Source organism: Pipistrellus kuhlii, unplaced genomic scaffold, assembly GCF_014108245.1.
Source record: "Pipistrellus kuhlii isolate mPipKuh1 unplaced genomic scaffold, mPipKuh1.p scaffold_m20_p_4, whole genome shotgun sequence".
NCBI lineage: Eukaryota > Metazoa > Chordata > Mammalia > Chiroptera > Vespertilionidae > Pipistrellus > Pipistrellus kuhlii.
In genome coordinates this window covers 35,478,411-35,599,673 of record NW_023425540.1, presented here as the reverse complement: position 1 = coordinate 35,599,673, position 121,263 = coordinate 35,478,411, and the positions used below count along the sequence as shown (strand labels likewise).

At 37.7% G+C, this 121,263-nt stretch overlaps 2 protein-coding genes across 6 annotated transcripts; one reads left to right on the top strand and one right to left on the bottom strand.

Moving 5' to 3' along the window:
• Positions 1-295: 295 nt before the first annotated feature.
• Positions 296-22,121, bottom strand: HMGCR (3-hydroxy-3-methylglutaryl-CoA reductase). 5 transcript variants are annotated; one of them, XM_036410505.2, is made up of 21 exons: positions 21,969-22,092; positions 19,553-19,630; positions 16,943-17,130; positions 16,147-16,258; positions 15,772-15,859; positions 14,710-14,794; positions 13,425-13,530; positions 11,094-11,200; positions 10,871-10,987; positions 10,308-10,468; positions 9,946-10,193; positions 9,652-9,830; positions 8,449-8,643; positions 7,533-7,691; positions 7,232-7,389; positions 6,407-6,512; positions 4,307-4,477; positions 3,736-3,876; positions 3,493-3,651; positions 2,966-3,120; positions 296-2,314 (listed from the first exon to the last, which is right to left on the bottom strand). In XM_036410505.2, exons 3-21 carry the CDS (start codon positions 17,105-17,107, stop codon positions 2,260-2,262), a joined length of 2,667 nt encoding a protein of 888 aa, XP_036266398.1. In that variant the 5' UTR covers positions 17,108-17,130; positions 19,553-19,630; positions 21,969-22,092; the 3' UTR covers positions 296-2,259. The 5 variants fall into 5 exon arrangements, with proteins under 5 accessions (XP_036266398.1, XP_036266397.1, XP_045427558.1 ...); XM_036410504.2 differs by lacking the exon at positions 19,553-19,630 and having other exon boundaries at positions 21,969-22,121; XM_045571602.1 differs by lacking the exons at positions 3,493-3,651; positions 19,553-19,630 and having other exon boundaries at positions 21,969-22,121.
• Positions 22,122-36,993: 14,872 nt separating this feature from the next.
• On the top strand, positions 36,994-119,164 carry ANKRD31 (ankyrin repeat domain 31). Its single transcript, XM_036410581.2, has 25 exons — positions 36,994-37,311; positions 43,977-44,050; positions 48,298-48,404; positions 49,938-49,978; positions 50,610-50,680; positions 54,771-54,814; positions 58,999-59,646; positions 63,721-63,989; positions 66,593-66,702; positions 69,124-69,279; positions 72,497-72,639; positions 76,605-76,749; positions 81,936-81,988; positions 82,941-84,435; positions 84,943-85,080; positions 88,333-88,470; positions 89,568-89,710; positions 99,416-99,578; positions 101,270-101,385; positions 102,632-102,719; positions 104,466-104,562; positions 108,119-109,109; positions 111,675-111,815; positions 113,115-113,217; positions 118,555-119,164. The coding sequence occupies exons 1-25, from the start codon at positions 37,208-37,210 to the stop codon at positions 118,698-118,700; spliced, it is 5,724 nt and encodes a 1,907-aa protein (XP_036266474.1). The 5' UTR covers positions 36,994-37,207; the 3' UTR covers positions 118,701-119,164.
• Positions 119,165-121,263: the final 2,099 nt, after the last annotated feature.

Genomic DNA, 121,263 nt, shown 5'->3' with positions numbered 1-121,263 from the left:
CAATCTTTATGCCCTCTTCCTCTCAACTAACCCTCACACCCCAATATCCAAAAGTAGTTGAGTTGAAATGATAAATCTCAACTAATCCAATTCTCTAAGTTTAAGGAAGATGATTTTAATGTCCATGCAACACCAGCCTGCCATTAATGCTGCAGAGTTGGAGAATACAATGAAGAACAATGAATGGGCATGACACCTAGCGTGAATTAGATTATCACTCTGGCCAGACTTTGCAAGCTTCCAGACCTCAGGCTGAGGGTTAATCCAAACAAAAAAGGTTACTGCTTACACAGTATTAACTTCCTTTTCATAATTTACTGGAACTGGAAAAAAGTATAACAAAATGTATACAATGTAGTAATTGTACAAAACATTAATTTAGCAAGACAATATTGGTTATAATCACCAAAATGAAGACTCAGTGTATTTTTCACTGCCACGTCTATGAAAAAGATAAGTCACTGAAAGGTCGCAACAGAAGCAGTTTCAAGTTTACAGGCAACTTTCACAACAACACTGCAGAGGCAATCATTCAGAGGCTCTCCGTGCTGCCACAGCATTGCTGGAATGTTTCTCAGAGTCCATCTTCTACATGAGCCATCGGTTCTCCAAGACCAACACTTGAAGCATTAGGTGTAATACAAAATAAAGAGTTCTTTATTACGTATACAAAACTTGTACATTAAAAAAATTTAGATCCCACAGCTCTGTTGACCCCCTGAGAAAGCTAAGAGCTTTTATGGGTCCATCCAAGAGCCCTGGATGAAGTTACCAACCTCCTGGCCACAGGAACAGGCAGTTTCCAGGGCCATTCACACGGCGCCTTCCCTTCCCTGGCTCTGAAACCTGACTTCCCCATGCATTAGGCTCCACAAGCAAGCCAGGGCTTCCTGGCAACATGAAAGAACACTACTGTCTCCGGCCTACGCTTAGAGTGTTTTATCAGCATACAAGTTTTTATTTATTGAACACTTTCGATAAATTCCTAGCATGAGGTTCTATTACAACATATGTAGATTTTATACAATTCTTCACAAGAAACTAGATTTTCAGCTAAATAAATTTGTACTTTAAGAAATGAAAGTTGATGAATGAAATTGTATTTTTTCTTTCAAATCTATTTTCTACCCTCTGAGTCCTGAGAGGGGGTCACAAGAGTTTGTGTGTTCTTGTTAAACAGTCAATTTTAAGCAGCGATTTTTAAGATGTCTTGCAAGAATTTTTAAAACATGCAATACCTGACTACTTAGGGGCACTGACTCTTTTCCCTTAGACTGTCAAGTAAAATATTGACAATAGCCAATACAACAATAGACATCTCATGAACAAATCATAATTATACCTTTTTTGGGGTCAGATCCACAAGATAAGTATTTTTTGGTGTATCATGGAATTTTAGCAATTAGTTTATGGGTGCTATGAAATGAAAAAGATTGAAAAACACTAATCAAAATTAAGAGCTCTGGTATCTTAAAGAGCACAAAATTCTGTTTCTTAAAGCCTTATGTTCAAAGATATGTTATAGCCAATCTAGAAATTTACTTTTCCATAAGAGATCTCTCTGAGCAAATAGGCTACAGAGATAAATGCAGTGGTTTGTTTTCTTGATTGAGAACTACTTAGCACTGCTTAGCACATTATTCTGTAATTGGGGAATAAGAGTAATTCTTCCCTTAAAGAAAGCAGATCATCTTCTGAAGAATCATGTTGGCTACCCCAAAAGAAATCAGACCAGCACCAAATGAAGTATTAGTTTACAAAAAATAAACTTAGCTCTTATTTCTTAAAGTTCTACAACCCAGGCTTAATAAATTAACTATGAAATCAGGAGTTTTGTCAGCTACAGAATAATTTAAAAACCCATTTTCAACCCTTGGTGGTGGGGGGTTTGGGTGGGGAGGGCCAATCTCACTCTGATCACCATGAACTCCAGGAATTTCAAAAGAAAAGACTTTTTTCCAGCGTGTACTCAGATCTGAGCTGCTGATTACCATCTGTGACACTTTAAAGTATAATATCCATATAGAGATCTTTCCAAAGAACACAGCACACAAAGCACTACACTGTCTTCAGAGCTAAGGAAGCTGCATGGAAAAGACCTCAGACCTTTCTGAAACAGCCAAACACCAAGCAGCCGTCTCACCGATCACATCTATTCATCCTTAACAAGACACTGCATTGAGCTTTTTAATTCACAGATTTTATGTTAGTCCATTAGAACCCAACACCCGTATTTCAGTTCAGAACCGTCCGGCTATTTCAAGCGGCCTGCTTGGTGCAAGTTCCTTGGAGGTCTTGTAAATTTATCTTTGACCTATAGGGAAAAAGACAGATGTACAAAATATCAAGAATGCAGAATTTTAAGTTAGAAATGTAAATTTATCTTTGACCTATGGGGAAAAAGACATATACAAAATAGCAAGAGTGCAGAATTTTAAGTTAGAAATATTGTAGCTGAGCCAAAACCAGTTTGGCTCAATGGATAGAGCGTCAGCTTGGGGACTGAAAGGTCCCGGGCTCGATTCCGGTTAAGGGCATGTACCTTGGTTGCGAGCATATCCCCAGTACGGGGTGTGCAAGAGGCAGCTGATCGATGACTCTCATTGATGTTTCTAACTCTCTCCCTTCCTCTCTGTACAAAATCAATAAAATATATATATATTAAAAAAAAAAGAAATATTGTAGCTGAAGACTAGGTTTTTATTTTATTTTTTTTTAATCCTCATCCGATAATATGTTTATTAAATTTAGAGAGAGGGGAGAAGGGGAGAAAGAAATGTCGATTGGTTACCTCCTCACCCCGAATTTGGGAATGTGCCCTAATCGGGAATTGAACCCACGACCCTTCAGTGTACAGGACGATGCTCCAACTAACTGAGCCACATTAGCCAGGGCTGAATACTAGGTTTTTCTAATGATATTTTGAGTACAGAAAAAGCATGTTAAACAAATCTTTAAGTCTTACCTGTTGTGAATCATGTGACTTTTGACAAGATGTCCTGCTGCCAATGCTGCCATCAGTGATAATTCCCCAGCCATTACTGTACCACACACGATTCTGGCAAGCTGCCGGGCATTTTCCCCAGGATTGTCTTTGCATGCTCCTTGAACACCTAGCATCTGCAGTCAGAGAGAAACAGCAGGACTCACCCTTCAAATCATGGCAACAATTTCCTACTCAACTAAATAAGGACAACTATAATGGCAGCAGAATCGAACTAGACTTTACTGAACTTCCAAGATTTACAATGCATACACCATAGTTAGCATACATCCACAGCCTAGCTGGCAGTGTACTTACTCGGAGTACATGAACATTTATTTGCTTTTTAATCTACTTTCACAATTTACTAAGTATACGCCTGAACATATACGTACTTGGACTATATGGGAAACAAAAGAATGAAAAGACCAACTAAAATATAGAGGTGAGCCATATGCAGTGTCAGGTAGAAACAGAGAATCAAGAACTAGACTGAGGTCGCTTCATACCTGCAAACAGGCTTGCTGTGGGAGCAGATTGGTCCCACCACCCACAGTTCCTATTTCTATAGACGGCATGGTACAACTGATATACAAATCTTCATTTGTGGGACCACTTGCTTCCATTAAAGTAATACAGTTTGAACTACTAACATTCTGTGCTGCATCCTGGGGAAAAAAAAAAAAAGGAAAATTGTAAACTTCTCTCACTGAGAACAAAAGAGAAAAGTTAAGTGGAGGCGGAGCCCTCACCTGTCCACAGGCGATGTAGATGGCAGTGACAATGTTTGCCGCATGGGCATTGTACCCTCCGATGCTCCCGGCCATGGCGGAACCCACCAGATTCTTATTAATATTGACATCAACCATAGCTTCCGTAGTAGTCTTTAACACCTACAAAACAGAGTTGTGCACATTTTACATCTACCCCCAGAAGATTCAGGAGTATGTTCCCCATATCTATCTATCTGTACCTCCAGAAAACAAGTTTTTTTTTTCTGGTTTTTTTTTATAAACCTTTATTGTTCATATTATTACAAAAGTTCCTCATTTTATTTATTTATTTATTTATTTACTTATTTATTTATTTATTTATTTATTTTTCCCCTCCATCAGGTTAGACATGGCCCCATTTAAGCCCTTTCCTCAAAAAAAGGAGTACCAGCTCCTGTGAATGAGATGGACAGATGAGCAAGATATAATAAAAGAATCATCTTTAACGTAAAACATAGCCCCATATATTAAACTTAGAATGTTACCATTCCTTTCCCTAATTTTTAATCTAATTAAAGATTAAACTAATAGACTTTATCCAATCACTCACTTCTCTGACAACCTTGGCTGGAATGACGGCTTCACAAACAACAGACTTTCCTCTCCCCTCTATCCAGTTGATAGCAGCAGGCTTCTTGTCCGTACAATAGTTACCACTGACTGCCAGGATCTGCATTTCAGGGAAATACTCATGGAGTTTCGCAAGTGCTTTCTCTGTACCCTATTAACAATAACAAAACAAAGAAAAAAATACATTAAAGGGCACAGTGATTTATAGATCAGAGGCTTTATTTGTATCTGATACTAAGTACAGTAACTATAATAATCTTAATTTCTAATACAATAACTAGAAAAAAACTGAGCACAAAAGTAATTTCTCAATAAGGTATAGATTCCTAGGTTCTTTCTAGGTATGAAAACGAACTTCTTTATAATGATTGATAACGACTGATAATTAGGAAATACTCAATGAGAATATAATACTCATATTCATGACACTGGGGCGGAAATTACCCAACCCATGATCAATATTTAATAAATTCTTTCTTATGGTTATTAAATTAGTACCTAAAAGCCCAATTTACTAAACCTGGAAGGAGAGGTAAGACTTCTAATGATTTCCAATTAAGTGAAATTAATTCAGTTAACACACACCTCAATAACTTAAAACATATCTGTGGGCAATTAAAAAAATGGTTTTTAATTGTGGTAAAATACACATAACACAGAATTTACTACCTTAACTAATTTCAAGTTTACAGTTTAATAGTTTTAAGAATATCCAATTGTTGTACAACCAATCTCCAGAACGCTCTTTATCTTACAAAACTGAAACTCTGTACCCATTAAATAACTTCCATTCTCCTTTCTCCTCAGCCCTTGGCAGTCACCATTCCACTTTCTATCTTTATGAATTTTACCAATCTACCTCCTACATGGAAAGCATACAGTACTTATTTTTTGTAACCAGACTATTTCAATTAGCAAGGGAACTTTACAGTTCATCCATACTTAGCATGTCAGAATTTCCTTTTTTTTTAGGGGTGAATAATATTGCATTGCATATACACACCACATTTAGTTTATATATTCATCTATCAATGGACACTTGGGCTGCTCTGACGCTTTGGCCATTGTGAATAATGCTGCTATACACCAGGTGTACAATTATCTCTTTGAGACCTTCCTTTGAATTATTTTGAATATATACCCAGAAGTGGAATTGCTAGATCATAGTAATTATATTTTTAATTGTTTTAGGAACTTCTGTATACTATTTATTGGCAATTTTTAAAGGGTATACATTTAGTCACTATCCGTTCTCTTTCCAAATAGTCCTTATAAATAGGTAAACCAAATAATGAATTTTACTAGCTTAACTGACTTTAACATTTTACATTTGTGTCTGGTAAATAACAAATACCAGTAGAATAAAATGTAAGTCATACACAATGCCGGGACCGGTTTGGCTCAGTGGATAGAGCGTCGGCTTGGGGACTGAAGGGTCCCGGGTTCGATTCCGGTCAAGGGCATGTACCTTGGTTGCGGGCATGTCCCCAGTAGGGGGTGTGCGGGAGGCAGCTGATCGATGACTCTCTCTCATCGATGTTTCTAACTCTCTATCTCTCTCCCTTTCTCTCTGTATAAAAATCAATAAAATATATTTATAAAAAAAAAAAAAAAAAAAAAAAAAAAAAAAATGTAAGTCATACACAAGCTTCTTATAAGGAGATAATTAAAATAAATGGACTATATACATGAGATTGGCCTCTTAAACATAAGACTTAGTCTCCAGAAGAGGTCAACTTCCAATGATTATAGAACAAAGTTTTAAATTGCTAACTCCTAGACTGCTCACGCCCTCTGAATAGACACAGAACATGTATAATGCCAAATCTAAATTAAATGTATCAAATACAAACACCACCAGTCAATAAATGTCTGATTTATATAATGAGTTACATGAATCAGTCTTTTCAATAAAAATCAGTCAATCAACTATCTCTTTGAGTAAGTGGCACATGTACGTAGTATAATATTCAAAGTATAGGAGGGCATAAAATAGACAGCGAGGCTGGTCCCACTTCTCTCTGAGTTCCCTTTTGCTGGGACACTCCTGCAAGTTCTGTAGGAGTCTACCCATGCTCACCTTTGAAATCATGTTCATCCCCATGGCATCACCTGACCTGGACTGGAAACGAATGTAAAGGTTACGCCCAGCCACACTCATATGAAGTTTCTGTAGACGTGCAAACCTGTCAACAAAAGCAGCAAGTATTTTTTTAAGAAGATGCAAGTTATCTTTAAATCTAGTTTTGTTGGTTCATTTTATTTGTAAGATAAACCCCATGGATATTACTTATTACTGCATTTTCTTCTTTAAACATTTTATTAGGATACTATATCAACTCATTCTTATATGCTGCAAGAAGGTAGGGCTATAGATAATCATTTCATCATAAACTTTAAAAGTCCAAACAAAAACAAGCATATAAGCTTGAACATAGCAAGGTTATCATTTGTATCATTTATGCTTCATTATAAATTTAATTTTCTGTATTCAAAGAAAATCTACTATACTAATATTTACTTCTATCCTGCTTCCAAAATCATTTTCTCAGGCAATGTTGCCCTAGAGCAAGGCTAGGTCAAAGCTCTTCTAGGACAAAGTAACGGTCTGATCGAAGTGTGTGTTACAAAATCAACACACAAACTTACTAGCTCACATTATAGTTTTCTAAGTTACCTCTATGAAGGTATGCATTTGGATTAACATTCTGCTCCTCTACCCCAAACCAAACATTAATATTATTAATGTTGAATTAATTTAAGGTAGAGATTTTAGATCATTTTAAGCTGGCAATATGCTAACAATAATGTTTAGTGATCAAAGAAGATGGCACTGGTTCTGAAATAAACAGAAATGCACTTACATACACACACACACACATACACACACACACACACACCACACCTGCTGGTGCTGTCGAATGCTTCCTTCATCACTGTGAACCCTTCAGGTGTCTCAAGCCAGGCCTTCACTTCTGCAGAGTCAGAAGCACGAGGAAGACGCACCACTGGGCCACGTGTCATCCCATCTGCAAGGATTCGGCTGCTGGCACCCCCACCAAGCTATGCGGAGTTACAGAAATACATATTAATTCTGAAAACACTTCTGCTTATCCCAAAAGGTATCCCTGGTTTTCCCCAGTCTCTTCCCATCACCAGGCCTAGAGTGTACCCTAAAACAAGCAAATATATAAATGCCAACTTACGCCTATTGCTCTGCAGCCTCTATTAGTGCTGGCCACAAGACAGCCTTCTGTTGTTGCCATTGGAACCTGAAATTCTTTTCCATCCAAGCACAGAGGTCCCGCCACCCCAACAGGGATGGGCATATATCCAATAACATTCTCACAACAAGCGCCCATCACCTAAAAGGTAAAGTTAGACACCTAGTGAAAATCAGTATTGCAAATATAACACTCTTGTTGTATTAACTTTCTTCACTTAATCCTTTAGTGAATTTTTCAACAAAATTTTATTTACTCTTTAAAAAGTCTTTAAGATACTAAAATATTTGAATAATGACTATAAAACAGGAAGGATATTTTCAATTTCTATGACCTATATCATAAGCAGAATACAAAATTATAGTAAAATTACTTAAAAAATAAAATATTGGGGACCCTTTCTCCCTTCCTACTTGGGAGTATGTTCTGTGGGACTCTTTCCTTCTCCCCATGAGGGAGTCTGTACTTGTTCTTCAATAAACCTCCACCTTGGCTATTACAAAAAATATATATATATATTTTATAAAAACTACGAACATATAAAAGACCAGTCAAGAACAAAATTAGCCCTAACTGGTTTGGTTCAGTGGAAAGAGCGTCAGTTTGCAGACTGATGGGTTTTAGGTTCAATTCCAGGCAAGGGCACATGCCTGGGTTGTAGGCTTGATCCCCACTAGGGGGCTGCAAGAGGCAGCCAATCAATGATTCTCTCTCATCATTGATGTTTCCATCTCTCTTTACCTCTCCCCAAATCTCTGAAATCAATAAAGATTTTATATATATAAATATATATATATATATATATATATATATATATATATATATACATACTAAAAAGCTAAAGACCAAAGTTATAAAACTAAATAATTACAAAGCAAACCTTCTCAAATCAACATACCAAGGAGTAATTATAGTCCCTGTAAGGTAGATACTGGAGAGAAGAAGGCTCTGGAAGTTTTTTGGAAAGCAACTGTCGGCGAATAGATACACCTCGTTCATGGTTTTCCATCAGAGTTTCCAATTTGTAAGCTGGGATATGCTTAGCATTGATTAACTGGATGATCTCAGCATCACTAAGGAATTTTGCACCTTTCTAAAGAAATGAAAAAAACGGGAGAGAATTAAGGGATAGTGATGACAAAAGATTTTGAAGAACTGCACTTCATATTATTCATACCAAATAAACCATTTAATACAAATAATACTCTCATAGAACTAACACACAAGAGGAGAACCTAAAGGACTGGAATTCTAAAGATGATCATTGAGGAACAAATAAGATTATCAAAATAAAAGAAAATTCTTCTTAAAAATGTGACAATTAAACAAATATAAGACCAAAACACTAAATTTAGCAAGGAAGGTCCACAGGGAAAATATCCATAATTTAAAAAATCTGACACCCTATAGGTTTGTTAACCCTACATACAGGAGAAGACAGCTGAGATATTGGTATGCATGTTAATAGGAATGAAGGAAAGGAAAGTGGTAAAGAAAACAAGCACAACTCTATTCTCACTCACATGTACATAAATTAATGAACCAGATGAAGCAAGTATGGCTAGAACACAATATCCGACTAAAGCATGAGTGGACTCATATGGTCATGTGGGTGGGAATCATGTTAAAATCTCAAAGGAAAATAAACGTCCTCATGAGCAACAAGCTTACTTTAAAAACAAAAAGCATTCTTCTATTTTTAAGGCTCATTTTCTATGTTAAACCTTTTCTGGGTCTCACCACACATATGAAAGTACAATAGTTGCTCATCTTTATAATCAGCAGTAATAAAATACAATAGAAAGACCGCTGAGCTGACTCTTAGGCCAGTAAATCTTGAACCTATGAACCTAGTTTTAACATTTCCTAGATGAATTACTTTTGGGGAATACTTAAACCTCCTAAGGCCTCAGCGGCTCATCTAAAAAATGGGGATAATTCCACCAATCCCACAGGGTGTAGGCCATAAATAAGACCAATACCTGTAAACCATGCAACGAGTGCCCAGAACTTAGTAGGTAGTTGCTATAACTTCCTTCACTATAAAAACTCCTTTTCTTAAGGAAGATACCAAGCTTTGAGTTTATTTTCTTTTCCTCACCTCTGCATTCCCAAGTATCTGTAGACATTCTTCATTAGGCCGAGGCTCCTTAGGAAGTTCAATTTCAGGTTCCTGTGTCCTTAGTTCCGGGGAAGTATCGAGCAAGGAGGAATTACCAACCACAAATGTAGCTCTGTTTGAGGTGTCAGTTTCTGCCACTAAGGGTTTTATGACCTCAACTGTTCAAGAGATCAAAAGACATTTCACAATACCGAACGTTAAGTTTTAAAACTGACTCAACTTCTTGACAAATCAGCATTTTAAGAGTGGAAAATGAAGAGACTAAGAAATTACCTTTTCTTTCTTTGTTTATCTTTGTCTCCTCCTGCACCGCATGGCATTTCTGGTTATTTCTGACCACTACAGGGTCACGTCTACAGCAATCATCTGCGACTTTCTTTTGGGTCACTACAGGAGATGTGATGGGGTTTTTCAATGAAAGTGTAGATTCTGTCTCTGCTTGTTCAAAGAAGATGTACTTGACAGCCAGAAGGAGAGCTAAACTTAGGGTAATAACTTGTTCAATATCCATGCTGATCATTCTAAATAAAAGAAAGCAAATTAAATTACTCAAGAATATAAAGGCCTAACCTAAACTGACAGTAGCACAGAGTACCATGATTAATATACAACAAAGTAGGTCCCAGGTAACTTACTTGGAGAGATAAAACTGCCAGAGGGAAACACTTGGTTCAATTCTCTTGGACACATTTTCATCCAGTCCTAAAGAAACCTTAGAATTTTCTGCCGTACTGTTTTGAGGAGAAGGATCAGCTATCCAGCGACTGTGAGCATGAACAAGAACCAAGCCTAGAGACTGAAATAAAGTTTTTTAAAAATTATGTATCTTCTTCATATCAATAAAACCTAAGCTTCTCATCCTTAGCAACTGAATAACAAGATATACTATCTTCCTTGGCCTCCCATACAGGAACAAAAATCCCCAAGCTTGCTACATGACTAAAGTATTGGCCTCACTGAACTACTGAACACATTCCAAAGAACAGGTTTTCAGTGAGAGATAAGTGGAGAACTTGAAAAAAATCTGTTTAGGGGAGAGACACTAAGAAAGACCAGGAGCCTCTAAGAAATGAGAAACAAGAAAAGGGAAGAGGAAAATCAGTGAAATCCAAAAATTACAGGATAACAAAAGAAGAAAAATTTTTAAAAAAATTGAAAAGCTGAAGATAATAAAGGGAGAAGAAAGTTATGTAATTACCATAATCATCTTAACCCTCTGAGTAACAGGATTCGGTTTATTTTCTTCTTCTTCTAAAACTCGGGCAAAATGGCTGAGCTGCCAAATTGGACGACCTTCGCGGCTTTCCCGAGAAAGCTACAAAGTAAATCAGTGTTACATTAGAAGGTATTAATTTTATTTAGATGAAGTGATATAATGGGAAGTATTACTCGTCTATTAATGTCATAAAAACTACAATTACCTCTAAAACCAAGGAAACGCAAGCTGGAAAGAAAGTCATGAACACGAAGTAGTTGGCAAGAACTGACATGCAGCCAAAACAGCACATAATTTCAAGTTGGCGTACCCCTGAAAAGAGAAAAGTTAAATGTACAATTAATGAAGTATGTGCATTTCTGATGCTGTATACATCACAAGGACTCTTCCCATAGTTAGACAAATATATGAAAACAAAGCCTGGTGCACGAAATTCATGCAGGGTGTGTGTGTGTGTGTGTCCCACAGCTCAGTCTGCAACCTCAAATCTGGGACCCCTCGAGGGATGTCTGACTGCCTGTTTAAGCCCAATCTAAATGGACAGTCGGACATCTCTCTACAATTCAGGACTGCTGGCTCTCAACCACTCGCCTGCCTGATTGCCCCTAAACACTATACCTACCAGCCTTCTCACCCCTAAACGCCCCCTCTACCGACCTGATCACCCCCAATTGCCCCTCCTGCCAGCCTGCTTGCCCCAAACTGCCCCCCTGCCTGCCTGCTCGACCCCAACTGCCTCCCCTGCCAGCCTGATCACTCCCAACTGCCCTCGCCTCCTGGCCCGATCACCCCTAACCACCTCTCTGCCTTGGCCCCACCACCATGGCTTTGTCCAGAAGGTCTCCCGGTCTAATTAGCATATTACCTTTGTATTAGTATAGATTTGTAGAGCTATAAATGTCTCCTGACTGGCTTCTCCAACTATAAATCTAATTACTTCTTTTGTCCACATCTCTGACCTATTGTAACAAAACTCATGACTATACTTTCCACATCAGTTTCCACTGCTTTCCATATAAGTTTCAAATGATTAATATTGATAGAATCCTGTTATTTGCAGATCTTTAATATTTCCTACAACTTTTGTGATATCATATTATGTTAATACAGTTTTGGTAATATTATTATACTTAAAATCCTTTATTCTTGAAACTTAATTTGCCCTGGCTGGTGTGGCTCGATGGTTGGAGCCTCAGACTATGCACCAAAGGGTCAGGGGGTCAATTTCTGGTCAAGGGCTGGTACCTGGGCTTCTCCCTAGCTCTGGTCAGGTTGTGAGGCAACAGATGGATATGTCTCTCTTACATCAATGCTCTCTCTCCCTCTCTCTTTCTCCTCCCTCCCGCTTCACTCTGAAAAGCAATAGAAAAAAATATCCTCAGGTGAGGATTAACAAAAAAACAAATTAGATAATTTATTTCAGAAAGAATGAAGCCCCTTAATAAGGGCACTAAGTTATTAGGAAATATATGATAACAGGAGTTAACTACATGTGGCCTACATGAGAAAATTATTTATTGACTTAGAAAAACTCCACAACAGCATGATATATTCAGTCTGGCAAAATTTCAAGCCAGACCATAATTTTTGTCCTTTATAACGGAGTCCTGTGTTTGATATTTAACATCTAATTCTCCCCTCTCTAACTGAGATATACTACATACTGTCTGACTAAATCTTCTTACCATCCTATTAGGAGGCTGACTTAGCTCTATCCAACTCCTGACTTAAAAAAATATTTTTAATTTATTGATTGCTTTTAGAGAGAAACGAAGGGAGAAAGAAACATCAAATTGTTGTTCCACTTGTTTATATATTCATTGGTTGCTTCTTGTATGTGGCCTGACTGAAGACCAAACCCATAACACCTTGGCATATCAGGAAGATGTTCTAACCAACTGAGCCACCTGGTCAGGGCCAACAACTCCTAACTCTGGTACTATCTCTATAAGACAATAAAACATAATTTAGTATAAGCTACAGCAGGGTCTGGAAGGTGCTTTCAGAAAAGCCTTCCAATACAAACAAAACAAAGAACAAAAGCACCATAGACAAAGTCATCGAAAGGAAGGTGCACTGAAATAGATGGCAAGAGTGAAAAATAAATCAGTAACCTGCTGATAAGTTTATATTAAAACTAACAAAGGTTGCCGAAACTGGTTTGGCTCAGTGGTAGAGCGTCGGTCTGCGGACTGAAAGGTCCCAAGTTCGATTCCGGTCAAGGACATGTACATTGGTTGCGGTCACATCCCCAGTAGGGGGTGTGCAGGAGGCAGCTGGTCGATGTTTCTCTCTCATCGACGTTTCTAGCTCTCTATCTTTCTCCCTTCCTCTCTGTAAAAAAATTAATAAAATATATTTTTAAAACTAACAAAGGTCAAATATACCCACATATTCATACAATCAAAAATTCCTAAGAGTGATATAGGACTTTTAAAAGTCAGGATTTAAGAATAACCCAATGCAATCTAAGATGTTCTTTCTCCCCTCTTTATTAAAAACTTATTTCAAACTATATTAAAAATTGCTTACAAACCTGACATGGTACCAACTCCAATCACAAGACATTCTACAAGAGCATCAAGGGTGAATGTGGGGCCTAAAATTGCCATTCCACGAGCAATATTTTCCCTTACTTCATCCTACAACAACGACCAAAAACATATCAAGTAGGGTAAGACACAAAATAACTTAAAAAAATATTAGAAAGCATGCTAGGGCTTCCACTGAAAATATACAATATGATACAATTAATAGGCATTCTAAATGCAAAATACACTAATAATACAGTGGACTAAAAACAAACAAAAAACATATATAGTGCCCTGCTTTCCTTTTCCACTGAACAAGATATTTCTAGTAGTTTTCTGAGAAGCGGTGCATTAATCCTGCCATTTAAATCTCACATAATTAAATTTTATAAGATTTTATATTTTGGTACCATTGACAGAAGTTCTTAGTTGCAAAATTTTGGAGACCATGTTAGTATTATAAAACCTAAATCATATCCTTGTTCAAATGATCATAACTATTCCTCAAATTACAAAATCAAGGCAGAAATACATGCTTTTTTTTAGTACATGCTATTTTATACTCAGATACTCTAATAAAAGAATGTTAAAATGTTCGATTCTTTAAAGTAACTAATGAACACCAAGAGAAAACTTCAGATAGGAAATAATGCTATTTTTCAAAACTAGAAATAAGCCCTAACCAGTTTGGCTCAGTGAATAGAGAGTCATTCTGAGGACTGAGGAGTCCCAGGTTCAATTCCAGTTAAGGGCATGTACCTCTTTTGTGGGCAAATCCCCAGTAGGGAGTGTACAGAAGGCAGCTGATGTTTCTATCTATTTCTCTCCCTTTCTCTCTGTAAAAAAAAAATAATCAATAATTTTTTTTAAAGGTTTAGAAATAAATTTACTCTGAGACTGTCTTCCATATTCCTATCCTGTGTTTTTACTAGGTAGGTACTCTTACTTATCCAAAAGTCCAAAATATAACTTTAATTTCTGAAACCTTCAAAAAGGAAAATGGGGACGATTCCAAATTCTAGAAGCTACGGAATTATAATTGAGTTGTTTGATAAATGGGACCATTCTTAGGGCACTTAAGAAGACCAATCTTAAGACTTGATAAACTTACAATTGTAGATAATTCCTAAATCTTGAACTCTATTCAACTCTATTAACCCTTCCACTGTTAATTGATTAGCAATCCACTATTTAATGTAAAATCCTCCCAATTACTGTAAACAAACTAAAAAAAAAAAAAAAAAAAAAAAAGAATACTATCAACATTTGTGTCTTATAAATAATACTTACCTGTGAGTTAGAACTGAGGGCAAACTTTGCTAGTGCACTTGCTCTGGATAGGTCAATCAAAAGTAGGAAAAAGGGCAAAGCTTCACTGGAAAAAACGAACCCAGATAACGAGGTTCATTTAATAGAAGAAAAAATATGGCTTAAAAATTTTTTCTAAAACAAAACTTTTCCTTTGACAAAACTAAACATTTTAGTAATTCAAAACATTTGTTAAAAGTGTAAATATATTTATACAGAAATACCTTTTACTAATTTTATACCAAATATCATCCTTAGTAAACAATGTTGCCTTCATTTAGCATTGGGGGGGGGGATATAATTTTCTTTCATTTATCATTACTTGTGGGAGGATAAACTAAACCTTACTGGAGAGTAAATTTGCAAAAGATAGCACTCAATTGTACTTAAAACTTACACAGCCACTATTGCATTCCTAAGAATGTATCCTAAGAAAATGACCATGAAGCTAACAAAAATTGAGCTTCAAAGGCATTCAACGGTGTTTTTATTAATGAAAAAAATTAAATAACCTAATAATCCAGCCATACAGGGTTAAGTAAATGTATTTACTTAATGTATTTATATAGAGAAATACTAGACAGTCACTACAAATAATTTAGTTTAGTATTAAGAATATGCAAAGATTTTGATAAACTATTTAGTAGGCATTAAGTTATAAAGCAGTATATATAGTACTAGAGACCCGATGCATGAAATTCGTGCAAGGGGCTTGGCCCTCGCAGCCACTATGGCTTGCCTGGGCCCTGGCAGTCCTGGATTCATTCAGAAGGTCATTTGGCTGTCCAGTCTAATTAGCATATTACACTTTTATTATTATAGATGACCTCAGAAGTTTTAAGTATTAAAAAAAGTGGCAAAGGATATATAGCAAAATGTTAACAAGTTTTAAAAATAGCTAAAAGACTACATGTAAACTTTCCTTGTATTTTCTAAAACTTCTGAAAATTTATATATTACAACTCTAGTTCTTACTATATTTTGAAAAAATATGAAATATATAAAATATTTTCAAAAAAGCATATTTATGCTTTAAATACTTACTTCAAGCCTGTCAATTCTTTATCTAAGAAATGAATGACAACTGTACTGAATACAAAACTTGAGAAAATTGTGAAGAGGCCAGCAATACCTAAAATGACAAAATTCAACAAACTGAAAAATTTCATCTTTTATTACACACAAGAAAAACACACAGACTTATCAATATTCTAAAAGAATTATTATTTTTCTCCAGATTAAGGTCTTAAATACTAGAATGTCTAACTCTCAATAAAAAGTAAACTATTAAATGCATGCAGCACACATTAAGCAATACACACATTTCCATACACATGATTTGAACAACCAGTGTGTATTTCCACAGCAAGTAAAAAAATCTGATGGCACACAAAGAAGTTAAATGTATAAAATGATTACCCAAAATATATTTTGATCCAAGTTGACGTAAATTCTGAAACTGGAAGTAAATATACAGGATTGCTATGCATCGTGTTATTGTGAGAATTATAATGTCACTGCTCAAAACATCCTATTGGGAGAGACAAAAAAATAATCATAATAGCTATAGCTTTTAAAATAAGCAATCAAAAATAAGAATTTTTATTTTGTATGCATCATTCGTTTATATATTAAGATAAAATATCATTCATTTACATATTATGATAATATAAGTGTAGGCACAGTACAAGTCAAATAAAAATATTAAATATACAAGTCAAAAATTAAATTTGCCCCAACTGGTTTGGCTCAGTGGATAGAGCATAGGCCTGCGGACAGAAGGGTCCCAGGCTATGAGCTGGATCCCCAGTAGGAGGCATGCAGAAGGCAGCCAATCAATGATTTTCTTTCATCATTGTTTCTATCTTTCTCTCTCTTCTTTCCTCTCTGAAATCAATAAAAATATTTTTAATTAAATCCAATTTTTAAATACCAATCTACTGTTAAAGCCACTCACTCACTGTTGGTCAGTTATAAAAGCTATATTTCTCAAGTAGAGTCAATCACACTCATTTGTGCAGAGAAAGGCAAAAGAAGAGTGTTCCTATTTCATTTTCATACTACATTAGTAAATGAAAATTTGAAGTTAAGTTCACAAATACAAAGATATTTTACTTGACTTTTTTGATTGTATAGTCTCTAAAAGAAGATAAGATACTCTTTAGAAGTTGAAAGTGTAATTTTCTTGAACCAATATTGAATTAATTTCACAAACCTCTTCAAACTTTGGACACTCATAATTCCAACCACAGATCTTATCGTTGCCGGTAAACATGTTCATGGACATCATACAGATAGTCAGTGTCACTGTCCCTACTATGACTTCCCAGGGATGGGAGGCCACAAAGAGGCCATGCATTCGGAAAAGTCTTGACAACATTGTGGCAACAGAATACTTGGATCCTGAAAGGAAATGCAAATATGAATAATTATTATACAGCTGGCTGTATTTCTAGGGGGGAAAAATGTTATCAACCATGCTATTTTATGCACAGTATCTTGTACCTTTGAATAACACTATTTGATAGTGCTCCTTATAATTTTGGAAAATAGTTTAAAAAATCAAAATAGGTGACTGTTATAGTACTTCTTTACTCGCAACACTTGTATCCTCTATTATTCACTAGCAACCAACGAAAGAACAGCTTTTTCTTACAATTGTATGAATTCAGGCATTTAAGATAAAAACAAATAAATATCTCAGCCTTTGATATAATCTGAGCCAAGGAAGAGAGCAATAAAGCAGAAAACAAAAATGAGAAATAACTATTCATACTTATTTTCTAATTATGTAAAATGCATGTAAGCACACTCTTCATTCTCCACATCCTGGTTATGCAAAAGGTAAAAATACTAAAGAATCTACTCCTTGAGTATCCTGTAAAGTATCTTAGTTTAAAACCCCTCAAGGAAGGGGCCATTACATTTTAACATTCCATCTAACATATAGCATGTCACTAGCCAAATGATGCTTAGCTTCCTAATGTGTTCATTACCAGAGAAAGTCTTTCTCCAAACCAAACTTTTATCGCTAATCAAAATGCTACATCACTGAAAGAAGAGGATGGCCAACCAAAGTATGTGTTTATATCGTTCAAACAATCCCCCCAGAACATATCGGTAATTTTGATCTACCCCTTCCACGACTCAACTTCCCCATGTTTGCTGGCTAAATAATAACAATTTAGATATTCTGATTTAAAAAAAAAAAAACAACTAACATAATCATTGAACTCTAATATAAGAACTTACAAGTCTTACTTCTTACTCTAAAATTAATGCTATAACAGAATATTAACTACTCATAAAAATCCATTAAAATTAAGATGTAAAATACAAGCTGATTGACACTAGCAAATATCAAATGAATCTCACTGAAAATTATTTATTGATTGAAGACAGAAAATAAAAAGGCAAAATAATTAAGGTAAAGAAAGCATTCATATATATAAAGGGACCAAATCTATCTAAAGAAAGCAAAGCAAACATCTCTCACTGCATTCCTCTATATTCTTTACATAGCAGCCATACATGGTTTTCAAAGTACAAGTCACTAGATCAATTAAATTATGAAACCAATTTTGAATCAGAAAAAAATATATATTTTAATTAAGGAAAATAAAATAGAAAAAAATAGCTGTGGGTAAGAAATATGATATGAGTAGGCATTACTACTTGAAACTTTGTTTCATGAAACTATACATACATGACTATGTGTACTGGCTTCTAACATTACATGTATTTTGTACTGTGGGTCTCCATTTTAAAAAGCTGGCAGTCACTAAAATATATAAATGTGTCATGCATCTGCCTGTGTTTATTCATGTTTTTCAACCTTCTCTTCTGTCTTAATTCATTTTATCCTTAGCACTTATACTCATATATAGCAGTTGCTCAACAAATATCTGCTTAATTAAAAATAAATTTTTATACTACAGCAGCATATATTTTATTGATACATCCTGAGACATAAAGATTAATTTTTTTAAGTCACCAAGATCTGAATATAATCCTCCACCATTCTTGGCCCCCAGTCAAAAGCTGAATGCAGAGCATTCAAGGAATATGTTACAGGGAGATGAGGTGAGGAATGAGGCTACATTTTATGTTATGTTACGAACAATAACATAAATACTTTCTATTAAATTAGCAAGGAACTGGCCTTAAAGTATTAGAGATTATTAATCCATATCTTTGATTTGAACCCTACTTCATTACAACCAAAAGTCTCACAAGAGATTTACTTTTTCATGATGGTCCTCCATCACATAACTTCTTTCTTATATTAAAAAACAAAACAAAAACAGACCTGCAAACCAATCTAAAAAATCAAGGTGAGTCAAAACTAGGTTGAAATGATTTGTAACTCTACCTCACCCAAAACCCTCCAATTTAAGTGAATCCCTATCAACTCAACATATCCTTCACTATTAAAAGGTTAATTTAGTTGAATTAAAATCTGAGCTACTAGCAGGAAGGCACCCCAATTTGATCACAAATCAGTTTAGCATTATTAACCTATAATTATATATTCAGCACATTATATTTTCCCTCAAAAAGATTTAATGGTAGCACTGTCAATTCTGTGACATTTCTTTCCTGGGTATAAAGTCGTCTTTGCAACATTCAGGAAAAGACTTACACATGATCCCTTACCATACCCCACCACAAAGAACCTGACCTATTTGGAAATACAAACTGAGTAATGGAATACACAAAGGTGTGTCAAAAGTAACCGTAACTGCAAACTCATTTCTCATGAGCACCCTCCCCATTTCTCTGAGATTATGCAAAGCCTTTAAATGCCATGGAATCCAATCTCCACCTTCATCAGCAGTTGCAAGTGGCACCAGCAGGCTACAGGTCAGCTCATGCAAAGTCAATAGGCAGTATTTATGCCATGCTGCAATAAAAATAAAATTTACTTTAAAAATCAAGTAAAAAAGGCAATGCATGCCTTGCTTATTCGGACTGAAGCGAGATACAAACATTTCACAAGGTTTTTCGAAAGCATGCAGAATTTAAATTCAATTGAATCCTGCAGCTCCTCTCCAGTATGCTACAGAAACCACCTACCATGGCCAATTGCAGAAAAGGATGCTTTGACATCCTGCCCTAATTCCTTCCTCCCCCTCCCCCTCAGCACTCCACATTCCAGAGTTTGATTATACTAGTTTACACTGATCTCAAATTGATTGCTATGTACGTGGTTCCTTTGAAGGTAAATACTTTGTCTTATTATCAGACATTTTTAGTTCCAACAGGATCTAGCATTCAACCTAGTCTCCTAGGGAAAAAATAATTTCCTGCTGGAAATCAAGAAGCATGGACTCTACACTCAATTCTAGTATATGCTACCTGCTGGTAAATCACATCTTTCTTTGTTCATTTATAAAGCTAGAGCTCCAGAGTTTGACAAAGTATTAAGTGAAACTATATGAAACTGTTATTTTTGTAGGTAAAAAAAGTCAAATTTCAAGTATCAACTATTTCATATGGATCAACCTAAAAGGATTATCGATATGTAGGGTGGGGCAAAAGCAGACTTACAGTTGTAAATGTGTGAAACAGCTTATTCTTATATTTTTACTAATTATTGTGTTATTTTTCCATAGGAACAACATAAACCTACTTTTGTTTTCCTTTCCTGTATATCTGGTTATCCATGGACTATAAACTGGATTATACAATAAAAAAAAGAGCACACACATCCACATACACACTTTATCTTGAAATGCTCGTGCCACACGAGAGTTTTCATGTTAATGGTGTCATCTTTGCACAATTTTTTATTTTATTTTTTTAATATATTTTATTGATTTTTTTACAGAGAGGAAAGGAGAGAGATAGAGAGCTAGAAACGTCGATGAAAGAGAATCATCAACCAGCTGCCTCCTGCACACCCCCTTCCCCGGTATGCCCGCAACCAATGCACATGCCCTTGACCGGAATCGAACCTGGGACCCTTTAATCCGCAGACCAACGTTCTACCACTGAGCCAATCCAGTTTCGGCGATCTTTGCACAATTTTTTTAAACCTTCACGTTACTAGTTCCCATTCTTCCTCACTGGCAAGTTTACCATAAATTTTGAAAAGACATTACAACCAAGCAGGTCCTTGAAATCCAATCTATGCATCCCCAGTGTACACGCCAGGCCTTTGCTAAATAGCCTGTCTAAATCATAAAATGTCTTTCCCTGCATGGAGTGAAAAATACATTCACGAGGCAAAAAAAAACAACAACAAAAACATTTTCTACAATCGTGAGATGCTCACATTGTGCACGACTACTTAGCATGGCCTGGAAACAATGTTTCCCATAACTTTTCATCACCAAACCTAAGAAAGCATGTCCTCAAGCCCTGGGATATGTCAATACGCCGTGAAAGATGGAGTACACATCAACCTTCTCCCACCGCAGAGATCTGACTGTTCGATATTTGAACCTCCAAGATAGGTGTTTTTTCCCCTAACTAAAGCCAACTAATTCCGCAACACCTAAAGGTTTGGACTAAAGGACATGGGCCAGAAGGAGTCTACGCCCCTTACAAATAAATAAAAATGAAAATGAAAAAAGTCCTTGGGTGACTCCTGACATTGGGTGCCGCATCCTGAGCCCGGTTCTCCCGGCCATAACCAAACACCTGTGTGCAGACCCACAGCTTTCTCACCGCTGAGTGAGTGGCATCCTTTAGGATCGGCCACATCCCTTGGGAAGAAGGTGCTGACGAACAGCACCGCCTGGGCGTGGACGCCGGCACCGGATGGACCTTCCAGCGCTCACGCCGCGAGCTGCGGGCCGGGCCGGCCCCCAGCCCCCCAACATCCCTCCAATCGGGGGGCCTTTAAGGTCACCGCCCTGATACGCTTTCTCCTCCACGATCGAGACAGCGCAGCCAGCACCGCCCCGATCGAACAGGGCCGGCAGACGCTGGTCCGCCCTGCCGCCCCTCCGCTCAGGCCCGGCCTGGCCCCCGGGCTCCCCCCCGGCACAGGTGTCGGGGCCGCCATCGGCCGCGCCTCAAGGATATCTCCTCCAAGTCCGCGGGGGGCAAGGGCTCCCACCCCAGCCAAGCCTCCCCCGCAGCGCCGTCTGGTCCTCTGGAGATGCCGCCGGCCCCTTCCCAAGGCCTAGCGAGGCTCGGAAACGGCCACCCACGGGCCCCGAAAGCCACCCCCCGGCCACGGCGGCCCCGCTCCCCGCCGCCCCGATTCCCCTTCGCGGCCCCCGCCGCCTCACCTCCTGATCTCACTGGAGGTCACCGAACCCCGCGGCCGGCCGGCGCTCCGCCTGTCTCCACTCAACGGAGACGGAGGGCGGAAGGAACCTTCAGCTTACGCACGCTCGGAGCCGGCCGAGCCTGCGGCCAATGAGGAGGGATCGTCCGATCGCCTAGCCAATCACCGGGGGGCTGCTCGGCCGGGTGGCGCTGCGTCACGAACGGTCGCCTTAACAACCGCCCACAGCTCTCATCCTTGGTGGGAACGGGCACCGCACCATCTCTCACCATGGCTCGGCCAACCAATAGCGAGCCGAGTTCCAGCGCTGGGGCTTGCCCATTGGTCGAAGGGTCGTGGGGGCGCAAACCTCGAAGCTGCCACGGCGAAGACGGGTGGAGTGAGTATTCTACCACCCGACCCTGGAGCTGACCTGTGTCACCCCGGCCTTGGCAGGGAGAGCACTATGAGGAGCGGAGTGTGGAGCTTTAGATGCAGGTGGAGGATATAGAGCGCCATTACTTAGAGGAGGGAGATGGAGGGGAGGGAAGGTGGCCCTGAAAAGGGGAATATAAAAAGGGGAAGGTGGCAGCGAGGTGCAACCAAACTTCATGCTGACTAATATCCTAAACCAACACCTGACTGGGTCTTGCCCATTAGTGTAAATGACACCAGTCACTGACTGGTCTCTCAATTTCTCTCTCTCTCTCTCTCTCTCTCTCTCTCTCTCTCTCTCTCTCTCTCTCTCTCTCTCTCTTTCTCTCTCCCTCCCTCTCCTCCCTTCATCCGTTCCTCTTCCTGAAATTAAAAACAAAACATAAAACCAGACAGACTTTCTTTATTGCTTGCTTTTAAATCTATATGCTTATTGGAGTTCTCAATTCAGCAATGTTTAGGAATAAAAGTTTCCAAATCTTGGTCTAAAGCCTTTGTGGAAACACCTTTATAATCTTTATTTGAATTTATATTAGTATTTTATAATCTGTAATTCTGAGACATCTGGCCCTTTAGACTTCTAGGAACATTAAAAGTATGACAAAGTTTATAGGCTCTTAGTACTTACAGATCTTTCTCTTTTTCCCCCTTTCTTCTTTCTTTGGATAAGACTAAAAATATTGCAATCTTTGGTTAGTTGACCTCAGTCTTATTCATTGTGAAAATTCCTTTCACTGTAATCAATTCAATAAATATGTAATGATCATCTATTCTGCGAAGAGATGTCAAGTTCATAAAGGTTTCATGTCTGGTGCTATTATCTCAGTGTCAACTATGGAGATTTCACATAATGGGCATTCCAAAAGGATCTAGTCAAGAGATATGAATAAAGGTCTCACACTGAAGCAGTGGAGTATAGTAGAACCAGCATAAGTTTTAGATCTGAGTTCAAATCCTCATTTTTTTCAATTATTGTCTATGTGATCTGCAGCAAGTTGCTTAACCATTTATCTTTGTAAAAGGAGATAATATCTATTTTACAAGGATTATGAGAATTTAACAGGATAATGGTTTATTAAAACTTCCACTGTGGCCCTTGCTGGTGTTGCACAATGGTTAGAGTGCCAGCCCACCCACCAAAGGGTCATGGGTTCAATTCCCAGGCAAGGGCACATACCTGAGTTTGCAGGTTGGATCCCCTGCCCTGGTTGGGTCTCATTTGGAAGGGAATCAATAGGTATGTTTCTCTCACATCAATGTTTCTCTCTCTCTCTCTCCCCACCCCCTTCCATCTCTCCCTTCACCCTCTTTAAAAAGCAATGAAAAAAACAAAAACAAAAACAAAACAAACTCCCACTGTGTGAATAGGTAGTATTTCCTAGGGTCTGTGTTTCAAAATACATACAAGTCTTTAAAAATTGAATGGGTTACAATTCCTGTTCTAAATAAATTTTCACAAATCCCAGAATATCATGCAAATTTGGGGTATTCACAGTAGGGAGAGATAAAGTGTGTTTGAGGGAATCAGAAAATAAGGTGGTATATGAAATGGTCCTTACAGGATAGTTAAGATTTCAACAATTAAATTGCACAGGCATGCCAAAACCGGTTTGGCTCAGTGGATAGAGCGTCGGTTCGATTCCGGTCAAGGCATGTACATTGGTTGTGGGCACGTCCCCAGTAGAGGGCGTTCAGGAGGCAGCTGGTTGATGTTTCTCTCTCATCGATGTTTCAAGCTCTCTATCCCTCTCTCTTCCTCTCTGTGAAAAAATCAATAAAATATATATTTTTTAAAAATGCACAGGCATATCTATATTAAACAAAGACTTATATGCAGGGAGGTAAAAAAGTACTGTGTGTGACTGAAAAAAGGTACTGAGTATGACTCTTTGGGCTGTAATGTAGGGATGGCACAGGGAAGTAGTGAGAGATATGCAGGAAATGTGGGGTGGGGCAATATTGGTGGTGTCCAGTTTTTTAACCTAGTAGACAATGGGTAACTTGATACTTTGGAGGCAGGCCTATGGAATACGTAATAGGATCGGAGGGTGGAAGCACCAAGAGTAGAAAGACGAGTTAGGAGAAGCTGCTAGCATTGCACTATTTTAGGTAAGAGATAATAAAGGCCTTAGCAAAGGGAGAGCAGAGGAAATGCAGAGAAGACACTGGAGAGGCACATTTCAGAGAACTGCCCCATGCTGGCAGGGGATGGTGCGGTTGGGGGTGGGGGAGACAATGGAGGATAATACGCACCCCAACCATGGATCAAACCCACCACCATCTGGGTATGTGCCCTGATGGGGAATGGAAACAGAAACCTTTCAATGTACAGAATGACGCTCCAACCAATAGAGCCACAGTGGACAGGGCTTGTTTTAGGTTCTTAAAAAACTTCTGTATGATTTCCAAAGTATATTTAAAAAGAATCTTTTATTACACTAAACTAATAATGTGTATTTAATGATAAATCACAAACTTTGTCCTGGACACGACATGGAGGCATGAGGGATGGTGTCAATGGAATCTATGTGCCTTCTTCTCTTGTGGTTTACCCTCAGAGCAAGGAAATATAATTTTAAGAGCCTATTTTAAAGTAATGAATGACCCCTAGTGCAATCTTAATTCACATTGCCCTTAGCATTTACTGTGTAAACATGTTAGACCTCCACCTTCACTTTTCCTTCTTTTTATTGTCATGGGTCCTACTTTAAGATAGGGAATTATAGCAACTGCTGGGGTTCTTATCCCAGCCTTAACAAGGGGTTCACCAATCTGGAGAAAGGGGCTGATGCGTAGGTTTGAGAAGGAGTCCAAAGACAAAAGATAATTTTGAAGGGCATTGGAGGTTAGAGGATCTTCAGCTAAAGGAACTGAAGACTACTGCCTTGTCTAGGGACCCATGCTATTTATTTAACACAATTTATCCTAAGACAAGGTGGAAATATACACTTCAAAGGGTAAGGTTACAGAAGCATTGTCAGTTTGTGAAATAGGCTACATCTGTTCAGGTGTTTTGGCCAATAGGAGGCAATAAAATGCCCTGAGCTGTCTGGCAGCAAACAATTATCCTATTCAGATTTGGGGGAAGTGCCATTTAGCATTTATACAGGTAAACTACATATGTGGCTCACCCTTGTTGAGCTGCCCAAGCTTCACCAACCTTTTGGTGAAATTCTTGTAATTATTACATGCTGGAATTGGTTCTTGGCAAACGACAATATTAATAATAAAGCTCTTTCTCTGTACCAGCCCTTTTATAAGTGCTTTATTTTTATTTGCTTCTATAATTCTCATAATAGTTCTATGAGGAAAGCATTAGTACCGTGTTTCCCTGAAAATAAGACATCCTCCGAAAATAAGACCTAGCACATGGAAAAATAAGACATCCCCTGAAAATAAGATCTAGCGCATCTATGGGAGCAAAAATTAATATAAGACACTGTCTTATTTTTGGGGAAACAGAGTAGCACTTCTATTTTACAAATGATGAAGTTATATAAAAGGAGAAATTAAGTAACCCGCCTAAATTCCCACAGCATACAAATGGCAGGGTGGGAATATGAACTTTGAAATCAGGCTCCTAAGCACACAGTGTAAACCACTACACTTACCATCTTTTGTATTAGCATAATACAAATTCTGACCCAAGTATGAGTACCACTATTTCTCCTTCAATAACAAACTTTCTCCTGGTCTCAGTTGATAAGAGTGAAGTGAACTCTTATGAATTTGTTATAAATATTTTTGTATTGATTTTGAGAGAGAGAGAGAGAGAGAGAGAGAGAGAGAGAGAGAGAGAGAGAGAGAGAGACATCGAACAGCTGCCTTCTGCCTGCCCTCTACTAGGGACTTAGCCAGAAACCCGAACAGGTGCCCTGACAATTGAACCCATGACCTCCTGGTTCATATGTCAACATTCAACCTTTGAGCCACGCTGCTGGCCAGGTGGCCATCAACATTTTTAAGCTAGTAAGTGTTAGGTCCCCAAAAGAGGAATGCATGAGGCCAGAATGGTGAGGAATTATGAATTTATTCCATCATATGCACACCAGATAGCTGAGCCTGGATGGCTCCAGAAGGACTTTTGGTGGGCTTTTTTCTGGGTGGAGACTTTATGCATACCCGGAGGAGAAATAATGGAATGTGCTCACCACAAGTGAAATGTGGTCAAAGGGAATGTCCATAGTGAAATGACCTGAAAAGCCAGTTCCAGAGGGAGGGCTATCAATTCAATTGCTCAGTCAAACCTAACAGTAAGTACTCTAGCTTACACATGGAAAATGACCAACATATAATTGTTGACGATTCTAAAAATAATGAAACCATGACTTATAATACTGTTAGGTAGGAACTTGTCAAGTGAAACCAACAAATATTTCTTGAAAAAGCATTTCAAAGAAAGGACAAGAAAGCTAACGGACAGTTAAATAGGAATTCAAGAAGCTGTACAGGTGGAGTTACAAATATTTCTGATATCTAAAAATCTCATCTTTGTCACACAGAAGGGGCATATTATTTGTGGAAGTTAAGGTCTTTAAAATCAGTGTAAAAAAGAAACTCTATCAGGATAGCAAGACTTTTTTTTAAAATCATATGAAAGGGAGACTGTCAGAGTCAAAAATATTCATGAAATCTCTTTATATATCATAAAATAGTGTGCATATTTCATTTTAATATTGGTAGAAATTATTGTGCCCACCACATTTAAGACCCCAGACTATTAGAAGAACTGTCAATAGATAATTAAGCATTCCAGACTTTCTATTTATAAGATCTAACTATGAAATCCTAAAACGAATGAGAATTAGGTAGCTAATGCTAATGTGTTCCTGTTTGCCTAAAGGTTGCTCTAATCCAGTGATTTTCTTTTTTTTTTCTTTTTTTAATTTAATCTTTATTGTTGAAAATATTACATATGTCCCATTTTTCACCCATTGACCCCCTCCAGCCTGTCTCTGTCCCCCACCCCAGGCCTTTACCACCTTATTGTCTGTGTCCATGGGTTATGTATATATGCATACAAGTTCTTTGGTTGATCACCTCCCACCCACTCACCCTCTGAGATTCCATACTCTATTCCATGCTTCCAGGTCTCCGGATTCACTCCATTCATCAGTTTATTTTGTTTATTAGATTCCACATATGAGTGAGATCATGTGATACTTGTTTTCCCCTGACTTAATCCAGCGATTTTTCAACCAACGTGCTGCCAAAGGCATAATGGTGTGCCTCAAGAATTTTTACAACATGCAATACCTAACTAGTTAGTCAGAGGCACCTGACTTCTTTTTCCTTAGATTGTCAAATTAAAAAATGACAACAGCCAACACAACAATAGCTGTGAATGAACCAAAATCATACCTTTTTTTTTTTGTCAGATCAGCAAAAAATATATTTTTTGGTGTGCTGCAGAATTTTAGTAATTCGTTTATGTGTGCCACGAGACGAAAAAGGTTGAAAATTGCTGTTCTAATCTATGCTGTTCTAATCTAATCTAAGCTATTATATTACAGATGTGCTTGTTGTTATGACTATTAGCCCTTTACTTGTGATGTATTTTGCAAGTAGTGTCTTCCACTTTGTCTTTTGATTTTGCTTCTGGTGATTTTTGCTACATAAAGTTTTTGTAAAAAATGCAGTCTTTTATTACATTTGGATTTTGAATTATAGTTCAAAAGTCTTGCCCACACCCAGGTTATAAAGGAATTCATCAGTGTTTTAGTGCTTGTTTGGTTTTGTTCTTTACATTACGACCTCTGATTCCTTTGGATTCTCTTCTTGGGTATAGTGTGAGGTGTAGATCCAATTTAATCTTTTGACCAATGACTATATTCTCTGCAGCCACACATCTATAAACTCTCCCTTAGGGTGAGTCACTTAGTGAATCACATTGGTTTTTTTGTTTGATTCTAAAGAATAGTATGTTCTGAAATGTTTGTAGATTCTAAGGGTGTACCTTATCTGGAGCTCTAGTGCCTCATATAAAGAATATTGCATTTACAAAATACTTTTCTGATTGGCCAGACCTACTCAAACAAGGATTGTGGAAATTTTAAATAAGGTGAATGATATGGTTTTCATGATTAAGGACTTCAACTTGTGGAAGTACTTGTGATTAGAAAACAATTGAAGGCAGCATAACTACTAGACTTTCCATTTTGTGTTATTTCCTAAATACCAGGAAGTATTTCTCTGCACTAAGGCAATCAATCTTTGAAGGAGTTGCCTTTGAATTATTCATTTCATTCCTTTCTTCTTATTAAATTTATTGGGATGACATTGGTTTATAAGATTACATAGGTTTCAAGGGTTCATTTTTATGATCCATTTCAACTGCAAGTAATGGAGAATTTAACTTACAGAGTCTTAAACATTATTCCCCCCCTCTTATAGCAAGAAATCTGCAGATAGGTGGTTACCAGCTTTGGTCCAGCAGCTCAACAGTGATAGGTATACCATCTCTTTGGTTCTGCTGGCCTTTACCCATGGTTCCAAGCTGGCTGCTGAAGCTCCAGGTGTCACACACAGGTTCTGGAGAGTAGCAGAATGTGCTACCCTAAAGTATACCACTTTGGCATAAGGATTCTTTTTTTTTTTTTTTAATTAATTTATTTTTTTTTACATATTTTAATGATTTTTTTTGCCCCCCTCCCTCCCCCATATCCCCTCCATCCCCATAGTTTTATGTCCATTGGTTGTACTTATATGCATGTATACAAGTCCTTCGGTTTATCTATTATCTCCCCCAGATCCTCCTCCCCTCCCCGCTGTAATTTGATAATCTGCTTGTTGCTTTACTGTCTCTATATCTATCTTTTGGTTCATCAGTTTATAATGCTCTTTATTATCCACAAATGAGTGAGGTCATGTGGTGTTTCTCTTTCATTGATTGGCTTATTTCACTCAGCATGATGTTCTCCAATTCCATCCAGGTTGCTGCAAATGATGAGAATTCCTTCTTCTTTATGGCAGCATAGTATTCCATTGTGTAGATGTACCATAGTTTTTGGATCCAATCATCTGCTGACGGGCACCTAGGCTGTTTCCAAATTCTGGCTATTGTAGATTGTGCTGCTATGAACATAGGGGTGCATATATCCTTTCTGATTGGTGTTTCTAGTTTCTTGGGATATATTCCTAGGAGTGGGATTACTGGGTCAAATGGGAGTTCCATTTTCAGTTTTTTGAGGAAACTCCACACTGTTCTCCACAGTGGTTGCACCAGTCTGCATTCCCACCAGCAGTGCACGAGGGTTCCTTTTTCTCCGCAACCTCGCCAACACTTGTCGTTTGTCGATTTGTTGATGTTGGCCATTCTGACAGGTGTGAGATGGTACCGCATTGTTGTTTTGATTTGCATCTCTCGTATAAAGGATTCTTTTGAACTACAGGAATTAAAAGATTAGCTGATGCAAAAAGGACACTTGGATCTCTCCTTTTACTCCTGAAAGCAGGAGACAAAATTCCCTTGTAAAAGATGCCCTCCCTGTACCAAGAGGAGAAGGACGTTTTCATCAGAGATAAGGAGCTGAGACCAAGTGAAACCTATATAAACAGACTTTGTTATAAATAGCCCTATCTTCCCTTCGCTTCCCCATATATTTTAGTTATGCTTTCACAATTACTACTCTATGTTCAACTTAGTGTGTACTAGTAAGTACTTAGTTCGAAATGCTTTTTGGGTCTTCACTTTCCTAGAAGGTTCTCATGTAAATGTAAAAGTAAAATATGCATGCTTTTCTTCCTTTTATCTGTCTTATGGCAACTTAATTCTTAGGCCCAGTCAGAGACGCTAGGAAAGGTGAGAAAAGTTTTGCACCCACCCTCCCGCGACTCCAATCCTCCTATAGTTCAAAGGAGGAATAGGATGAAGGGGCATACAATCTGACTTGTTTCTTTTATCAGAAAAAAAGTATTTCCCACTTTTTCAGAAGACTTCTACTTATGTCTCCTTGGCTAGACTCCGTCACATGGCCACCCCTAAATTCAAGAGAAGCAGGGATATAGAGCATTTGGGTTTTTAAATTTTTGTTAGGAGAAACAGCAAGGGAGAGGGGGTTGGGGGTAACTACTCAGTAAGCCAACCAATGGACTTGGCTGCATTGAAGTATCTAATTTCTGCTTGCTGAAAACAATGCCTAACATGGCAAAAGTCTGAATATACAATGCCAGATCTTATAAAATTTCTTTAAATAGGACAATTGTGTATGCTATTAGGTAGAAATATATATGTATATTTCAGAGGGGAAAGGAAAAGGGAGAGATAGAAATAGCAATGATGAGTGAAAATCATTGATCGGCTACCTCCTGTATGCCCCACACTGGGGACTGAGCCCACAACCTGGGAATATGCCCTGACTAGGAGTTGAACTGTGACTTCCTAGTTTATAAGTCAACACTTAACCATTGAGCCATACTATCTGGGTAGATAGGAAATATCTTGATTCCCACTTTCAGAAACTTAGCAGGTGATGAGCTCATTATTTTTTATGTTGTGTGGAATACTGATTTCATTTTTTATTTTTAAAATATAATTTATTTATTTATTTTTTACAGAGAGGAAGTGACAGGGATAGAGAGTTAGAAACATCAATTAGAGAGAGAAACATTAATCAGCTGCCTCTCGCACACCCCCCATTGGGGATGTGCCCACAACCAAGGTACATGCCCTTGACCAGAATCGAACCTGGGACCTTTCAGTCCGCAGGACGATGCTCTATCCACTGAGCCAAACCGGTTTCAGCAGAAAAAGTTTTTAAAAGCATCTAAAGACAATAGAAATCCATATATTTGAACTCAACATAGTGACTTCCCAGTTGAAAGGGCATGTAGAGGAATAGAAAAAGAAAATGAAAGGGAGAATGGTTGTAATCAAGATATTGTCTGGTTCAGTTGCTAAGCTTTATATATAAAGAACTCTTCAGATACTAGGCACAAAATCATAAGAGAAAAAAATACTTTATCTCTGATTTTTCTATAGCAGCATTTAACACCAGAATACAATGAAGTTGTGTCTGTAAGCTCTGAGAAAATGTATTACCCAAGAATATTATACTCAACCAGGTTGAACTGAACTTTAAATGCAGCTGGCAGAAAATCTTACACCTGAAAGTACTCAGGGAATATGACACTATGAGCCATTCTTTAAAAATGTATAGATGGGTGAATCCAGATAATAAAAAGATGACTTGGAAGAGTGTTAAAAGGACAAAAAGGAGTCTAATGCTAGAAAAAAAAATGGAGGAATGTACACATTTAAAAATATATATATATAAATATATATATATATATATATATATATATATATATATATATACATAAAATTTATTTTTTTACAGAGAGGAAGGGAGAGGTATAGGGAGTTAGAAACATTGATGAGAGAGAAACATCGATCAGCTGCCTTCTGCATACTCCCTACTGGGGATGTGCCTGCAACCAAGGTACATGCCCTTGACTGGAATCGAACCTGGGACCTTTCAGTCCACAGGCCGACAGTCTATCCACTGAGCCAAACCAGTTAGGCAAATGTACACATTTTTGGAAGGAAAATATATGTGACCCAAATCTATGGGAAACCGGACAAGTTATCCTTTAAGTATAAAGGCAAAAGGCAGACTTATTAAAGATAAAGAAACTCAATAGGTACAATACCTATGAGTGCTATTGAAATGCTACTTGTTGAAAAAATTCAGTGATACAAGAATGAATGAAAATTTAAAACTCAGGATGGAGAAAATGTAAAAAGACTGGCAAATTTATATGAATTTAAATATGAAACAGGGGAGATCCAAGATGGCTGCGCCCAGGTGAACACCTAGCCACAGCCGCACACGATTTCAATAAAATACAACTAAAATATAAAACGGACATTGCCCAGATCTACAGGAAGGTTGACTGACTGGAAATTCTACAGCGAGAAGCAAGGAGAAAACCAGAAGGAGGCGCGGAGGAGCTGGGAAAGCCCAAGTTACGGAGACACGGAGACACGGCGCGCGGAGAGGACGGAGCCAGAGAGGAGGGAGGCCGAGTGCCTGGCGGGTGTTCCCAAGCAGGAAGGAGATAAAACTCCGACTGTGCTGGCCCCCCGACTGCTCTGAACCCCAGTTCTAGGCCAGACCCCGGGGACTCAGGCTCAGCCACAGGGAGCCGGGCTGTAAGGCGGAACCCCGGGGAAGTGGCCAAAGGAGGTCCCAGCGATGCGCACACTGCGCGCAGAGAAGGGACAGTCGGCTGTGCCGCAGGATTGCCCTGATGGGAAGGAGACTGGGTCTCCTGACTGCTCTGAATGCCACCTCCAACTCCACTTCCAATGGAACTGAACCCCAATACCGGGCTCATTGTGGGAGAGCAGACTGTTTGGCAGCAGGTGAAAATCGAGGGCACCTTTCTCTCAGAGGCGCCGGCAGCAAGGACTGAAGGACCCGCATAGGGCGGGGCTGAAGGAAGCCAAAGCTGCAGGCTCCACCCTGAAACCCCGTCCCATCTGTAACTGCGAAATGCGACAACAAAATAGATCACAAATGAAAGAAATGGAGGACAAAAAGCGTCTGGATATAGAGTTCAAATCTACACTTATAAGGTTTTTCAAGAATTTCCTAGAAAAGATGGATAAGACCTATGAGTATATGAAAAGAGATCAACTAGAATTAATAAGGAGTCATCAAGAAATGATAAGGGATCAACAAGAAATAAAGAATACATTGTCTGAAATAAAAAATATTTTACAGAGTCCTAAAAACAGAAGGGAAGATCGCAAGAATCAAGTCAAAGATTTGGAACATAAAGAGCCAGAAGACACTCCTCCACAGAAGCTAGAAGGCATGAGAATCCAGAAAATTGAAGATAATGTAAGAAACCTCTGGGACAACTTCAAGCGAACCAACATCAGAATTATGGGGGTCCCAGAAGATGAGACAGAGCAAGATATCGAAGACATACTGAAAGAAATAGTGACAGAAAACTTCCTCCACCTGGTGAAAGAATTAGACTTACAAGTCCAGGAAGCGCACAGAACTCCAAACAAAAGGAATCCAAAGAGGACCACTCCAAGACACATCATAATTAAAATTCCAAGAGCAAAAGACAAAGCGAGAATATTAAAAGAAGCAAGAGCAAAGAAGGTAGTTACCTATAAAGGAGTACCTATACGATTGTCAGCTGACTTCTCAACAGAAACCATGCAGGCCAGACGGGAATGGCAAGAAATATTCAAGGTGATGAATAGTAAGAACCTACAGCCAAAGATAATCTATCCAGCAAAGCTATCACTCAGAATCGAGGGTCAGATAAAGAGCTTCACTAATAAAAAAAAGCTAAAGGAGTTCATCACCACCAAACCAGAATTATATGAATTGCTGAAGGGGGTTCTTTCAGAAGAGAAAGTAAATAAAGATAAAAATTATGAACAACAAATAATATAACTATCAACAAGTGAATCTAAAAACCAAGGAAATTAAAAAAAAAATCTGATGAACAATAGTAACTGTTGAATATAATAGAATCAGAGGAATGGAAGGGGAGTGAACTGACGATTCTTGGGGAAAAGGGGAGATGGGGGCGTGGGAAGAGAGTGAACATAAACTGTGCACCTATGGATGAGGACAATGGGGAGTGGGGAAAGGGCAGAGGGTGGGGTGGGAACCTGGTGGAGGAGAGCAATGGTGGGGGGAAAAAAGGAACATTTGTAATAATATGAACAATAAAAACTTATTTTAAAAAAAAACTGATACATAAAAATAAATAAATAAATATGAAACAAAGACTAAATTGACAGAAATTATTATTATAAAAATGTGATTATATAAATATGATTGTGTAACTACTTATAAATATATAAATGTATTTAACTATAAATATAACCTTTGATAATATAAAAATAATATAACTAAGAAATATTAAGTGATGGTTATGGACTACAAAAAGAATATGTAATAAAAAAATAAGACTGTTAATTTCTTTCTTTCCTAGCAGGAAGTCAATCAACATTTGAATAGTCAGGTATTCTTTGACTATTGTGCAATCTTTCTATATAATAAAGAGGTAATATGCAAATTGACCATCACACCCTCACACAGGATGGCCACCCCCATGTGGTCACATGATGGTTGCCACAAAGATGCTTGGCAAGGGGGGAAGTTGTGGGCAATCAGGCCAGCAGGGGAGGGCAATTAGGGGTTACCAGGCCAGCAGGGGAGGTCAGTTGGGGTGATTGGGCCAGCAGAGGAAGGAGGCCAGTTTGGGGGGATCAGGCCTGCAGGGGAGGGCAGTTAAGCATTGATCAGGCTGGCAGGGGAGTGATTAGGGATTGATTAGGCGGGCAGGCAGAAGCGGTTAGGTGCAATCAGGGAGGCAGGCAGGCCAGTGGTTGGGAGCCAGCAGCCCTGGATTGTGAGAGGGATGTCTGACTGCCACAGGAATTGGGCCTAAACTGGCAAACTGACATCCCCCTAGTGGTCCCAGATTGTAGAGGGTGCAGGCTGGGCTGAAGGACACCTCCCACCCCCAGAGAATGAATTTCATGCACCAGGCCTCTAGTTAAGATATAAATCACAAAAATAATGCCTCATATCTTGAAAATTAAATAATACACCTTCACATACCCATGAGTCAAAGAAATTGTAAAATCTTTTGAGCTGAATAATAAAGATTCAACATACTCAAACTTGTGAAGTATTATTCAAGTGGCATTTAGAGAGAAATCTGTGCTTTTAAATGCATATATTAGAAAAGAAGATAAGGAAATTACTTTCATTTCCTTCTCAGGAGGCTAAAAAGTACATCAAATTTTAAACCTAAAGAAAGCAGAAAGAAATAAGTAATAAAGATAAGATTATAAATCAGTAAAATAATAAACAAATTTACAATAGAAAGAACAAAGCTTAAAGTTGAGTCTTTAAAATGAGAAAGGCCTTGCTGGCATGTCTCAGTGGTTAAGTGTGGACCTATGAACCAGGAGGTCACAGATCAATTCCCAGTCTGAGCGATGCCCAGATTGCATTGCAGGCTCCATCAATGATTCTCTCTCATCATTGATGTTTCTATCTCTCTCTCCCTCTCCCTCCCTCTCTGAAATGTATAAAAAAAAATATTTTTTAAAGTTGATGACCCCCTATCAAGATGAAAAAAAGAAAACAAACACTAACAATATCCAAAATAAAAAAGGAGGTCATTACTATATCCTGTTCATAATAAAAAGATGTTGACATACTTTTATAAACAGTTCATGCCTCCTATTTAACATACTGCATTGTAACCCTGGATTTACTTGTCTGTCACTGAACTTACACTGAGACAAGGAGCTCAGACAATGACAAGAGGTATTATCTGTACCATCCCTGTTTAGTTCACAGGAAGTGCTCAATAAATGCAGAGATAATAACAGAGAGGGAGCACCTATTACCCAGGATTGTAAACAAACACTGCTTTCAATAGTTTTTATTACTCAACCAATAATTGATGGTTGGGGTACTCAAGACTTTTTTTTTTTTAGCTGTAAGTCTAAACAATAGCAATTTTTAAACCAAGATATTAAGGAAACACACACACACACACACACACACAATCTATTTTTTTATTTAAGAAAAAGATAAAATAATAAAATAAACGATATTAACCCAAAGCAATAGAGAGCTTTGAGCTAAATCCAATTTATCTTTCCTCTATTGTACACGGACCAATACTACAGACCAATACTATATCTTCTTATGTAATTTTAAATTCCATCCAGGTTATTTCCTCATCTGTCAATTTTAAAAGAAAAATACAGGATTCTTTGGGGTTGCATGTGTTTTCCATAATGGACTTACAGTGTAAATTTTGGTTATTTAACTTTTTATAAACATCCATCAAGGCTGTACATGTTGGAGGGGACAGCTACATGCATTTGGAAGAGCCATAGAGGAACCATTTATAGTGCTGCGGAGTCAGGGGAGACCATTTTCTATTCGATTTCCACATAACAATTAATGAGATCTGTGTATGTGGTGGTGTTTTGCTTTGTAGTAATATCTTATGTGTTTTGGCAAAATCTTTTCATGCAAGCTCACAGGTGAACTTTCTTAATAACTCTACTGTTGTGTAAAAAGGAAATTTTAAGAAAATATCTCCTTACTGACTTTAGAGAAAAGAAGGGAGAGAGGGAGAAAATCAGTTGTCTCCCAGGGATCAAACTTGAAACCTGGGCATGTGGCCTGACCAGAAGTCCAACTGGCAACCTTTGGGTGCATGTGACCACCACACTCAGACCCTCAGACCGAGGCCCGCGCTGCTGGGACCCGCAGGAGCGGACAGTTCCTTCGGGCCTGGGTCTCCGGAGCACCAGGTGCTCCGCAGGGGACGCCGCCCGGACTCCCTCCCAGCCACTGGCATTAGGGCGCTCCGCCCGCCGTCTGCCCGCGGCGGCGGCCGTCACCACCCGGCCGGCTCAGAGGACGGGAATTTAACCTGCAAGCCGCGGGGCAGCGGGCCACGCCTACCGAGACCGGAAAGCCAGAGGCGGCGCGCGCCCCCGGCCACTTCCGGCCACGTGAGCGGGGGGAGGAGGTGGGCGGGGGGAGGGGGCGGAGAGCGCGCGTGGCGCGCGGCTCCCCCTGCCGGCGGCGGGCGGCCACTCAGCCGGGCGGGACCGCCTGGCCTCCACGACGCTCCTGGTCCCCCTGTCTCCTCAGCACACCGGTTGCTAGGCCAGGCTGCCGCCAGGAATCTTATTTTTAACTCACGATTTAGAGAGGCGCTCACTGAGTCTTTCTCTGTTGTTTGTTTTGTTTTTTGCGGGAAAGGGGGAATTGGAGAGAGAGGACAGAGAAAGACTCCCAGTGCGAGGTGAAGATGGAGCAGGGCGCCCCGGGCCTGGACTGGGACAGCGATGGGACGGTGGTGGACGGGTCGGTGACGGAGAGTGACCTGGAGGAGGAGGCGCTGCCCTGGAGAAGGTGACCCTTCGCCCCGGGGTGGAGAGAGTGGCCGCCCGCAGGCGGGGCAGGCCCCAAGGGGCCGAGGGAGGCCTTGTGAGGCAGCCAGGCCGGAGCTTAGAACTTGTGAATAAGGACACAGCCCCCCTCCCAACGTAAGACAAAATGGGCTTTAGAAGTAGCTGGCTGTATGGCACTAAACAAGCCGAAACCGGTTCGCTCAGTGGGTAGAGCGTTGCCCTGCAAACTGAAAGGTCCCAGGTTCGATTCCGGTCAAGGGCATGTACCTTGGTTGTGGGCACATCCCCAGTAGGAGGTGTGCAGGAGGCAGCTGGTCGATGTTTCTGGCTCTTTATCCCTCTCCCTTCCTCTCTGCAAAAATCAGTGTATATATATATATATACACACATATATATTGTACATATATATGTGTGTATATATATGTATGTGTGTGTGTGTGTGTATATATATATGTATATATATATATATAGTAAGGTGACCAGACGTCCAGCGGGACAAATTGTTAAAAATCGGGATGTCTGGTCACCTTAATATCTATCTATCTATCTATCTATCTATCAATCTATCTAACCTTTACTCTTAGCCTGAGGCCCTAAGTCCTTTTGAACAGGCAAAAACGTAGTAGGTCTAAACAGCTCAAATGCCAGCTTGTAGCTCAGGTCTAGGAGATGGTTAACATAAATTCTCTCTGGAGAGGAATGTGTGATGGGAAACCGATACTTCTGTAAGAATCAAAAAGGACAGTTGTTTAGTTCATCAACACCTTCTTGAACCTATGTCGTTTTCGGTGCTAGATTGAGGGAAAAGGTAAGAGAGAGGAGGCCACTGCCTTTGGCCAGGAAGGACACATACACACAATGTCAGTGTCATGTGGGCAGTCCCGGGGTGGGGATGGGAGCACAGGGTGTCTTCCATGGAAACCTAGGTGGCCGTCAGAGTTTGTTAGGGTTGTCTTGGGAGTACAGGCTTGGAGCCGGGTGAGGCATTGGCCAGGTGAAGAACAGGAGGTGCTCTAGGCCAGGGTGTGGCTGTGGGACATAGCATCGTGTTATGTGTGTTGTTGGAATGTAGTTAATAACTCTTACTGAAGTGCTGAATGCCGAGGCGGGGAGCGGTGGACATGAGCCTGGTAGAGTGAGATCTTCTAAGGGCCTCAGATGTCCTGCATGTGTCCTTGTGAGATGTTAGGTGGGGGAGTAGCATTTTCAGATTTTTGTTGACTCCAGCAAGTGCTAGACTAAGGCCATTTTATTTTATTTTATTTATTCATTTAGACAGGGATGTCCATTTTCACCACTCCTTTAAAATATATATATATATATATATATATATATATATATATATATATATATATATATATTATTTTGAGAGAGGGAGGGGAAGAGAGAGTGAGAAACATCCATGATGAGACAATCACTGATTGGCTGCCTCCTGCAATGCCCCTCCACTGGGGATGGAGCCCGAAACCCAGGCATGTGCCCTGACCAGGAAATGAACCAGGACCTCCTGGTTCATAAGTGGATGCTCAACCACTGAGCCACGCTGGCTGGGCTAGATTAGGGCTTTTCAAATTTTCATGCCCTTGTAAATCACTGTGGAATCCTGGCAAACTGTGGATTCCAATCCAGGAGTTATCTGGAGGGGTCCGAGATTCCGCATTGCTAACAAGCTTTCAGATGAAAGTTGGCACTATTAGAGAAGGGATCACCTTTTATAAGAGCTTAGCTTTGAGATCCAAGTAGTAACACACTGGGATAATGAGACCTCAACTATTAATAAGAAGAAACAGTGGGAATGGGGGGGAAAAGGGCAAATTTGAGAAATCTTTAGAGAGTAAATTTGGCAGAAGGTGGTGGTGTATTAGAATTGGAGGATATACCAGGTTTCTGGCTTATTTATGTACTAGAGGCCCAGTGCATGAAATCATACACTAGGGAGTTCCTAGTGCCTGCCTGCTGCTGGTCAGGACCTTCCTCCCTTCCCCTTGCCAACCCCGCCTTCTGGTCGAACTCCCAGGGAACTCCTGGTCAAGGGGATAATTTGCATACAATGCATTTTTTAAAAAATATATATTTTATTGATTTTTTACAGAGAGGAAGGGAGAGAAATAGAGAGCTAGAAACGTCGATGAGAGAGAACCATCGACCAGCTGCCTCTTGCACACCCCCTACTGGGGATGTGCTCACAACCAATGTACATGCCCTTGATTGGAATCGAACCCTGGACCTTTCAGTCCGCAGACCGACGCTCTACCACTGAGCCAAACCGGTTTCAGCATACGATGCTTTTATTATATAGAATACACATACAATAATATTTGCTCTTGTTAGTGTCCAGAGAACATTTTGACTAATACATGGAATCTTATAACCACCACCACAATCAAGATCCAGAACATTTCCATCACTCCAGAAAAACTCTCTTTAGCTGCCCCTTTGTCAAGCTCCTCTTCAATTTAAATCACTATTCCTATATTTGTGGTATATCATCTTTTTTTTTCTGTCTGCTTTCTTTCTCTGCTCCTCCGCCCATCTTTGGTTGTTAGCAGTTTGACTATGATGTATCTAGGCATGATGATTTTCTTTGTGTTGTTTCCTGTTTTTGGTTCATTGATCTTGAATCTGTAAATTTATGTCTTTCACAAAACTTGGGAAGTTATAATTCCTTCATATATATTTTCCTGTACCAATTTCTTCTCTTTTGGAACTTTAAATGACAATAATGTTAGACTTTTTGATATTGTCTCCCAGCTGCCTGAAGCTTTATTAATTCTACTAGTGGCCAGGTGCACAAAATTCATGCATATTAAAAAGGGATTAATTAGAGGAAATATTTTAATATTGCTATTTTCCCTTTCTCTATAATAGAAGTGCAGAGATGAAAGAATAGTAAAATGCATATAAAAATCTTATTCCTGTCAGAGTTTGGGGCACATCGCGGGACCCAGAGTAAGAACCCACCCACCTACAAGCGCCTCAAAATCGCACAAGACCCAGATCACATTGGGATAGACCCAGACTTGGCACCATTATGGGGTGTGTGGCCTAAGGTCCCCTGTCAAGTCCCATGGGGACCGATGGAAGGATGCAGCCTCAGGTCCCTGCTGATAGCTTGTTAAGACTCATTAGGGGAACTTGGCCTCCACTGTGGGTGCAGCCATCTTGTGTTAAGGAATCCCCCACCCCTGCCTCTGCTTAGGCACAGCCATCTTGTTACAGAAACCCCCACCCCCACCATGGGTGCTGCCATCTTTGTGGTAGAGTGATGGTCAATTTGCATATTCCCTCTTTATTATATAGAATGGTCTTTGTGTGCATGCATACCTGGTGTATCCCTCTCTTCTAATCAGATTATTAGATACCAGTCATATTAGATTAGGGCTCCACCCTTATAATCTTAATTGCCTCCTTTAAGGACTTGTTTCCAAATATAGTCACATTGGGGTTGATATAAGTGGGTTCATGAGCCACTTTGAAGAAGCTCTCACTAGCTAAAAATGGGACAATTTGAACATTGAAAAGAATTATAACAGCAGTGGATTTAAATCGGTGAGTTTGTAATGGTCTTTAAAAACATACTTCAATATTCTGAAAACTGATAAGGAAAGAGAAAGAAGCAGCCCTAGCTGGTTTGTCTCAGTAGATAGAGCGTCAGCCTGTAGACTGAAGAATGCTGGGTCCATTTTAAGTCAAGGGCACATGCCCAGGTTGTGAGCTCGGTCCCCAGTAGGGGGTACAGGAAGCAGTTTTTATTGTTGAAGTTTCTATCTCTATCTCCCCCTCCTTTCCTCTCTGAAATCAATAAAAAAATTTTTTTTAAATACACAAAATAAAAAAGAAAGGATGAAGCAGGCATTTATTTTGCCTTTCCTTTGCAAACTGTAACTATGTAAATAACTTGCCTGAGTTAACATGGCTTGATGGAAAGTAATTGTATAGTTGGTGAGTGACAGTATTTTATTAAAAGTATGTTTTTATTGACTTCAGAGAGAGAAAGGGAGAGGGAGAGGGAGATAGAAACATCAGTGATGAGAGAGAATCATTGACTGGCTGTCTCTTACATGACCCCTGCATGTGTCCTGACTGGGAATCGAACCCTGACCTCCTGGTTCATGGGTTGATGCTCAACCACTGAGCCACACTGGCCATGCATGAGTGAAAGTTTTTAAAAACATGTATTTCCATTAATAAATGAAGAAAGTAATAGAGTAGAATATTGCCATTTTATATACTACTAATAATGAATAGACCTACGCAATGGTCATCAGTGATCACTAACATCACAAAATGAGTTACAACCATCATGTTGAGCAAGTGGCATCTGTTGCCTTTCGCCAGAAACAGAAATCCAGACACTTCTACCCACTATATCTTGGTATTAGAGTCATCAATGAAAACACGGTGCTGGAACAACACTTTACATAGAGAAGAAACAGGGCAAGATTGGTTTCAATAGTGGGCACTGCTCCCCCATGGCCATAGGCATGCCCACATCCCTCTTGTGCCACAAAACGAAAAACTTCATCCTCTCCCCACAGAAGACATAAATCGTGGTGGGATTGGCCAGGTGCCATGTGACTCACACTTAAACAAATCAAAGGAATACACATTGAGTATGAAACAAGGAAAAGTAGTCTCACACAAGGTAATAGGTCCAGCACAGCCTGAGAGAACACTTGGTCTCTTTATAAGAAAGTGTTTAAAGCTCAAGGCCGAAAGGTAGTTGAAAGTCTGCATGCACAAGACTGCCTTTCCCGATATACACTTTATTATCCCTGTAGGAAGTACACATATGCTTCCCCAAACTGAACTTGAATTAGATCAAACCTCTAGATCTAATAACCAGTTTACAGGAAATATACAAGATAGAGGAGCATATTAAATGACATGCAGTCAGTAAATGCAAAATGTGGAAAACTCTTCAGTAAAAACAACCCAGTTTTTCAACAAATAAATTGCAAAGGGGTGAGGGAAGTTGGGGGTAATATATAGATTTAAAAAGAGACTTACATAGCGACTAAATTCAATATCTACCTTGTTTGGATCCTGATTTGAACAAAACAACTATAAAAAGAGGCACTTGGGGAGATGTGACTAAAACCTCTTTATTCGTTTTCCATTGCTGTATAACAACTCACTCTAAAACTTAGCATCTTAAAACAATAAACATTACTATCTTGTAGTTTCTGTGCTTCAAGAATTTAAGAGTTATTTAACTAAATCATCCTGCTCAGGGATTCCCAAGGCTGCATTCATCTCAAGGGTTCATGAGAAGGATCCTCTTTCTACATGGTGATTTTCAGAATCTGGCCTTAGTTCTTCTCTTACATTCTTGCCACATAGGCTTCCATAGGGCATTTCACAAAGCAAGCTGACTTCCATGAGAGTATAGAAGCACGAGAATAAGAGGAAGACAAGATGGAAGCTAGTGAATTTTGTAACCTAAGCTTAGAAGTAACATCCTAAGGTATGAATAGTAGTATAACTAAGAATGGTAGCAAGTTTAGGTATAAAAAAATTACAGTTAAGGTTTCATTTTTTATGGCCTAGTAATATTCCATCTTATATATGTGCCACAACTTTTTTATCCACTCGTCTGTTGTTAGGTACTTGATTTGCTTTCATATCTTGGCTATTCTATTGTAAATAACACTGCAGTGAATATAGATAGGAGTGCATATAATCTTTTGGGTTTCTTCTGAATAATCTCCAGAAGTGGAATTGCTGGATCATAAAGTAGTTCCATTTTGAATTTTTTAAGGAAACTCCATACAGTTTTCCATAGTGGCTGCAGTAGTGTCTTCATTCCCACCCACAGTGCATAAGAATTCCCTTTTTTCCACATCCTTGTCAACACTTATTACTTGTTGATGGTAGCCGTTCCGACAGGTGTGAGGTGATAGCTCATTGTGGTTTTAATTTTCATTTCTCTGATAGTGATGTTGAGCATCTTTTTATATGACTGTTGGCCATTTTTGTTAATCCTCACCCAAAGGGGGCGCGGGGGGAGAGAGAGAATGAAACATCTGTATGAGAAAGATCGATTGGTTGCCTCCTGCACTCGAGCCTTCAAGCCAGGTACGTGCTTTTGACGGAATCAAACCCATGACACTCTGGTGTGAGGGCCAACACTCTAATCACTTAGCCATACAGGCCAGGGCCTGTGCTCATTTTTTACATTTGATTGTTTGTTGTTGTGACAGCCTGGATGGACCTAGGGGGAAGTATGCTCAGTGAAATAAGTCAGTAAGAGAAAAAAAGTACTGCATGATTTCACCTATATGCAGAATCTAAAGGACAAAATAAACGAAACTGACTTGTAGATGCAGATGGTTGCCAAAAGGGAGACGGGTTTGGGGATTGGGTGAGAAAGGTGAAGGGATTAAGAACAAATTGATAGTTACAAAATAGTCACTGATATATAAAGGAAAGCATAGGGAATTTAGTCAATAATATTGTAATAACTATGTATGGTGCTAGTTGGGCACTGGAAATATTGAAGGGAACACTTTGGAAAGTATATGATTGTCTAATCTCTAAGTTGTACATCCTAAACCAATACAAAATAAAACTGGAAGTAAACTGTAGGAAAAACCTGACAAGTTAAATTGTTAGTCTTTGTTTAGGAAACATGATAATCTGTACCTTCTTTTCGGTATTTGAAAGGTTGCTCTTTGATCAAGATACATCTCTCAGATCTGAGTTCAGTCTCCATCCTGATATAAGTGGAACATGCGAAGGTGAGAAATAATTCTTTTCACTAAGTAACTCATTTAATTTCCCAGGTGTTATTATTTCTTTATTAATGTCTCCTTTTATATTTAGTCTTATTCTTTAACTTTTCACAGAGTTAGTTTCTTTGAGGCATCTGTAATAGACCCTGAGATCTATTAAGATCTGTTACTATGAGGACAGCAATGGGGATCATACTTCTGGAAGATGTTTACAACAGAGATATGGTAGTAGTACTGAGAAAGCTCTTCTCTGTGCCCCCTCCCCTCAACTATATAGCTTAACTCTAGAAGCTGAAAAGAAGTCAATAATATCTTTTTCTTATTAATCTTCTCCTAAGGGTATTTTTCCCATTGATTTTTGGAAAGAGAAACATCAATGTGAGAGAGACACATTGACTACTTGCCTCCTGCACACACCCCAATGGGCTGGGGATCAAACCTGCAACCCGGGTATGTGCTATTGACTGAGAATTGAACCCACAACCCTCTGGTATACAGACCAACACACTGAGCAACAACTGCCAGGGCAGTAAATTGTACTTTTTAATAACCAATCTGATTCTTTCAGTCAAAATTAAGTTGCAAATATCCTTGGTATATATTTTTTATTTATTTTCATTTTATTATTTTTTATTGAGGTATAAGTGACATATACATCATATTATTTTCAAGTATAAAAATAATAATTCAGTATCTTATAAAATAACATGCAAATAGATTAAATGGTCAAATGACCAGCGGAACGCCCGGTCACTATGACATGCACTGACCACCAGGGGGCAGATGTTCAATGCAGGAGCTGCTCCTGCGTTGAGCATCTCTCCCCCTCCTCTCCCCACCCCGAGAGGGAAGTGACTGGGAGCAGTAATCAGTTGGTAGGGCCAGCCTGGCTGCCAGCCAAGGCAGGTGCCAGCAGGGGACTCCTCCCCAAAGATTGCCCCACCCACCTGTCACCCCACAGACGGCCAGGCCTAGGGACCATACCTTATATATTGGGAACAGTCTCTTAGATTTAAAAATTAAAACCTGGCAAGGCTACTCTAACACTGGAAAAGCAGGATGATGCAGCGATGACATGCGTGGACTCTGGCTTGCACATTTTGTGTTCAGCCCTGATTCTGATACTTATAACTGTGTGACAAAGACAATTACTTAACTTCTCTCTGCTTCAGTTTTTCCACCCATAAGATGGGGGAAATGGTACTACTGCCTTAGAAGGATCATGTTATGTACTATTTTTTATAATCAGGACAAAAAAATGTAGCTACCAACACAATAGCAAGATGCCTTCACCTGTATGAAAAGTATGGTCACTGGCACATACAATGTCCCCGATTGTGAGAGGGATATTAGACTGCTGGTTTAGGCGTGACATTCCCTGGATTGTGAGAGGACGCAGGCTAGGCTGAGGGACCCACACTTCCATGCACAAATTTTGTGCACCGGGCCTCTAGTTTCTATATATTGAAAATATTTTGAAATGGTCACCACAGTAAGTCTAGTTAACATAGTTTATTACATTAGTGCAGTTAACATTGTCACACAATAAGTCTGGTTATATATTTTTAAAAGGTGCCTTTCACCTGCCAATTCATACTTCCTGAGTCCACTTCTAGATCAATTTAAATGGTGTCTAGAAAAGCCCATCACTAATTGTTACTGTGTAAAAAGTTCAGTTCTGCATTTGGTGTTTAAATGGTAGGTTATCTCCTTTTATTATTTCTTCTTGTGAGCATTTTCATTTTGGAGGGTGTTTGGAAATGAGTATAGAAGAAAAATTTCCTAAACACCGTGAAGATCTTTGTATAGTTTGCAAAGTCTTTTCACTATACATTACTTCATTATACCATAATGGCAAGTTACAGTTTTGTCTTGTGGTTTTTCTTACTTGTAATCGGAAGGGACAATGAGTAATATTGGTCTTCAGAATGTATTATTTGATGTATAAAGTGCCAGTAGAAAAAAGTTAGAAGTCTGCTTTAATATTCCATCCAAGTTTTTTTCTTTTATTTCATTTTCCAAATAGAAGTCTTTTATTATTTTTTCTAATTACTAAAAGTATAAAATATTTAAAAAATAAAAAATATATTATGTAGAAAATTAAAGATCCTACCCCCTATTCTTTCCTACAATTCCACTTCCAACAATTGTCAGCATTTAGTATTTGTATATTCTTTTAGACTTTTAGATGCCAATGTAAATATCTTTTCATAATTGCTATTATACTACATGTTTCATATTTTGTTATATTTATCTACCTCAACCTTTTAAATTGCTACATATTATTTTGTATGAATGTACCCTTAATAAATTGATTATATTTTTGAAGTTTCTCAATACTATAACAAATATGAATATTCTAATGCTTACACCTTTGCCTACTTTTTTATTATTTATTTAGAATAAATAACTAGCTAAAATTAGATTTACTTTCAAATAATGTATTCTGATTTTAAAGGATCTGACATGTGTCAGGTCTTGATGTTATGGTCCCCCCCAAAAATGGCTTTCCCCTCTGTCAACATAGACATATTCAGTCTTTGCAAAACTGATAAATAAAAGTATCTGATTATTTTAATTTTTATTTTAAAGACTATTTAAGCATATATTAATATTGACCATACTTTTTTTGGGGTGTGAATTGCCTTATATATCTACTAATCTTTATTATTGATTTATAAGAGCATTTTACATATTAAAGGTAACAAAAGTTGTCATATGTATTGCAAATATGTTTACCTAATTTCTTAGTTAGTTTTCATGTTATTTGTGATATATTTTGTATTGTAGAAGTTTTAAGTTTTTATGCAGTAAAAGTCAGTTTTTTTTTAATCCTCACCTGAGGATATTTTTCCATTGAATTTTATAGAGAGTGGAAGAGAGCGAGGAAGACAGAGAGAAATATCAATGTGAGAGAAACACATTGGTTGTCTCCTGCACATGCCCCAGCCAGGGCCCAGGGATGAGTCTGCAACCCAGATATGTGTCCTTGACCAGAATGGCATCCAGGACTCCTTGGTCCGCAGGCTGATGCTTTTATCCACTGAGCCAAACTGGCTTGGGCAGTCTTTTTTTTTTTTTTTTTTTTTTTAAGGTTTATTAGTTTTTTCAAATTTAGAAATAGTTTACCTATTTCAAAACTATAAAATATTTTATATTTATTTCCATTTATTATATTTATAGCTTTTACAAATCTGTTTGGAATATTTTGGCCTATGGGAAGGTAGTTCTAAATTTATTTTTTTCTAAGTGATTAACCAATTTTCCCAATATTATTTATTGAATAACTCTTCTTGGTGCTTCTGTTTAAAATACCATGTTGTTACATATTAAGTTCCTAGATATATATGTCTGTTTCCCACTTTTTGTTTTGTTTCATTGATCTTTTTTACTATTTCTACTTCTATGCCATTATTACATTATTTTACCAACCTTAGCTTTTAGTACATTTCTATATCTGGGCAGGAATATACCTTCCTACACAGAGTAGCTGGCTACAGCATTCATCCTAAGTTTCTTGGTTACAAACAGCAAGCTCAGTACCCACTGTGAACTTCTAATCTACCCTCTTCCATCCTTTGTTGGTGGGATTTCTTAGCTGGGTAGTTTTCAGGGATTCTGATGGAAGAAATCATATAGCTACTTCTGAAGGAGGCCCTCTTTTTTCTATGTTGAATCACCAGCTATTTACTAATGTTTTCTATTTAACCTATTTTCATATTCAAATCTATACAGGATATCTCCCCCCACCTTTTTTTTTTTTTAAAACCATTGCTATTTTAGATTTTTAAACCCTATCATTTCTTTGGATTCTTTTTAGGAATTGGGAAGGGAAGAAAGTTAAAATATGGGCTCAATTTGCCATCTTGAAACAGAAACTTGGACTTTTCTTGAATTGTACTAACATGATGGGTTTTAAAGAAGACCTAAATGGTTTTGTTTTGTTTTTAAAAAAAGAAAGTATTCTTTCTAGTGGGAATTAAATCTATATAATTTTCTCTATATATATATCCTTTGCATCATTCATCCTGAAAAAAAAGTAACTATCAAGTATTATTTTATTCACTGTAGTGTATATGTTTCTTCCTAACTAATAAGTAAAAAAACATAATATATAAAAGTGGAAATTAGGAAATTATAATTTACAAAATGATCTTTAATGACTTTTTTTTCTTCTTACTATCTTTAAATCCTTGGATCATTGTCAGAGCAATAAAACTGTTATGAATGATTATGATTATATTCCATTCTAGGCACTCGCTCTCCTGAGATTCAACTTGGGTTGAAACTCAGAGAGGATCTACAAAATAAAATAAGTAAGAAGACTATGCCTGAGCTTAGTGAGGATGCAGTCTTACAGGTGTGTAAGCATATTGGTTCAATACATACTTGTTAAAAATTGGAAACGCTATTTTAAAGAGTGGCAAGTCACTAATGATTAATTCTTTTTGTCTGTTATTTTGCTGCTTCTATCTTTTATCAGTTTTTTCTCCTTTCTTAGCTAATCATTCTGTTTCCCTGCTGCAAATTTATTGAAAGCCAGTTTGCTGAGAACCAATTCCAGCATGTAATAATTACAATTCTGTCAAAAGGTTGATGGGACTTGGTGGGCTCAACAAGGGTGAGCCACATATGTAGTTTACCTGTTGGAAATGTCTAATTTCCAACTTCCCTCAAAACTGAATAGGATAATTGTTAGCTGCCAGACAGCTCAGGGCATTTTACTGCCTCCTATTGGCCAAACACCGGAACAGCTGTAGACTATTCCCCAAACTGATAATGCTTCTGTACCCTTTGATACCTTACCCTTTGAACTGTATATTTCCACCTTGCCTTGGACAAATTGTGTTTAATAAAAGCACTGTGTCCTGAGACAAGGAGAGTCTTCAGTTCTCTTTAGCTGAAGCTTCTCTGACCCCCAATGCCTTTCAAAACTATCTTTCATCCTTGGACTCCTTCTTGAATCTATTTGTAGCCCCTTTCTCCAGAATGCTAAATCCTTTGTAAGGCTGGGAAAAGAACCCCGGCAACAAGGAACACCAACAACAGTTTTTTTAGGAGGAGGTATATTTGTTTACCCACATTCATAGAAACATTATTCACAATAGCCAAAAGGTGGAAGTAACCAAAGTGTCTACTAACAAATGAGTGTGCAAAAAAAAATATGGTACGTACAATGGAATATTCTTCAGCCATGCTACAACATGGATAAACCTTGAAAAAATTATACTAAGTGAAATAAACCAGTCATAAGAGGGCAAATATACATAGTATTTCTTTCTTTTTCTTTTTTCTTTTTCTTTTTTTAATATTCATCGAGGATATTTTTCCATTATTTTTAGGGAAAGTGGAAGGGATGAGGAGAGGCAAAGAGAAACATCAGACTGGTTGTCTCCCACACGTGCCCCCACCTAGGGCCAGGGATTGAGCCTGCAACCAATGTGCATTCCCTTGACCGGGAATTGAACCCGTGACCCTTCAGCCCGCTATCCAACAGGCAAAACTGGCCAGTGCTGCAGTATTTCTTTTATATGAGCTTCTTAGAGTAGTCAAATTCCTAGAGACAAAAAGTAAAAAAGTAGATATTGAGGGTTGGTGGGGTGGTGAGTGGACAGTTAATGTTTAATGGACACGGAGTTTTAGTAGGAGAGGATGAATAACTTACGGAGATGGATGGTGGTAATGGGATGGTTGCACATCATTGTGAATATATATGTACCACAGAACTGTACATGGTTAAAATGGTAAACTTTATTTTATATGTATTTTACCACAATTAAAAAAAAAGATGCTAAGAAAGAATAACATGAATTACCTTAAATGTTAAATGTTTAGTGTGTTGTATTGGGTTAGTATTCATCAGCTGGAAAACTACTGTGTGTTTTTTCCCTAGCTACCTCAAGCTGAAATGGAACAAAATCAAGCTCTGTTAGAGTAAGCATACTAATTTTTGGCTTTATTATGTTATGAATACTTTGTCATTTTGCACATCAAAAATGTTTTCATTTTCTTAACAGTTTTAGAATTATGTTTTAGAATAATTGCACCTTTAGCAGTGTGTGTGTGTGTGTGTGTGTGTGTGTATAATAGCAATAACTTTTATTTTTTTTAATTTATTTTTATTTTTTAAAGTATTCTTTTAAAAATATGTTTTTATTCATTTTTATTTTTTATTTAAAAACATATTTTATTTATTTTTTACAGAGGGGAAGGGAGAGGGATAGAGAGTTAGAAACATTGATCAGCTGCCTCCTGCACAACACCTACTGGGAATGTGCCCACAACCAAGGTACATGCCCTTGACCAGAATCGAACCAGGGACCTTTCAGTCTGCAGACCGACACTCTATCCACTGAGCCAAACAAAATAGGGCAGCACTTGAAATATTAATGTTAACAAATTGGTAGTAATTGTAAAAGTGATTGGAATAATGTAGCAATAAAAACATCTTATTTTGAAATTTGTTTAAATGAAGAAAAAAAATTAAATTGTATTTGAATGAGAAAGTGTTTCCTCTTTCCATTTAAAAATTTTTATTTATTGATTGATTTATGTTTAAAACCAGAAAAAGTTGTCCAATGTTCATTGTGTCATCTCCTGAAGCTGAACTTTCACTGAACCACAAAAGTATCCAAGGTATGTTTTCATGGGTAGAGTCATATAAAAAAAATTTGTTTTAGGCTAATTAGACATATTTATTTACAACTGGGCTAGTCTAGTATATATTGCTACCATACATTTTAAAAAATATATATTTTTGTTGATTTCAGAGAGGAAGGAAGAGAGAGAGAGAGAGATAGAAACATCAATGATGATAATCTTTCATTGGCTGCCTCCTACAAGTTCCTTACTGGGGATCCAGCCCACAACCACTGAGCCACATTGGCTGGGTAAAAAATATTTTTAAAAAATGTTAATAGTGTACCAAAGGTAGTTTCAATGCAAAAAAAAAAAAGCAACTATAGTAGAGTGTTTAAGACTTCTTAATGACTTTAAGAAATAGGAACCTGTTAAAACACATGCTTTTTGTTTTCCCTATTAAATACATAAAGTTTACAAAGCATAGGATATTTTTGTTTATCACTGTGTAAGTAGAGAAGAAAGAAAACACAATTGTAAGTCAAGTAGCCTGGGATAAGAACTGTATCAAGAAAAGGAAAGACCACACAGCATAAGCAGCCACACATAAAAACGTAAGAAGTGGGGTCTAATTAAATTCCAAGATGGCAGACTAACTTGATATTTAGTTAAGGAGAGTTTTCTACACAGATTAGATCCCTCATCTCTTAGGAAATTAAAGCCATAGATGGTCCAGCTACTTATAAGATTAAAATTAGAGGCATAAGTTTGCAATGATGCTAACAGAATAGATCAGTATGTAATAATGATAGCACAAAAGTTTTTGTAACACTGGTCACCTAAAACTTAAAGGTAGCAGCATTCTTGGGAAAAACATTAGATAATAAAAAATAACCTTTGTGAAGTTTAAGTTTATTAAAGTAAAGCCAGATAATTGGGTGTTTAGGTTTGAATTATCTTGAGGAAAATGTCTTATGGGCCAAGAAAAAATTAGTCAATAACTTCAATCGTAAGAAAACTTAGGAACAGATATAGAAATAATGTAGAATGAATTACACCAATGTATTGTTATTATAGAATTAGGTTAAGAGCATTAATAAGTTTTATGGCCATTGTATTCATGTGTGTTTTGTCTAATAGTTAATATGTTTGAAATAGCAAACATTAAATTTGTAGTTTAAATTATTTAAGGGAATATAAGTTTGTAATTAGTGTTGAAATATTAAAGACACAGTAGTCTTCAGATTAAACAGAAATTTAATAAATTGACCATTAAACAAACATAAATGCAAATAGTAATGGATGTTTCTCTCCAAGTATAAAAGCCTTTGTAGTTTTTCAGATGTCTAATCAATAGCAAATAGCCTAATATAATTCACATTATGGCAAACATGCCCTCCAAATGTGGTGAAAACCTGTTTAGCGTCTTTTATAAGATTCAGTTTATAGATAAACTGAACAATAATGAAGCTACAGAGGTACCATCTTAGAGGTTGAAGTCCTTTTTTAGGTAAGTACTAGTGGGATCCCTCCGCCTGGCCTGCAGGATGGGGCCGAAACCAGCTCTCTGATATCCCCCAAGGGGTCCTGGATTACAAGAGAGCATAGGCCAGGGCGAGGGACCCCACTGGAGCATGATCGAGGCCAGGGAGGGATGCAGGAGGTTGGCCAGCTGGGGCGGGTCCACAGGAGGGCTTGATTGGCCGGACCCCAGCAGCAAGATAACCTACCAGTCAGAGCATTTGCCCCCTGGTGGTTAGTGCTCATCATAGCGACTGGTTGACTGCCCCCTGGTGATCAGTGCACGTCATAGCGAGTGGTTGAGTGGCCTTAGCATATCAGCATAATACTCTTTGCTTGGTTGAATGGATGACTGGATGAACAGACACTTAGCATATTAGGCTTTTATTATATAGGTTGTTTTAAACAATTTGAGAGAGAGGTGTCATGGGTGATAGCATGCCTTGGGTATTCCTTTCTTTCTTTGGATTTTGATCATGATAACGAGAGTCAGCAATAGTTAGGCAAAAGGTCTATTCTCATTTTTCTCATACTCAGTCTCAGAAAAACAGGGTTCCACTATGCTCTGCATTTCCCACACTTCCAACCTTCAACTCATTTGGCCTTCTGAGAGCAGTTATACCTATGATGCTATTGGTATTTGTGCACTTTTGCCACCACCAATAGCATCTGAGTCACAAGTATTTTCCTGACTGTTCCTATAAAAGTGCCATGGGCACCAGAATTATAACTTCATGATGTTTCTTGATGCCACGAAGCTTCTGTGACTTGAGACCCAGAAATAATTCCCTTCCCTTCTGGCACTTCATTGCAGCATCCTCTTGCTTTTACTTTTCAGAGTGTTCAGAACAGGAAGCTCCTTTTGTTATCATCCTAGACAGTGAGTTAACTTACATATAAGGAAACAATTAAATTGTTAGATAGTATAATTGACTCAGTTCTTATACAATCCTATCTTCTCCCTCCCGATTCAGAGTAATTCTAACCAGATTGTAACTGACCAAAATAAGTAAATGATCTTTAGTAACATTGATAATATGATAACATTGGCCTTAAAATAGTTTGTTTATAAGTTAAAATTCAGTTTCTCTGAGCATTTTCTTTTCATTTGGCACTTTAGAATTTATTTCCCAAATAGCACATTTTATCTTTTCAAGTGATAAGTAGAAAATCTTTTAATAATTTATTAAAGGAGGGACAGGAACTCAAGAAAAATACTTCTTTTATTTGTGAAAACTGTTTTATGTAAATTTTGTTGTTGGAAAATGAGAATTTCTTATAAATGTGTTTTTAAATATAGTAATAAAATTATAATAATACACTTCATTATATTAATTTATCAAGTTTTAAGAATAGTAACTATTGGCATAAAAAATAATCATTTTTATATTGAGGTGGTTAAAAACAACATAAAAGATGACAGGTTCTTTACAATTCAGAGAAGGAGGAAGAAGATGAACTTTTTCTCTTTTTGAACTCCAACCCCAAAGGATTTGAGAGTTTATTAAAAACAAAAATCTCCTTGCAAAGATGATTGAAGATGTATCTATTGTTTTTAAGTGTACCTTTATTGGTATTAAATTTTAAGCAACCAGAGATATAAAATCTTAAACAAAGATATTGATATTGCTATTTATCATTATTGCTTGGCACAAAGGACTCTAATGCAAGGATAAGAAATGATTTATTCTTATGACTTTTTGCTCATAATTCTGTGAGGAACTGGAATACCATGCTAGTAATCTTCCTAGATGATTTTCATAGCTTTTCACCATCAAATGGCAAAGGTGAAGCAAATAATAATAATTATAGGTTTTTGCAGGCTATAAAGCTCAGTAAGCATATAAGCTCAGTATGTTTATTTCCCCCCCTGAAAAACCTGTCTTGCTTGTGAGGATGCATTCTGAAATTGAGAAGATAATTATTTGCTTAAACTCTAGCTCTAGATATTGCCTAATCAAAAGAAACCAAAGTAATGACTCAAACATATGCCAGTGAACCCTGAATTCCTGCCTACGTGTGTCAGAGTGGCAAGACTTTGCCAGTGCAGGTTGGAGATAAGAGGAGTGGAGGAGGAGAAATATATCTTTTCTTGATCCTCCTTAACTTGGTGTGAATTGCTGTCAGCCAGCTCATCTCAGGGGCAACAGGCCAGGTGAGGGGTTGATGGTGAAGACACATTTAGGATAACCTCCTGACTCTACATAGGTCATTCCTTTCCATGCTTAACTTGACAGCATGAATTTCTTTAAAGTCTGTTACCTATACTGGATTCTTATCTGAGAAAGTAGATGTGATTTTTCCCTTATGGTTATAAACACTTAGAATTGCTCAGACAAAATGGAAAGGTTGTTTTTTAGCTAAAATAATTCCAAATAATTATAATTTTACTTGACTTCATGTAAAATATTTTAAAAGAAGTGGCAAATTTTTTAATAAACTTTATTGGCAACATAATGATACTTTTATATCAAATTGATGTAATATATAGAAAATATTTGAAATGTTATATATATTTCTGAGGGAGTCATTTCAAGTTACATGATTGAGAAATGACAGGTGAGGGTACGTGGGGTTTTAGTGCTTTAATAAAACTGGAATGTAAACATATATTTTTCTCTTCTAGGGCCTAACACTGAAAACTCTGAAGTTTTGCCACACCCAGCAAAGGTTGGTTTATATAACTGAGATTAGGCATACAGATCATGGGTTTAGATTTTAAAAAAAATTATGTTGATTAAAGCTTCAAACCCATTTAGACTCTTTCTTAATCAATACTACTATACTTGTAACTTACTTCGTCTTAGCCGTACCTTAAACATTCCTGCTTCAGTGACTCATTCGAGTCAAGAACTCGGAAACAAGAGAAAGAGCATAAAATTTGGAACCAGATAGGTGTGCATTCCAAGTGTGCCATTTATATGTGTAGAATATCACTAGTGGATACCCATTTCACAGGATTGTGAGGACAGAGCAATGATAGTTCATGATGTCTGGGCCTTAGTTTGTGCTTAATAATATGTGTTTCTCTCTTATTTCACTCCTTCACAATTTTTTTTTTTTTAATTTCAGGATTAAGTACCCTTTTCTCTATGGCTTTTTCTCAGATAATATTGTTGATCTTGAACAAATTGCTTCCTCTTTAATATTTGTTATTCATTGATTATATCATTTTTTCCTAAGCATTTGCATCCCTTAAAATTAATAGATAGTTTGAGAAAAAGGACTTTTTTATTTTTATTTTTATTTTTTTTATTTTTTTAAATAAGTTTTTATTGTTCATATTACAAATGTTCCTCCCCCCCCCCCACCATTGCTCTCCTCCACCAGGTTCCCACCCCACCCTCTGCCCTTTCCCCTCTCCCCATTGTCCTCATCCATAGGTGCACAGTTTATGTTCAGTCTCTTCCCACTTCCCTCTCTCCCCTTTTCCCCAAGAATCATCAGTTCACTCCCCTTCCATACCTCTGATTCTATTATATTCAACAGTTAATATTGTTCATCAGATTTTTTAAATTTCCTTGGTTCTTAGATTCACTTGTTGATAGTTACGTATTTGTTGTTCATAATTTTTATCTTTGTTTACTTTCTCTTCTGAAAGAACCCCCTTCAGCAATTCATATAATTCTGGTTTGGTGTTGATGAACTCCTTTAGCTTTTGTTTATTAGTGAAGCTCTTTATCTGGCCTTCGATTCTGAGTGATAGCTTTGCTGGGTAGATTATTTTTGGCTGTAGGTTCTTGCTATTCATCACCTTGAATATTTCTTGCCATTCCCGTCTGGCCTGCATGGTTTCTGTTGAGAAGTCAGCTGACAATCGTATAGGTGCTCCTTTATAGGTAACTACCTTCTTTGCTCTTGCTTCTTTTAATATTCTCTCTTTGTCTTTTGCTCTTGGAATTTTAATAATGATGTGTCTTGGTGTGGTCCTCTTTGGATTCCTTTTGTTTGGAGTTCTGTACGCTTCCTGGACTTGTAAGTCTAATTCTTTCACCAGTTGGGGGAAGTTTTCTGTCACTATTTCTTTCAGTATGTTTTCGATATCTTGCTCTCTCTCATCTTCTGGGACCCCCATAATTCTGATGTTGGTTCGCTTGAAGTTGTCCCAGAGGTTTCTTACATTATCTTCAATTTTCTGGATTCTCTTGCCTTCTAGCTTCTGTGGAGGAGTGTCTTCTGGCTCTTTATGTTCCAAATCTTTGACTTGATTCTTGCGATCATCCCTCCTGTTTTTAGGACTCTGTAAAATATTTTTTATTTCAGACAATGTATTCTTTATTTCTTGTTGATCCCTTATCATTTCTTGTTGACTCCTTATTAATTCTAGTTGATCTCTTTTCATATCCTCATAGGCCTTATCCATCTTTTCTAGGAAATTCTTGAAAAATCTTATAAGCGTAGATTTGAACTCTATATCCAGACGCTTTTTGTCCTCCAATTCTTTCGTTTGTGATCTATTTTGTTGTCTCATTTCGCAGTTACAGATGGGGCGGGGTTTCAGGGTGGAGCCTGCAGCTTTGGCTTCTGTCAGCCCCGCCCTATGCGGGTCCTTCAGTGCTCGCTGCTGCCGGCGCCTCTGAGAGAGAGGTGCCCTCGATTTTCGCCTGCTGCCAAACAGTCTATGCTTTCCCACAATGAGCCCGGTATTGGGGTTCAGTTCAGTTGGAAGTGGAGTTGGAGGTGGCGTTCAGAGCAGTCTGGAGCCCCAGTCTCCTTCCCGTCAGGGCAATCCCGCGGCACAGCCGACCGTCCCTTCTCTGCGCTCAGTGTGCGCGCCTCCGGGACCTCCTTCCGCCTCTCCCCGGGGTTCTGCCTTACAGCCCGGCTCCCTGTGGCTGAGCCTGAGTCCCCGGGGTCCGGCCTAGAACTGGGGTCCAGAGCAGTCGGGGGCCCAGCACAGTCGGAGTTTTATCTCCTTTCCGCTGGGGAACGCCCGCCAGGCACTCGGCCTCCCTCCTCTCAGGTCCGTCCTCTCCGCCCGCCTCGTGTCTCCATACCTTGGCTTTTCCAGCTCCTCCGCGCCTCCTTCTGGTTTTCTCCTTGCTTCTCGCTGTAGAATTTCCAGTCAGTCAACCTTCCTGTAGTTCTGGGCAATGTCCGTTTTATATTTTAGTTGTATTTTATTGAAATTGTTGTGTGCGGCTGCAGCTAGGTGTTCACCTGGGCGCAGCCATCTTGGATCTCGAGAAAAAGGACTTTTTTGAACAAAGAAGTTTGGAGAACACTGTATCCTAAAGTCATCTCAGATTTATAATATGCATACTATGAAAATTCTTATGGTAAAGAAACCTGTTTAACTTTGTCTAACCAAACATTTTTAAAACAATCATGAAAGCTTGCTGCAGACTCCCTCCTCTTACCTTCTCCAAAACACTATCTTATAAAACATTAGGCCACTCTATGGTTTATGCCATTCATTTAAATTCATACAGTATTTTTTTATACTTTATTTAATGTTTTATGTACTTATGATTTTCATCTGCAGGGTGTCCCAAAAAATGTATACAAGCTTTAACACTGATAGTTTAATTGATGTTTCTTTCTTTCTTAGAATTTATTTCCCAAATAGCAGATTTGGGAAATAAATTAGATTCAACAAACATTGCCTTTATAGTTATTCAAAGTGGTTATACATCTTGGGGGGACACCCTGTATATACTTTATTACATCTATGGCTTTGGATTTAATAGCAATAAAGATGTCAAATAGAAGGGAGACCTTGAATTGAGACTTTAAGAATGGATAGGATTTGGTTCTTGAATTCCTTCTAAATTCCTTTTATTTTTCAGAGAAAATTATAGTTTGCATTATTGCTAAATAAATATATCTTCCTAAGCTTTGTGTGTTGTATACAGAAGAAGATAAATGATGGCAGGTAGAAAAGGAGGAGAGCGAATAAAATAGCTTTCATTTTTCTTATTCAAGTCAAAATATTAGAGGGCTTACAATTTACAGTTCATTCTATCACACTGGTATGTCATTGGAAGGTGGATTTGACTTTCAGGAATAGTTAAAATTTATTGAAATCCATTCTGTTATTTAAGGTCAAGCAAATAAATGGTTTTTAGTGTTGAGAAGAAGTTCAGTTCCTTTAAAATATTGAGAGTGGTTTTCTTGAATGGCTTATAAAAAATTTGAAAGTCATACTTTTAAAATAGGAAGTCTAATAATATTTAGAGCATTAGAAATATTTGAGAATGGGTGTAATCTATTAAGATGATGTTTTTGAAAAGTAACACTCATTTAGAAATATAAGTTGTTGTTTTTTTGTTTAAAAAATTCACAACTCAGAACCATTTATTTATAAGCAGGGCTCATAATATTTATATAGAACTGTTCCCTTATTTCTCTTTGTTCCTCTAACCTCCTGTCTTTTGGCTTTTTTAGTTCACATTTAATATATTCATAAAGAGGTGGGAAATAAAAAGGTGAAACTATACCAATTTTATTCCTAATTGATAATTTTTATAAAATTCAATAGATTTTTGACCAAGTTTTTGACAACCATTAACTGCAGTGAAGTTTTGAGATAATCTGTTAACTATCCATGCCATCTCTGCTTCTTCTTTTAGCATGGTTAATTTAAACTTAGTTGAACAGATAATTTGCCATTTGTAGTTATGGTCCAGCCAATTTTACCCTTGGTTTTCTTTTGTATATTTAGCCATTTGTTCATTAGTGATTTGGTATAGGAAAATAGTAAAGATTATTTTTATTTATAGAAGGGGGGAAAATTTGTTAAAACTTTCTGGTGATAACTTACTGACCTGATAAATTGAAAAACTATGAAGTTTTTATTTTAAACACGTCTTTGTATATACTGTACTGATGGAATTTCTTTTTTGAATACACAGGAACTAAATGCAGACAGAGATTCTCCTGAAATTAGCCTTCTCTCAGGTATTGCTATTAAAGTATCTGATATGGTTGCTGTCGAGGAGAATTCATTAATAGAGTCACAGAATATCTTGGCAGCACCAAATGTATTTTTTGAGTCTGGAAAGGAAGTCACATTGACCATGACTTCTGAAGAAACCAAAGATGAAGAAAGCTCTGTTGAAACTTTTGTTTCTGCCTTAGAAAAGTTAATTACATCACCAGCAAACACTCAGGAGGAGACATTGTTAGAAACAATGAATGATATTGAAGCTGGAGAGTTGATGAGCCCATTGAGCAACTCTTTGGATTCCCTATCAATATCTTTGACATGTGACAGAGATTTACTAGAAAACACAAAGGATGATGCATTGCCAGCTGAGTTGATAGCAGCCATAAACACATTGTCAGAAGCCAACATGGGACCCATTTGTCACAGAAAAGAGGAAGGCAGCAGTCTCAGTACTGGAAATGAATGTTTAGGAATTGAGCCCAACATGTCTCAGACTGATGAAGATTGCACACACATAGCAGAGGTGAATTTTGAGTCTCTTTGTTCTACTCCATCATATGAACAAGACTCCAAGTTAGCCGAGCTGCAGGACAAGCATCCTTCAGTACAGCAAGTAAGTGCAAGTATGAGTCTATGATTTTGCTTTTTATAGTGCCTTTTATCAATTCTTATTGCCCATATACTTTATTTTAAAATCAAACCTTCTACACAAATATCAACACTCAGAAAAGACTTGTTGACTTTGAAGCATAGTGATCTATTTTTTTTATTTAAATATATTTTTAAGGATTTCAGAGAGGAAGGGAGAGAGAAATAGAAACATTGATGATAAGAGAGAATCATTGATTGGCTGCTGCCTACACGCCCCCTACTGGGGACCGAGCCCGCAACCCAGGCATGTGCCCTTGACCGGAATTGAACTGTGACCTCCTAATTCATAGGTTGACACTCAATCACTGAGCCACACCACCTAGGCCAGTGATCTTTTTAGAGGTTCCTAGGGTTGAGTTCTCAAGGGGTTAAAAGTTAAAATAGATCAGTTTCTCCCCAGAAGACCTGCGAAGACATATCTTTAGATTGCTTATATACAGGAAAGAAAGAATTTTTTACCAGAATTTTCCCTATTAAAAAGTCACTATGACTACTTGGGTGCGCAGTAGAGATAAGATACCCCACATTAATCTCTTAACAGGACATAGAATATATGTAATTGGGCTGCTAAGAGAGGGGAAAGTATGCCTGTCTTCAGGAGAACTTTGCATTCTGTGGCTGAAGATACTGCCAGGTGTCACAGTGCTTACTGTATCATGCCTGGAGACCCTGCAGTGGCCTACCACTTGCCAGGTCCCTTTTCCTTGTTGACAATTTCAAAAAACCATTATTGTTTTCCTGATTAAAATAGTAATATGTCCTCATTTTACAAAAACTAAGCATTACAGCAATACATAATAATATAGTCTCCCACAATTCTGCTTTCCAGAGGTAATCACTATTAACAGTTTAGTGTATCTCTGTCTCTAATTATTTCTATGCATAGTCTATATAATTTTATGTAAATGGGACTATAATACATATATTAATAATGTAAACATATAACTTGTTTTTTAAATTTAACAATAATCTTGGTTATCTTTCTGCCACAGCAAATGTAGCACACAACTTAAATATTTTTATTTGCTACATGTCATTCTACTGTATGGATTGTGTGTCTGTAATTTATTTGACCAATTCACTAATTATGGTTATTTAGATTATTGTTCTTTCTTTTATTTTGGCTGTTATCAAAATGCTCCTGTGAACATCCATGGGAAGATATAAATAACATGATACTAAGGTTATACTGCAACATACACACCTAGAATAAAATACTACATGTAATTCTGGTAAAAAAGAAAAATCTCAAAAGACATAATAGGACTAAAAATTATTCAGAAAAAGAGAAACTAACTACAGGAATATGGCATGAAAATTAAAACATTTGAGTATTCTAATATGAGGTAGTATGAATAATGTGTAGGAAATTACGATTGGTATTGATAGAGTAGACATGACCTTAGCAAGTCTTCAAGAAAAAACAGCTTTTTAAAAGTAGAAAGAAGAAATCTTTGAATAATTGCTTGAGTTTGCTAATTTTCTTTTTTTTTTTTATTGATTAAGGTATTACATATGTGTCCTTATCCCCCTATTCTCCCCCTTTCCCCCCCACCTCCAGTCATGCCCTCACCCCCCTGGTGTCTGTGTCCATTGGTTAGGCTTATATGCACGCATACAAGCCCTTTGGTTGATCTCTTCCCCTTACCCTCACTCTCCCCTACCTTCCCTCTGAGTTTTGAGGGTCTGATCGATGCTTCTCTCTCTCTGGATCTATTTTTGTTCATCAGTTGATGTTGTTTATTATATTTCACAAATGAGTGAGATCATGTGATATTTATCTTTCTCTGACTGGCTTATTTCACTTAGCATAATGCTCCTGAGTTTCATCTATGCCGTAGCCTGTTTGTGTGTAATGAGTTTTGACCCAGTGACATTAAATAATCATTGTTGATTATTGATTGTTTATTGAATATTACTATATTTAATAGGGGCCCAGTGCACAAATTCATGCACCTTGAAAGGAACTGTGAACCACGAGGCTGTGGTGGGCACAGGGGTGGGTCTCAGCCTGTCCTCTGCACCCCCCTTCCACAGCAGCCCCCCGGCCCCCTATCTGCCAGCAGCTCTGCTCCTGCCATGGCTACTCCCACATGTTGACAGTGCCAGCTTGCATCCACTAATGGTGTGAAGCTATTGGGGCCAGTGCCAGCAGCAAGTGCTAGTGGGACTGGTGCCGTCAGTGGGTGCAAGCAGCAGCTTCTGGCCCCGATTGCCCCTCAGGAGTGGGGGGTGGGAGTGGAGAAGCCCTGAGGGGCAATTGGGGCCATCAGCCGCCACTTGCACCCGCTGATGATGTCAAGTGATTGGGGCTGGCACCAGGTGCTGGCAGTGGATGCAAGCACTGAGGGGGACAGTGGCACACGCGAGCAAAGAATTTTCAGTAACCACCAGAGGCTCACCCCGATGACAGCGACCAGTGACCTTCCTTGGCTTGACACCCCCGCACCTGCCCACAATGTTTCATGCTCTGCTGCCTGCTGATGATGCCTACCATGTTCTGTGTGTGTCCCCTAGTGGTCAGCACACAGCACACGTCAGCACACAACACAGTTGTTCGGTTGTTCAGTTGTTCTGCCTTTCTGTCTATTTGCATATTAGGTTTTTATATATATATAGATAATTGTAATAAAAATACATATAAATATTACCAGTGAAAATTAATAATTTAATGTTAAAAGAAACCATGATTAAACACATCATTCAAAAATAAATAAAATTAGAAAAAAGATTGATTTAGAACAAAAAAAATTAAATACTCTTACACAGCTGTAATAAAAATATGGATCTTGTTACCTTGAGAAGCTTTGCAATCTGGTTATATAAATAATTCAGGAAAGCTTTACATGATATTTATAAAAAATATATTTCATCTATAATGGATTATTAAGGGGAAGTTAGAGTTATTCATAATATACTGTTAACCTTTTAAAATCAATATAATCTATACTTTTAATAGGTTAATGTGCAAATTGGTCAGGGCGCTGTTACATAACAACCGATCAGTAGGCAGGCGGGGTAGTGAGCTACAAGCAGCAGAGAGCTACAGGAGGGCAGGGCAGCTAGCTACTCATGCACAGATTCATGCACAGGGCCACTAGTGGTTATATATTACCTTATTTCACAAAATAACATTAACTACTGCTACCAAATAACAAAATCCCCAGGCTGAATAGAACATAGATCTAGCCTAGTATCATATCTCTACCTTTTGTGTGTATCTGTGTTACCAGTTTCCTGTGAAATTAAAGCACCCAGAGTGACCTCAGGTTTGCCACTAAATTTTAAGGATGAATATTGATAAAAATAATTTTACTTATATTCTGCTTAACTTAGGCTTTTAAATATGCATTGTCTTTTGTTATATTAACTAGAGGTCTGGTACATGAAATCCATGCACAGGTAGGGTCCAGCAATCAGGGTCTAACAGGGCTTTCCTTCCGGCTGCAGGCCAGGGCCTTCCTTCTCAGCTGCTGGCTGCCTTCTAACCCCAGCTGCCAGCTGCCAGCCAGGGCCTTCCTTCATTCTGCACCCCCTGGTGGTCAGTGCACATCATAGCGAGAGATTGAACTCCCAGTATCCTGACTAAACTCCTGAGGGGACACCTTGTGTATTAGCCTTTTATACTGTATATTACATACATTTTCATTTATGTTCACATATGTCTGGGTTTTTATACTTTCAACTTGTAAGAGGCATTTTCATGTATTCAAAGGACAAGATAAAACTTATTTCCCTGCTGGAACCGGTTTGGCTCAGTGGATATAGCGTCGGCCTGTGGACTGAAAGATCCCAGGTTCGATTCCAGTCAAGGGCATGTACCTTGGTTGCGGGCACATCTCCAGTAGAGGGTGTGCAGGAGGCAGCTGATAGATGTTTCTCTCTTATCAATGTTTCTAACTCTCTATCCCCCTCCCCTCCTCTCTGTAAAAAATCAATAAAATAAATGTTTAAAAAAAAACTTATTTCCCTTAGTTTTAATATTTTTGTATTGTTGTACTCATTTGAATATGTATTTATTTATATTTTATTACAGACTCTAGAAGATCCAAATCCATTTGGATTGCAGACATTGGTTGATCAAAATGTAATCTCTTGTGATCCACTAAATAATAAGAGAAACTCAAATCCATTGGAAAATAGCTCTGATCAGGACCCTCCATCTGGGTTAAGGAGATCATCCAGAATAAAAGTAGGCGAATATACAAAGCACAAAGATGACGTGTATAAGATACCAGAAAAGATTTTACCCACAATACTTGGCTGTGAGAGTCAAGCAAATAATTCTTTAACTGAGACTTTCAGGTATGCTATGAAATTATATTTTTCTACCAAGTATGCTATAGAGCTTGTAGATAAGTCTATGTTTGGAACATTGAGTCAGTGTATAGTTACCCCAAATAAAGAACTTTACTTTTTAGTATTGGTAAATAAGTATCTTGCAGTTGCCTTTTTTTTTTTTTTTAAGCTAGAAAATTCTTTTACTTTTTTATTTGTAAGACAAAGTAATGGAGACTTCAAATTATACTGCAATTAGTTTGAGACACTAATCAAAACAGCATGATATGGGCAGAAAAAAACACACAGATCAATGGAACAGAATTGGGAGCCCAGAAATAAATGTGAATAAATAATTTTTTACAAAGAAGCCAAAAACATACACTGAAGAAAATGAAGTTTCTTCAATAAACAGTGCTGGGAAAATTGGAAGCCACATATAACAAAATGAAACTATACTACTATTTGTCACTATATACAAGGACCTATTTATCTTATAACTAGAAATGTATATCTGTGGCCACCTTCTCCCATTTTACCCACTCCTCCTGCAACATCAATCTGTTCTCTGTATCTACGAGTTTGGGTTCTTTTTAGATTTCATATATAAGGAGATCATATGGTTTTTGTCTTTCTCTGTCTGACTTACTTTACTTAACATAATAACCACAAGGTCCATCCATGTCGTAAAAAATGACAGGTTTTGCCCTAGCTGGTTTGGCTCAGTGGATAGAGCATTGGTCTGCGGACTGAAGAGTCCCGGGTTTGATTCCAGTCAAGGGCACATGCCCGGTTTGTGGGAGACAACTGATCAATGATTGTCTCATCATTGATATCTCTCTCTCTCTCTTTCTCTCTCTCTCTCTCTCTCTCTCTCTCTCTCTCTCTCTCTCTCTCTCTCTCTCTTTCCTTTCTCTGAAATCAATTTTTTAAAAAAGGGCAGGTTTTTTTTTTCCCCTTTCTATGGCTGAATGATATTCTATTGAACATGTATACCACATTTTCTGTATCCATTCATTCAACAATATAGATTGCTTTTCCTGCCTTGGCTATTGTAAATAATACTATAATGAATGTGAAGGTGCAGATACCTTTTCAAGATAGCAATTTTGTTTCCTTTGGATAAATACCTGGAAGCAGAATTGCTGGATCATGTGGTAGTTTCATTTTTTAAAAATTATTTATTTATTTTACAAACTGTTCTGTTTTCCATAGTGGCTGCACCGATTTATATTCCCAACAACAGTGCACAACCATTCCCTTTTCTATCTGCTCACCAACACTTGCTATTTCTTGTCTTTTGATAATAGCTACTCCACCAGGTATAAGGTGCTACCTCATTGTGGTTTTGACTTGCATTTCCTTGATGGTTAGTAATATTGAATACCTTTTCATATAACTCATGTACATTCATTGTCCATTTGGATGTCTTTTTTTGTTGAAAAATGTCTTTTTCCTTTCCCATTTAAAAAATATTTTTAATTGATTTTTAGAGAAAGAGGAAGAGAGGGGGATAGAGAGATTGAAACATCAATGAGAAACATCATTGATCAGCTGCCTTCTACATGTCCCCTATTGGGGATTGAGCCCGCAACCTGGGCATGTGCCCTGACCAGGAATTGAACTGGTGTCCTCTTGGTTCCTTGGTCAATGCTCAACCACTGAGCCACACTGGCCAGACCCTCCACCATTTTAAAATAATATTTTATTGGCTATTGAGTTGTATGTTTATATATTTTGAATCTTAACCCCCCTATCATATATATGATTTGCAGATATTTTCTTCCATTCAGTAGGTTGCCTTTTCATTTTGTTGATAGTTTCTTTTGCTCTGCAGAAGGTTTATGTAGTTCCACTTGCTTGTTTTTGCTTTTGTTATATTTTCTTTTGTTGTTAATTAAAAAAAAAATTACCAAGACCAGTGTGAAAGTGCTTACCCCTATGTTTTTTCCTATGAGTTTTGTGGTTTTAGGTCATACTCTCAAATCTTCAATCCATTTTGAGCTAATTTTTGTCTGTGGTGTAGGATCATGACCCAGTTTTATTCTTTTGCATGTTACAGTCCAGTTTTCCCAATACCATTTATTGAAGAGACTATCTTTTCTCCATTGTACATTCTTGGCTCCTTTGTCATAAATTAATTGATGCATGTATAGGTTTATTCCTAGGCTTTCTATTTTGTTCCTCTGATCTGTGTGTCTTTTTTTATGACAATATTTTGCAGTTTTTGATCAGTGCCATACTACAATATATGGCAAGTTCTTTTTTTTTTTTTTTCAAAGAGCCTGCCTCTTTTTCCCTAGAAGGTGAATAGAGTGGATAGTCCCCTGTCAGCCTGGAGTGTGAGGGGCAAGAGACTCAGAATACACTTGCAGGTGACTTCCCCTAAAGGAGAGAAGCACACAGGTGCCTCAAAGAATAGGCTAGAAATGATAATGACTAGCATACCTGTCACAGCTTTATCCGCAGTTTTCGTAGGAGCCATCTTCTTATTTACAATTGCTGTGCTGCTTGACAACAGATCAGTAAAATACCCTTGAGTTTTAAAAATTTAGAATTTTTGATATGGCTCTCTGTGAATGGTTATAGAGAATATGAGAATAATTTTAAAAACACATTTATTTTTCAAGAATGCAGGGTCCTGCTTTAATGATTGAAGGTAAAAGGAAAAATATGAATTCATCCAGACTCAAGAGTAAAGAACAAATCAGGAAAAATGGAAAAATTACAAAACAGAAAGGTGAGGAATATTTTATTTCTTTAAATAGTAACTTACAGAAACAAAGAATTCTGGTACTAAAAAAGATTTAAAGTTTTTCTATCTCAACGTTTTCATTTTACTGATGAGGCAATTCAAGAAGGTAAGTTAAGGATTTTCCCCAACATTGTACAGCTCATCAGTAGCATAATTAGGACTTAATCCTGAACTTTTGGCTCATAGGCTGGTATTTTTTCTATACTTATTGGAGATAATAGTTGTAGAACCCTTTTAAAACTTAGATGTCTGACTTATTAATTACATGGAAGGGATATATTGGCTATAGAGGTTATCTCTGAAGAGTGAGCTGTCACAGCACCATAACAGACCCTAGCCAGAGTTCCAGAGCTGGGAAAAGAAGTCTCCATACTTCAGGCCGTAAGAACCAGCAGGGATTATGCCTCAATAACATGGAGGCTGCTGGAGTCCTAGGCAGTTTCTCTTAAAGGGCCCACTCATTAACTTATTTGGACTCATTCCCTTTGAGCTACCTCATTGGAATAGCAGCTTGAAAGGAACCAGGGATATACAGAGAGTAACTAAATTGTCTGGCATCAATGCAAGAGTTGGGGAGAAGCTCTCTCCTAGATAAAAGTGCTGGCAAAAGCCACTGTTCCTTTGCTGAGCCATCCCCCCAAGACAGCCTACAGGTGGTGACATATCTGAGTCTCCATCCACTAGGTTCACACTTTTCATCCCATCCTGGTGATTCCCTGAGCCTTACTCAACTGGGGGGCTCATTCAAACCATTTCCAGTGGCTTTTCCATACAACTCTCCTCTCTTGCCTCATTCTTCAGACTTTCCTAAAATCTCTCAAACAAGCATCAATTGCCTCAGTGCACCTCATTCATCTTGCTAAGTGGTACCAGGCCTGGCACTAACAGCAGCCTGCCTTGGCTCAGAGCTTGGCCTCTCCTGAGTACCTCCAAACTCCAAACAAGTATCAGCCATTTTTGGAAAGAACTTACTGCATAAGGCTGCTCTTCTCAAGGGTGCAGATCACTCTGTAGCTTATGCTGTATGGCCCCATGAAGGTACTGGTACCTCCCAGGAGGTCCCAGAGCCAGTGCACCCATTGGATAGCTTTAAACCATGGCAGATTACAATGCTACCACCTTCACACTCAAGAGGCAGACTCTGAGCACCGAAGCCCCACTGAAGCAAGTCCTGTTCTGTAGGGCCAACTCATGCACAGGAGCTCTTGTGCAGTCATAGCTGGTCCTCACAGCTGATTGGTCTAGGGATCAGTTCCTCCCAGTGATGCCAACAACAATCAAGGCTCAACTACAACATAGTGCACACAGCCCATACAGGGGTGCACCTAGAATGCCCAGCTCAGGTGACTGGGGAAATGAAACATTGGCCCCTCAGGACACCTAAAACAAGACCACTCTATTAAGACCGAGAGACATAGCAGTTTTACCTAATATATAGAAATAAACACAGAGAAGCAGCAAAATGTCCAAAGACACATGTTACAGTGAAAGAATGGGAGAAATCTCTAGAAAAAGAACTAAATTAAATGGAAGTAAGCAAACTACCAGATATGGAGTTTAAAACAATGGTTAAAGGGATGCTCAAGGAACTTAGGAAGAAATTCAGTAGCTTAGTGAAACTTAAAATACCATGACAAAGGACATAGAAATCATAGAAAAGAATCAGTCAGAAATGAAGGATACACTAACTGAAATGAAGAATCAGTAGTAAAATAGATGATGCCTAGAATCAAATCAGCAATTTGGAATATGAGGAAGCAAAAAATGCCCAATCAGAACAGTAAAAAGAAAAAAGGACCCAAAAATATGAAGATAGTGTAAGGAGCCTCAGCTACAACTTTAAGTGTACCAACATGCACATCATGGTGGTGCCAGAAGAGAGGGAGCAAGAAATTAAAAACTGCTCTGGCAAGTTTGGCTCAGTGGATAGAGCATCCACCTGCAGACCAAAGGGTCCCAGATTCCATTCTGGTCAAGGGCACATGCCTGGGTTGTGGGCTCGATCCCCACTAGGGGGCATACGGGAGGCAGCCAATCCATGATTCTCTTTCGTCAATGATGTTTCTATCTCTCTCCCTCTCTGAAATCAATTAAAAAAAAATTTAAAAATTTAAAATCTATTCTCAACAATAAAGGTTAAAAAAAGAAAATAATCTGTTAATTTTCTCATATATGCACCTTTCATGGGTTTCAATCAACATAAACTGCTCAGATGATTTATAACTTCAAATTAACATTTGTCTCTTTCACCTTATTTCATGTGGATATTATAGTTGGGCTAATGGATGAAATGCTCTTTCATAATATAGTGTACATCCATTCCATTGGCTGGATTTACTGTGTCATTTTATTCCTCCTGGTTTTCAAATAAGAATTATTTTTTTTTCTTTTGTTCCTTCTTTTTAGAAAAAATGAAAATGAATAAAATACCTCTTTCTCTCATTAACCGGAGAAACATTTTTGGAGAAAACTTACTGTATAAGGCTGCTCTTCTCAATGATTTTCATCTTGTTCATCTTTGTATTAAAAAAGGAGGAAATGTTAATCAACCAAGTTATGCTGGTAAGTTGGGTTACCACCCATAGTTATTTTGGAAGTGGTTTGTAGTTTTAGATTAGTTAGTCCTATGAATGTATGATAAAGTGAGCCTAAGTCATGTCTCAAACAGAAAGTTTCCAGGTAATTTTCCTGCACAGGTAGCTCTTTAACATCATCTCATAGGGAAGTGAGAAGTGTAAGGAGCAAGAGAAGAGTGTTATATTTCATCTTCAGTGATTATGCCTGCCTGGGACCTCCTGGGTAGGCTGTGTGCAGTGCTGACCTGGAATCAAATTAGCGACCTTTTGGTGCATGGGATGATGCTCAATCCACTGAACTACATGGGCTGCACTTTAATTTCTTGTAATGTGTTTGATTTTGGTGTCACAAAATCAGTTAAGTCGTATTCTCCCTTCTATTTTCTGAAAGAGATTGCATAAGATTGAGGTTTTTTCTTCCTTTAAATGTTTGACAGAACTTAAGAGTAAAACTTCTGGGACTGTAGTTTCCTTTGTGGGAAGATTCTAATAATAAATTTAAATTATTTATTAGGTGTGGGCTATTCAGATTTTTTAATTTCAGTTTTCATCTAAGTTACAGAATTTATTGGCATACAGTTATTTATAATATTCCCCTGTAATACTTGTAATATGTGAAGATCTTTAGGAATATTTTATCTTTCATTCATTATACTTTCATTTTATCTTTCATTTCTTTCCTTCTTCCTTCCCTTCTTCTTCCCTTCCTTCCTTTTACTCTTTTTCTTCCATTTTTCCTAAGCTAGAGGATAATCAACTTTATTAATTTTTTTTTCAAAGAACTAACTGCAGGTTTTTAAATTTTTCTCTATTCCCTGTTTTGTATTTTATTTTTACTTTTCTTTGGATTTCTACTTATTTTTTGTTTTCTTTGTTCTTTCTCTAGTCTCCTCCCCTTCCCCCCTCTTGTTTCTTAAGGTTGAAAATTATATATCCCTTTATCTCTGGTAATACACTTTGTCTTGAAGTCTACTTTGTATGTAATATAGACATTGTAGCCTTCTATGTTTCTTGTTTATTTGCAATGCCATTTTTTTATCCTTTTATTTTCAACCTATCTGTGTCTTTCTTTTTCTTTTTCTTGTTAATCCTCATCCAAGAACATTTTTCTATGGATTTTTAGAGAGAGAGAGAAACATAGATGTGAGAGACACACCCATTGGTTGCCTCCCACACGAGCTAATATGCCTTTTGTGTTGATATTTACTGCTGTGTTGCTAACAATTGTATGCTGTCTAAACAAAATACATTAAATATATATATATATTTATATATATATATATATATTTTTTTTAATGTATTTTGTTTAGACAGCATACAATTTTGCTATTTTACATTCTTTGCCTTTTAATTGGGATGATTAGTAAATTTTCATTTAATATAAGTAGTCAGATTTAGGATTATCACTTTGCTATTTGTCCCTTGTGAGCTTCATTTGTTTTTTTGTTTCCTTTTCTGCATTATTTTGTAGTGGATAGTATAGGGATTACAATATGCATATTTAATATACCACTGTCTTTTTAGAGTTAATATTGTAATACTTCATATAAAATGTATGAACATGGAATATACTTCCCTTATCCTGTTTTATAACTTTCACATCTTTATATATAAAAGGCTAATATGCTAAGTGTCCGACTGTCTGACTGTCCAACTGGTTGCTATGACATGAACTAACCACCAGGGGGGTAGATGCTCATTTCAGGAGCTACCATGATATACACTGGCCATTTACAAAGAAACGGCACCACAGATCTGGCACCCACAAAGCAACACTCAGCTTACCCAAAGTGGGACACAGGCCCCACTTCCATCCCAGAGCGACAGCCCATGAAATTGCAGCTGATGCTGCCAAGACCCTAAGGTGCAAAATGCAGTCAACAACCTAGCCCAGCTCGGAAATGGTGGCTATGGGCACTGGGTAATGACGTCACGTAGCAAGGCCTGGCTTCCTCTCCCTAGCAACTAGCCTCCTTGCAGTTTCTTCAGCCCAGGAACACAACTTACTTTATAGCCAGGTGGAAATATTTCACACTTTAACCAAATGTCTGTGAAGTGTTTTCCTGTGCCTTATCTCATTTGACCCTCACAGAAGTCCTGGATTAGGTAATAGGAGACTCGGTAGAATCCTGTTTTCTTTTCATTAGCCGGAAAATGGAGATTTAGAAAGCTTAGAAACCCTCGTTTATGGAGAAAGTTCTGAAAAGAGTGAAATACACTTTGAAAAAATTTTTATTTTTTTATTATTATTTTTTAAATTCTGACCTAAGGATATATTTTCCATTGATTTCTAGAGAGGAGGAGGGGAGGAAGAGGGAGAGGGAGAGGGAGAGAGAGAGAGGAGAAAGAGAGAAACACTGTGAGGGACACATAAATTGGTTCCTCCCGCATGCACCCCTATAGGAGCTTGGGAACCTGCAACCAAGGTATGAGGTATGTGCCCTTGACCGGGAATCCAACTTGAGACACTTGGATCTGTGGGCTGATGCTCTAACTGCTAAGCAACCAGCCAGAGCTGAAATACACTTTTAACATGCAAATTTTATATATATATTCTTACATCAATCATGGAATTTAATAAATCTCTATAACCTATACCATTGTCTCTGACTAACAAAGAAAAAGAACATTTGTCTGGATGAATGGTTTTCTTGGAATAGTTTGTGGGTTGTTAATTTAACTACCTTAAATAGTTTTTTGCAAATAAGGAGAAAAGAAATATATACTTTTAAACTGATTCTATGTTTCTATGTAGTTCTGCCAGTTGTGCTACTTTAATGGAAGTACCTTGAGCTAGAAATAAAGCTTTTCTTCCCTCTTTCTTTCTTTTTTTTTTTTTTTTTTTTTTTTTTTGTAGAGAACTAGCGTGCAGCCAGCATTTTTTTCCTGAGCTAATGAGACCCACCCTCCTTATAGCCTTTTTATTTGAAGAAGGCAGAAATAGTTTCAAATACTTTACTTCTTTTTATATTTTTCTGCAGCAGAGTTGGGGTAGAAATTTTATTTGTCCCTCAGATTAGTTGAACTCACCAAATAATACAGGTTGTTTTCATGTTGAGATTATCTTGTCTCATATATTATAAATATGTTTTAAAGAAACAGCTTAGAATTTGAGTTTTTATTTTAAGGCTAAGCACAGAACATTATTAAGATGTATTAAGATGCCAAATATAAACAAGTACCATTTCCTTTTTGTATAATAGGTTGGACAGCACTTCATGAAGCTAGTGCAAGGGGATTTTATGAGACAGCCAGTGAACTAGTAAAAGGTGGAGCAGATGTAAATGTCAAAGGAAAGTACCAAGTCACTCCCCTACATGATGCTGTGATGAGTGGACATTATAAGGTACTGTGATGCTTTCGTTTGTGGAGCAGATGCTACATTCTGCAAATCTTAAAAAGCTCTGGCATCAAGAAATAGGAAAATGGGAATTATTTTAGGTTATTCTGCTAATCAATATTCAAAATTATTCTAAAATTTTAACTGTATATGGGTTTATTGTCCCTAATATAGTAGGTGACATTTTACATGTAACTTAAATTTTTTTTTTTTTTACTGATTTCAGAGATGAAGGGAGAAGGGATATAGAAACATCAATAATGACCCCATACTAGGGATCCAGCCTAAAACCCAGGCGTGTGGAATTGGAACTTTGACCTCCTGGTTCATAGGTTGAAGCTCAACCACTAAGCCATGCCAGCTGGATACTTTTAGACTCTTTTTGTATGGTGCTTTACAAGCTTCAAGAGAATATTTCCTTCTATGAAATGTTACACAATGATTTCCAGTCCTGTTAGGAGGCATATAGTTTTATTGAGTCTAGTATCAGTTTCAGAGTTGCCATAAGAAATGAGAACCTTTCAGATTTAATGATCAGGCAGTACACACCAGCATAAGTGTACCTTGGTTAAATATCAAAATACTGTAATTCCATATGAGTTGATTAATATAGCAACTGTAATAATGGATAATAAAGATTATGAATTCCAGCACACATAGTTTATTTTAGAAATCGAATATGCTGTGAGCTTTCTTTACTTTTTTTTTTTGTTGTTGTTGTTGTTCAGGCACTGTATTACAGGGCTGAGGCACATTCTGATATTATCTTGTTATTTTTTCAGTATTGAAGTTCCCCCTGGGTTCAAAACTCCTAGGATAGAAAGAGGGCTAGCAACTGGGCTCAGGAAGATCTGTTCTGTATACTTTCAGAAGAAATGCCTAACATTGAGCTGTGGAAGGCTGGGGGAGCTATGATCATACATAGATAGGCTTATTCCTTCCCAGTGGGAAATAGTGCTTCATGTAGTTTTGCTTTTTTGGATAATGTGTCACCTGCTAGTAAGTGATCATTTCTGGACATTGTACAGAGGCTGGGAGGAAAGAATTCTGCCTGGGACCTAATTTAATGGCCAGGTAGATAGGTAATGGTATGCACCCTCTCTCTGCCCTTTACCCCTTCTTCACAGCTGACCTCCAGGAGTGAAATCTTAATGTCAAAGAACTTCTTTCTTCTCCTCTTGCCAGGGCTGACATTTTCTGGTGAGGAGTATTTTCTCCTTTTGGGCAATGTGAGCACTTTCCTTTCTCAGTTCTTCCTTTGCTCTACCTGGTGACGAGTCTTCAGTTAATTTCCACCTCACAAGCTAGAATTAGCTGTCTCCCTCTAGCCTTTGCAGACATGTAACCTTCTCTTGTTCCCTCCGTGAAGTAGAAAGGACCAAAGACACAGGATCATTACTTACCACTCTCCCTTTTGCCAACTCCTGTGTTCCATGACTCATGTGTTCCTCGCATCATGGCATACCCTAATTGATGGCCAGATAAAAGAGAATGACATGGAATACAAATCTAGAGAAGGATCATGAGAATTAAAAGCTAAAACCTAGTAGGGTGGGGTGAAGTCGCAGTCTGTCTTCTTTTTACCCTCCCCTTTAGTTTATAGCCAACAAATTACTTCACCCATGAAATATAAAACTCTAACTCAGTGCTGGACTGACTTAAGAACCAAAGCCTTGAGAATCAAAGTGAGTCAGGAAATTGTGTTGGAGGGTAAAGTAGAAATTGTGAGAGCATCAGGCTTACCTCAGGGAATCTCATAGGTGAGGCAGAGATGATCAGAAAAAAATGGCACAGACCTTGGGTATTGGATTGCTCACTTATTTTATTTTATTTTATTTTTTATTATTATTTTTAAAAATATATTGTTTTTTTACAGAGAGGAAGAGAGAGAAAGAGAGTTAGAAACATTAATAAGCGAGAGACATCGATCAGCTGCCTCTTGCACACCTCCTACTGGGGATGTGCCCACAACCAAGGTACATGCCTTTGACTGGAATTGAATCCGGGACCTTTCAGTCCGCAGGCAGGCGCTCTATCCACTGAGCCAAACCAGTCTCGGTTGCTCATTTATTTTAGATGTGACAGGACTACAGATGTCAGATAGGGGAGCCCTGGGAACCTGATTCTAGACCCAGAAGTTGGAGAGGGTGAGCTTCTTAAACATTCCAGAGTTGAAGAAACTTGAATATACACTGAGTGGCCAGATTATTATGATCTCTGAACGCATAATAATCTGGCCACTCAGTGTATATCCTATTTAATAAAAGGCTAATACGCAAATTGTCCCCTTGACCAGGAGTTCGACCAGCAGGCAGGTTGGCCAACTATCCATGTTCCCTCCCCTTGGCCAGGCTGGCCAGACCCCACCCATGCATGAAATCATGCACTGGGCTTATACAAAAAAAAAAAAAAAAAAAAATATATATATATATATATATATATATATATATATATATATATATACACACACACACACACACACACAGTATATATATATAAAATCACCAAGTGGCCAAATTATTATGTGTTCAGAGATCATAATAATCTGGTCACTCAGTGTATTGTCCTACAGGCATTGACTATATATTGGAAAGATACTAAAGATAGAAGATACTAAAAGATAATATTTTTAAAAAGTGAAAAAGCCATTAAAAACACATATTGTATGATTTAAAAAAATCCATAATAGACCAACTGTATAGATACAGAAAGAAGATTAGGAATGGTAGACGGTGGGGAAAAGTGAGCTGACAGATCATGGTTAAAATGTTCTTTTAAGGGAAATGAAAATGTTCCAAAAGAAGGTTATGGTTATATTTACACAACCTTCTTAACATATAATACTAAAAATATTGATTGTATTTTTTTACATGAATTGAGTGTCGTGTGAATTCTATATCAATAAAACTTAAAAATATATTTTTTAAATGAGGAAAAAGTAAAATTTGAGAATTACAGATCAGCTCAGTGTGGTTCCTTAGAAAAATCTGGAACAAATCATTTAACAGATGGTAGGAGACATTTAGACAAGAAGATAATGGTCTTTGAAAATCTTTAGGTATCACTAAGAACAAGTTATATCAGACAAATCTTGATTCCTCTTTCATTAGGCTTACTTTGTTAGTTGGTAAAAGAAATGGCAAGGTGAGTGGATGTAAGCTGTCATGATTTTAACAAAGCTTTTATATCATGAAGTGTCCTAAAGTATATGAGTGTATGAGATTGGTTGACAGTGGCATTTGGACTCACATATATTGAAAAGATCTTCCTTAGACATGGTGATTATTCCATGTGTGTCTGGAGTGAGCTCTCTTACAAAGTTTGATGATCTATTCTATTGCATTTTAAAGAGTCAAACCACTTCTTACACTCTATGGAGCAGAGACAGAATCACTATAAATCGCACAAAGACATTAATAACTTTCTGGTAAAACTGCACTAATAGTCTTCTCTATCAATCATTTAAAAAATCAAGCATGTACTACAGTTTGGCATTTGAAATAGTTCTGTCTATTATAAAGATGCTTGGATTGAGAAATACCTTTGAACATTTGAACATTTGAAAAAAAAACTTAAAATGTGTTTTTTATTTTAAATCATTTAGAATACCTCAGTTATCAAACAACTTTATTAAATATTCACAGAATGTACTCTTATTCTGGCTAATCAACTTGAAAACTGTTCCATCTGGGGGGAAAAATCACACCAAGGCTTATAGAAGACAATGGTTTTAATAAATTTCTATTTATCTGCTATTATGTATTTTTAGTTGTTTGATAACTGAGATAATCTAAATGATTTAAAGTAAAAGATCAATTATATTAAAAATTTTAATGGGCAAGATATTATAGGTAAGCTCAAACTTTGTATTGTTGGAAGAAATATTTGATGTTGCTTAGAGTTGTATACTAGCAGACATTTACAATGTTCCTTATGTCCCGTGTTCCCTCATTTGAACAATCTTCCACTAGGTGGCAGAGTTACTTCTTTGCAATGGAGCTGATCCATTATTTAGAAGTGCCAATGGAAGATGTGCTTTGGATGACGTCCAAGGTATACGTATGAGGCATCTTCTTGAGAGATACATTCCTAAACATCAAAACCAGCTTATTTCAGGTAAGATTACACTGCTTTGTTATATCTGTTCATCGTGTCAGTAGAGAATTACAGAAATTGAATTTAAAATTATAAAAATTAGACCCAGAGCAGCTGGTTGTGGAATGAACCAGAGCAACAGAGGCCAGGCCTGGAACAGCTCGCTCCTCGCCTGCCCCTGCCCCACGGCTGCCTCTCAGACATGGCTGGAAACTTTTGCGGGAACTTGAGGGTCTGCTGAATCAAGTGAGGAAGCTTAGATCTGGATGTGTTGAGTTAGTATAGCGCTGGGGTGTTGATCTGTGAGTGCCTTGGGTGGGGCCTGGATGAGGTGGTTGACCTATTTGGAAATGTCTTTTGTGTGAAGTGTATCATTGGGCATGTGGAGGTATTATTGATATGAGAAAATGCTAAGTAACTGATTTACTATCTGAAAAGGGATTTACTATCGGAGAAAGGGAGGGAGGAAGAGACTGAACATAAACTGTGCACCTATGGATGAGGACAATAGGGGATGGGGAGGAGGTGGAGGGTGTGGTGGGAACCTGGTGGAGGGGGGAAGAAATGAGGAACCTTTGTAATAATATGAACAATAAAGATTGATTTAAAAAAAAAAAAAATAAAAAAATAAAATTATAAAAATTAAATTTATTCTCCTTTTACATTTTGAGAAAATCCACCCAATGGTATCCTTGCTCCATTCTTTTTAAATATATATATATATATATTTAAACATATCCTCACCCAAGGGTATGTTTTTCATTGATTCTAGAGAGAAAGAGGAAGGGAGAGAGAGAAAAAAACATCGTTGTGAGAGATACATGGATTGGTTGCCTTCTGGTATACTCCCTGACCTGGGATCGAACCTGCAACCTGGATATGTGCCCTGACTGAGAATTGAACCCACGATCCTTTGGTGCACAGAATGATGCTCCAGCCAGCTGAGCCATACCACCCAAGGCCTTGCTTCATTCCTTTAAGAAAGCACACTAACTTTTTGCAAATGCACATAAAAGAAGGACTCTAAAAGAACAAAGATAGATAATATCAAATGTACTTTTCCTAAGATTGTACATTACAGACAGTTAAGAAAATTTCTATAAAAATCTGATACTCTCCATAATCCTTTGGCTGAATAGCACGATGTGATATAAATTATATTTGGCTGTATCTCTATCAATAAATATACCCAAAATTGTTTATTTCCATTCCCTAAGAATCTTCTTGTATGGCTATACTTTTGCCCTCTCATCCATTACATTTTTTTAAAATATATATTTTATTGACTTTTTACAGAGAGGAAAGGAGAGGAATAGAGAGTTAGAAAGAAAGCACCGAAGAAAGAGAAACATCTATCAGCTGCCTCCTGCACACCCCCTACTGTGGATGTGCCCACAGTCAAGGTACATCCCTTGACCAGAATTGAATTTGGGACCCTTGAGTATGCAGGCCAATGTTCTCTCCACTAAGCCAAACCAGTTAGGGCTCATCCATTACACTTTTAAATTGAACTATAAAAAAAATAATAATTCTGCAGTTGTCAATAACAAGATTATATTTTATATGGCATATTCTTTTTCCCCCTTAAGATATTCTGAATTTATTAGATTACTAAATACATACTTCTTTTTTAAATTTCTTTAAAAAAAATCTTTATTGTTGAAAGTATTACATAGACCTTCCTTTCCCCCCCATCCCCAATAACCTCTTCCAGCCCTTTCACATCCTCCCCTCTTTCCCTAGGCCCTCACCATCCATTGTCTGTGTTCACTGGTTATACATATATGCATACAAGTTCATTGGCTATTCTCTTCCCACCCACTCTCCCCTGTCTTCCCTCTGAGGTTCAACAGTATATGGCATATTCTTTTTTTTTTTTTTTTTTTACTAATCTTTATTGTTCAGATTATTACAGTTGTTCCTCTTTTTCACCCTCATAGCTCCCCTCCACCCAGTTCCCACATCCCCTCTTACCTTATTTGCCCTCCTTCACTGTCCTCATCGATAGGTGTATGATTTTTGTCCAGTCTTTTCCCGAACCCCCGACACCCTTCCTCCCCCCCCCCGAGAATTGTCAGTCCACTCCCTGTCTATGCCCCTTATTCTATTATATTCACCAGTTTATTCTATTCATCAGACTTTTTATTCACCTGATTTTTAGATTCACTTTTTGATAGTTATGTATTTGTTATCACTTTGTTGTTCATAGTTTTTGTCTTGACCTTTTTCTTCTTCCTCTTGTTCTTAAAAAATACCCTTCAGAATTTCATATAATACTGGTTTGGCGGTGATGAATTCCTTTAGCTTTTTCTTGTCTGTGAAGCTCTTTATCTGACCTTCAATTCTAAATGATAGCTCTGTTGAGTAGAGTAATCTTGGTTGTAGGTTCTTGCTATTTATCACTTTGAATATTTCTTGCCACTCCCTTCTGGCCTGTATAGTTTTTGTTGAGGAATCAGCTGACAGTTGTATGGGTACTCCCTTGTAGGTAATTAACTGTTTTTCTCTTGCTGCTTTTAATATTCTCTCTTTGTCTTTTGTCCTTGGCATTTTAATTATGATGTGTCTTGGTGTAGTCCTCTTTGGATTCCTTTTGTTTTGGGCTCTCTGTGCTTCTTGGACTTGCAAGTCTATTTCTTTCACCAGGAAGAGGAAGTTTTCAGTCATTATTTCTTCAAATAGGTTTTCAATATCTTGCTCTCTCTCTTCTCCTGGCACCCCCGTAATTCGGATATTGGTACACTTGAAGTTGTCCCAGAGGCTCCTTACACTATCTTCATATTTTTGGATTCTTTTTTCTTTTTGCTTTTCCAGTTGGGTGTTTTTTGCTTCTTTGTATTTCAAATCTTTGACTTGATTCTTGGGATCCTCTAGTCTCCTGTTGAATCTCTGTATATTATTCTTTATTTCAGTCATTGTATGCTTAATTTCTGATTAGTCCTTTTTCATATCCTCGAGGTTCTCACTAACTTTATTGGCGGTTTCTAGAAGATTCTTGAATAACCTTATAACCATGGTTTTGAACTCTGTATCCAGTAGTTTGCTTTCCTCCATTTCTGTCATTTCCTCCATTTCTTTGTCTCCGCATTTTGGCTGCTTCTTTGTGTTAATAGTGTGGCTTTGTGTGCTAAGTGTCCTATAGGGCCCAGTGGCTCAGCCTCCCTAGTTACCTGAGATGGACACTCATGGTGCACCCCTTTGTGGGCTGTATGTACACTCTTGTTGTAGTTAAGCCTTGATTGTTATTGGTATCCCTGGGAGGAATTGAGCTCCAGGCAATTGGCTGTGAGAATCAGTTGTCTATGATGGAAGAATTTCTGTGCTGGAGACACCCTTATGGGGCAAGATTTGCTTCATTGGGGCTTTGGCACTCACTGAGTCTGCCCCCTGATTGTGTCTCTTATGGATCTGAAAAGTTGTAGTCTTGATGATCTCTCTCTGACCACTGGGTACATTGGCTCTTAGATCTCCAAGAAGAGAAGCCACTCAGCAGGAGCTACAGAGAGATTTGCAGATTCCTTCTCTTTGTTTAAGGTTTAGAGATGCCCAGATGAGGCCCAGCTGTGAAGCAATGCAAGCTGCTGTCAAGCTTTGCATCTTTTTTTGGAAACTCTGGTGTTCTTTGACCCACCTGCAATATGTTAGGTTTCAGATTGCAAAGGGCCAGGCCATTCAATATGCAAAAGCCTCTGTGCACAAATTGGGTGGGGTGGGGTCTCAGGGAATCACCAGGGTGAAGCAAACAGCAATGGCTGACCATCAGCCCTGCCTGGAAGAGGTCCTGTGTCTCTGTCCTGTGCCACTGGGCAGGAACAATGGTCGCTGCAAGACCTCTGAGAGAAAGCCGTCCTCAAGTTCCGCCCGAGGCCAGACCAGTTTCTCCCTGTATGAGTTTGGGTCCCCAGAGTCCCTCCTGGAACTGGAGTTCAGTGCAGTCGTGAGCTTGTGTCTCCCACTCGATTGAAAAAGACAACAGCGTACTCAGTTGCCAGCCTTTCTGTGCGCACCTCCGTATCTCTGCACTTCACTTCTGCACCTCCGCCCCTCCTACAAGTCTCAGTGTGCTTTTCTCTTTCCTTCTAGTTGTAGAATTTCCACTCTGCCAGCCTTCCCATGGTTCTGGATGATACTGTTTTGTCTTTTAGTTGTAGTTTTGAAGTGGTTGTATGAGGCAGCAAGTTCAGGTATTTACCTATGCCATCATCTTGGTTTCTCCAGATTTTTTTTTTTATATGGCATATTCTTGATGTTCTTTTTAATACGTATTTCCCAGGAGCCACCTAATAGGCATAATTTCTAAAAGAATCTGAAAACAAGAAGGGGCTTTAATTTTCTCTCTCTTTTAAGACTCTCTATGTGAAAATAAATGAAAAAAAACAGTGGATTTTCCTGCTCTGGTTGTCAGCTGGTGCCTTTAGTTATTTGCCAAATGAGCTTTTCCATAGGGCTTCTGCTGACCTAAATGCTGGCTCAGAGAAGGATTGTACTCCAGGAGAGAATGCACCCAAGACAAAAGCCACAAGCTTTTTACAACCTAATCTTAGGATTGACATAGAATCATTTCTGCTATATTTACTTGTTAGAAGTTAGTCTCTTAAATCTGGCCCACACTCAGGGGGAACAAAATTAAGCTCCACTTCTTGAATGGAGGAGTATCAAAAATTTTATGAACACGTTTTTAGAACCACCACATTTCAATCCCTCTTACCCTACTATACTAGTATTTATCTTTTTTTCCCCTAGCACTTAACACCATCTTACACAATGGGCAATTGCTTATTTTTATTTTTTGTCTTCTCCCATTAGAATATAAGCTCCATGAAGGAAAGGATGTTTGTTTTGTCTAGTAATGAATACTAGAGCACCATATACATAGTAGGCATTCAGTAAATTTTTGTTGAATAAGTAGAATCAGTCCTTTGGAAAAACAACAACAAAACAAAACAAATACTTTCCATTCAAGAGATAATATGTATATAATTTTCCCAAGAGCTAATTGTTGAATGTCACTAAGGACTAAGACCTGGATCAAAGCACCCTGTTTTTATAGTAAAGAAAAATAGAAAATGCCAAACTTAATAGAAAATGTTTGCATAATTTTGCTTAATCTACCTGGTGTTCTCATAGAAAGGGATTTATATGTTTTAGGAGTCCTGAGTCTGGCCACTGGAGGCTGTTTTCTTTGATTTTTCTCTTTTTGTTTACAGCTCAAAAGGATAGCACTGACCCATTAGATGTAGAGGATGCACACCAGCCCAAGGTATATCTCTGTTTAGCAAAAAACCATTTTTTTAAAAAAATGCATCATCAAAGAGGAAAGGAAGGTTACTGAAGCATGTATCAGGAACAGTGACTTCAACTTTGCTTTTAAGATACTTTGGAATAATTATATGAGAATCAGAGGGTTCTGAGCTGTTGATTTGGGAAGCAGTAAATGTAGCATATCCGGGCACACTAATGTATTGGTAGACATTTCCTTTTACCTCCTCTTCATGGAGCCATTAGGGTTATCAACCATGTCAAATTTCCTCTGGCCTAAACAAAGTACAAGAGTCAAAGGCATCAATCCATCCCCTTCGAACTTTACATGGTGGGCAGTTACTCTTCACCTGGTGCTTGGGTTGTGATGAGCGACAGGAAGCAGGAAGCATTGTTCCTGTTTTAATCTTAGCAGCCCACAATAATCTTTCCAGGCAGACCAATTTGGGATCATATATGTCTTCTTGTTTTTCAAATCTTTCTTCTGCTGGCCTACCTACAGTCTGTCACAAATACCAGAGGAAGAAATTCTTTTAATTCTAGCTCTATCTGTATAATAATTGGGAAAGAAGAGTGTTTCTAAAGCATTCTTGGTAAGTTTCCTTTATAAGGAAACTTTTATCTGATTTATTTCCAGGGCCTATAAATATTAACTAGATTAAAATTTAAAAAATATATTTAATAAGATTGGTAGTGCTAATATATTGGCAAAAAATTGAAATGTACAGCAGAGAATAAAGATTAGTACACATACTGTGTCTATTATATTTGCCTTTCTTCTATTAGTCTACTTTTTCAGAAGAATCAGGTTGTATATATCTCAGCAGGCCCTGTGATTAGATAAAATTATAAAATTTAATGGAATAATAGTTTAATTTATGAACAATCCAGAATGAATCAAGTATAGAACTACAACTGAAAATTAAAGCTAACTATATATTTTGTTTCTATAGAAACCAAAATTCAGTTCTAAAAATTGCATTGGGTTTGTTTGTGATGAAAATTCCAACAGACAGAAGGCAGAACATGTAAAAGTTGATAAAGGAAGCAAAGAGGGTTTATTTATAAAGAAAGAAGAGGTAAATGAACATTACTCAAGAAATTCCAAAAGCAAGAAATTTGGCAACTTCAAGCATAAGCAAGCAACTGTTAACCAAATATACTCTACAGGACTCAGAAAAAACAATCTCCATAATGTCAAGGATCCCAGCACAAATGCATCTAAATATAAAGGAAGAGGAAATGAACAATATAAAAGGATTCAGGTGCATAAGGTAATCCAAGAAAGAAACTCAAGAAAGACTGTAGCTGTCTCTTCTTCCAGAAGAAGTAGATTGGTTACTGATCAGCAACATATTCTCCAAACCCTTGATGACCTTCCAGAAGAGTCAAGTAAACTTTTTAGCCCTGCTCTCTCAAGCCTGGAAAATGCATTGAGTAACAATATTGACACTCATTCAGTTCCCAAAGAGACACATACCCAGAGTCTGGATTTATTAGAAAGTCAAGATATAAAATCCTTGGGATTAGAATCCAGTGACCAAGCTAAAGCTGTTACTTTCTCAGGACTTTCTGTACATCAAGAAATTGAATTACCCATTGTTACTACAGATCAGCAGGCTCAAATTCACCAAGAACAACAGCACATTAGTCCTCATAAAAACATTAACTTGGATGAAAAAAAAGAGGATCTTAATAAGTGGAAAAATTTTGATAATGATATTCATGCTGATTGTTGTACCTCTGAGGAGAATATAATATCTAAAAAGGTGATATATTCTACAAGTTGCAAAAACCATTATAATTATAAAGAGAATATAACAAATAGAGAAGTAATGAATTTTGAACAGTCTTTACCTTCTAAAGACCATTTTTCACAGGAAAATAAGTTAAAAGCAGATGACCTAAGCATACTTCCACAACAGGAGGCTGTTAATTTTTCTAATTCAGACAATACAGCCATTTCTGAATCACACGTTGCAAATTATGAACCATACATATATGGAACTTCTTTTGGGAACTCAGAAGGCAATCTTGAGCATACTTCTTTGGCTTGTACAAGAACAATTTCAACACATGAAGTTTCTCAGTTGACTAATCATGTGGAGCAATTCCAAAGGCCTCAGAATTGCAGTAGCCCCAGCATACCAACTTCTTTAGTGAATCAAACCAATACACATATTGTGGAAAAGGTGAATAAGAAAGAAGGCACTAAAAGGCATTACACTGACAAAGACCAAAAACCAAATTTTTCAAATGGGCCTTTATCCACAGTTGTTCATTCTCAAGTAATAGAAACAACTGAAGTTGAAAAAAGGAAACAAGACGTTGCAGAAAGTGAAATCACACATAATATAGATTTTTATTCCATTGACAATATGAATAAAGAATTGACCAACATCTCACAAGTTAGTCAAAGAGAAGAGAAGGAAATTTCTCATAAATCAGGTATTAATAGTGTTGATAGTTTTGTACACATTTCCTATAGATTTAGTTATTTTATAGAAATTTCCAACTGAATTTCACTCAACCTATGCCCAAACTGACAAGAATGAGGACATGGGGGCTATAATTTGGAGGATGCTGTTAATTAGTTAAGTAATAGTGTTTACTTTAAAAGTTCAACCATTATTATTGAAGATAGTTGCTAAATTGATATTGACAGAAGTTAATAAAAAGTATTTATATAAATTTTTATATTCATTTTTAGTATAGACTTATCTTAGTATCAATAAACTTAACATTTTTACAGCAGGAAATTGTTAGTCCAGTGATTTCAACAATTCACTGTATTCACATCAGAATTGCATTTAGCAAACTAATTTACATTAGTTATATAAAACCATTTCTAAATTTTTCCAGCTAGGAACAGAAACTTGGGATAGTTATATGACTAATAATTTAACCATTAAGAAGAACTGTCACACTGATATTGTAAAAATGTTTATTTTTCAGATGAGGAATTAACTAATATCAATGGAGATGAAAGCACTGTAAGAAACTGTGAGGAGAAAAAGGATAGAACAGATTCAGAAATTCACATACCTGCTAATATCCAAGAACAAAATTTATCAAAAGCTACCTGCAGCCAAGGTTTGTATTTCTTTACTTGTGCACAGTCGGTAAATGTTTAACTAGCCAGGCCCAAGAATTTACTGTATTTCAGAATAGTTCTAAACTTTCAGATTTACTTGTTTATTTTTAGCCATTCACTATATTATAAGATTATTTCAGCAATATTTTAAATGGTTTAAAGCAACACTTGAGAATTTATTAGTCTTCAGATATATTCTTATGATATTTCAGCCTCTGACTTCTAATTTGTTATTTTAAAGGATATAAACAGTAAGAATATTGAGTGTGAGCATTTGGGTGAACTGTGTCTCATCTCTCAGATACTTCTACTGAGCCCTTTTAACATGACGAACATTTTTAAAAAGCATTGCCACTAGTTTTTTTGTATCATATGAATCAAGTGTATGTGTTTGGAAGTATTGACAAGCTAACTACCCTTTGATAGTTCTTGGAGTTAGTTCTGTGATGAACAATGGGCTGAACCACTTCGAATTGAATACTAAGCATTGAAAAGTTGATTTATTTTCTGTTTAGTATATTAGTGGTAGGACGGACACTGGATTAGGCATTTTCTATGAACCTTCTTCCATTGTCCAGTCTCATGTAAATTGAAGCCCTTCTTGTATATTCCTCCTATAGTGAGTTAAATGGTGGCTCTTCAAAATGTGTCCATGCACTAAGCCCTGGAATCTGTGATATTATCTATACTAAATAAAAGGATAATTTGTTAATTAGACCAGATAGACTGGACATCTTCTGGATGTCATTCCGGATGTCATTCCTGACAAAGCTGGAGGCATGGCCGGTTTGCAAATGACTTGTGGCACCTTGCCCAGGCTGGCCCACCCTGATCAGGGGTGTGCTGGCCTGAAAACTGCCCAAGGCCCCTCACCCAGGCCAGCCCCACCCCCATTGGGGACCCCCACCCTGATCAGGGGTGTGCTGGCCTGAAAACTGCCCAAGGCCCCTCACCCAGGCCAGCCCCACCCCCATTGGGGACCCCCACCCCAATCCAGGGCCCTCTTCAAGGAAGGCCAACCAGCCCCCACCCCTGCACCAGTCTCTATCCTATATAATAAGAGGGTAATATGCAAATTGATCCTAATGGTGGAATGACCACTGGACCAGTCACTATGAGGTGCACTGACCACCTTTGATTCCTTTCCCCGGCCAGCAGGCACCAATCTCCCAATGGCGAGTGGGGAAGGGGGAAGGGAAGGGTGGCAGGACAGGGCTGGCTGAGAGTAGCTGAGAAAGATGGCCCTGATCACAGGCCAGACCTAGGGACCGTACCCACTCATGAATTTTGTGCACTGGGCCTCTAGTCTATATTATAAAAGCCTAAGTGACCATTTAACCATTTGGTAGCTATGATACACACTGACCACGGGTGGGCAGATGCTCAATGCACAAGCATGGAAATATGGAACAGACTGATGAATCTCAATGGGAAGTGGGGAGAAGGAAGGGCAGGAAGAGATTAACCAAAGATCTTATATGCATACTAGAGGCCCCGTGCATAGATTCATACCTCTCGTAATCTGGGACCCCTTGGGGGATGTCAGACTGCCCGTTTCAGCCCAGTCCTTGCAGGCCAGGCCAAGGGACCCCACCAGTGCACAAATCTGTTATGTAAAAGAGTGAACATTATCTTAGAAAAAGACTTTGCAGATGTAATTAAGATCTTGAGATAAGATCATCCTAGATTATTTGGTGGGTCCTGGATCTAATTACTGCTGAGTCTTTATAAAAGAAAAACAGAAGGAGATTTGAGGCACACAGGAGAGAAGACAATGTGAAGATGGGGCAGAGGAGCAATGTAGCCAAAACCAAGGAAGCCAAGAAATGCTGATTCTTCCTTAGATAGTGTAGCTCTGCTGACACCTATGTTTTGGACTTCTGGTCTCTACAACTATGACATAATAAATTTATTATGTGTTTCATTTCTTTTTCTTTTTTTCTTTTTTTTAACACAGTACCTGAGTAAGTATTATTTTTTTTAAACTAATAAACTGAACTGCCCAAGAGGAGATAATTCCAAATACATCTAGCGATTCCCTAACATAGATGCCAGCTTATTTCTTGATCACCAAGGATGAATTCAACCAAGCCCTAAGCTCTGCTATACTCCCCTTACCCTCCACAGATTTCCAGTCAGCATTTTAGTTTCTGTCACTTAAATAAGAACAGATAGTCAAAAATAAACAAGTTTTTATAGAAGACTCCAATATAAAGAGACACCAAAGTGATCTAAACATACTAAAGGAACCCAAAAGAAACAGAAATAATTAAAGAATCAGGATATATTTAAAACTTGTTTAAAAAGGCATAGAAAAGGTACCTGATGCCCCTAAGTGCTAAGTGCCTGGTTCGGATTGGCTCCCTTCCTCCGCAAATTCCTTTAGCAGGCACTTGGGTTGGAGCATTCCCAACTCTGCTGTCAGTCATCCCTTCTCTATCAGTGACTTTTCAGTTCCCCTAAATTTATTGAAGTCATCTATTATTGTTTTCTCTTTTGTTGTTCTTCTATGACATTTTTCAAAATATCTTTTACTATAATTTTAGCATCGTTTGGGGAGGAAATAGGGGGGTAAATGTGGTTATTTCACCATTTTTAGCTTCAACTTATAAGTCTGTCTAATTTGTGTTGCAAAGATTAAAAAAATAATCTTTAAATAATGATACTGTACTTTATTTTTTTTCTTTCTTCTTTTTTTTTTACGCCACCCCACCCTACCCTGTACTTTATTTTTTATGAAAGAAAAATAATAAACAATAGGTCATAGTTTAATTCTTGGCATCTTATGTGATCAGAAACAGACCCATGGAGATAGAGAGAATAGTTGTAGAACAAAGAGAATTTTTCTAAAAATCACAATTTGTTTTGAAAAAAAAAATATTGCTAAAGGACTACTGAGGTTGAAATGAATATAGAACTGAAACAGGTTTATTTGTTTTAATGAAACATGATAGAGTAACTGAACAATTGCTAAAATGAATTTGAAGTAATGCTTAAATGCCCTATAATTTCTTCACAAGTTGAAGAACTATGTTTTGGTTATATCTTAAAACATGTAAGTAACAATTAGGTTAATATATAAGTAACAGTTACTTAAAATATAAAAGTAACAGTTATGTTAATGGATATATGTTTCTGTGTAGTGCACCCTACTTAGAATATTTTAAAGAAGTTGGCATGTATTTTTTAAGTTCCTTTATAATCAGCATTTGACAGAAAAGAAGCCTCATTTTTACTTGGCAAATTTACAGATATGAAAACAGTTGGGATCAATAAGAGGAATGCCAGAGGGGAAAGCACACTTCATTTGGCTGTCAGAAGAGGAGATTTGTCGCTGATGAAAGTTCTAATAGAATCTGGAGCAGATGTGAATCTAAAAGATAATGAAGGTTTGAATTATTTTCGTTGTATTTATAAGTTGAACTCATATTTCACAGCCCTAACCCCATTTTTTAATCTGGTCACTATGTAATAGCTAACTTTGAACAATTTTCTTTAATGACATATAAGTTGAATAGTAAGACTTACTTTGGTTCTCACCAATTGCTAAAATAATTCCTTCTTCAACATGCATTTGAGATCATTCAGTCTATGACCGTACCACCCTGAACACACCGATCTCGTCCGAGAGCATTCAGCAGGAGTATACAGAATGCGGCCCTAACCTGTTTGGCTCAGTGGATAGAGCATCGGCCTGTGGACTCAAGAGTCTCAGGTTCAATTCTGGTCAAGGGCATGTACCATGGTTGCAGGCACATTCCCAGTGGGGAGTGTGTAGGATGCAGCTGGTTGATGTTTCTCTCATTGATGTTTCTAGCTCTCTGTCTCTCTCCCTTCCTCTCTGTAAAAAATCAATAAAATATATATTTTTAAAAAGAGTATACAGAATGGGGAATAAGAGAAACTTTAGTTAGGCCTTTTCTTTGTAGGTCTTAATTCTATCCCTAATTTAGAAGAGAATGCAAAATTTTTCCTACTTTCTGTTCCTTTTTTCCTTTCCTTCTGTCTTTCTACTATTTCTTTCTTCTCCCCTCCCTTATTTTTATTTTAAACCCCCAGTTTAAATTGATTTAACAATTTGCTCAGCACAGAAGAATCTTGCATGAGGAATTCCAGAGGGAAAAACTCAAAAATTGATGGAATGACATAATATTTTAAAGAAAAATGTGACAATGGAAGGATACAAGTAGAAAAGTCAGAGATGATTTTTTAATATCTGAGTTGAAACAAATTGACATGATTAATATATACTTTGGTCCCATTATGCTTATGCTTCTGTTTTGGCACCTCTATAAAATATTTTTTATGAGATCAATTTGTTTTTAAAAATGAAACACATTTTAAGGCCACAGATTTCAATATTATTTTCCCACTAATATGTACATTTGAATCAATGTAGCTGTTAACTTCATTAAAACAAGCAAACTTAATAATGAGTATATGCCATCAGCAGCTTGTTTTAATTTTTCCCTTTTTCCATTTTTAGGTTTGACACCACTACATAAGGCATCTAGTGAGGGATCTGATGATATAATAGTGGAGTTATTAAAAGTTGGTGCTAATGTTAACTGTGAAGATCTAGATGGAATTCTGCCCTTACATGATGCTGTTGCAAACAATTATTTAAAGGTACAGTGCACATCAGATTTGGCTCCTATTCTCTCTCTTTGAAAAATGAGTGAACAAAATGAAGATATTTTAAATTGAGAACTAAAATGATTTCTTAAAACAAATTATTTAAAAAAAACTTAAAATTATGAATGAAGATAAGACATTGTGTAATTGAAAAATCAAACTATTTTCTAATAACTAATTTTTCTATTGTCTCTTCATCACATAATTCATATAAATCAGAATAAAATGAAATGGTTCAGAATAAACACAGGCTATCAATCAAATACATTCCATTTTTAATGGTTTTAAATAATTTGCTATTGTGCATAAAAAGTCTAATTATAGTGATGATACATGTGACAGCTAGACTTTATTTAATTCAGAATTACACAGTGGATTCGAGGTTTCAAAGAAATGACTAAAAACACAATAGCTTGTTACTTGGAGGTTTGTTATATATTTTTCTCCTTTGTTTTTCTTAATTGGGCAGTGTGGTAAAAATATCATGAGAAAATTACTAGATTTATTCCTAGTAACAATGAATTTCTAGATTCAAATCTAGACTTTAAAATTTTCCATAGTTTTTAAATTAAATCTTTATTGTTGAAAGTATTATATATCTCCCTTTTTCTCCCATTGAACCCCTTTTATCCTGCCTCTGTTCCCCCACCCCCAAGGCCTTCACCACCCTATTGTCTTGTCCATGGATTATGCATATATTCATACAAATTCTTTGGTTGATTTCTTCCCACCCACTCTCCCACCCCTCCCTTCTCTTTAAGATTTACAGTCTGTTCCATGCTGTTTTTGGATCTATTTTATTCATTAGATTCCACATGTGAGATCATGTGGTACTTGTCTTTCTCTGACTGGCTTATTTCACTTAGCATAATACTCTCCAGGTCCCTCCATGCTGTCTCAAAAGGATAAGGGATCCTTCTTTTTTACTGCTATATAGCATTCCATTGTGTAAATGTACCACTGCTTTTTTTTTTTTAAAGTATATTTTTATTGATTTCAGAGAAAAAGGATGAAGGAGAGAGAGATAGAATCATCAATGATGAGAAGATCATTGATCAGCTGACTCCTACATGCACCCCACTGGGGATCGAGCCTGCAATCCAGGTATATGTCCTGACCAGGAATCAAACCAGTGGCCTTCTCAACCTCTGAGCCACACCCAACTGGGCTACCCCAACTTTTTTATCCATTCATCTATTGATGGGCACTTGAGCTCTTTCCAGATCTTAGCTCTTGTAAATTACACTGAACATAGGGGTGCATACATTCTTTCTGATTGGTGTTTCAGGTCTCTTAGGGTATATTCCTAGAAGTAGGAACATTGGGTCAGATGGCAATTCCATATTTAATTTTTTGAGGAAACTTCATACTATTTTCTATAATGGCTGCACCAGTCTACATTCACACCAGCAGTGTACTAAGGTTCCCTTTTTCCACATCCTCATCAGCACTTGTCAAGTTTGTTGATGGTAACTATTCTGATAGGTGTGAAGTGATACCTCAGTGAAATCTAATGAGCATAAACTGATGAACAAAAATAGAAACAGAGACATAGAAACATCGAGCAGACTGTCAAACCTCAGAGGGAAGGAAGGTGGTGGGAGGAGGGGAAGAGATCAACCAATAGAAGTAGCAGAAAGGGAGTTTGGTTTAGTTGATAAAGCACCAAGTTTGATAATAGTAAACCTGAATTCTAGGCCTAGTTCAGCTGCTTGAGAAAGAGCTAATACCTTTACTTCTGAAATAAGGAATTTGATCTAGAGCGTGCTGTCTTATGCTGTAACCACTAGCCAACATGTGTCTATTTAATTAGTTAAAATTAATTAAATTTAAAATCAATTCTTCAGTTGTTCTAGTCACATTTCAAGTACTCAGTAGCTACATGTGGCGAGTATCTACCATATTAAACTTTGCAGATTAGAACATTTCTGTCATCACAGAAAATCCTGCTAGGAAGTGCTCTGGTCTAGAGCAGGGTTGTTAAATATTTCCTACTAGAGGCCCGGTGCACAAAATTTGTGCACAGGGGGAGGGTGTGTTTGTGTCCCTTAGCCAAGCCTGTAACCTCTCCAATCTGGGACCCCTTGAGGGCAGCCAGAATCCTTCTCACAATCCAGGACTGCTGGCTCCAACCACTTACCTGCCTGCCAGCCTGATTGCCCCTAATCACTCCCTTGCTAGACTGATTGACGCCTAACTGCTCCTCTGCTAGCCTGGTCACCCCTAACTGCCCTCCCTTGCCAGCCTTGTCCCCTAACTGCCCTCCCCTTCTGGCCTGGTCACCCTCAATTGCCTTCCCTTGCAGGCCTGATCACCCACAACTGCCCTCCCCTGTCAGCCATCTTGTGGCCACATGGGGGCAGCCATATTTTGTGTTGGAGTGATGGTCAATTTGCATATTACCTCTTTATTATATAGGATAGGATAAAGGACTAGATAATAAGCAGTTTAGGTTTTCTAGGCCATCTAGTTTTGTTTTTGTTTTTGTTTTTAATTTTTTTAAAACATATTTTATTGATTTTCCCCCCCTTCCTCCCTCCCACACATCCCCTCCCTCCCCAGAGTTTTATGTCCATTGGTTGTATTTATATGCATGTATACAAGTCCTTCGGTTGATCTATTATCTCCCCCAGATCCTCCTCCCCTCCCCACTGTAATTTGACAGTTTGCTTGTTGCTTTACTGTCTCTATATCTATCTTTTGGTTCATCAGTTTATAATGATCTTTATTATTCACAAATGAGTGGGGTCATGTGGTGTTTCTCTTTCATTGATTGGCTTATTTCACTCAGCATGATGTTCTCCAATTCCATCCAGGTTGCTGCAAATGATGAGAATTCCTTCTTTTTTATGGCAGCATAGTATTCCATTGTGTAGATGTACCACAGTTTTTTGATCCAATCATCTGCTGATGGGCACCTAGGCTGTTTCAAAATTCTGGCTATTATAGATTGTGCTGCTATGAACATAGGGGTGCATATATCCTTTCTGATTGGTGTTTCTAGTTTCTTGGGATATATTCCTAGTAGTGGGATTACTGGGTCAAATGGGAGTTCCATTTTCAGTTTTTTGAGGAAACTCCACACTGTTCTCCACAGTGGTTGCACCAGTCTGCATTCCCACCAGCAGTGCACGAGGGTTCCTTTTTCTCCGCAACCTCACCAATACTTGTCGTTTGTTGATTTGTTGATGTTGGCCATTCTGACAGGTGTGAGATGGTACCGTATTGTTGTTTTGATTTGCATCTCTCGTATAATTAGTGACTTTGAGCATGTTTTCATGTGCTTTTTGGCCTTCCTTCTGTCTTCTTTTGAAAATATTCTATTTAGGTCCATTGCCCATTTCTTAATTGGATCATTCATCTTCCTTTTATTTAGTTGTATCAGCTGTCTGTAGATGTTGGAGATTAAACCTTTATCAGTGGTGTTATTTGCAAATATGTTCTCCCACACCGTGGGCTTTCTTGTTGTTTTGTTGATGGTTTCTTTTGCTGTAAAAAAAGCTTTTTATTTTGATGTAGTCCTATTTGTTTATTTTCTCTTTAGCTTCCATTGCCCTAGGGGCAGTATCAGTGAAGAAGTTCTTTTGGCATACGTCTGAGATTTTGCTGCCTGTGGATGCTTCTAGTATTTTTATGGTTTCCCGTCTGATGTTTAAGTCCTGTATCCATTTTGAGTTTATTTTTGTGTATGGTGTAAGTTGGTGATCTAGTTTCATTCTTTTGCATGTGTCTGCCCAATTTTCCCAACACCATTTATTGAAGAAACTGTCTTGACTCCATTGTATATTCGTGCCTCCTTTGTCAAAAATTAATTGAGCATAGTGATTTGGGTTGATATCTGGGTTCTCAATTCTATTCCATTGATCTATATGTCTGTTCTTGTGCCAGTACCAGGCTGTTTTGAGAACAGTGGCTTTGTAATACAGTTTGAAGTCTGGTATTGAGATCCCTCCTACTTTACCCTTCTTTCTCAGGATTGCTGTGGCTATTCGGGGTCTTTTATTGTTCCAAATGAACTTTTGGAGAGTTCTTTCTAGGTCAGTGAAATATGCCGTTGGTATTTTAATGAGGAGTGCATTGAACCTATAGATTGCTTTAGGAAGTATGGACATTTTGATGATATTGATTCTACCAATCCATGAACATGGTATGTTCTTCCATCTCCTTACATCATCCTCTATCTCTTTTTTCAGTGTCGTGTAGTTTTCTGCATATAGGTCCTTTACTTCCTTAGTTAAATTTATTCCTAGGTATCTTAATTTTTTTGGTGCAATGGTAAATGGAATTGCTTTTTTAGTCTCTGTTTCTGTAGTTTCACTGTTGGTGTATAGAAATGCCATGGATTTCTTGGCGTTAATTTTGTATCCTGCTACCTTACCAAATTCATTTATTAAGTCAATTAGTTTTTTAATGCAGTCTTTTGGTTTTTTTATGTACAATATCATGTCATCTGCAAATAAGGATAACTTTACTTCTTCTTTTCCAATTTGGATGCCTTTTATTTCCTCCTCTTGTCTAATTGCAATGGCTAGTACTTCCAGTACTATGTCAAACAGGAGTGGCGAGAGTGGGCATCCCTGTCTTGTTCCTGTTCTTAGAGGGAATGGTTTTAGTTTTTGCCCATTGAGTATAATGTTGGTTGTGGGTTTATCATATATAGCTTTTATTATGTTGAGGTATGATTTTTGTACTCCCACCTTGTTAAGAGTTTTTATCAGGAAAGGGTGTTGGATTTTATCAAATACTTTTTCTGCATCAATTGATATGACTATATGATTTTTATCTTTCAATTTGTTTATGTGATGTATCATGTTTATTGATTTGCGGATATTGTACCATCCTTGCATTCCTGGAATAAATCCTACTTGGTCATGGTGTATGATCTTTGTGATGTTCCTGGAGTCGATTTGCTAGACTTTTGTTGAGGATTTTGGCATCTATGTTCATGAGGGATATTGGCCTGTAATTCTCTTTCATTGAGTTGTCTTTATCTGGCTTTGGTATTAGGGTGATGCTGGCTTCATAGAAGGAGTTTGGAAGTGTTCCTTCCTCTTGGATTTTTTGGAATAGTCTGAGGAGGATAGGTTTTAGTTCTTCCTTGAATGTTTAGTAAAACTCTCCTGTGAAGCCATCTGGCCCTGGGCTTTTGTTTGCTGGAAGCTTTCTGATGACTGTTTCAATTTCTTCCCAAGTCACTGGTCTATTGAGATTTTTAGATTCTTCCTGATCGAGTTTTGGAAGTTTGTATTTTTCTAGGAATATGTCCATTTCCTCCAGGTTGTTCAGTTTGTTGGAGTAGAGTTGTTTGTAGTATTTTGTAACAATCCGTTGTATTTCGGTAGGGTCTGTTGTTATTTCACCTCTTTCATTTCTGATTTTGTTTATTTGGGTCCTCTCTCTTTGTTTCTTGGTTAGCCTGGCTAGAGGTTCATCTATCTTGTTTATTCTTTCAAAGAACCAGCTCTTGGTTTTGTTGATCTTATGTATTTTTTTTTTGGTCTCTATGTCGTTTATCTGTGCTCTGATTTTTGTTATTTCCTTCCTTCTCCTTACACTGGGCTTTTCTTGTTGCTCCTTTTCTAACTCTTTGAGTTGTAGAGTTAGATCTTCTGTTACCCCTTTTTCCTAGTTTTTTGCAATAGGCTTGTAAGGATATGAACTTCCCTCTCAAAACTGCTTTTGCTGTGTCCCATAGATTTTGGATTGTTGTGTTTTCATTGTCATTTGTTTCCAGGATGTTTTTAATTTCTTCCTTGATTTCTCTGGTAACCCAGTCCTTGTTTAATAGCATGCTGTTTAGTCTCCATGTGTTTGATTTCTTTGGATTATTTTTATTGTAGTTAATTTCCAGTTTTATGCCATTATGGTCTGAGAAGATACTTGATATGATTTCTATCTTCTTGAATTTGAAGAGACTTTGCCTATGTCCCAAAATGTGGTCTATCTTTGAGAATGTCCCATGTGCACTTGAGAAGAATGTATATTCTGTGGCTTTGGGGTGGAGTGTTCTGAAGATGTCAATTAATTCCATCTGGTCTAGTGAGTCATTTAGGATTGATATTTCTTTGCTGATTTTTTGTTTAGATGATTTGTCGAAGGGTGACAGTGGGGTATTAAAATCTCCTACTATGGCCGGGACCGGTTTGGCTCAATGGATAGAGCGTCGGCTTGGGGACTGAAGGGACCCGGGTTCGATTCCGGTCAAGGGCATGTACCTTGGTTGCGGGCATATCCCCAGTAGGGGGTGTGCAAGAGGCAGCTGATCGATGACTCTCTCTCATCGATGTTTCTAACTCTCTATCTCCCTCCCTTCCTCTCTGTATAAAATCAATAAAAAATATTAAAAAAAAATAAAAATAAAAATAAAATCTCCTACTATGATTGTATTGCTATTAATCTCTCTTAATGTCCTCAAGCAGTTTTTTTTTATGTATTTGGTTGCTCCTGTATTGGGTGCATATATATTTACGAGGGTTATTTCTTCTTGTTGGATTGTTCCCTTTAATATTATAAAGTGGCCTTCATTATCTCTTATTATGTCCTTCACTCTGAGATCTAATTTGTCAGATATAAGTATTGCTACCCCAGCTTTTTTTCCATTTCCATTTGCCTGGAAAACTTTTTTCCATCCCTTTATCCTCAGTCTGTGTGCATCTTTTTTTCTGAGGTGGGTTTCTTGTAGACAACAGATGTATGGGTCTTGTTTTCTTATCCAATCTGTTACCCTATGTCTTTTGATTGGAGCATTTAATCCATTTACATTTAAGGTTATTATTGATAGGTACTCATTTGACGCCATTTTTATTCTATACCCATGTTCCTTCTTCACTTCCTATTTCTTTATTTTTACAGTAGACCCTTTAGCATTTCTTGCATTGCTGGTTTGGTGGAGATAAATTCCTTCAGTCTTTTTTTGTCTGTGAAGCTCCTGATTTCCCCTTCAATTTTGATTGATAGCCTTGCTGGGTACAGTATTCTTGGATTCAGACCCTTCCTATGCATGACTTTGTATATTTCATCCCATTCCCTTCTGTAGGCCATCTAGTTTTTGTTGCAACTAATAAACTGCTGTTGTAGTGCAAAAGCAACCATAGACAATATGTAAATGTTGCTGCTCCAATAAAACTTTATTTACAAAATCAGGCAGCAGACTGGATTTGGCCAGTTTGGGCTATAGTTTGCTATTGTTTTACCTATTGTTGTATCACCTAACTGGTAATATAGATAGTTTGCTTTTGGAGGAAACTTCAAAAAATCTATTGCATTTATTTTAAGAAGAATGTTCTATTTGAAAAGAAGGTGATATTTTTCATGATATTTCGTTCCCCCGACATGGATATATTGTTATCACCTTTCCTTATATTTTCATGAACTTTCTCTTTGTGTGACCTTTCTCCTATCATTGGCTCATTTTATTTCTGATTCACTTTGTCCCTTTTATCTTTATTTCTTTATCTTGAGATAGGATATTAATAGTTAAACTAGAAAGATAAAAAAGAGAGCAAGAGAGATAATTGTGGTATTGGTATTGGTGGGGAACTCTCAGGAAGGGGCGGATGTGGAGTAGAAGGGGACAATGGGGGAATGGGACCTCTGTAATACTTTAAACAGTAAATATTTTTTAAACATAAAAATAAATGTGCTTTCTTTATGCGGTGCTATCTCTAGGCTAATGGAACAAATAAGGGCATTTTAGCTGACCATTTGCTCCTCATTTTCTCTGCTTCTTCATCCATGAACACAAGCAGAAAGAGAAAAGCTCCTAGCACATAGCATATCTTTGTTTAAACAAAACCTTACCATCTTTTCCTAATTAGAAAGTTTTTCAGTGGTTGGAGTCACTTGCTTGCCTCATGCAAGTGGAATCACTGGTGTGTTTTTTTATTTTTATTAATTGACTTATACCAGTGGTCGGCAAACTGTGGCTCGAGAGCCACATGCGGCTGTTTGGCCCCTTGAGTGTGGCTCTTGAGTCTATTTTGAAGAAGTGGAGTTAAAAGAAGTTTAAGTTTAAAAAATTTGGCTCTCAAAAGAAATTTCAATCGTACTGTTGATATTTGGCTCTGTTGACTAATGAGTTTGCCGACCACTGACTTACACTATGAACCAATTAGTAAGCATCTTTAACTTTGACAAATTGCAAACTGACTTCTAACACATAATTTTGATTTATTTAGTGAATCTTACTTATATTCAAAGATTATTTTGTCTCTAAAATGTCACAATCTCTGACTTCAGTTTTCTATAAAATGATGGGGTTGGAATAAATTATTTCTACATTCCCTTTTCATGGGAATGTAGAAATAATTTAACATTTTGTGAATATAAATAAGTTATTTAGGACACATATTTGCATAGATATTATTAGATTGGATATCAAGTTTCCTGAAATATAGTCCAAATAGAACTTTATTCAACTATGTCTAATGGCAATATATTATAAAGTTTATAATATAACTAGAAGGCAGGTGCATGAAATTTGTGCTTGGGGCTGTGTGTCCCTCAGCCCCACCTGCACCCTCTCCAATCTGGGACCCCTCGAGGGATGTCTGATTGCCCATTTATGCCCGGGATCATCCCTCTCACAATCCAGAACTGCTGGATCCCTACTGTTCATCTGCCTGCCTTCTTTCCTTATTGCCCCTAACCATTTCTGCCTGCCAGCCTGATCACCCCCTAACCACTCCCCTGCCAGCCTGATTGATGCCTAACTGCTCCCCTGCCAGCCTGTTTGCCCCCAACTTCCCTCCTCTGCCAGTCTGCTCACCCCTAACTGCCCTCCCCTGCAGGTTTGATCACCCCCAACTGCCCTCCCTTGCAGGCCTGGTCCCTCCCAACTGTCCTTCCCTGCTGGCCTGATCACCCACAACTGCCCTCCCTTACAGGCCTGATCCCTCCCAACTGCCCTACCCTGCTGGCCCTCTTGTGGTAGCCATCTTGTGTCCACATGTGGGCAGTGATCTTTGACCACATGGGGGCAACCATCTTATATCGATATGTTGGAGTGATGGTCAATTTGCATATTACTCTTTTATTACATAGGAGGATATAATCCTAAAGTGGCTCTTTCTCCCTTCTTCACTCCTTCCTCCATCAGCTTGGAGGAGGATGAACAGGGCACTCTGTTAAAGAGATCAAATATCCCAGCTGATTTTGCTCAGTGGATAGAGCGTCGGTCTGCAGACTGAAGTGTCCTGAGTTCAATTCCAGTCAAGGGCACATGCCCGGGTTGTGGGCTCCATCCCCAGTAGGGGGCATGCAAGAGGCAGCCAATCAATGATTCTCATAATCAATGTTTATCTCTCTCTCCTTCTCTCTTCCTCTCTGAATTCAATAAAAATTTATATATATATATATATATATATATATATATATATATATAGAGAGAGAGAGAGAGAGAGAGAGAGAGAGAGAGAGAGAGAGAGAGAGAGAGAGGAAATATCAAATAAAACCTGTATGCCTCTTACTGCATTTAAGGATGCATATTTGGTACTTCTATGTCAACATGTTTGGTTTTCCTGTGGGAACAAATCAGGTCAAATTAGTGGGTCCACTTGCAGTTGTCATATCAAATTTAATACATGGCCAGAGTTTTAAAGCTTTTTTAAATAACTTTTAATGCTCGGTAATGATCTTATCATAAAAGCAGAAATTATTGATCTAAGATGTTAATAGAGATAACTTTGGAATGTCTTCTAGGCAGCTAAGATTCTACTACAACATGGAGCAAACCCTAATAAAAAGAATAAAAAACAAAAGACTGCTTTAGATGAAGCAGCTGATGAAAGAATGAGAGAGCTGCTAAAATCTTATGGTGCTATTGAGATTGATAATAGAGATGAGAGTAAAGCTAGAGTCACTGGTATGTATGTCAGTATTACTTATCTTTTATATAGGTGTATACCTCTGCTTAGAAAAATAAAATCTCTGTATTTGTAATGTAAGTTGTTTGTTATAACTGGGGACAGATGTTTTGTATGTTTATTAAACTCTTAAGAAATCATTTATTTTTAGAAAGTAGCATTTCTAAACTTAGTTTAATTTATAAATAATATGTTCCTATTGGATTTGGAGTTATAATTGAAATAAAACCTGTAAAATTCATTAAATAAACATGTATCTCCTTAACATTAGGTCTACAGAGATGTAACTAAAGCAATGCACATTGGTTTACTTGTATTGGGGCTGGAAACAGATATTATACTACTAAACTATCTGCGACTAAAGATTTCATTACTTCACAATTTGTAATGATTCACATAAAAGTTGGATTAATGCCAGCTTTTAAAGAATCTAATATTCTAATGCTATAATATAAATTTGTTAAACAAATATATTATATGGGCATGTGTCTAATAAATAGTGAAAAAATATTTCAGGGGAATGTATAGCCAGGCAAAATTTTATGAACTATTTTATAGTAATTGTTTGAATTGAAATATTATAATATAATGGATTATCTATAAGAAATAGGCATTTAGTAAACACTAATTTAGAAAACGTATGTGTTGAATACCTGCTATGCAAACGAGGCACTTGCCCATGAAGAGCTTTCAGTCTTGTGGAGAGATCAGTCAGAAAATAGGCAATTCAACAAAATTTATTAAGTATTGAGGAGAAGGAATTGTTTTACCTTTTCCCTTATGCTTGAGTTTTGACTAGTAGAAGAAGAAACCATGAACATAATCTGTACTCTCTCTTTAAGGAGAATGTTAGGAAGAGTCTGACACACATTTCTCCCCAACCTACCAGTATTCTTACCAACTATTGACATGATTGGTTAGAGCCAAGAATAATCATTGTGTCATATTTTACTAGTGTACTAAATCACATGTGTATAAAGTTCCTTTTTTTCAAAGTCTGTGACTATAAGGTAAGTCCCCTGGTTAGAACCTTTTTTAGAGTCACATGCATGTCTCTATCCCTTTCCATAGCTATATCTGAAAGTTTGACTCCCATGAATTATATCATCTCAACTCAAGAGAAGCCTTTCATTTGGCGTCATCAGGCACTCTGTTGTGAAGTTCTATATCTGTTCCCACTTGTTTCTTGTATACATATTTCCTTGGACAGGCTCCCCCAAAAGGATGAGGGGTGTAGAATACAATGGTTTTATGGAAAAAGGGAGTCCAGAATGAAAGAAGACTCAAAGAGAACTATACAGAGACAATAAATCATAGTCATAGTGATTAAGAGCATGGACTTTGAAGTCAGATCTGGTTTCAGTACTAGCTATGTGACAATTAGGCAACTTCCTGAATTTCTCTAAGCTTCACTTTCCTCTTCTGTAAAACAGATATAATAAATTGCCTATCACACAGAGTTCATATGAAGATTAAATATGATTCAGGGAAGAATATGATAACCACCATGTGGTTAAGTATTCAGTAAATGTTAGCTATAATTAGTCAATTGATAATAAGCATCAAGGTGTTGACCAACATTAATATAATTGTAGACTTAATTTACCCATTCCTTTCACCATTACAACTGATAAAATTAAGCTAAATTTTTGCACATATTTATTGTATTTTCTAATTTTACTTTTTAAAGTAGAAATTCCTACTGTCCAGTCCAAAAGACACAAACCAAGTTTTTGTGATGGCTTAAAAACTGTTGATCTGCCTTCTCTTTCACACCAAGAAAAAACAAGAGAAAGCCTTCATATGGTGAGTAAAGTTGAAGTCCTTTGTTCTTCACCTAGAAAATGCCATTCTTTGGTTATTGCAACACTCCTTCCATTTTAAGGACACGCAGGTTGAAAAATGTTTTCTGTCATAAGAACATGTAGCATAATTGAACAAAAGAAGCCAAGAAGGTATGTTGTATGGTTAATTCTCAATTATCTGCACTGATTAAGAACTATAGATTAGCTTCTGTCTTTTACACTAGGTTTGGTTCTTTGGCTACTTCTTGTCCATAAACTCTTCCACAATTATTTTATGTCTTCATTCACCCACTTTCTAAAAGTATGTAGGGAACATACTAGAAAAGACCCCGAATCTCAGAGAAGAGGAAAGCAATCTGGTCTAGCCAACCTGGATCCCACATGGTTTATAGTGATTGATAGTGTTTGCTATATGTGAAACCTTTCATATAAAGGTATATTTTTGCAAAAAATAACATAATAGCCCTAACCAGTTTGACTCAGTGGATGGAGCGTTGGCCTGCAGACTCAAGGGTCCAAGGTTCAATTTTGGTCAAGGGCATGTACCTTGGTTGTGGATGCATACCCAGTGGGAAGTGTGCAGGAAGCAGCTGATCAATGCTTCTCTCTCATCAATGTTTCTGACTCTCTGAAATTGTTAAGTAGTTATGAGAAAGGAAAAATCAGTATGGACTAAGAGGTTTTGTGTATGAGATGGGTTTCGTTTCAAGAGTTCACTTTTTATTCCATCTCTCATAAGAAGGGAGGGATCTGGGCAGAATAAATTGAAGATATTCCAGGAAGGAAGATTAATACTAACAAGGGTTTAAAGATGTGGTCTTAAATCCCCTTTCTGAGTTTTTGAAAGTAATGTTTTGTATTTCTAATATTATGTGTGATATTTTAATAGGGTGCAATGATAGTCATAGGCTTTAAAGTGAACTTGTATATGTGTTATCTTGAAATATTATGTGTTGTGTTACTGTTTTTTTCCTACACCTATAATTATAACAGAAGTCAATGAAACATTATTATTCTTTATATGGTTGCTACTCTTACATTCTATTTTCCAGGAATAGAACTGCTGCTTAAATCAAGATATATTTCAGTTCACATTTTCCCCTTAGATATGCAGTATGCATGAGTACCTTTTGAATATAAAGGGAAATGAGTATTTTTAATAGCACTTTCATTGTGCATTTGTCGATTGCATTTCAGAGAGAAATATCTACTTTCTTATAATGAAGTTTTAATATTTTATTTGATAGCATCAGACCATAAGTGCCATTCTACAAGATATAGAAGAAAAACAGGAAATTTTATTGGGGTTTGAAATAAGAACCCTGGAAGATGCAGGTAAATATGATCAGGTGGTACTTGTCTTTCTCTGACTGGCTTCCAAATATTCAGTGGTCGGCAAACTCATTAGCCAAATATCAACAGTACAATGATTGAAATTTCTTTTGAGAGCCAAATTTTTTAAACTTAAACTTCTTCTAATGCCACTTCTTCAAACTAGACTTGCCCAGGCTGTGATATTTTGTGGAAGAGCCACACGCAAGGGGCCAAAGAGCCACAGTTTGCCAACCACTGACTTAGCATAATACTTTCCAGGTCCCTCCATGCTGTCTCAAAGGGTAAGAGATCCTTCTTTTTTTACTGCTACATAGTATTCCATGGTGTAAATGTACCACAGCTTTTTTAAAAATTTATTTTTATTGATTTCAGAGAAGAAGGAATAGGAAGAGAGAGATAGAAACATCAACGATGAGAGAGAATCATTGATTAGCTGCCTCCTGCATGCTCCTACTGGGGAAATACCTGCAGCACTGGCATATGCTCTGACTGGAAATCGAACCGTGACCTCCTGTTTCATAGATCAATGCTCAGCCACTGAGCCATGCTGGCCAGGCTAAATTCTTAATGATCATAGGCATTTCCCCACTTTGTTAGCATATGCATCACAATGTGACACCCTTTTGAGAAGTCAAAACTACTCTGGAAACACTCACTCTATACTTATCAAATCATTTATCGCATTTGCAAAGACAGGTTCTGGAACTTATTCCAATCATGAACTTCATGCTATTTCTTACTATTAATTTCCTCTAGTTAAATTTTATAGGAAATATGCATTGGTCTAAAAGATTAGTCAAAAACATAAGGGAACAACATCAAAAGTGAAATGAATAGCAGGTAGCTTAAAAGAAATCAAACCTAAGTCTTTCAGTTTCCCTCTTGGGACTCTGTATTTGGACATATTTGGTATTTATGTGTAAATCCTGTAGGTTTATGATGGGGCTGGGGGAGTGCATGATACCTTTACTTAGGAGGCAATAGAAGAAAGTAGGAACATTTTAAGTAATTATTACTAAACTTACTTTATATAGATCTATGAGGAACCTTCAATTTCATATGACTCTATCTAAGTGGTAAGAATAAATAGCAAGAATTGATAGCACAATTACTATTTTTAAACACATGTGTAGTTATATAGTATAAATATATATAATATAACAACACATTATATAAATATATTTAATATACACATGTAAATACATACACTGCTACCAAAGTATTTACAGCAGTCTCTTTTATAAAGTAAAATAGAGGTGAAGCAAGGAGGTGAATGAGATACTCTTTTACTTTTTTTCTGGGTAAACATCTATATTGTTTGAAATTATTCTTTACAATGATAATGTATTTTTTTGTATTTAAAAAAATAAATAATTTTAATAGGCAAAATACTTACCTCCCTATTTATCTTTCTCTACCCCCCTCATTTCACAGATAAGGAAGCTAACCATAGAGGTCATGTGACTTGCCCTGTTTAAGACTAGTCAGTAGATTAGCAGGATTATAACTCAGGCTGGCTGGCTCTTGCTTGGTACAGTGTTCTTACCTATACATGTTAGGGTACTTTCTTACAGTGATGTGAGTCAGTAAGCCTTGATTAATATATCTGGACCACTGATATTGGGGGAAAGGATAAGGAAATAATAACTTTTTAAAATTAACAGCAAAGCTGAATCCTATGTGACCAAATTTAACGTTTGCTATCTCTCAGTTAACTAATGTTTTACTTTATTACTATGTTTCTAGAACAATACACTGAAAAGATGTTAGAGATAAAAGAGATTATGGATAATGTACTTGCCAAACAGAAGGCAGAAAGGGATGATCTGGCTAAAAAATACAGGTGAGTGGAAAAAATAGGAGTGTGTTAGAGTTATTAGAATTTATACATTTTTAGCTATACTGTTAAGGCCTAGAATTTCTTAGAATACAAATTCTTAAGACTGTTGCTTAGTACCAAAAAATAACTTTATCTAATCTGTTACCTCCATGGGGAATTGTACTTCCCAGAAAGATGTTTTTCTTCATTACTGGAAATATTCAGGAAACCAAAAGTTGTAGAAAACTTTTCTACAGCCAAGAATTTTATGAAAACCTTTCTGGTCATGAATCCCCTTACTAAACACAAATTTTTTACATTAAAATTTTTTCTTTTTGCTATCACAATTGTTGACCTCCTAAGCAGTTTAATTATGTATATTTATTTGTTTTATGTACTTGTAAGTTTTCAGGGTTTTTAAGGAGTTTTATCCTGATTATATGTGTTATATACCTCTTTTCATACTTTTTGTGTGTTTTTTTTAAATCTTCATCAGAGGATATTTTCCCATTGATTTTTAAAAATAGTGGAAGAGAGAGGGAAAGACAGAGAAATACCCATGCTTGAGAAACACGTTGATTGACTATATTCTTTTGACTATATTCTTTATACTGTACCTTACATCCCCATGACTATACTATAACTGCTAATTTATACTTCTAAATCCCTTTACCCTTTTCACCCATCCCTCAATTCCCCTCCCATCTGGCAACCATCAAAATGTTCTTTGTATCTGAGTCTGTTTCTGTTCTGCTTGTTCATTTATTTTTATTGTTAGATTCAATTGTTGATAGGTATGTATTTATTGCCATTTTATTGGTCATTTTTTTAAATCATTTTTTTCTTCTTCTCCTTAAAGAAGACCATTTAACATTTCACGTACTACTGGTTGATGGCAATGAACTCCTTTGACTTTTCTTGTCTTGGAAGCTCTTTTTCTGACCTTCAATTCTAAATGATAACCTTGCTGGGTAGAGTACTCTTTGTTGTAGGTCCTTGCTTTTCATTGCTTTGAGTATTTCTTGACATGCTCTTCTGGCCTGCAGAGTTTCTGATAAGAAATCACCTGACAGTCTTATGGGAGCTTTCTTGAGTGTGTTACTCATGGAGGTGGTAGCATTATAATTCTGTCCACTGAGTGCACTGACTCTGGGGCCTCCAGGCAGGTTCTGGTATCTTGCCTGGGCCCACCTGGCTTGAGCTACAGAGTTATCTACAGATGGCTGCTAACTTGTTTTGGGTTTGGAGGTACCCAGGAGAGGCCAAGCTCTGAGCCAAGGCAGGCTGCAGCTAGTGCCAGGCCTGGGGCCACTTAGCAAGAAATAAGGAATACACTGAAGCCAGCTGCTGCTTGTTTGAGAGATTTTAGGAAAGTCTGTCCTCTGAGGCAAGACTTTGGAAAAGCCACTGGAAATGGCTTGATAAGTCCCCAAGTTGGGTAGGGCAGGGTCTCAGGGAATCACCAGAATGGAGCAGAAAATGTGAGCCAAACTGGTGGAGACTCAAATTTGGGACCCCTCTGTCAGCTCTGTTGGGGAAGGGCTCAGTAAAGGAATAGTGGCCTCTGCCAGCACTTTAGTCTGGGAGAAAGTGTCTCCCCCAGCTCTTGCATTGATGCCAGACAATTTAGTTACTCCCTGAATGTCCCTAGTTCCTTTCAAGCTGCTGCCTCAATGAGGTAGCTCAGGGGGAGTGAATCCAAATAACTTAATGAGTGGGCCCTTTAAGAGGAGCTGCCTAGGACTCCAGCGGCCACCATATCACTCAGTCAATCCCCGCTGGTTTTTACAACCCAAAGTTATGGAGACTTCTTTTCTCAGCTCTGGAACCCTGGGCTAGCGGTCTGGTATGGGGCTGGCATCCTTCACTCCTCAGGGGGGACTTCTGTAGCCAAAATATCCCTCCCAATTAAAAACTGCCACACCAACCTGTTCCATGTTTCCACCCCTCCTACCGGTCTTTATGGGGCTTCTTTAATTCCCTAGTTGTGGAACTTCCATTCAGCTAAATTTCAGGCAGTTCTGAATTATAGTTGTTCTAAAGATTAGTTGTATTTTTTTTATATGGTTGTGGGAGGATTTGAGTACTGTGTTAACCCATGCTACCATTTTGTCTGAAGCCTCTGTTTCACATAGTTTTAAATGTGATATTGTTAATTTAGTTTTTCTCTATTTTCTTGCAATTTTATGCTATCAGTTGTTTGTTAATATGATTTCTTCTTTCTGTTTCTTACATCTACTTTAATTCCCAGTATACTCGGAGTTTAGCAGCAACAACTTTAAACTGTGACAGAAGAAACAGATATCTATATTACTGCTTTTCTTAAAACAGCCGCTCTTAATGGGTGGTCTCTAAGGATTCCTGACACTATTTCAAGAGGTCTATGAAGTCAGAACTATTTTTTAAGATTACTAAAATGTGCCGAAACCGGTTTGGCTCAATGGATAGAGCGTCGGCTTGGGGACTGAAGGGACCCAGGCAAGGGCATGTACCTTGGTTGCGGGCATATCCCCAGTAGGGGGTGTGCAAGAGGCAGCTGATCGATGACTCTCTCATCGATGTTTCTAGCTCTCTATCTCTCTCCCTTCCTCTCTGTACAAAATCAATAAAATATGTTAAAAAAAAAAAAAAAAGAATACTAAAATGTTATTTTCCCTTTTTTGATCTCATTTTCTCATGAGTGTATATTGGCCATATAGTGTGTGATGATATCATCACTCTAATAGCTAATGGCATGTGTGCTTGGTTATTCTTGTGTTTTTAAATTTTTTCAGTTTTATTTTCTGAACAGTAAATATTGATATAACCCATATAAACAAAAGCTCTTTGGGTCAATAATTTTTAGGAGTATAAGAAAGTCCTGAGAACAAAGAGGTTGAAAACTACTGGAAACAAGGTGTCACAGGATGTCCTGAAGGTAGACTATAATAAAAAACAGAGATGTGGGTGAGCCATTTCCTCCCACTTAGTCCTCCACCCCTGAGAGATTTGGTATGGGGGAGGCACATGGGTTAATGCTTGTCTAAGTAATCCCTCTAAACTTGAAAATGCTTAGTACAGTTACAGTAATTACTTGTTGAACTGAATTTCTCAGGTTAGCTCAGGCATAATTATTCACAAAACAATCTCACTCTTCTGAAATTAAGGGAACTTGAGTGGAACTTCCAAATTTTACTTCTTTATACACTTTTCCACTGTAAACAGGCAACCAAACTTCAAACTTAAAGAATGGTGTTCCTCCTCGGCCATCAGTCACTAGCTTCCAAGTAAAGGACCAGTAGATATCCGGATAGACTACCCAGGTTTTGTTTCTCTTTTAGGGTTGACTTACAACTGCTAACTAATGATCTGAATATAAATGTGGGTATAAATGTGGATAACCACACTGCCACCTCCTTAGAAAGCCAAACTCACTTTTCCTAAGAGTCAGTTTCCTCTCAAAGAAAATGCATTTACAAAGACAGGATCTTGTGTACTTTGTGGTGGTCAACTTTAAACTGAGACAAAGTATCATTAAAGTACAAATGACTGTGTTTATTTTTTTGTTTTGTTTTTTTGTCTCTTCTGTTTCTTACTATAGGGTATCCATAGAATCATTTAAGCATGGTGTCCTGAGAGAACAACTGGCTAACTTGGCCATGAGACAGAAGAGCCTTTTAGCTGTGGCAAAAAAACAGAAAAAAATAAGCCAGAAAATTCAAAACTACAAGAATGTTACCTCTGTGTCTGGTCTTAGTTTGAGGAAACTGCCATCCAGCTCAGTGGTCCCTTGTGAAAAGGACAGCCAAGAGCTTACCAGCCTGGAAAATTCAGTGCAGCCCCTGGCGGGTTCATTTTCTCCTAACAGCTCTGTTTGTGAAAGCACACAGGAGTCACAGTTTTCTCTGGAAACATGGAACGACAGCCAAAATACCAACACTTGTCTAAATTTAGGGACAGTGAGAGGGGAAGAATTTTCTGGAATTAAGCTGAATTCTAGACAAAATGTTAATGACTGTTCCTTGGATGAGTTTTCAAAATCCAGACCTTCAGATGGCACTAAAAAGATTAAGTTACCTGTTGCTTTTATTGCTCAAGAAGAATATTTACAAAAAGAAAATGATCTTACAGAACATACAACCAAAGGTCATGACTCCTATAGTCCTTCTGCACTAACTGGCCCATTAAATACTTCAGAAACCACAAGTTTACTTGTCCCAAATGATGCCCATCTGTCTACTGTTATTTGTGGTCAGACTCTTTCCAGTTATGATCCAAAAAGAGAAAACAAGAAAACAGCTTCCCAGCAACCACCTACCGGGGCATCAGAAACCCTGACACATCAAGATAGTGATGCTTTAGGCAGTGATACGGGGCATCAGACGAAACCATATCTTATAAATTCAGCTTTTGCTGTTCCACATGCAAATGACAGTCAGAGAATCTCCTCCTCTGGGTCTGGCCCTCAGCATACTGCAAAAAAGCCTTTGAACTCCAGCACAGCTCCTAAGAAGAAGCGGATGCAGATAAAGGATCTGATAGCACTGGGAAGAATTAATCCAGGAAGTAACATTTTGGAATTCAAAACACAGGTATCTTATTTTTTTCCTCTAAAATGATCTAAATTTTTAAAGTGAATAAAATTTGCTGTTGCATAGGGTAGACATTTACCTCCAACTAGTGAAATAGGGTTTGGCTGGGCTTCTTAAATGGAGGGACCACAACCATCGTATTCTTAGCAAATGAAATCATGCTTCTAGAGTTTCCCTGTACATTTTAATCACAAGTATCTTTGGGCTCTCAGACTGAAATTATATTGCAACAAGAAGGATTTAAGAGCAACATAAAAATAGTAAGCTGGAGCTGGCTTTGATTCCAAAATTTTGGAAATTACCAGTATACTGTTGCAGCTTCCCCTGATAAGAGATAAGTATAAATTCATCTTCCATAAAAACTTTGTTGTTTTTCTGTGTGTATGTGTTTGTTTGTTTTTTATCCTTATCCCAGGATATTTTTTCCATTGTTTGTTTGTTTATTTTTAGAGAGAGTGGAAAGGAGGGAGGAGAAGGGAAGAAGAGAAAGAGAGAGAGAGGAGGGGGGAGGGAGAGGGAGAGATGATTGGTTGCTTCCTGCATGCCCTGGCTGGGGCTGGATATTGAACCTGCAACTGAGGTATGTGCCCTTGATCAGGAATCAAATCTGACACCCTTTGGTCAGAGGGCGGGCACTCTAACCACTGAGCAAACTAGCCAGGGCTCTGTTTTTATAAAAAACAGTGACTTGGAGTTTGTGTAAATCAGACCCACTTAAAACAATATCACATATGCATAAAAGTAAAGGAGGGAAAAATAGTTTTGCTAGAAATGCTGACAAGAGTCTTCCTCTCCACATTCACTTTTTGAAAGGAATTCAGAGTGGCAAAGATTGCATGATCCAGGATTGCTTCCTTTTTTATGGACCATCCAACAGTTATTAATCCAGGCTAAACTGGAATTTAATCTGAATGACCTATATTTCCAACCCTTCCCCATCTCTGTGTAATTAGGCTTTTCCTAGTTAGTAAGCTTTACTTATAAGTTAGGAGAAAAAAAAAAAGAGAGAAAAAAAAATTTGAAAGCTTCAAACTATAATTTAAAGACCAAATTAGTAGCTTGATCTCAGATTCCTTGATGTTCCTCTTTGCTTGCCTGTCAAGTCAGTTTATTGCTAAGTAGTACTTACCTCAGATTAGCCAGAACAAATTACATTTTATTTAGTAAATTAATTACATTAACTCATATTTTGACAGTTGTGGTTATGTCTCTGAATTAGCTATAATTAAATTTTAATACAACTTTTCATATTAATAATGTTATTAAGATATAATTGACATACAATACAATACACATATTTAAATTTGACAAGTTGTGCCAGGACCAGTTTGGCTCAATGGATAGAGCGTCAGCTTGGGGACTGAAGGGTCCCGGGTTCGATTCCGGTCAAGGGCATGTACCTTGGTTGCGGGCATATCCCCAGTAGGGGGTGTGCAAGAGGCAACTGATCGATGACTCTCTCTCATTGATGTTTCTAACTCTCTATCTCTCTTCCTTCCTCTCTGTATAAAATCAATAAAAAATATATATTTAAATAAATAAATAAATTTGACAAGTTGTGACATACGTATATACCTATGTAGCCATAACCACAAGCATTATACAATATACATCAATCCCCAAAACTTCTTTGTGTTCTTTTGTACACCTCCTTCATCTGCTCCCTTCCCATGCCACTGTCTAGACAATTATTGGTCTGCTTTCTGTCCCTATACATTAGTTCGCATTTCTAAAAAAATTCTGTATAAGTGGAATTATACCATATGTATTAATTTTTTCTGACTTCTTTCACTGGGCATAATTATTTGAAATTCATCTTTGTTGTTTGCATTATCTCTGTATTATAGTTTCTCTGTCTTTTTTTTTTTTTTTTTTTTTTAACTTTCAACCCCTGGAGTAGTTTGTTTATTTTTATTTCCGAGTTTAGTTCATTATATGTATATACTACAGTTTGTTAATTCATCTGTCGTAGATATTTAGATTGTTTCCAATTGTTGGTTGTTACAAAGAAGGCTACTATGAACATTGACATAAAAGTTTTGGTCTGACAAAGATTTTCAGTATTTCTTGAGTAAATACTTGAGAGTGGAGTGGCAAAATTATATATAGTAAGTGTATATTTAACATTTTTAAGAAATTGCCAAAGTTTGTAACATTTTATATTCCCATTAGCTATCAATGAGAGTTATAGTTCCTTAGCCAATACTTAGTATGATTAGTCTTTTAACTTTAGCCATCCTTACATATATAGTGTAAATATATATATATGTAGTAGTACATGTGTTGTGGTTTTAATTTACATTTCTTAATGATTAGTTATGGTATCTTTTCATGTGCTATTTGCCTTCATATTTATTCTTTAATGAAATATCTGTTCAAATACCTTTTTTAAAATTATTGTTTTCTTATTGAGTTTTAAGGATTTTTAAACCATTGTTTTCATACATTTTGTCTGTTTTTTGCTTGCGTCAGGTGTTAGGGTAAATCTGGTCCCTGTTACTTCATGGCCAGAAGTAGAAGTTCACATATTTCATTAATTTTTTAATATTAACATTTTTTTTTCAGGAGACTACCCACAAAGCCAGTGTTTTATTGAATGGTAAAATTAAGGTAGAAAATGGTCAGATTTATCAAAATCCAGTCACCTGGCTCAAGGATCTTCTAGGCGGTGACAGTCATGTGACCTGGAATTATGCTTGGAGTAAGGTGGGTCATCTTTCACTTCATGCGCAAATGGAAAGATACATTTTTTTAAAAATGATAAAAACCACTTACTTTTTTTTTCTTTTAAAGAAATCTACAAGTTCTCCAAGCTCATTTTTGTCCCCAGGTGTCCCTTCTCAAATATGCTACATGCTTTCTCCCACAATTTCTATTTGCCAGAATTCCCCAGTGGCAAGGGCCTCCTTCCTTGCTCCTCACTAGGTCTTAGAAATTTGAATGCCCCCAATTTTCTTGACCCCAAGTGATTTCAGGTCCTTGTGACTCCATGTAGAAAATTTGGAACCACTGTTAACTTTAATAATCTTTTAATGTTATCCGCATTCTGACAGAATCTTCTTCTAAAGACAGAAGGAACCAGCAAGGGTCCTAAGATCTACAGAAGTTATGGTGCATTTTTATGTTTGAATATAGTTTTATCTATGAATTGCTAGTTCCCTTCAAAAGAAATATTTCTTTCACTCATACTTCCCAGACTTAGTAGCCTCCCCCTCAGTTCTGTCTTCTGACTTATAAGCCCTGTCTGACCACCAATTTGAAGACAGGTCTGTTTCCTTTCCATTACCAGGCTTCTTTTGGTCATGGGACTGAGCCCAAAGGGTGCCTAACCCTGCCAGATTTCCTAGGTGCTCCTCACTCTGTCAGTAACAAGCATTTATTGAAGATTTGGTAGACAGTATGCCAAATGACTTTCATATGTTATCTCTTGTAATCCTCACTACAACTTAATAAGCCAAAGGTGCTTGTTTTATAAATGTACAAACAGAATTTAAGAATCTTGCTAAAGAGCTAGGATTTCAGAATCCCTGACAGTGGATTTGAGCAGCGACTGCTGCCCTGACCACCCATCAGGAGCAGGGGGAGGTGGAGAAGCCCTCAGTGGCGATCAGGGCAGTTAGCTGCCACTCCACCTGCTGATGGTGCTGAGTGATCGAGACCAATGCTAGGCACCAGCAGTGGGTGCAAGCGGCAATTCTGGTGGTAGCTGTGGGTGTGAGCAGGGCCAGCATTGGCAGTATGTGCAAGTGCCAGGTGGGACCACAGTACACGGGAACAAAGAATCAGTAACCACCCCGATGACAGCAGCCGGCATCCCACCTTGGTCTGGCATCCCGCTCACCTGCTCCACCATCCCACTACAGCCAACGCTTGCCATGTTCTGCACACGCCCCCTGATGGTCAGCGCACATCATAGTGACCGGTTGTTCCACCATTTGATCTATTTGCATATTAGCCTTTTATTATATAGGATAGTTTTTAAATTCTATGCTTAATTATATACAGGTAACATATCTGGGAAAGGAACTTTCAAAGTGTGTTTCTGAAGAAGTACCCATACCTCTGGAACCAAACTTGGCACCTCAGCAACATCAACCTTGTCTTCCAGGTATGTGCAGGCCCACACCCATTTCTTAGTTATGAGAACAACACACAAGCCTACTGGGAAAGCACTTTTTTATTTTTGTCTTCTTTTTCTTTTGGGTGAAATTCACATAACCTTCAAATGACCATTTTTAGATGAACAAGTCATACACAGTGCATTTAGTACATACACTATGTTGTATAGTCACCACCTCTGTGTAGTTCCAACACTTCCATCACCCCAAAGAGAAACCCCATACCATTCAGCAACTACTCCCCTTTCTCCAGTTCCCTTCCCTGGGGTCTACCAGTCTGCTTTCTGTCTATATGAATTTACCTATTCTGAATGTATAAGAGAGTAGAAGGGATAGGGTAAGAGAGAGAGAGAAAGAGAGGGAGAGGAGAGAGAGAGAGAGAGAAACATCAAGGTGAGAGACACATTAGTTGGTTGCCTCCTGCACACGCCTGGATTGGAATGGGGATAGAACCTGCAACCCAGGCACATGCCCCTGACAGGGGCAGGCTGACACTCTAGCTACTGAGCCATGCTATACCTTTTTGTGGAACAGCTAGACTGTTTTCTATAGCAACTGAACCATTTTACATTCCCAACTGCAATGTACAAGGCTTCCAATTTCTCCATATCCTCACCAACACTTGCTATTTTCTGTTTGTTTATAGCACTCCATTTTTAACCACAACTGATTCTAGGATAATTAAAGAAATGATACTCTCAGCTCACAATTTCTTTTCCTTGGGTAGATTTTTTTTTAATGTCATGATTTGGTTAGTTTTTCATATTTTCTAAAAATATACTAAAATAAGTCTTTGCTTATTAGTGGAAACATATACAGTTTATCTGATGAAATAAACCTTAGCCTGAGAAAACTGAAAAGAATTTAGTCTTCACCAATTAGCTGCAGATTTTGAAATGATCTTAAAGTGGCAGCACACATTTTTTGAAAACTTAACTAATGTTAAGTTACCCTTCTTTGCTATAGTATTCCCTCTTCCTACCCTCCACCCCACCCCCATCCTCACCCTACACTAGTTGGAGACAATGTAGATAGAGAAGAGGTACAAATCAGAAGATAATAATACTGAAATAAACAGAGATATGAGCCAAACAGGGACTACTATCACTGTTGTATCGTAAAATAGCAAATGAGATACAAGATGCTTTAATGAGCCAATTAATTAGGAATCCTTTATTATGAGTTGCCCAGAGAGAGATGTCTCTTCCAAATCACTGAGCCATCACAAAGGAAGTTTCTTATATTTATTCCTTTTGAGCTTCTTTGTTTACAGATGTTACAAAGGGCTCTGTGTGAGTTATTGTTACAGACAGTTGTAAGCTTGAATACATAATGAGTTAGTTCTTGGCATAAGAATATGGGAATTATTATCAGTATTAGGCCATATTAGTCTATTACATTGGATGGCTAGCTTGCAAGGTCAGACAGTTAAGTTTATCTTTTTTCTATTATTTGAACTAAAAACAAAGTCATTTTATAGAATAAGAGACTGTCTTAAAGTGACAAAGTTTATAATGACATAGTTTACAGGACAAGGGATTATCTAACAATAGCAGAGAATTTCAAACAGCAGTTTTTTATACAAGATGGAAGTTAGTATGCTTCATCCATCACCAAGCCCCTATCAGGGCACTCTAGGGATTTTCCCTTCCTTACAGCAAACCCCAATAATTCAAAGTACTTTCCTCTCCTAACTTAATACCTCATCCACCCTAACTTCTGAGGGGCTTCCTTTGTCTCCAAAACTGGTTTCAGAATAGGATGCATTTCCCCCAATTTTCTGAAGACAGCTTCAAAAGTGCTTTTTATCATTTGAGAAAAACAGATTTGGTAAAACAGCAATTGTGGTGAAATTAAAAGCCTTAAGAAATGAAAAGGAGATCGTGTAGTAATTTATGGTATTTGGTTCCTAACACACACACACACACACACACACACACACACTTGAATGAAAGCCAAGTAAACTCTCTCCTAGATTCTAACCTCGAAGCAGAGCTGTAGGCCTTTTTTATACACAAAGGTTATCTGCTCCTCAGATTTTCCAGTGATACGTGTTAGGTCCATGCCAACAGGAGCCAGGCCAATTGACGTGAGAGTTTAAGAAATTTGAGACTATTGTGTCAGTGTCAGGGAAACGGAATTTATCAGGCGACCGTAAAAAACACACAGGGAGTACTCGGAGATCCAGGATAAACCCAGTTATTTTCAGATACACTAGTATAGTGACTCAGGGGGTCAGTCCTCCAAATCCTGAGTGAGTCAGTATGGAGGAGGCTTTTCCCTTTATGCCCTTTGGTGTCTTTGTTTTCTGTCTGTTTCCTACCTACCAGGCTTATGCGGTGGGCATCCACAGCCCCTCCTGAGTCAGTCAGAATGGGGAAGTTAGAGTGTATCTAAGTGCCTGGTCTGGGTGGTGCCAGTGACCTCCGCTGTAGCTAAACTGTTACATTCTTTGTTATGGCCCCTTTGTAATTTGGGAGTAATTAGGAAAACAGGTCTTGCTAGACCAGATTGTGGAAAAAGGGACAGTGACTTAAATTATAGGCTATCAAGAATGTACATTAGGTTACTGGCACAGATTCAGATTGCTAGCACCCAGACCCCCTGCCCCCCAAATATCTTATATTCCCCCTCATCAGCACCGAGGGAGTGTTTATGTTCTCTTATATATGGACTGGGTCAGGGTTGCACCAGCCAGCTGGGTAACTGCCTGCCCTACACAATAGGAAGTCCTTGGAAGAGAGCACAACTCAGGCAAAGGGGAGCAGCTGAGTCAGCTGTGGAGCGTATCTTATCTTCTTCTTCAGGTGCAGGTGTTTGCTTGAAGCCACAGGGGAAATTTATAACAATAAATTTCAGGAAGCATGTCCAAACAGGATAGGCCAAGGGTAGTACATCCTAAAACAGGCATGCATGTCCACCCCCAGCCATGCTTCTCCTTCCTCACAGGGACCACAATGCCCTGCTAAGTGAGCATGAAATTTAAAAAAAAAAATGATTTCTCAACTGCTATTTCTATTGCTGACAATGTAAAGTTTCTTGTTACTAAATTCTGAACTATCTTTCCTTTAGATATTTAAAAAAAAATTAATGCTAATTTGAGAACTGTGGAAGTACCAGAACCCACTTCTTACTACCTTGATCTGGGACTAGGAATGTACAGGCAGGTCCCTGCTGACATTCTGTAGGCTGCTGTTAGAGTTTTGTTTGAACCTTCTTGATTTAGGATTCTTTTGTACTTATTTTTTAAATGTGATACCTTACAGAAATCCAAAGACATGGCAAGTTAGAAAAGTGTGAACTTTTTCATGGGGGCTTAACATCATTTGTTCATTTGAAAATAGAACATGCTTTCTCAGGAAAAAATAGACTGTTTTTGCAATGATAACCATGAACATCTACTTACAGCTTTGTGACAAAGAATTTTTCCACCAGGGGCACTTAAAAACATAAAAATGGCCCTTGACTTACTGGTAATCTGTTGTAAAAAGTGACTTTAAAGAGTTTTCATAATTTCAGTGCTGTTATTGTGCTTCATTTCTCTGTAAAAGTGTAAGTAATAGAACACAGACATCCACAGGTGCTTCTGTTTTATGTGGTTAAGAACTTTTTAAACCGTAAACACCCAAGGAAGATGGGTGTTTGATAACAGCAGCGGGTTTATTTCAGCACCTATTTACAACTCTTAATTGTTTTTCATTATTTTCATCATGTTTTTCATACTGGTTTTATGATTAATACTCCTTTGACCTAATTCATAAAGTGGAGAAAATGGAAGAAAACTAACGCTTTGTTGATTATCTACCATGTGCCTGGCCCTCTACCAGATGCTTTTACACTTAAATACGTTATGCCATGTAGGAGCTCCTTTTCAGCAGAACTCCAGGGTTCGTGCTTGTACAACAAAGACACAAAAACCTGCAAATTTACATATAAAATCAAGTACCTCAAATCCAATTCAGTTTAAGGAACCACCTATTAAATTTCATTTTTTCCCCAAAGAATGAGGGCTGACAAAGTTTTAAACTTCAAAATATAAAATTCAAGTTTATTTCTTGATTCCAGTACAACTTCAATTTCACAGACGACTTTTGATCTTATTAATGTGAATCAATATCAATTATTAGTTTGATTTTAACTATCAAATCATAGCTCTGGCCAGGTAGCTCAGTTGGTTAGAGTGTCATCCCAATATGCCAAGGTTGTGGGTTTGATCCACAGTCAGGGCACATACAAGAATAAATAAGTGAACACACAAATCAACCTCTCTCTGGCTCTCTCCCCCCTCCCTCTCCTTCACTTTCTCTCCTTTTGCCCCCTCCCTCCCTTTTCCTCCCTCCTTCCTTTCTTCTCTTTCTAAAAAATAAAAATAAAAATAAATCCATAAACAAAATTTTTTTAAATTAAATATCAAATCATGTAGAACTCTACTATCATATTTATCCATTAGGATCCCTTTCTTTTAAAAAGGCATTGAACTTTTATTTAAGTAGCCATAATAGAATGTTTCCCTTAGTACAACTAGATATCCTATCTAATAAAAGAGTAATATGCAAATTGACCATCACTCCAACACAAAAGATGGCCACCCCCTGTGTCAAAGTTGGACACCACAAGATGGCTGGCAGCAGAGGGCAGTTTGGCGGGACCAGGCCTGCAAGGGAGGGCAGTTGGGAGGAACAAGGCCTGCAGGGGAGAGCAGTTGGGGGAAGCCAGGCCTGCAGGGGAGGGCAGCTAGGAACAGAGCTCTTGGACTACATGGTCTGTCTAACTGAAATTGCCTGGCAAAGATCACACCCATATTGGTGCTGTCTGTGGACTAAGATTCAATTTGCTGAATGATATAGAGCTCATATAGTTCTCTGAGAAAGGACTTTCTGAGACTGTCAGGAGGATGAAGAAGCCAGTTTCAGGATGAATGACTCTTAGTCTGTAAACAGGCTTCTTTCCCTGAAGATCAGCCAACACTGATTTACAGCTTATCTTGGGTATAGAAAATGGAGTGAAGAGTGATGTGGTCAGAAAGCCTATTATGTATGCTTGTAGACTCGACGAGGTCTAGGATTTGCAATACATTTAAATCTTTTTTTTAATGATTTAAAAAATATGTATTTTATTGATTTTTTACAGAGAGGAAGAGAGAGAGAGAGTTAGAAACATCGATCAGCTGCCTCCTCATGCCTCCTACTGGGGATGTGCCCACAACCAGGGTACGTGCCCTTGACTGGAATTGAACCTGGAATCTTTCAGTTCACAGGCTAAACAGGTTTTGGCTAAATCTTATTTTTAAAAGGCAGATTTTAATTTGTTGACATTTATTTAAACAGGAATTTCGAGCAAGTCAATGCCAAACATCCCACATTATCTACAAATAAATGAAATACTATTAGTCAGCGATCAAGAATTTCTCCCATGCCATATAATGGATCAGCATTGGAAGTACTATGTGGAATGTGAGGAGCTAACATTCTAAAGGCTTGTTTTCTTAATAATGTATTAGGTATTTGTTCATATTGTTAACTAACATTCATATTTCATGTTTGTGGTCTGGTGGGGCTATTTTTATAGACACTTAAGATGTGTATTTACTGTTGTAAGAAAAAAGCATAACTTCAACTACTGAAGTAAGATTAATACTTTTTTACCATTCAAATAAGGGCATTTAAAAAAATCTTTATTGTTCAAAGTATTACATAGGCTTCCTTTTCCCCCATTAACCTCTTCCAGCCCGCTCCTGTCCCCACTCCCATGCCCAGGCCCTCACCACTCCACTGTCTGTGCCCATGGGTTATGCATATATGCATACAAATTTACTGGGTGATCTCTTCCCATCTAACCTCCCCTGCCTTCCCTTGAGGTTCAACTGTCTGTTCATGCTTCTATGTCTCTGGGTCTATATTTGCTCATCAACTCAAATAAAGGCATTTTTCAAGTAAACCATATTGACTCTCTGGCTTTCTTTTTCCCAACATAACTTTAAAACTAATCTTTTTATCAACACCTCTACCTTTGTATAAATAATAGTTATTCCTTAAGGGAAATAAGGATACAAGCAAGAGTGGTCATTGTTAAAGAAAAAAAAAAAAAGTCTTGGCTAAAGTGAATCTACTTCAAAAAAGAATTCAAGTACCAATACCTTTCCCCATTTACTTTGAAATTTATCTCTAAATAAAAATTTGAAATTATCGAAGAGATTTAAGTTTTATAAAATTTAGCATAGATAGAATTTTAACTGTGCTGAGTTTTAGAACAAAAACATGAATCACGTGTTGATGTGGGGCTGATTATTTTAACTAGGATGTAATTCATCTTTAACTTTTGCTACATTTTCATGAAAGTTTTTTTAAATAGATATATTCAAGAGCATTGTACGTTTTCTCAAGGGATAACCATATTATTCTTCACTTATTCATCATCAGACTCCCAAATAAACTCTGTGGCCTAATTATATCCCTTCTCTCTCATTTGAGAAGTCAAAATTGCAATTAAAATTACTCTAGCAGTGCTAGAATTTTGAGGGAAGGCGGAAAGGAGATAGGATGGTATTTTTTATATTTCTTATTTTAAGTGTATAGAATTTTAAATATCTTTATCACTAACAGTTACCTGTGAGGAGAAAAGTTAGTGGGGCTGGGGATCTAAGGGGAAGGAAAGAATTTTAACTACATGGACCCTTTGGAAAATTTTGAATGGGTTCTATGTGTGTGTTCTTTCTATTCATATACAAATTTTAAGTTTCTGAAAAGAAAGAACCTTGGAGATTTACCTATTAATAAAAGTATAAAGACACCTTCCTTTGGCTTCTAGTACTTGTTTTCCTCTGGCACCCAAGACCCAGGCCTTCGCTCCAGCCAGAGTCTGCCACCTTCATCTTTGCTGCAGACTCCAGTCTGCATTCTTCTTTGTCTTCACTGTGGCCAGAGTGCCGCTCCTGTAGATCTCTTTGCCACCCCTCCCCCATAGCAGGTGTCCTGCCCCACCTGGCCACTCCATTTGGGTGGCTGCCATCTTTGTCCTTCTAATTTGCATATTTCCTCCTGATTGGCTGGTGGCCGTAGCAGAGCGATGGTCAATTTGCATGTTTCTCTTTTATTAGTGTAAATAGTAGGTCATTTTATTTTTCTTCCTTTGAGAGTCCATTGAAAATGTTTAGTATAGAATAACCCTTCAAGTTGTAGTGTTTGAGAACTGAAAAGAGTTTCATTAGCCTATATAATAAAAGGATAATATGCAAATCAACTGAATAGTGTAATGACTGATCGCTATGATGCACACTGACCACCAGGTCAACAAAGGAGCGCTCCCACAGGGAGACCACCATTTAGAAGCTAGGCTCATGGCTAGTGAGCGCAGCAGCGGTGGCAGGAGCCTCTCCTGCCTCCAAGACAGCACTAAGGACGCCTCAGGGATGCTAGACTGCCTGTGAGGAGCAGGCTTAAGCAGCAGGTGGACATTCCCCAAGGGGTCCTGGACTGCAAACGGGCACAGGCTGGGCTAAGGGACACCCCCTGACCCCTAGTGCACAAATGTCATGCACCATGCCTCTAGTTCCATCTTTTTTCATCCCTCTTATGGGATGAATTGTGTCCCCTCAAAAGTCATATGTTGAGCTCAGCCTGTGTGGTTCAGTGTTTGAGCATTGACCTATGAGGTCACAGTTTGATTCCTGGTCCGGGCACATGCCTACATTACAGGCTCAATCCCCATTAGGAGGTGTACAGGAGGCAGCCAGTCAATGATTATCTCTCATCACTGATGTTTCTATCTCTCCCTCTCCCTTCCTCTCTGAAATCAATATATATATAGATTGTATGTATATATAGATATAAAGATAGATATGTTTCATATATATATTTTATATATATATATTTAAACTCATATATTGAAGTTCTAATCACCAGCACCTCAAAATGTGACTGTATTTGGAGACAGAGCCTTTAGAGGGGTGATTAAGTTAGAATAAGGCTGCGCCTAATTGATTTTGACTGTTCTTATATGAAGAAATATAGTTACACAAAAGGACCTCAGGGATGCAC

What these genes read in the sequence shown, in the direction of transcription:
- HMGCR (XM_036410504.2), bottom strand. Translation starts at nt 17,107, where the DNA reads ATGTTGTCAAGACTTTTCCGAATGCATGGCCTCTTTGTGGCCTCCCAT. An exon ending in AAAGAATTGACAGGCTTGAA is followed by an intron (nt 14,795 to 15,771) that starts GTAAGTATTTAA and finishes CGTTTTTTCCAG; the next exon opens with TGAAGCTTTGCCCTTTTTCC. An exon ending in CAGCCAAGGTTGTCAGAGAA is followed by an intron (nt 3,877 to 4,306) that starts GTGAGTGATTGG and finishes TCTGTTTTGTAG; the next exon opens with GTGTTAAAGACTACTACGGA.
- ANKRD31 (XM_036410581.2), top strand. Translation starts at nt 37,208, where the DNA reads ATGGAGCAGGGCGCCCCGGGCCTGGACTGGGACAGCGATGGGACGGTG. An exon ending in GAACCACAAAAGTATCCAAG is followed by an intron (nt 50,681 to 54,770) that starts GTATGTTTTCAT and finishes TTTCTCTTCTAG; the next exon opens with GGCCTAACACTGAAAACTCT. An exon ending in AGCATCCTTCAGTACAGCAA is followed by an intron (nt 59,647 to 63,720) that starts GTAAGTGCAAGT and finishes ATTTTATTACAG; the next exon opens with ACTCTAGAAGATCCAAATCC.